The 106,426-nt window shown below is 49.5% G+C and overlaps 6 protein-coding genes and 1 long non-coding RNA gene across 35 annotated transcripts; 4 read left to right on the top strand and 3 right to left on the bottom strand.

Moving 5' to 3' along the window:
- Positions 1-2,122: 2,122 nt before the first annotated feature.
- LOC110132355 (orphan sodium- and chloride-dependent neurotransmitter transporter NTT5-like) lies at positions 2,123-17,353 on the top strand. Of its 18 annotated transcripts, none has more exons than XM_020885685.2 (13): positions 2,123-2,560; positions 7,331-7,591; positions 7,747-7,904; positions 7,991-8,138; positions 8,287-8,465; positions 9,898-10,008; positions 10,208-10,316; positions 10,401-10,446; positions 14,364-14,550; positions 14,958-15,159; positions 15,303-15,462; positions 15,949-16,114; positions 16,331-17,353. In XM_020885685.2, exons 2-13 carry the CDS (start codon positions 7,369-7,371, stop codon positions 16,826-16,828), a joined length of 2,187 nt encoding a protein of 728 aa, XP_020741344.1. In that variant the 5' UTR covers positions 2,123-2,560; positions 7,331-7,368; the 3' UTR covers positions 16,829-17,353. The 18 variants fall into 18 exon arrangements, with proteins under 18 accessions (XP_020741344.1, XP_020741350.1, XP_020741338.1 ...); XM_020885691.2 differs by having other exon boundaries at positions 8,304-8,465; positions 15,067-15,159; XM_020885679.2 differs by having other exon boundaries at positions 2,123-2,458; positions 2,519-2,560; positions 7,296-7,591; positions 10,208-10,446.
- A 16,475-nt stretch (positions 17,354-33,828) lies between these two features.
- Positions 33,829-74,388, bottom strand: TRPM4 (transient receptor potential cation channel subfamily M member 4). Of its 5 annotated transcripts, XM_020885673.2 has the most exons (25): positions 74,285-74,388; positions 73,909-73,976; positions 68,609-68,783; positions 67,959-68,139; positions 67,615-67,778; positions 67,268-67,451; positions 61,544-61,605; positions 61,218-61,409; positions 60,783-60,882; positions 57,558-57,670; positions 56,931-57,263; positions 56,622-56,753; positions 51,177-51,306; positions 50,817-50,962; positions 49,169-49,281; positions 48,750-48,827; positions 44,128-44,559; positions 39,374-39,506; positions 39,019-39,193; positions 38,619-38,796; positions 35,317-35,510; positions 34,903-35,035; positions 34,621-34,693; positions 34,423-34,528; positions 33,829-34,185 (listed from the first exon to the last, which is right to left on the bottom strand). In XM_020885673.2, exons 1-25 carry the CDS (start codon positions 74,306-74,308, stop codon positions 34,181-34,183), a joined length of 3,624 nt encoding a protein of 1,207 aa, XP_020741332.2. In that variant the 5' UTR covers positions 74,309-74,388; the 3' UTR covers positions 33,829-34,180. The 5 variants fall into 5 exon arrangements, 4 of the variants coding, with proteins under 4 accessions (XP_020741332.2, XP_070306640.1, XP_070306641.1 ...); XM_070450539.1 differs by lacking the exon at positions 48,750-48,827; XM_070450540.1 differs by lacking the exons at positions 33,829-34,185; positions 34,423-34,528 and having other exon boundaries at positions 35,250-35,510.
- Positions 57,255-73,914, top strand: LOC110132357 (uncharacterized). Its single transcript, XR_002312442.2, has 4 exons — positions 57,255-57,641; positions 67,109-67,295; positions 69,511-69,564; positions 71,297-73,914. It is a non-coding gene; the product is annotated as an uncharacterized lncRNA (long non-coding RNA).
- Positions 74,389-75,652: 1,264 nt separating the features above from the next.
- On the top strand, positions 75,653-79,753 carry HRC (histidine rich calcium binding protein). The gene is made up of 6 exons (XM_070450544.1): positions 75,653-77,787; positions 77,863-77,933; positions 78,485-78,553; positions 78,782-78,836; positions 79,297-79,333; positions 79,516-79,753. Exons 1-6 carry the CDS (start codon positions 75,873-75,875, stop codon positions 79,550-79,552), a joined length of 2,184 nt encoding a protein of 727 aa, XP_070306645.1. The 5' UTR covers positions 75,653-75,872; the 3' UTR covers positions 79,553-79,753.
- A 2-nt stretch (positions 79,754-79,755) lies between these two features.
- PPFIA3 (PTPRF interacting protein alpha 3) lies at positions 79,756-101,493 on the bottom strand. 6 transcript variants are annotated; one of them, XM_020885560.2, is made up of 30 exons: positions 101,266-101,493; positions 96,244-96,498; positions 95,886-95,987; positions 95,345-95,509; positions 94,918-94,992; positions 94,373-94,447; positions 93,838-94,059; positions 92,674-92,820; positions 92,451-92,585; positions 91,803-91,886; positions 91,547-91,678; positions 91,046-91,108; positions 90,832-90,911; positions 90,408-90,552; positions 89,668-89,861; positions 88,307-88,529; positions 87,082-87,245; positions 86,845-86,972; positions 86,099-86,192; positions 85,670-85,751; positions 84,830-85,030; positions 84,116-84,178; positions 83,922-83,948; positions 82,662-82,837; positions 82,156-82,253; positions 81,785-81,960; positions 81,629-81,697; positions 81,225-81,396; positions 80,618-80,689; positions 79,756-80,485 (listed from the first exon to the last, which is right to left on the bottom strand). In XM_020885560.2, exons 2-29 carry the CDS (start codon positions 96,481-96,483, stop codon positions 80,631-80,633), a joined length of 3,591 nt encoding a protein of 1,196 aa, XP_020741219.2. In that variant the 5' UTR covers positions 96,484-96,498; positions 101,266-101,493; the 3' UTR covers positions 79,756-80,485; positions 80,618-80,630. The 6 variants fall into 6 exon arrangements, with proteins under 6 accessions (XP_020741219.2, XP_020741218.2, XP_020741216.2 ...); XM_020885559.2 differs by having other exon boundaries at positions 79,756-80,546; XM_020885557.2 differs by having other exon boundaries at positions 79,756-80,689.
- Positions 101,494-101,790: 297 nt separating this feature from the next.
- C20H19orf73 (chromosome 20 C19orf73 homolog) lies at positions 101,791-102,419 on the top strand. The gene is given in 4 exon segments (XM_070451577.1): positions 101,791-101,900; positions 102,000-102,060; positions 102,062-102,277; positions 102,279-102,419. Coding segments are annotated over 4 exon segments (528 nt in total).
- Positions 102,420-102,510: 91 nt separating this feature from the next.
- On the bottom strand, positions 102,511-106,146 carry LIN7B (lin-7 homolog B, crumbs cell polarity complex component). Of its 3 annotated transcripts, none has more exons than XR_002312434.2 (6): positions 106,063-106,146; positions 105,520-105,638; positions 105,165-105,236; positions 104,217-104,426; positions 102,893-103,122; positions 102,511-102,614 (listed from the first exon to the last, which is right to left on the bottom strand). XR_002312434.2 is itself a non-coding variant. In XM_020885569.2 (6 exons), the coding sequence occupies exons 1-6, from the start codon at positions 106,097-106,099 to the stop codon at positions 102,593-102,595; spliced, it is 624 nt and encodes a 207-aa protein (XP_020741228.1). In that variant the 5' UTR covers positions 106,100-106,146; the 3' UTR covers positions 102,511-102,592. The 3 variants fall into 3 exon arrangements, 1 of the variants encoding a protein (XP_020741228.1); XR_002312433.2 differs by having other exon boundaries at positions 102,889-103,122; XM_020885569.2 differs by having other exon boundaries at positions 102,959-103,122.
- Between the last annotated feature and the right edge of the window lie 280 nt (positions 106,147-106,426).

A 106,426-nucleotide genomic window follows, 5' to 3' on the forward strand; every position in this document is an offset into this window, starting at 1 on the left:
ACTGAAGTGGTTTGCCATTCCCTTCTCCAGTGGGCCAAGTTTTGTCAGAACTCTCCATTATGACCCATCCACCATGGGTGGCCCTACACAGCGTAGCTCATAGTTTCATTGAGTTAGACAAGGCTGTGGTCCATGTGATCAGTTTGATTAGTTTTCTGTGACTGTGGTTTTCATTCTGTCTGCCCTCTGATAAGGATAAGAAGCTTATGGAAGCTTCCTGATAGGAGAGACTGACTGATGGGGAAACTGGGTCTTGTTCTGATGAGTGGGGCCATGCTCAGTAAATCTTTAATCCAATTTTCTATTGATGGGTAGGGCTGTGTTCCCTCCTTGTTGTTTGACCTGAGACCAAACTATGGTGGAGGTAATGAAGATAATGTCGACTCCGAGGTAATACACAAATGCTTGCACCTTGATAATTGCACCTTGTGATTTCATGGCGGCAGTCACTGTCCACAGTAATTTTGAAACCCAAGAAAATAAAATCTGTCACTGCCTCCACTTTTTCCTCTTCTATTTGCCAGAAAGTGATGTGACCAGATGCCATAATCTTAGTTTTTTGAATGTTGAATTTTAAGCCAGCTTTTTTGCTCTCCTCTTTCACCTTCATCAAGAGGCTCTTTAGTTCCTCTTCACATTCTGCCATTAGAATGGTATCATCTGCATATCTAAGGTTGTTGATATTTCTCCCAGCAATCTTGATTCCAGGTTGTGGTTCATCCAACCCAGCATTTCTCATGATGTACTCTGCATATAAATTAAATAAACAGGATGACAATATACAGCCTTGACGTACTCCTTTCCCAATTTTTAACCAGTTTGTTTTTCTGTGTAAGGTTTTAACTGTTGCTTCTTGATCGGCATACAGGTTTCTCAGGAGACAGGTAAAATGGTCAGGTATTCCCATCTTTTTAAGAATTTTTCCAGTTTGTTGTGATTCTCATAAGTCAAAGGCTTTTGTGTAGTCAATGAAGCAGAAGTCGATATTTTTCTGGAATTCCCTTGCTTTCTCTATGATCCAGCGAATGTTGGCAATTTGATCTCTGGTTCCTCTGCCTTTTTCTTCGTGGATCATACTTTGAGTTATATGGTTTAATTGACATTAGAACCATCTGTTTTTTCAAAGGTTAAACAAAACTCAGCACTGAACCCATCTGGTCCCAGTGCCTGTATCAATGGTAGATCTTTACTCATCTTCTAAATCATTGCTATTGATTCCTCCCACCCCCAAATTCTTGGATCACTTTAACAATTTAAACTTGCTAAGTAATGTCAGTGTCCTCTAGGGTTTTAGATTTGTTGACCTAAAATTTCATATAGGATTCCTTTAAAGTTCTAATTTTGGTGAAATGTTGCTTTTCTCATTCTTAATGTTGTATACTTTTATTTTTACTTTTTTTAAAGTCAGGCTCACAAGCAGCATTTGGATTATTTTGATTTTTTTTTTTTTTACTTTTTTCACTTTCTGTTGTATTAATTTCACCTTTTATTTTATTATACTGTTTCTAGCTTGTTTGGGTGTTATTCTGATTTCTTAGGGGGGAATATTAAGTTCCTTTATGCTTCATCTTTGGTAATGAATTCACCTATTAAAACCCAGAGACGCAATACCACCAAACTACTATCTGCCTAGCAACAGGTGATCTCACTCCAGCCACAGCAAGGGATCCTCCTCGAAGAATAAACTTGGAGAGAAGATGCTCAAAGAAGGCAGGGATGATGGGGTGAAGGGAGTGGGAAGAACTGAACTAGGCGTCACACCTAAACGCGCAGATCCTCAGCTTTCAAAGCTCTGGGAATCATGGGGAATGCGGCTCCCTTCAGAGAGAGAAATTCAAGACGCCCGCAGCGGTCTACGGACTGTGGGTCCGAAGCCTAGAAGAGTGAGTCCACAGCGGCTGGGCTGGGGGTCTGAAGAGGGCAGGCACGGCAGATGCGAGCGCATCTTCAAGGTAAATTGCCTACCTCACCTTTCGGCTACAGAGAGATACTAAAATCTCCTCTGACCCCAGTGGCAGTGGTTTGCACCGACCTTCATACCCTCGTCGCGTGCCCAGGCCGCCCCACCCCCAAGCGCCCGCAGAAGCGACCGGTCTTGTCCAGATGCGCGTGTCAGTGGCGGGTAAAGGTGGGGGGTGGTCCCAGTTCCTGACCTCTCTGGGAGCTAGGCGTCTGTTCCCCCTTCCTGCACCGCTCCGCCTCTGGACGCAGGCCTCGGAACTTCCCCTCCCATCTCCCTTTCTTCCCAGGAATTTAGGGGTCCAGGATGCCCTGAACCTGGGCGGGGAGCGTCGGCCCCCAAGCCGGGTAGCAAAACGCCAGCGGTTAGATCAGAAGTCTGGTGGCCCATCCGGCCCCCTCTCTGCTCCCCAGCTCGCCTCCCATCTCCTCCCCCTTTCTCTCTCCTCAACCAGGCCTCGGATGGGCCCGCCCTGGAGACAACGACTCTCTCCAGCAGGTGATGGGGCTGAGGCCGGTAGGGTTGGGATGTGATAGACACGGCCTTCACTGATTCTAGACTCCTGGTACTCTCCCATCTGAATCAAAGAGCAAACTGCAGGTGAGAAGCCTTGAAAGGGTGACAAGGGGTTGGCTGCTGTTGGAGGTAGGGTGGGGGCTGGGAGTCGGAGCGGGAAGCAGTGGGCTGTTCAGGAAGGGCCCTGGGTGCTAAACTAAACCGGCTGTGAAGCATACGATTTAAGCAGACCATAGATTTGGTCAGGTTTATATAATGACTCCAGAATATTACGTAGCCATTAAAAATCATATTTTAAAAGAAGGCCTTATTACCTAGGAGAATACTCATTATATACTCATGATATAATGGAAATGTATATTGTATATATCCAATAAATCTCCAATCTGTAAGAAATAACTTATATGTTCATAGAGTATATATTAATGTATATTTATATACTCTGTGTTACGTCTGGGGCTTCCCAGGTGGCTCAGTGTTAATCTGCCTGCAATGCAGGATACCCTTGGGGTGGGTTTGATCCTTGGGTGGGGAACATCCCCTGGAGAAGGGAATGGCAACCCACTCCAGTATTCTTGCTTGGAGAATTCCATAAACAGGGGAACCTGGTGGTCTACAGTCCATGGGGTCCCGAAGAGTCGAACACAGACTGATTGACCAACACTTTCACTTTCATGTTACTTTTAACAGTATTATCCAATATATATGTTCTATAATCGTATCTCATTTGTAAGAAATAGACATATATGTATTAATAATTGTAGTTTTAAATTTTAATAATTTTAGTTTTAAAAATATTTATTTATTTATTTGGCTGCATTGGGTCTTATTTAAGGCACACGGGATCTCAAGTCTTCATTTTAACCATGTCTGTTTATGAACAGATATACTAAATTCTAATAAACTCACCTTTACCTATTGTTTTCCTTATGGCTAGCCCTTTCTAAGTTCTGTTTAAGGAATCTTTCCTAACCTCCAAATCATGAAGATATTCTCCCATATTAATTTCTTTAGAAGCTTCCTGGATTAATTTTTGTATGTTGTGAGCTAATAGTCAAATTTTGTTTTTTCAATATGAGTATACATTTTCCCCATCATAATTACTTAATTCTGTCATTTCCATGATCTTCTGAGTTGACATGGAATACCTCTCCAGTTATTCAAAACTTTTACTTCTCTCAGTAATCATTTGTAGGTTTTAGTATAAAGGTCTTTTCTTTCATTAGATTAGTTCTTAAACACTTGAAATATCTTCATGTTATTATAAACATTACCTTTAATTTTTTCATTACCTGTCTATTTCTTGTTGGTATTAGAAATGCCATTAATAGTATTCCATTAACTCTGTATTCAGCAACCTTGTTATTACTCACTTATTAATCCAGTTATGTACTTATGGATTCCTTTTTATTTTTCACATAAATAATGACACTTTTCCTTCTCTTTCCAAACTTTATACTCTAAAAAATCTTATTCTACTTTCTAGGACCTCATGTCAATTATCTATTGCCGTCAAAATGCTGTTTAATACATCACTTCAGAATTCAGTGACTTAAAACAACCGGAATTTGTTACTGTATCTCATGAGTCATTAGGCTGGGGTCAGCAAATATGTGTGGGGCTACTGACTGTTCTAAGCTAGCTTGAGCTGGGACCTCTGGAGTGATTTGGCTCCGGTTTATATGTCTCTATTTCAGCAGATTAGTCTAGATGCGTCCTTATGGTGATAGCAAAAGTGTAAGAGAGCAAGCAGTAACAACGATAGTTTTTGCAGCCTAGTCTCTGAGTTGGCACACCAGCCTAGATTCAAGCGATAGGAAAGTAGATTACAGCCTCTCTTAGTGAGAAGAGCTCCAGAACATTGTGAAGGGAGTAGATAAAGGAAAAACTGAAGATGTGGGGCCATGGATGCTATTAACCTATCCAAATTTTAAATTCGGTTTGACTAGAAGGGATGGTAGTGGGCACCTTGTCTTATTACTGATCTCCAAGGGAAGGCTTTCAAAATTTTATCACTAAGTTTGATGTTTGCTGTAAGCTTTTCTGTAAGTAATCTCTATGAAATTAAGAATGTTCAATTTTAGTTGTGGTGCATGGGTTTAGTTGCTCCGAGACATATGGGATCTTAGTTCCCTGACCAAGGATAAAATCCACGTCCCCTGTGTTGGAAGGAGGATTCAAGGATCTTCATTTTTAGTCCTACTTCCCCAAGAGTTCTTTTTTAATGAATAGTTTTTGCATTTTATCAAAAATTTACACAAATATTTAGATGATCTTATGACTTGTATCCTTTATTGTGTTATCTTGATTGATATTTTTTAAACTTTTAAACTTCCCTGCATTACTGGAATAAACTCAACTCAGTTGTGATGTAATGTTGTTTTTATGTGTTGATGCATTTGATTTGCTAGTGTTTTGTTTGGGATGTTTGCATTAATGTTCATGAAAGATATTGGGAATGTGATTTTCTTTTTTTTCCATAATTCCCTGCCAGGTTTTGGTATTAAGGTTAGGCTGGTCTCGCTACTTTTTCTATTCTGGAAGATTTTAATTCAAGATTAGTAGTATTTATTTCTTTAATGTTCAGTACAATTCATCAGTAAAATCACAAGGTCAGAAGTTTGCTATGGAGGAATATTGCTAATTAAGAAGCAATTTATTTAAAAGTATAGGACATGTATCTTCTCAAGTTATGATTTTCTCAGGATATATGCCCAGGAATGGGATTGCTGGATTATATGGTTGTTCTCTTTTTAGTTTTCTAAGGAACCGTTGTACTGTTCTCCGTAGTAGCTGTACCAATTTACATTCCCACCAACAGTGTAGGAGGGTTCCCTTTTCTCTATGCCCTCTCCAGCATTTAGCAATTTATTGTTTGTAGAATTTTTTGATGATGGCTATTCTGACCAGTTTGAGGTGATACCTCATTGTAGTTTTGATTTACATTTCTCTGAGTGCTTAGTCACTTAGTCCAACTCATTGCGACCCCATGAGCTGTAGCTTGCCAAGCTCTTCTGTTTGTGGGGATTCTCTAGGCAAGAATACTGGAGTGGGTTGCCATACCCTCCTTCAGCAGATCTTCCCAACCCAGGGATTGAACCCAGGTTTCCTGCATTGCAGGCAGATTCTTTACTGTCTGAGCCACCGGGGAAGCCCAGTATTTAGTGATGTTGAGCACCTTTTCATGTGCTTTTTGGCCATCTGTATGTCTTTGGAGAAATGTCTGTTTAGATCATCCACCCCCCTTTTTTGGCCGTGCCATGACCAGTTCCCCAACCAGGGATAGAACCTCCACCCTCTGCAGTGGAAGTGCAGTCTTAAGCACTGAACCACCAAGGAAATCCCTTTCCTCATTTTTGATTGGGCTGTTTGTGAAGTATTTTTTTGTTTGTTTTTAATTAAGCTGCATGAGCTGTTTGTATATCTTGGAGATTAATTCCTTGTGGTTCACTTCACTTCAAATATTTTCTCCCATGTTGTGCTTGTCTTTTCATCTTGCTTGTGGTTTCTTTTTAAGTTTCTTTTATTTTTGTTTTCAGTACTCTAGGAGGTGGATCAAGAAAGATCTTGCTGCGAATTATGTCAGAGAGTGTCCTGCTGATGTTTTCCTCTGGGAGTTTTATAGTACCTGGTCTTCTTTAATTCATTTTGAGTTTATCTTTGTGTTTGGTGTTAGAGACAGATTTAGGTTTAAATCTTCCATCTGATTAGGTGTTTTGTACTTGTCTTATCTATTCTATATTTCTTTTTCTCTTCTTTCTTGCATTCTTTGTACATTGATTGTTTTCATTAGTCCATTTTTTTCCTTTGATAGCTTAGGAATGATATTATTTTAATGATTACCCCACATATTAAAGATACATATATTTTATCAAATTATATTTATTTGTACTTTTATCCTCTTCCTAGACAATGAAAAGTACTTCCAGTAATTAAATTCCCATTTACCACCCTCCTAATCTGTGTTGTTATATATTTAGTTCTTTACTTAATTAAAACTAAACAAGGTGTTCCTGTTGTTTTTTTTCAGTCTCAATTTTACCCACATATTTTCATTTTAATTACTCTCAATTCTTTTCTGCATGTCTGACCTTTCTTCTGAGGTAAATTTTCTTCTTCCAGAAGAAACGTCTGTATTATTTTTAGTAGTGCCAGGCTTCTGGCAACAAAACTCCATGGTTTTGTTAGTCCAAAAATGTATTCACTTCATCTTCATTCTTGAAGAATATGTTTTCTAGAAATGGAATTCCAAATTCAAAGTTATTGTCTTTCAGCACTTTAAAGATTTAATTCCACTTCCCACTTGCTATAACAGTTATTAAATATTTTAAAATTGATCTATTGCTTATAAGATGAGAAAAAAACTGAGTGTCAGAGAAATGAAATTATTTTCTCAAAGTCAGTAACTCATGACAACTCTGGCCTTCACTGGTCTAAAACCTTTCTTAAAACATTAGTTTATTTATATCTGGCTGCGCTGGGTCTTCCTGGCTGCTAGGGCTTTTCGCGCGCTTCAGAGAGCAGGGGCTACTCCTCATTGCAGTGCTTGAGCTTCTCACTACGGTGGTTTCTCTTGTTGTGGAGCCAGGGCTCTCGGGCACACGGGCTTCAGTAGTTGTGGCTCCCGGGCTTTAGAGCACAGGCTCAATAATTGTGGCGCACGGGCTTAGTTGCTCAGAGGCATGTGGGATCTTCCCTGACCAGGGATCGAACCTGTGTCTCCTGCATTGGCAGGCAGATTCTTTACCACTGAGCCACCAGGAAAGCCCTCTAAAACCTTTTCTGTCATGGGGTTTTACAGTCTGGTATCTTGAGACAGGTTCCTTAAAGTCTGCTCTGCTTGGTGACCCCAAGATTCCCTCAGGAGTTAGTGGGCCTGTAAGAAGAAAGTCATGGAGTCCCTTGAAGAAATATCAGAGGAAGAGTCCCCCAAAGAACGCCACACTTCCTCAACACCATCCTGGAAGCTCACAGCCAAGGAGATTCTGGCCACCAAGACCCAAAACTACTTTGCTCAGACTAAAAGAGCTGAGAACATCTTGATCCAGGTTGCCTTCTCCATTGGTCTAAGCAGCATATGGCGGTTCCCTTACCTGTGTCATCTGAATGGAGGAGGTAAGGTCAGGGACCTGGATCCTGAGTTTAAAGAAGGAGTTTTAAGACTGGGCACCTAGGCGCCGAGGATTTGGGGGAGGAGATAACTGGAGATTAAGAGGAGGGGGGCCAGGACTCCTGGCTTTCTGAGCACAGCTCCTGGCTCTCTTCTTCAGGCAACTTTATCCTGATGTACTTCTTCATGCTCCTCTTTTTCGGGGTTCCCCTCATGTACATGGAGATGATCATGGGGAAATGTCTGCGCATGGACAGCATCCAGGTTTGGAAGCAGCTTGTCCCCTGGCTGGGTGGCATTGGCTACGCCAGCGTACTGGTGAGTGAGGGCCCAGCCAGGGGCATCCCAGCACCCCCCTTACGGTCTCCAGGTTCCCTATGTCCACCCAGCCCGCCCCCCTTCAGGCCCACTGTGTCCACCCCCAGGTGTGTGTCTTGGTGAGCTTGTACAACAGCATTATCATCACCTGGAGCCTCTCCTATCTCAGCAACTCCTTCAGTTATCCCCTGCCATGGGACGAGCGCCCGCTGGTGAGGAACATCAACGTCACCGGTGAGGAGGGGGAGAGAGGGGGCCCGCAGAGCCCAGGGAGGCAGGGGCGCTGGGGAGCAGGAGACTGGGAGTGAGAGGCAGAGGGAGGCAGTGACAAGCAGGGGCAGCCACCAGGTGAGGTGGTACCTAAGTGACTGGCTTCCCCCAGACCTTTCTTGCCTTCAGACTGTAGCCCACCAATACTTCTGGTACCACACCACTCTGAATGCCTCAAACTACATGGGAGAAGAGGTCGAGACCCTCGTCCTGAACCTCACTCTGGGCATCTTCACAGTCTGGTTCCTCCTCTTCTTAATCATGATGGTGGGGCTAAAGATTTCAATGCAGGTAAGCCACTCTGATCACCGATCTCACTACCCCTTCACTTTTGCCAGGTCCAAAGATCCTCAGGCTCCCTGCCCCCACACCATCCAACTCCTTCCTGCTGACTTCTCTTTTCCAATCCTCATGACCCACCCCACCCCCCACCCGCCCAGAGGGTAAGCTCAGAGGTGACCACGCAGCCACTCTATCAGGGGTCCTAAGGAAGACGCTAGACTTGCCCTCAGCAGTTGTCGCTGCTCCTCTCAAAGAGAACCTCTCATCTCCCATCCATGGCACAGAAGAGCACCTCAGAGTGACCCAGCTCCCTCTTCATCTCTCATCTGCATGTCACTGCATGTGGGGACCTGCAGACAGCCTTGTAGATCAGACCACAGCCTTGAGACCATGCCCTGAGCCTGGCAGCCCCTGAGCCTGGCAGCCCCTGAGCCCACCTTCCTGAGTCTTGACAGTGCCCGTTAACCCTTAGGCTCCTTTAGAGGAGCCGATCGGCACTGACTTCAAAGTTTCTCATTTAGATTACTTTATTGCAATCCTTATTTTCAACCCACCCCCTTGGCACCTGGATATTCTCCTTCTGTGGAAAAGTAATGGCAGATTATCTTGGTTAACATTACCTGTACCTTCTAACCGCTGTATCTATGCAAGCAATCAACTTTCATGCCAGGCATCCCTGGAAGCCCAGCTCACCATGTCTTTACAGCCTTCAAAATAAGCCAGTCACACAAAAGTGGGTTTTACTAAAGGCTTAGTAGAGCACATGGTGGCAGGGAGGTGAGTTTCCCTCATCAATCTCTGAGCAAAAAAAAAAAAAATTATTAAGCATATCATTTTCTCACAAAGTCTCTTCTCCATTTCTTCTTTTCCCCTTCAGCTGTGAAGGTGTTACATCCAGTCTTCAGCCTCATTGGCTCCTCTCTCCTTTGCAGTTCTTGTCCCTAAACTCAAAAATAGGCCAGAAAAACCAAAGCCCATGAATTGATAGTATCCAACTGCACCACAGGGCTTCCCCAGTGTGGTAAAGAATCTACTTGCAGTGCATCCCTGGATCAGGAAGATCCCCTGGAGGATGAAATGGCAGTCCACTCCAGTATTCTTGCCTGGGAAATCCCATGGACAGAGGAGCCTGGAGGATTACAGTCCATGGGGTCACAAAAGAGTTGGACAAGACGTTGCAACTAAACAACAACTGCACTACCATTTAAAAGCCGTCTTTACCTGGGGCCTCCACCTGATTGGTGGATTTTTCTTCCCCCAGACAACATTGTTGTCTCCTTAGAATAATCCTCCTGTAGCTCCCTCTTGTCACATCCCGGCCACATTAACGCTGCTCACCTCACTCTCTGCTCCTGCTGGCTAATGCTTGCCTCTCTGTCCTATGCTCCCCTCCTGCCCACATCTCCTGACTTCAGCTGTGTGTCCTCACCTCTCTGACCAGATGCTGATTTTCTCAGTATTTCTTCCCTACGTCATCCTCCTCTGCTTCCTCATCCGAGGTCTCTTCTTGGAAGGTGCAACCACCAGCCTCAGACATATGGTGACCACAGAGGTGAGACTGGGCACTCCAAACCTTCACCCTCCCTCTCCTTCTCTGAGTTTTCTTCCCCTGCATCTTCTCTCCTTCTGTCTCCTGCATACCTCTTGTCCCTCCTGTTTCCACCCCAGCCTGCCCCCTCCGCCAGCCCACTGGTGGTTCTGCATTCTGAACCCATTCCCAAACTCCTCTCGCCCACCACCCCGATCGACAGTTCTCTGCCTGGGCCTCGCTGGACCTGTGGCGTCAAGCAGGAGGCCACGTGCTCTATTCCCTGGGCCTGGGCATGGGCACCATCATCTTATTCTCCTACAAGGCTGGAGGTGACAACTATGCCCAGGTGGCCTCTTTGGTGACCCTGATCAACCTGGGGACTTCATTGCTGACTACGTCCATCATCTTTATAGTGCTGGGTTTCTGGACCACCACCAGTGGACACGCCTGTGTCAAGCAGTGAGTAGTCGCAGCCTTGCAGGTTCAAAAAGAGGTCCCCCTTCCTCTACTTCAGTAGTCCCCCAGCCTCAGGGACCTTCAAACTCAAACCTCTCCAATAACAACAACAACAAAAATAATATCACATTACTCTCACAGAAAAACAGCTAGAAGGAAATAGTAAAATAGTCTAATATCCATCACTTTATAGGTAAGAAAAGAGTCTCAGATACATGACTGTCCAAAGATTGGGCTTCCCTGGTGGCTTGGACGGTAAAGAATCCGCCTACCATGCAGGAGACCCAGGTTCAACCCCTGGGTCAGGTAGATTCCATGACTGTCCAAAGGTTTCTATAACCGGCAAATGGTGTAAAGAAGTTTTCAGAATCAATTGTTTAACTCACAGAGAGGACCGGTAGAGCATTCTGAGCCACAGTCAGTGGTTGTGGCCCAGGCTGTACATTGGAATCATTTGGGAAGCCTTAGGAAATACTTGTGTCTGTGTGCCCCCACCCCCCTGGAGAAATTCTCATTTACTTGGTCTGGAGTGCATTCAGGCACTGGGATTTTTTAAAGCCTCAAAGTGGAATTTTTCTTCCAGTTAAGATTGAAGGATGCAAAAGTCCATATTTGTACAGTAGCAGCATTTTTTAGTGGGTAAAATAAAAATTATACTTTGCTATACAGTTATTGAAGTGCAGTGGACCCAGGAAGGTTTAAAGAACTAAATCTATACCAAGAGAATACTAAAGGAAATTCTTGAGGCTGAAGGGAAATACCCGGTTTGTATTTAGATTTCATAAAAGTACACAGATGAAAAAGTAATTTCACCTATCTAAGCTGTTCCGAACATACTTGCTAGTTTTCCAATAACTGAATAACCTAGTTTCTTTAAATTAATTAAAATTAAACAAAATTTAAAATTCAGTTTCTCAGTTGTATTAGCCATATTTCAGGTACTCAAGCCACATCTCGTTAGTGGCCACTGTAGACAGCACAGCGCTAGCATAATCATCAAAAACAAAATAATAAGAGATATACGTCAAACCCACTAGATTCCAAATATCAGTGCCCTCCCCTGCTTCAGTTGTGGCAACCAAAACTGTCTCTCTCCAGACGTTGTTAAATGTCCCTGGGGAAAAAGATGGGGTTATCACCCTCCACTGAAAACCATTGTGTTAAGGATATCAACAACAGAACAACAGTTACCATCATCCTTTCTTTAAAAAATTTGTTTGATTTCATTTATGACTGCACTGGGTCTTTGCTGCACACTTCTTTGGTCGTAGTGAGCAGGAGCTACTCCAGCTGCGGCGGGCTTCTCACGGCAGCGGCTTCTCCTGCTGCAGAGCGCGGGCTGTAGGGCGCCTGGGCTCAGTGGTGGAGGTTCGCGGACTCTCGAGCACAGGCTCAGTAGACGTGGCGCACGGGCTCCGCTGTCCTGCGGCATGTAGATTCCTCCGGGGCCAGGGATCCAACCCACGCCCCCTGCATTGACAGGCGGAAACTCAACCACTGCCAGGGAAGTCCAACGTCATTCTTAATGGTTAATTAATGAACATTTTCCTCTAATATTAAAAACAAGACAAGAGTATCTCTTTTCATCACATCTCTTCAATATTATAGTGAAGTTCCTAGCAGTGAAAGAAGGCAAAAAAGGAATATAAAAAGAATAGAGCATACGTTATGGAAACTAAGAGCATCAAGAGGGGGGAATGAAGAAGGAATTCATAGGGCCTGGGCTCCATCTCAGGCCTGTCCGTGCTGATTTTGCTAGGCCGCCTCCCCAATGGACTCTGAACTCTGTGCTTAGCGCCTGTGGGAATGACAATGGAAGGATAAGACCACATCTGGGCAGAGGAATCTTGAAGATCACATCCAGGTCACTCATTGCCTAAGAGAAAACAGACAATGTTTTCTGCCCTGCCTCCGGACAGTATCTATAGGAATGTAACCACAGGCTTATTGATGATTAACTGTTTGAACACATAACACGTGAATGATGGGGTTATTGTGATTGTATTTACCCTTCCTTTGTAAGCCTCAAGGGATTGGGGTGGTGGGTTTGGACACGTACACATGGGGTATAAAAGATTTTCACAAATGCTGGTCGGGGTCCTTGGCTAAGAGGAGACTCTGCCTTGGGCCCTCCGGTGTAATAAACTGCACTCCACTAAAAAATAAAAATAAAAAAGAATAGAGCATAGAAAGAACTAAAACTGTCTTTATTCACAAGTGGCATAAGTGTGTATTTAGAAAACCTAAAAGAATCTCCAAAAAAAAAAAAAAACTAAAATGAATAAGTGCATTTAGGAAAGTCACAAAGATAAAAGTCACCATACAAAAACAAACAAAATTTTCTATTCGCTAACGGCAAACAGCAGTTAAATTAGAATTTAAAAAAGCGAACCATTTACATTAGCATCGAAACCCATCAAATACTAAGGCTAAACTTAACAGAAGATGTGCAAGATCTCCATACTGAAAATTACAAGGCATTGCTGAGAAAAAGACCTAAATAAGTGAAGAGCTGTGTTATGTTCATGGATTTGAAGAATCATTGATGTTAGGATATAAGTTCTTCCCAAACTGCCAAGTGAAATGGCAGTTCACATCCCAGCAAACTTCACCATAGAACTGACAAGATCACTTTAAAATGTATATAGAAATGCAAAGGATGTATATTAGTCAAAACAATCTTAAAAAAAAAACAAGTTGGAGACATACTGCTTGGAATGTAAATAAGTGTTATGCAATACAATTCAGCAGTCAGGAGCAATAAACTTGATGTACATTCAGCAACGTATAGCTATCAGCAAAAAAAAAAAAGAAAAAGTAAGGAACAGAATGCTGTTTATAGCACAACAACACTTCAGTGATGACACACAAAACAACATATTTTTTCCACAAAGTAAAATCCATATTTGAAACACATGAACGTGAGCCACTATAGAAACAGAGAAAAGAGTGAAGTTCAAAAATGAAGGAGATCCAGTGGTGGTCCACTCTGATGGTCCAGTGGTTGAGAATTTGCCTTCCAGTGCAGGGGACTCAGGTTTGATCCCAGGCTTCGGGGCAGCTAAGCCTGTGGGCCCCAATGGAAGGGTCCAGGTACTGCAACTAAGACTTGACACAGCCAATAAAATAAATAGTTTTTTTAAAAAAAATGAAGGAGAAAAAAGATCAAACACACTCTGCTCTGCTGGTTGAGGAAAATGTATTATGAACAGGCCTGATGAACCCAGCACTCCAAACTAAGATCCAAAGAGAGAAAATCCTGAGTGTATTCATTTTCTGGGGCTGCCATAACTAAGTTCCACAAACTGGGTGGCTAAAACAACAGAAATGTCTCACAGCTTTGGAGGCCAGAAGTCTGAGCTCCATGCGTTGGCAGGGCTGTGTCCTCGGGCTGTAAGGAAGAATTTGTCCCATGCCTCTTCTGGGGATTTGCCGGCAATCTCTGGTGTTCTTGTCTTGTAGATCTCACTGGCATTCTTACATGGTGTTATTCTCCATGTTATGTGTGTGTGTCTGTGCAAATTACCTCTTCTTATAGAAAGATACCAGTTACAATGGATTAGAGCCCCCCGCCACTACAATACAACCTCATCTTTAATTATCTCCACGACAGATTTATTTCTAAATAAGGTCCCTTTCTGAGGTAGTGGGGGGTTAGGACTTCCATCGGATGAATCTGGGAGGCGGGGACACACAATTCATAACACTGAGGAATTAGCTACTGCAAATACAACATCTCCTGCCACTTAGGTGGGATCCCCAGGCCAACTGGCCCCAAGTCCATGTGGTTAGCTTCTGGTCCCTGCCCTTGTTAGTCAGCTGCACTCATCTTGGGCTGCTTACTTTCCTCTTCAGTCTTTGACATCCCTGGTCTGCAGTCAGCTCTCCACCACCTTTCCTTTCCTCTCTCCCCACTTCAGGAGCGTCTCAAAGCTGATGCAGCTGATAGACGAGGGGGTGCTGCCTCAGAATGCCAAGCCCCCAAAAGACATCCTGCTGCTGCCCACCCTGGACTACATAAAATGGATCAACAGTCTCCCGGGCCGTCTCCGGCAACAGGTCGTCCACTTATCCCCATCCTGCAGCATCAAGGTGCAGAAGGAAATGGTGCGTGTTTGGGAACAGGAGGGGAGTTAGAGTCCTTAACGGCCCCAGAGGACCTAGAGAGCTGCATTTCCTAGGGTCCTTGGCCGGGGTGGGAGGCCACTCAATCATCTTCTAGGTAACCATTATAATCACTTTTCCACCACCATTTCATATGTGCCCAGGCCTCTGGGGAAACTGTCCCTCTAACTCTCACATTGACCTCAGGATCCCCATGTATTAGAGATGGAAACCGAGGCCTCAAGAGGTTAAGCTCAAATGGCTCCTGAAACCAAGAAGGGCACTCGAACCATTCATCACCACTCTGGCCTCTTTCTTCCACCCAAGGCAGACACTGCTAATCGATCACTGCACCATTTCCGTCCCTGCATCCAGACCCACCACTGCCTCAGAGCCCTTCTCCCCCACAGTTCATGCAGGGCCCCGGCCTGGCACTTGCAGCCTTCTCCCAAGTCGTCTCGTTGTTCCCTGGCTCCTCTTTCTGGGCCATCCTCTTCTTCATGGCCCTGCTCATCATAGGCTTGAGCAACTTGATGAGGCTCTTGGAAGGCATTGTCTTTCCCCTCCAGAACTCCATCTCCGTCTTCAGGAATTATCCCAGGATACTCACAGGTACTGTGGATTCTCACCCCAGTGACAGCCTTGCCTTTGGCCCCTCCTCATCCAGCCACCCCCAGTCTCCAGGGCTCACTTTGACCCCTGAGCCCAGCCCTACACATAGACCTCAAGTGTGGCCAAACCTGCCCCTGCCTTAGCGGTCATCTGCTTGGGAGGTTTTCTGGGCAGCCTCATCTTCACCAGTCGTGCTGGCAGCTACATAATGTACTTGTTTGATGACCTCGTGGTCCCACTCTCCCTCGTCATCACCGTGGTCTTCCAGAATGTGGCCCTGGCCTGGATCTACGGAGCTGGGAGGTGAACACCCAAGCCCCCGGGGTCTGCCCAGCCAGGGAACCCTCCCCCAACCCTGGGTCTCTGAGGAGAGTTGGGGGCCTGGTCTGGCCCCTCAGTCCTTCCCACAGCAGGGAGGTCCGGCTGAGGGTGCAGGGGTACAGGAGGGAGTGATCTGAGGGAATCTGGGGCTGGGGGGCCCTAATGGGACAAGCAGTCAGGATCCAGGGGACTCAGGGACCCTGCCATTGGCCACATGGGCTACGCTGAAGACAAAAGGCTGGGAGCGATGCATTCCCCCAGGATTGGGGGTGCGGGGTGTTTCCCATGGGGAGACTAGATGGAAGAGCCAACCCCAAGGAGGGCCTGGCAGGACTTGGAAGCTCTTAAATGTTGAGAACTTGTGCGAGAACCAGATGCCTGGAAAACCCACCCTCCTAAGGACCCCAGGCCCCTTCGGCCAGAGGAGGGCTCCCTTCCAGACGTCCCTGACCGTTGCCCCCACCCCAGGTTCAGGGAAGAAATGTTCAGTGAGATGGGCCGCCCTCTGTGGCCCTTCTCCTCCTTCCTGTGGTGCTACGTGACCTTGCCAGGGCTGCTGGCCCTCCTCACCATCTGCTTCACGCAGCTCTTCCAGGGGACACACCTCTACTACACTGCCTGGAATGCCAGTGGGGTAAGACTGCCCCGCCCTGGCCGCCCACTCCCACCTTGGGTACTCCTTGTCAGAGGACACCCCGCAGGACCCCATGTCTGGGCTTGTATGGTCCCCAGGGACCCTTTGACCAGCTTGCCAGCCCCTGGGAAATCTGATCCCCAGCATCATGTGGACTGAGACCCCACCACCGCTGCCTCTTCCTCCCACCCTGGTCTCCTCTCTCTCTGCCCCCAGAGCAAGGAAGTAAAACATCTCTACCCACGGAACAGCCTGGGCTGGGTCATCTTCCTCAGCGTCCTCACCTTCCTGCCGATTCCAGTCCACCCACTCCACCAGTGGTGGTCCCTCCAGGAGTACATTGCCCCGGATCCCTTTGAAAAACTAATGTCTAAAAAGACACCCATGGTGTCCTCCATGTCCTCACAGAGGCCGCAGCATCACTCAATGAAGTCCCAGGAGAGAACCAGCAACGCCTCAACCAGAGGGTTAAGTATGTTCTTACTCAGGTCCCCGAAACCTGAGCCAGAGTGCCTCAGCCAGGACCCAGTCAAGTATGAGAGCTCTTCCTGGTTCAGCCTGCCAATACTGACCTCCCTGTCGTCTTCCTTGACCATAAGAAGTGCCAGCCTCCATGTCTCAAGGCAGGTGAGCCCAACCTCGGTAACCACAGACAACAGCAACAAGGGCAGTGAGACCCAGGAAGAAAGCCCAAAAAAGAAATCTGTTCAGTAACTTGCGACACCACCCACCTTTTCCAAGGCAGCAAATCTGTCCAATGACTGGTGGCATTTGTGAACATTGTGCTACAGAAATAGTTGGTTCTGCCAAAAAGGAGGGGAAGGGGCACATGGAAAACTTGCCTAGCAATCGGTGACATCACTCATTTGACCTTGGAAGGAAACGGACAACCCAGAAGCTCTTTCCTCCCCTCCCCCACTTCTGCTAAGTGGAACACTCTGCTTTGGGCTTGGGGAACTCAGAAGAAGTCATCTCCATTGCTACCAGGACTGGACCTGGTGCCCCTTTCCCCCTGTGAAGTGGGGGCACCATGATGGCATAGGCATCACAGCACTTCCCAGGACCCAACTTCCATTTACCATGGAGACAGACAACATTCTCTCCAACGCCCCCACCTCTGCCACCAGACTGGACTGATGGGGTGGCTGACCTCTCGGGGGCTGCTCTCTCAGAATGAGGCTGAGACAACAGTGCTGTGAGTTAATAAATGGGTCCACTGGGACCCCACCCCCCCACGCACAGGCCTCGGGCATAGTGTTCTTTGGGTGAATAGCCCAGATGTCAGCCTCCGCCTGCAAACACACCCTCCAAACTGCCAACCTTTGGCAAACTGAGCATCCAGTCTGGTGACCCCAGCTCCCCCCTGCCTTTGAGACCCTTCTGTGTCCTGTTTGAGCCGAACTGTGTGGGGAACTTTTCAGCGATCAGTGTCACTCGACCCAGAACGTGTGCTAATCCCTAAAGCTAACTTGGTAATTGGCGGCCGTATTGAATCTATCCCATAACTCTCCTCTCACTACTCCTACCAAGAGGGAAGTACGCCTAGAACATTCTGATCCTCGCGCGCTGGCTGTTATGCTTCATTCTTACTTGGGATAGAGGCCCTCACCCGTAGGAGGTGGGTCCCTCTGGTTTCCGTGAGATCAGGAACAGGGAATCATAGAGAACTTGGACCTTATTAGGGTTTTCTGTGGGCGCTAGATAACACCACCCTGCCTCCTGAATGGGCTTCTCTGGTGGCTCAGACGGTAAAGAATCCACCTGCAATGCGGGAGACCTGGGTTCGATCCCTGGGTTGGGAAATCCCCTGGAAAAGGGCACAGCAACCCACTCCAGTATTCTTGCCTGGAGAATCCACATGGACATTGGAGCATGGCGGGCTACAGTCCATGGGGTCGCAAAGAGTGGGACATTACTGAGCGTCTAAGCACAGCGAGCCTGTCTGATGTCATGCAGAGCTACAGCAGCTGGGGGCAGGGGAGGACCTAGGCCCTTTCCGGAAGCCACGCCGGGCAAAAACCCTTCTTTCCCACTGCCTACCCCCAAAGGTCATGACCTTGAGAATCAATGCCAGCTTCCATCATCCCCAACTCTGGTTCCCAATCACTTCTCAAATCTTCATGTGCGCCTTTTATTTATCTGAAACAGGTCTAAACATCTCTTATGGCACTTCTTTATCAGCGCCCACTTTCTGAAAAAACATCCCCAACCTAGGTAGAAAATTTACCTGTGAACTCCCATTATTCTATATACCTGATGTCAGTCCAGTTTCATTTGTTTTGCTCACTGGTTAAAAAAAAGTAAATGTAAGTAGAAATTCTAAATTTTTCTTCCTGCATTCCCAATGTAATGGCTTCTCCAACCCCGTTTAGAGAGCCCTGAAAGAGGCAGAGGCCCCCAGGCCCTACCTGCCCCGAGACTCCCCTCGTGGTCTCCTGCCTCCTCCCTTACTCTCCGTGGACCCCGGGTCTAGGATGACCCAGCTCCGGGAGCTGGAGGTGAGTGGAGTGGGTCTGGTCCCCCTTCCACCCTCACCTTCCCCTCTGTGTCTCTCTTCCCCTCTCAGAGTCAGGAAGGGCCACCATGAATCAGTATTGCCAAGCATCTGGTAGGGTAAGAGAAAGGCCAGTGTAGACAATGAGTCCTACATGCAGAGAAGGTGGGTTTATGTGAGGCTGAGGGTGAGTGAGAAGTCCCGGCGTGGAGGACACCTTCCCAGATGCTACGAGAAGCCCCCTGCCCCTGTTAATACTTGAGCAAGACATTAACAGACAGGCCTGTGGCCAGTCTCCCTCTCCTCTCCTTTCAGGAAGTGGATATTGCAGGAGGCTCAGAGAAAAGAAAGGACAGCACTGTGGTCAAATCAACCAGTCAGCGACCCAGGTGGAGAGAGAAGCGAGGTGGTCTGGCTCCCAGTCTGGGATCCTTTCATTTTTCATTTCCCCACCAGGGGGTGAAGTGCTTCTTGACCCTTGTGTCTAGGATACGGGCATGCAACTTACATTCCCTGGTCTGAGGGGCTCCCACAAGCTTGGGAGGGAATTGAGGACATGCGAGGTGGCCTCTGTGTTGGGGGAGATTGGTGATCTTGCGGAATGTGGGGTGGAGGCCTCAGGCCTCTCTGCAGTGGGCTGTGGAGGAAGACGTGTCTTGGCTAGGACAGTCCTGCAGTGTGTATGTGGAGGGATGAGTTTTGTTAACTGTGATCTGAATGACCATGACATTGGCTTGGGGAAGCCATGTGAGGAACTTCAGCAAGTAGTTTCTGCTAAGACAGTTCTGCAAGCTTTTCCTATAAAGTGCCAGATGATAGTTTTGGTGTTTCAGGACACGGTCTCTGTGGCATACAATCCTGTCCCTCAGGATTGCTTGCAGGACCCCCCTCCCCCACTCCCCAGATACCAACATTTTCAGATGCTCAAGCCCCTTATATAAAATGATGTAGTATTTGCATATAACCTACACACATCCTCCCGTATGTTTTAAATCATCTCTAGATTACTTAATACCTAATATAACATAAATGCTATGTAAATAATACCCAGTGTGGGAAGTTTTGCATTCTAAAAATTTTTTCACATGTTTTCGATCACATGTGGTTGAACCCGTGGATGCAAAGGGGGCCAACTGTATTCTCTTTATTTGATTTTTACAACTCTTAAAAAATGTAAAAACCACTCTTAGCTCACAGGCCAGATTTATCCCACACACTATGCGTGTAGTGTGCCAACCCCTGATCTAGGGCCACATGATGCTGACAAAAGAATGCTGGTGACTAAACCAGGAAACACTTTGAACGCTCTAGTTGGTTCACTTTGTGTCAGGCAGCCACCTGGAGGGTATGACCACCAGGCCGTCCAGCAGAAAGAAAGGTGACCCAAGAATGGTCAGGGGGCAGAATCCTAAATTCTCAAAACGGTCTATATAACTCCCCCACCCCTTAGATCTCAGGAGATTAATTATCAGGAGGCAGCCAAGAAGAGGGGCAACCTCACTGGGAGGACCACATTCAGTGCCCAACCTGCCTGACTACGCCGTGTGGACCAGGAGAGGAAGAAGGTAAAGTCAGAAATCTTTCTGAGTTGATTATTTAGGAGATGGGTCCAACAACCATTAATACCAGATGCATGTGGGCAGGAGGGAGAATAGAAAGTCCCACCTTATCCTTGACTGCAGTGTCTTCCAAATTTGGCTCTGGGGTTGGATGACTTCTGTGAATCCTCCTCCACTTCTTGTAAATTTAAAAAATTCTTGGCTGCCTCGGGTGTTCGCTGCTGCAGGCGGGCTTGCTCTAGTTGTGGCGAGCAGGGGCTCCGCTTCCCCGAGGTGCGCAGGCTCCTCATCGTGATGGCTTCTCTGGTTGTGGAGCACAGGCTCTAGGGTATGGGCTCAGCACTTGTGGTGCACGGGCTTCGTTGCCCATGGCATGTAGGAGCTTTCCAGACCCAAGATGAAACCCATGTTCCCTGCATTGGCAGGCAGATTCTTAACCACCGGACCACCAACCACTGGCTTTTAACTCAGCCCAACAAGCAGTGACCCAGGCCTAGTCACTTTTGAGAACTCACAAAACCAGCAGCTTTGCTTCAGGCAGTGTGTGTGTGTTTGGGCGGGGTGGGGGGTGGGGGTTAAGTTTTCTCCAAAGAGGAAGCCCCTACTTTTCAATTGCAAAACTGAGATGACCTGAGGATCAAGCTAGCTGTGACCTTGAACATGCCATTTACATTTAACCATTTAATACCTTAATAGTTGACCTACCCCAAAATGGAGGAATGAAGTCAGACAGTCATAACGTCTCCACGGGTCAGGCAGTCCCTTTCAACGGAGCTTCAGTTCAGTTCAGTCGCTCAGTCGTGTCCGACGCTTTGCAACCCCATGGGCTGCAGCACGCCAGGCTTCTCTGTCCATCATCACCTCCTGCAGCTTGCTCAAACTCATGTCCATCAAGGTGGTGATGCTATCCAACCATCTCATCCTCTGTCATTCCTTTCTTCCACCTTCAATCTTTCCCAGCATCAGGCTCTTTTCCAATGAGTCGGTTCTTCACATTAGGTGGCCAAAGTATTGGAGTTTCAACTTCAGCATCAGTCCTTCCAATGAATATTCAGGACTGATTTCCTTTAGGATTGACTGGTTGGATCTCCTTGCAGTCCAAGGGACTCTCAAGAGTCTTCTCCAACACCACAGTTCAAAACCATCAATTCTTTGGTGCTCACCTTTCTTTATAGTCCACTTCTCACATCCATACATGACTACTGGAAAAACCACAGCTTTGACTATACAGACCTTTGTCGGCAGAGTAATGTCTCTGCTTTATAATATGCTGCCTAGGTTGGTTATGGCTTTTCTTCCAAGGAGCAAGCGTCTTTTAATTTCAAGGCTGTAGTCACCATTGCAGTGATTTCGGAGCCCCCAAAAATAAAGCCTCTCACTGTTTCCATTGTTTCCCCATCTATTTGCCATGAAGTGATGTGATCAGATGCCATGATCTTGGTTTTCTGAATGTTGAGGTTTAAGCCAACTTTTTCACTCTCCTCTTTCACTTTCATCAAGAGGCTCTTTAGTTCTTCACATTCTGCCATAAGAGTGGTGTCATCTGCATATCTGAGGTTATTGATATTTCTCCTGGCAATCTTGATTCCAGCTTGTGCTTCATCCAGCCCAGAATTTCTTATGATGTACTCTGCATATAAGTTAAATAAGCAGAGTGACAATATACAGCCTTGACGTACTCCTTTCCCAATTTGGAAACAGTCTGTTGTTCCATGTCCAGTTCTAACTGTTGCTTCTTGACCTGCATACAGGTTTCTCAGGAGGCAGGTCAGGTAGTCTGGTATTCCCACCTCTTGAAGAATTTTCCACAGTTTGTTGTGATCCACACAATCAAAGGCTTTGGCTTAGTCAATAAAGCAAAAGTAGATGTTTTTCAGGAACTCTCTTGCTTTTTTGATGATCCAGCAGATGTTGGCAATTTGATTTCTGGTTCGTCTGCCTTTTCTAAATCCAGCTTGAACATCCGGAAGTTCACGGTTCAAGTACTGTTGAAGCCTGGCTTGGAGAATTTTAAGCATCACTTTGCTAGCGTGTGAGATGAATGCACTTGTGCGGTAGTTTGAACATTCTTTGGCAAAACAGCAATTAATAGTGGTGGTTCAGACGGTAAAGCGTCTGTCTGCGATGTGGGAGCCCCGGGTTCCATCCCTGGGTCAGGAAGATCCCCTGGAGGAGATGGCAACCCATTCCAGTCCTCTTGCCTGGAAAATTCCATGGATGGAGGAGCCTGGTGGGCTAGTCCGTGGGGTCGCAAAGAGTAGGACACGACTGAGCGACTTCACTTGCACTTTTCTTGAAAGGGGTGTATGCAGCAGGTGCGTCCGGCAGGTGGCGCCCTGGTATTGGGAAATGGCTTCTTAGTGCCTCCACAGCCATTAAGCAGTTAAAACTGGGATTTCCCTTTCTTCTTCTGGGCTTCCACGTGGTTTCTGTATCCTGCCATAAAGAGGACGACACATGGTGCAGTCCCGGGATGAGACAATACCCTGACACTTATGGGGCGATCACAGGATGAACACGTAAAACATCAGTCGCTCACTCGCCCAGTCGTGTCGGACTTTTCGAGACCCCATGGACTGAAGCCCGCCAGGCTCCTCTGTCCATGGAATTTTCCAGGCAAGAATATTGGAGTGGGTTGCCGTTTCCTACTCCAGGGGATCTTCTCGACCCAGGGATCCAACCTGCATCTCTTGTGTCTCCTGCATTGGCAGGCGGGTTCTTTACCGCTGAGCCACCTGGGACGCCAATCAGTACCAATTATATATTCAATAAAGGAAGACACAGCAGCGCACTGAACTGGCCCAAATGCCCCTACTCTGCAAGGTCACTTCAGCTTCCCTTCCCTCACGGTGACCCTTATCAGTCGAATTCAAGTGCTCTTTCCTCCTTGAGGAACATGCATTAGTCAGGGACTACAGCATCAACTTTAGTGAAATTTCCAGCTGGAGGATGTACTGTCTGCAAATTCCACAAAGACTGATCCTTGTTGAACATCCTTTGAAGTCAGGGAGTGCAGGTCCAACAGTTTGTCTTTTCTAAGCTATGACATGTCTAAGCCTAGATAGTCCTTAAGATGATGACTTGGACAGTAGGGTCTGTTTTTGTCATCCTTCAAGACCCATCCATCCTTAGTTAACTGTGATTGAGTGGTAGGGAGTGCTATAGAAGCAGTGGAGGTCATTACTAAAAAGCCATTTCTTCCAAAGATATACAAATGGCTAAAAAGCACATAAAAAGTTCAGTGTCATTAGCCATTATGGAAATACAAATCAAACTCACCGTGAAATGTCACACAGGGTATATGAATTTGCTTTGGTCGTATCAGAGTCCGTGCAACCACACGGTCTGTAGCCTGATCACCTCCTATGTGTCAGGGGATTCTCCTATCCAGGGACTTTAGCATGTCCTCTTCATGGCAGGCTACAGAAACCATGTAGAAGCCGTGAATAGGAAAGAGAAATCACAGTTTTAATGGGCTGGCTTAATGGCTATGGAGGTACTTCTATGAGATTCTCCAGGCAAGAATACTTGAGTGGGTTGCCATGCCCTCCTCCAGGGGATCTTCCCAATCCAGGGATCAAACCAGTGTCTCTTATGTCTAACGTACATTTGCAGGGGGGGTTCTTTATCACTAGCACCACCTGGGAAGCCCACCCACCAGAAGACCAAAACCGGGAAAAAAAAGAAAATAACAAGTATTGGTGTGGATTTGAAGAATTTGGAACCTCATACACTGCTGGTGGGAACGTGAAATGGAGCAGCCACTGTGAAAATCAATTTGGCAGGTCTTCAAAAACTTTAATGTAGAATTGCCAGCAGTTCTACTCCTAGTTATATGCCCCCCCAAAACACTGAAAACAACTGCTCAAACAAAAAGTTGTACCTGAACATTCATAGCAGCATTAGTCACAATATCTAAAAAATACAAACAACCCAAATGTTCATCAGTGGGTTGACGGATTTTTTTGAAGTTATATATCCATACTATGGATATTATTCAGCTATGGAGAGGATGAAGGTATACTGCAGCATCGATGAACCAGTGTGGTTAGTGAAAGTCAGGCACAGAAGACCACATATTCCGTTTATATGAAATATACAGAATAGGCAAATCCATAGAGATAAGAGCAGGTTGCTGGTTGCTAAGGGACTGGAGACAGAGGAGAATAAGTGAGCTCCTACTGGATACAAGGTTACTGCGTAGGGTGATGAAAACACGGAACTCAACAGCGGTAACGACTGTACAATGTCGTGAATGGTCTAAGTGCTGCTGACTTATACATTTCAAAAGGTTAAAATGGTAACTCTTACATTATATGTATTTTAGCACACACACAAAACCTGCAAATTGGAAAGAATAAAATAAAACTGCCTCTACTTACAGGCAACATGACATAGAAAATCCTAAACAATCTGAAAAAATAATACTAGAACTAGTAAAGTGAGTTCAGCAAGGTCATAGAATACAAGGTCAATATACAAAAAAAAAAAAAAAAAAAGCAGTATTTCTGTATACTAGCAATAAGCAATTAGAAATTCTAAAAAAAATATCATATACACATCATTTTGTCTAGGAATACATGTAACAAAATACGTGCAAGATTTGTGTGCTAAAAACCACAGACATTCATGAAAGAATCAAAGACCTAACTAAGTTAAGATATATGCAATATTCATTGACTAGACGATACAATACAATTAAGATGTCAATCACTTTGAATTGACCTGTTGATTCAACACAAATCCAAGCAAAATCTCAACAGGTTGTTTAGAGAAATTGACAACCAGATTCCAAAGTTTATATTTTTTTAAAAATCAAAGGAATTAGGATAACTAAAACAATTTTGAAAAGGCAGAGCAAAGCTGGAGGACTCATTACCTGATTTCAAGACTTGTTGTAGTATAAAGCTACAGTAATCGAAACAGTATGGTATTGGTGAAAAGACTGACATAGATGTACTGAACAGAATAGAGAGCTCAGAAATAGACCCACACAGGGACTTCTGTGGTGGTCCAGGGGTTAAGACTCGATACTTCTACTGCAGGGGGGCATGGGTTAAAAGATTGGTGGGTGGACTAGGATCCCGCATGCCTTGTGGTGTGGCCAAAAAAAGAAAAAAGAAATAGGCCTATATACATCATCTACTGCCAACTGATCTTCAACAAATGTGCCAGGATAATAGTGAAAAGAAGAGTCTTTTTAACCAATGATGCTAAACAATTAAGTTACCCATGTGCAAAAATACACAACCTTGAGTATATGTATGTATAAAACCTACGTATTTAACCTATGTATAGAAATGAACTCAAAAGACATTGCAGGGAATTCCCTGGTGGTCAAATGGTTAGTACTCTGCACTTTCACTGCCAAGGGCACAGGTCCAGGAACTAAGATCCCACAAGCTTCACTGCACGGCCACAAAACCAAACCAAAATAGATTGCAGACCTAAATGTAAAGCCTAAAACTATAAAATTCAAAGAGAAAATCTTTGTGACTTGGGTTTGTCAAAGATCTCTCAGGACAGAAAGGCATCAACTGTAAAAGAAAATGCTGATAAAATTTCATTGTTAATTTAACAACTCCACTCTCCAAAAGGCACTATTAAGAAAATGAAAAAGTAAGCTCCCTACTGAGGGAAAACATTTGTAAAGTACATATCTGATATAGATGTATCCATAATACATTAAATCTTAAAATTTATTGATAAGAAAACAACCTATTTTTTAAATGGGTAAAAGATTTCAACTGGCACTTCACCAAAAAAGCTATATGGATGGCAATAAGCACATGTGAAGATGCTCAAGATCATTAATCATTTGGGAAAGGCAAAGTAAAACCACAATGAGACTCCATTACAAACCTATTAATGGCTCATTAAAAAATACTGATGACAGCAAGTACTAGTGAGAATGCAGAGAAACTGAAATTCTCTCATACATTGTTGGTGGAAATGCAAAAGGTACAACCACTTAGGAAAAGAGTTGAGCCACTTCAGATAAAGTTATACAGAGGGAATTTCCTGGCAGCCCAGTGGTTAGGACTTGGAGCTTTCACTGCTGGGGCCCGGGTTCAATCCCTGGTCAGGAAACTAAGATTCCACTTATTATACGATCCAGACCCCCCTATCTTAGGTATTCACCCAAAAGAGACAAAAACATCTCTGATACCGTTTTTCTCTAGTTCAGTCTAGGTTTGCGGATCAGCCCCGTGGTTTGTCTTAAGTCTTTGATCCACAGCAGCTACCAAACCATTCCAGTGTTTGGCTGCAGCTCTGCACAGCCTTCACAGCTGTCCTCTCTAGCCCAACTTGTCCCTTTAACATAGCAGGTCCTCAGCCTTCAGAACCAAGCACATGCATTCATGAGTCCTCACTGCACCCTGCCCCCTCCTTTTCTCTGATGACCTGCAGTCTCTTACCTGGAGTTTTCTCTTCTGTACAAAATAAACCTCTTGTTCAAATGGCCTGCTTGTTTAGGATTTTAGTGGCTTGCATATTCTACGGATGGCCACTCTCCCTCCTCCCATATCTGAGACTGGAGCAGATATAATTTTTTTGTTGGTTTTTATTATTTATTTATTTGGGTTTCCCAGGTGGTGCTAGTGGTAAAGAATCCACCTGCCAATTCAGGAGACATGAGAACTCGAACCCAGGGTTCGATCCCTGGGTCAGGAAGGTCCCCTAGAATAGGAAATTCCAGTTTTCTTCCCTGGAAAATCCCACGGACAGAGAAGCCTGGTGGGTCCTTGGGCAGATCATCTGCAGTCCACGGTGTTGCAAAGAGTCAGACACCACCGAGCACATATTTATTTATTTAGGCCAAGCCTGGTCTCAGTTGCGGCAGGAGGAATCTTCAGTCTTTGTTGTGACGTGCGGGATCTTTAGTTGAGGCACGTGGAACCTAGTTCTCCAACCAGGGGTTGAACCCAAGCCCCCCTGCACTGGGAGCTTGGAGTCTTAACCACTGGACCACCAGGGAAGTCCCCAGAGCAGATATCTCAGGGATATGGTTCTCTTGCATCACAGGCTAGTGAATGCCGCAGCTGTTCCATGTACTCAGCAGCCCCTCCAGAGGACCCTAGACTAGAAGATCATGGCTATGCTGCTCAGTCTTGGTTGATGGACACCCAGCCACTTACCGGCCTTGCTAGTGACCTACCATCACTCCTAAGAGGGGATATCTTCCACCTTCATAATGGTCCAGGCAAACTCTTTGTGGCTTTCAAAAGCAGCACCAAGATAAGTGCTTTGTGGTCACCAGTGGTCATGCAAAGGGTCAGGATACCCACCACACTAAGGCTGTGCAATGGAGAAGTAACATGGGTGCTTTGTGGGAAAATATACAAGTAGGAAAGATTCAAATATAAATGTATAGTATTTTATAATTCCTCAAGAACACCTAGCCTCCTCTTCATCCAGGACGTTTGGTTTCCAAAATTGGTTTACGTGTGGAAATGACGTAGAGATTATATCTCTCCACCTGATGACTCACGTTCAGATTTCTACCTGCAAGACCTGGAGCCTTCCTGTCATACGGATATTTCACCATAAATAAATACGGGTCTTCCAGTATATGCAAAAGTAGGAAGCTAAGAACTACCAGGAGTAACAGGCAAATTCGGCCTTGGAGTACAAAAAGCAGGTCAAAGGCTAACAGTTTTGCCAAGAGAATGCACTGGTCATAACAAACACCCTCTTCCAACAACACAAGAGAAGACTCTACACATGGACATCACCAGAGGGTCCATAACGAAATCAGATTGATTATATTCTTTGCAGCCAAAGATAGAGAAGTTCTATACAGTCAGCAAAAACAAGACTGGGAGCTGACTGGCTCAGATCACAAACCCCTTATTGCCAAATTCAGACTTAAACTGAAGAAAGTAGGGAAAACCACTAGACCATTCAGTTATGACCTAAATCAAATCCCTTATGATTATATGGTGGAAATGACAAATAGATTCAAGGGATTAGATCTGATAGAGTGCCTGAAGAACTATGGATGAAGGTTCATGACACTGTACAGGAGACAAGGATCAAGACCATCCCCGAGAAAAAGAAATGCAAAAAGGCAAAATGGTTGTCTGAGGAGGCCTTACAAATAGCTGAGAAAAGAAGCAAAAGGCAAAGGAGAAAAGGAAAGATATACCCATTTGAATGCAGAGTTCCAAAGAATAGCAAGGAGAGATAAGAAAGCCTTCCTAAGTGAACAATGCAAAGAAATAGAGGAAAACAATAGAATGGGAAAGACTAGAGATCTCTTCCAGAAAATTAGAGATACCAAGGGAACATTTCATGCAAACATGTGCACAATAAAGGACAGAAACGGTATGGACCCAACAGAAGCAGAAGAGATTAAGAGGTGGCAAGAATACATAGAACTGTACAAAAAAGATCTTAATGACCCAGTTAACCACGAAGGTGTGATCACTGGACTAGAGCCAGACATCCTGGAATGCAAAGTCTAGTAGGCCTTAGGAAGCATCACTAGGAACAAAGCTAGTGGAGGTGATGGAATTCCAGTTGAGCTACTTCAAATCTTAAAAGATGGTGCTGTGAAAGTGTTGCACTCAATATGCCAACAAATCTGGAAAACTCAGCAGTGTCCACAAGACTGGAAAGCTCAGTTTTCATTCCAATACCAAAGAAGGCAACGCCAAAAGAATGTTCAAAGTGAAAGTGAAAGTGAAGTCGCTCAGTCGTGTCCGACTCTTTGGGACCCCATGGACTACAGTCCATCAGGCTCCTCCATCCATGGGATTTTCCAGGCAAGAGGACTGGAATGGGTTGCCATTTCCTCCTCCAAAGAATGTTCAAACTACCGCACAATTGCACTCACCTCACATGCTAGCAAAGTAATGTTCAAAATTCTCCAAGCCAGGCTTCAACAGTATGTGAACTGTGAACTTCCAGATGTCCAAGCTGGATTTAGAAAAGGCAGATGAACCAGAAATCAAATTGCCAACATCTGCTGGATCATCAAAAAAGCAAGAGAGTTCCAGAAAAACACCTGTTTCTGCCTTATTGACTATGCCAAAGCCTTTGATTGTGTGGATCACAACAAACTGTGGAAAATTCTTGAAGAGATGGGAATACCAGACCACCTGGTCTGCCTCCTGAGAAACCTGTATGCAGGTCAAGAAGCAACAGTTAGAACTGGACATGGAACAACAGACTGGTTCCAAATCGGGAAAGGAGTATGTCAAGGCTGTATATTGTCACTCTGTTTATTTAACTTATATGCAGAGTACATCATGAGAAATGCTGGGCTGGATGAAGCACAAGCTGGAATCAAGATTGCCAGGAGAAATATCAATAACCTCAGATACGCAGATGACACCACCCTTATGGCAGAAAGCGAAGAAGAACTAAAAAGCCTCTTGATGAAACTGAAAGAGGAGAGTGAAAAATTTGGCTTAAAACTCAACATTCAGAAAACTAAGATCATGGCATCCAGTCCCACTTCACAGCAAATAGATGGGGAAACAATGGAAACAGTGAGACTTTATTTTGGGGGGCTCCGAAATCACTGCAGATGGTGCCTGCAGCCATGAAATTAAAAGACGCTTGCTCCTTGGAAGAAAAGCCATGACCAACCTAGACAGCATATTAAAAAGCAGAGACATCACTTTGCCAACAAAGGTCTGTATAGTCAAAGCTATGCAAGAAGATCCAACCAGTCAATCCTAAAGGAAATCAGTCCTGAATATTCATTGGAAGGACTGATGCTGAAGCTGAAACTCCAATACTTTGGCCACCTGATGTGAAGAACCAACTCATTGGAAAAGATCCTGATGCTGGGAAAGATTGAAGGTGGGAGGAGAAGGAGATGAAAGAGGATGAGATGGTTGGATGGCATCATCACCTTGATGGACATGAGTTTGAGTGAGCTCAGGGAGTTGATGGTGGACACCGAAGCCTGGTGTGCTGCAGTCCATGGGGTGGCAGGGAGTCGGACACAACTGAGTGACTAAACTGAACTGGGTATATTAAACGTGTCTCAGAAAGCTGGGAAAGAAATAGAAGCACAGAGTTAGTACAGAAATAGTAAACTGCAGGAAGTAGGTATCACCCCCAGGACTGGAGAGTCAAAGGGAAGAGAATAGAGTTATCAGAACCTAAACTTTTGGAGAAGTGCTTCTGGGAGCTGAAATCCACTCTAGAAAAGGGGGCTGCCTGGGTGGAGTGGGTGTGACTGAGGGCATACATGGAACGTGTCGTGGGAGTGCTGGAGGGGAGATGGAAACTGTAATCAGAGAAAGCAGTGCTATGAGGCTGTGCTCAGGAACCAGAAGCAAATAGGAAGCAGCCCATCCCTTCTTCCTCCTCCCTCTGCTGTTGTTCACTCAGTCATGTTCGACCCTTTGTGACCCCATGGACTGCAGCATGCCAGGCTTCCCTGTCCTTCACCATCTCCCGGAGCTTGCTCAAACTCATGTCCTTTGGGTCAGTGATGCCATCCAACTATCTGGTTCCCTGTCATCCCCTTCTCCTCCTGCCTTCATTCTTTCCCAGCATCAGGATCTAAAGAGTCAGCTCTTCGCATCAGGTGGCCAAAGTGTTGGAGTTTCAGCTTCAGCATCAGTCCTTTCAATGAATATTCAGGACTGATTTCCTTTAGGATTGACTGGTTGGATCTTCTTGCAGTCTAAGGGACTCTCAAGAGTCTTCTCCAGTTCAAAAGCATAAGTTCTTCGGTGTTCAGTCTTCCTTATGGTCCAGCTCTCACATCCATACATGACTACTGGAAAAACCACAGCTTTGACTATACAGACCTTTGTCGGAAGAGTAATTAATGTCTCTGCTTTATAATATGCTGTCTAGGTTGGTTATGGCTTTTCTTCCAAGGAGCAAGCGTCTTTTAATTTCAAGGCTGTAGTCACCATCTGCAGTGATTTCGGAGCCCCCAAAATAAAGTCTCACTGTTTCCATTGTTTCCCCATCTACTTGCTGTGAAGTGATGCTTTATAATATGCTGTCTAGGTTGGTTATGGCTTTTCTTCCAAGGAGCAAGCGTCTTTTAATTTCAAGGCTGTAGTCACCATCTGCAGTGATTTCGGAGCCCCCAAAATAAAGTCTCACTGTTTCCATTGTTTCCCCATCTACTTGCTGTGAAGTGATGGGACTGGATGCCATGATCTTAGTTTTCTGAATGTTGAGTTTTAAACCAGCCTTGTCACTCTCCTTTTTCACCTTCATCAAGAGGCACTTTAGTTCCTCTTCACATTCTGCCATTAAGGGTGGTGTCATCTGCATATCTGAGGTTATTGATCTTTCTCCCAGCAATCTTGATTCCAACTTGTGCTTCTTCCAGCCCAGCATTTCTCATGATGTACTCTGCATATAAGTTAAATAAGCAGAGTGATAATATACAGCCTTGACGTACTCCTTTCCCAATTTGGAAACAGTCTGTTGTTCCATGTCCAGTTCTAACTGTTGCTTCTTGACTTGCATATAGGTTTCTCAGGAGGCAGGTCAGGTGGTCTCGTATTCCTATCTCTTCAAGAATTGTCCACAATTTGTTGTGATCCACACAATCAAAGGCTTTGGCTTAATCAATATAGCAAAAGTAGATGTTTTTCTGGAACTCTCTTGCTTTTTCGATGATCCAGTGGATGTTGGCAATTTGATCTCTGCTTCCTCTGCCTTTTCTAAATCCAGCTTGAACATCTGGAAATTCACAGTTCATATGTTGCTGAAGCCTGGCTTGGAGAATTTTGAGCGTTACTTTGCTAGCGTGTGAGATGAGTGCAATTGTGTGTTTGAATATTCTTTGGCATTGCCTTTCCTTGATCTTTCCAGTCCTGTGGCCACTGCTGAGTTTTTAAAATTTGCTGGCATAACTTTCACAGCATCATCTTTTAGGATTTGAAAAAGCTCAGCTGAAATTCCATCACCTCCACTAGCTTTGTTCGCAGTGAAGCTTCCTAACGCCCATTTGACTTTGCACTCCAAGATGTCACTAGCTTTGCAATGATGCTTCCTAAGGCCCACTTGACTTTGCACTCTAAGATGTCTGGCTGTAGGTGTGTGATCACACCTTCGTGGTTATCTGGGTCACTAAGATCTTTTTTGCACAGTTCGGTGTATTCTTGCCACCTCTTAATCTCTTCTGCTTCTGTTAGGTCCATACCGTTTCTGTCCTTTATTGTGCACATCTTTGCATGAAATGTTCCCTTAGTATCTCTAATTTTCTTGAAGAGATCCCTAGCCTTTCCCACTCTATTATTTTCCTCTATTTCTTTGCATTGTTCACTTAGGAAGGCTTTCTCTCCTTGCTATTCCTTGGAACTCTGCATTCAGATGGGTGTTATCTTTCCTTTTCTCCTTTGCCTTTCACGTCTCCCTCTAACGTCCCCTTTGTGCTGTGTGCTAAGTTGCTTCAAATCGGCCTTTCTAGATACTCAGTTCTGTGATCCTGGGGCCCTGCAAAGAGCTTCCCAGGTAGCTCAGCTGGTAAAGAATTGGCCTGCAATGCAAGAGACCCTGGTACTATTCCTGGACAAGGGACAGGCTACCCATTTCAGTATTCTTCAGTATTCCTGGGCTTCCCTGGTGGCTCAGATGGTAAAGAATTCTCCAGCAATGCAGGAGACCCGGGTCGCAAAGAGTCCGACACGACTAAGCGCGTAAGTGCTCTTCACAGCCCTATGGACTGTAACCCACCTTCTCCAGGCAATAATACTAGAGTGGGTTGCCATTCCCTTCTCTAGGGGACCAGTTTCTAGCTCTGTGGCTTTGTGTGAGTCACTTAATTTTTATTGTGCCTTAGTTTTCTAATCTGCAAAATGGAGACATCAGCACTTACCTTATATGGTTTTCATGAGAATTCCTTGACTTAGCACCTGTGAAGCACTTAAACACAATGCCAGGCACATAGCACTCTTGTTAGCTGCTGCTGTTGCCACCATCGTCATTACTGATGATATTACTACTTGGGTTACTGCAAATTGATTCGGTTATCTTCCAGAGATAGCTGGTTGCCACAAAACACTTGGCAATATTTCAAAGCTACTCTGCACCCAAAGTGGCAGACAGTTGGAACTCCTCCAATTTGGAAAAAGGATGTTTTGGTTTTCATTTTTGGATGTGCGTTGTTGGTGGCTTTCTTGCTATTTTACTAATAATTGCTGTCAGTTCAGCCTTGTCATTACCAGTTTAGTTTGTTATGGGTTGTTTAGTTAAATGGCATGTATAATGATGCATATTTGCCTCAATTCCGTGCGTGCATGGCCTGCAATTTTCCACTAATTAGACTTTTTAAAGACACATATGCAGTTATCTACTCAAATTTGCATCATCTGTTCCCCTATTGCCAAAGCAGATGTACACAGTGCCCACCCACCCCTCCTCCAGGAAATAATTTGCTTTTTATCTCCAAGTTCTTTTTGCACTGGTAGGCAGGAACGGGTGTCGGGGGGTATAGACGGATGGGGTTCTTGTCCCACTGAAGTGGGAGTCATCAAGCAGTGCAGACAAGAGGTGCTGGGCCTGAGTCAGACAGGAACAGTGGGGCTGAGAGGAAGAAACAGCCCCGGTGAGACCTGAAATGTAGTAGCAAATGGACCAAGGACCCCAAACACACCCCCAGCTTCAGCTGCCATCCCAAAAGGATCTAGCCACCCACCAATTCCCCAAAGAATCCAGCATTCAGACCCTACTCGTCTCAAACGGCTTTATTTCCCCAGTGTGGGGAGCTGTGAGTGGACTCTGGTCCCTGTGCCGCAAGGACCTGGGAGCCCTCTCCAGTCCAGCGGGCTCAGAGAGGGAACGCCTGGGCTCCAGAGGCTCATCCTCCCAGAGCAGGGCTGGTTCTGGGAGGAGCCAGGCCTGTGTGGTTTGCATGGATGACACTCCCTGAGTGGCCCTGGCAGCATCCAAGGTGGTAGTCCATGGGTATCCGGTTCACCTCAAAGACAAGGTCGCCAGGTGCAGGAGTCAAGGACCTGCTAGGCTTTACTCTGGGAGCAAAACTCCCCCTGGCAGCTACTCCTTGACGTCCACCAGCAGGGCTCAGTCTGGGAGAAGAGAGAAAAGAAGCTATGGGCATAGACAGAAGGGCAGAAAAAATAAGAGACTGGCAAAAAGAAAGATGCACAAAATGCAAAGGAGACCAAGAATGAAGCAGGGACAAAGGAAGGCCAGTGAACGAGAGAAACACTGAGATAAGGGCAGAGACCCAGATATGGGCAAGGACATAGACGTGGGTGGTGACAGACGCCAGACATACACACAAGTAGACGGTAAACACTGACCTTTGGGCCCAGGTGGGATTGGGGGAGGCGGTCCCCCTGGGGGAAGCAATGCAGAACGGCTCAGGGCCTCAGCTACCCAGCCCAGGACACGGGTACAGTGCTGGACCTGGGGAGCAGCGGAAGACATCAGGGGACCTGACCGGAATCTGCTGCCCCTCACCCTAGCCATCCTCCTCCAGCCTGGCCCGCGGTCCTCACCTCCTGTTCCAGCCCTTTCAGACGCTGCTCGTATTCGCGGATCTGTCTCAGCTGTTTCAATGCTGTGTCCACCCTGGGGATCCAGGGTTTTAGGTGGGTGCCAGCAGCCTACCAGGCCCGCCCACCTTGAAAGACCCACCCCCCGGAGCTCAGCTTTCCTCCCTAGCATTCTAAGACCCTGCCCCCGTAGGCTCCGCCTCTAGCCTGGGCCTTTGCAGGAAGTAAGTCACGAGATCGATCCGGAGGCCAGAAGCCCCGCCCAGGGCCAGGCCCCGCCCTCACTTCTGCGACGTGCGCTTCAGACGTTCAGAGTCGCTCTCCCGTTTGTCCCGAGCACGCGCCAGCAAGAAATTCTCCTTCTGCACTGACTCCCATGTCAACAGCCTCCGCTCCGCTTCCTTCGAGAGGTGGACCCCTGGACAGTGGGGCCAGAATAGAGTCAAAGGGACTGCCCATCTTCGGGCCACGCCCGCTCCTAGACCCAGCTTCCCCACCCAGAACCTCGAGCTTCCGTGATCTCCCAGACCGCACCTCCTCACCGTTCTTGGCCTTCCACTAATACCCCGCGCCCGGCCCCCTGACAAAGCCCTGCCCACTAGTGCTCCTAAGCGTCCTCCTCCTGCATATACATGCTCTTCTTTCTCTCCAGGTTCCGCCCCCTGAGTTTCTCTCTTTTGGGCCAAGCCGGGCTCTCACGAAAATGCTCGATGACTGGGGATGGTGGCAAGCGCGCCCGGCGCCTGCGAAATCGATGGATGAGGGAGCGCACGTGTGAGATGAAGATGAGAGGCGGGGCCAGTGCGGGCCGAGAGTGAAATTCCCGGATGAGGCTGTAGCGCTGCGCCTTCCAGTAAAGGTCGCTGTTGCCCTGCACTTTGCCGAAGGTATGGCTGTAGGGACCAGAGATCAAGAGTCACTAGAGGTAGAGGCGCCCCTTGGAAAAGTGGACCAAGATTACCTGTCAGGCAATATCTGTTTGAAACCCAAGGCAGAAGTTAAATGTCAGGATCAATAGTCAGAGGTATTTGGTAGCTGGGTTAGGAGGCTCCAGAGTCGGATGTCAAGAGATCAAGTTGGGAAAGCTATCACAAGTTAGGTAGAGATTGGAGTCAGGTTCACAAGTCAGCCTGGACACAAGTAACTAAAATCAAAAATGAAAATGGGGACATTACTATCAACCTTATAGAATCCTACTAAAAACCATATGTATGTGCTAAGTCGCTTCGGTCGTGTCCAACTCTTTTCAGCCCTAATGTGTAGCCTACCAGGCGTCTCTGTCCATGGGATTCTCCAGGCAAGGATACTGGAGTGGGTTGCCATTTCCTTCTCCAAGGGATCTTCCCCAACTAGGGATGGGACCAGTGTCTCTTAGGTCTCCTGCATTGGCAGGCGGATTCTTTACCACTAGCACCACCTGGGAAGTCAAAAACAATTATAAGAGAATGCTGTTAATAATTGTATGCCAACAAATTAAACAACCTAGATGAAATGGAAGAATTACTAGAAACACACAAATTACCTAAACTGACTCAAGAAGAAATAGACAATCTCAAAAGACCTATAACAAGTAAAGAGATTGAATCACTAATCAGAAATGTCCCAACAAAATAAGCCCAGGACCAGATGGCTTGACTGGTAAATTTTGCCAAACATTTAAAAGAGAATTAACACCGATCTTTCTCAGACTCTTCCAAAACATTGAAGAGAACACTTCCCAACTCATTCTATGAGGGCAGCATCACCATGATGATATCAAGGTGAAAGTGAAAGCAAAGTTGCTCAGTCGTGTCCGACTCTTTGTGACCCCGTGGACTATAGCCCACCAGGCCCTGCCCATGGGATTTTCCAGGCAAGAATACTGGAGTGGGTTGCCATTTCCTTCTCCAGGGGATCTTCCCGACCCAGGAATCGAACCTGGGTCTCCCACATTGTAGGCAGATGCTTTACCATCTGAGCCACCAGGGAAATCAAAGTCAGATAAAAATATCACAACTACAGACCAATATCCTTTATGAATATACATAAAAAAATCCTCAACAAAATACTAGAAACCTAATTCAACCACATATTAAAAGGATTATAGTAGGGATGTGTGCATGTTAAGTTGCTTCAGTCGTGTCCGACTCTTTGCAACGCTATGGACTGTCGCCTGCCAGGCTCCTCTGTCCATGGGATTCTCCAGTCAAGAATACTAGTCATTAGGAAAATGCAAATCAAAACCACAATGAAATAACTAGTTCATGCCCACTAGGATGGCTATAACCTCTCAATAAGGAAAGCACCTATTAGTAAGTATCTGGAAAAGCTAAATACAGAATTAACACATGACCCAGCATTCTATTGTAGAAATATAACCAAAAGAAATAAAAACAGAGATTCAAACAGATATGTTTGAATCAAACATCAAACACCAATGTTCATTGCAGCATTATCCCCAACAGCCAAAAGATGGGACAACCCAAGTCTCATTAGATGAATGGATCAACTAATGGATGCCTTTTATCAGTATATCAGTATTGTTCAGCCATAAAAAAGAATGGAGTAGTGGTACATGAAAACATTATGCCAGACACAAAAGAACAAATACTGTATGACTCTACTTACCTCCAAGAAGCAGAGTCATAGAGACAGAAAGTAAAGTAGCGGTGACAGGGACTGGCGGGGAGGGGAAAACGAGAAGTTATCCCTTGCTGAATGGTTACACACTCTGGAGTGATGAAAATGTTTAGGAAATAGACAGTGGTGGTGGCTGTATAACGTTATAAACGTAATTAATGTCACTGCATTATACACTTTAAAATGCAGAAGGTGGCAGTTTTTATGTTATATATATAGCCACAATTTAAAAAATTTTAATCTTCAGCCTGGACTCAGAGAGTGGATCAGATTCCAAAGTCCAGGTCAAGAGCACACTCTGGCTGGATTTGGGAACAAGCCAGCATTAGATTTTTTTTTTTTTTTTTTAGTTCTAGTTTATTGCTACCAACCCATCTCCCTCCACCCTTGTGCACACATGCTCAGTCATGTAATCCCATGGACTTCAGCCCGCCAGACTCCTCTGTCCATGGAGTTTTCCAGGCAAGAATACTGGAGTGGGTTGCCATTTCTTTCTCCTCCAGCATTAGATTTTTTTTTTTTTAGTTTTTTTTTCCATTTATTTTTATTAGTTGGAGGCTAATTACTTTACAACATTGCAGTGGTTTTTGTCATACAGTGAAATGAATTAGCCATGGATTTACATGTATTCCCCATCCCGGTCCCCACTCCCACCTCCCTCTCCACCCGATCCCTCTGGGTCTTCCCAGTGCACCAGGCCTGGGCACTTGTCTCATGCATCCAACCTGGGCTGGTGATCTGTTTCACCCTAGATAATATACATGTTTTGATACTGTTCTCTTGAAACATCCCACCCTCGCCTTCTCCCACAGAGTCCACAAGTCTGTTCTATACATCTGAGTCTCTTTTTCTGTTTTGCATATAGGGTTATCGTTACCATCTTTCTAAATTCCATATATATGTGTTAGTATACTGTAATGGTCTTTATCCTTCTGGCTTACTTCACTCTGTATAATGGGCTCCAGTTTCATCCATCTCTGATTCAAATGAATTCTTTTTAATGGCTGAGTAATATTCAGCATTAGATTTTAATCAGAGTTCAGAAACTAAAACTAGCATTACTTAGGCTGGGATCAAAAATGATGCTGGGGTCAAGGGTTAAGCTGGGATCAAGAGTCACTCTGGGGTCAACGGTCATGCTGGGTGAGGCCAGATCATCAGAGAGCAGTAGTGAAGTCTCTCAGTTGTATCCAACTGTTTGGGACCCCATGGACTGTAGCCTGCCAGGTTCCTCCGTCCACGGGACTTTCCAGGCAAGAATACTGAGGTGGATTGCCATTTTCTTCTCCTGGGGATATTCCCAACCCAGGGATCAAACACAGGTCTCCCGCATTGCAGGCAGACTCTTCACCATCTGAACTACCAGGGCGGTAGGGACTCACCTGAACATCGCGATGAGCAGATTGAGAAGCAGGATGTTGGCCACCAGCAGGAAGACAACAAGGAGGAGCACCACCAGCCAGTTGGCATACAGCGAGACGCATCCGCCCGAGAGGTTCCCTTCGGGGTGCCCCCATGAGCCCTGCTCCAGTGAACAGTTGCCGTGCTCCATGAGGGCCACTGTGAAGGGAGACAGTCAGAGATGGAGCCAGAGGGACAGGGACCTAAGGAAGACAGAAATCCAGAGGGCGGAGGAGAGCAAAGACCCGGAGAGAGGGCGACAGAATCCCAGAAAGAGAGGGGGACAGACACGCAAAGAAAAAGAGGGAAGGGTCAGAGACCCAGAGATAAGGCAGGAGGAGGGGGGCTCACTTGGAGGTCAGGTCCTCTCATCCTCCTTACCGTCCATCTCCCCCTGAGGGATCTGCCCAAAGATCTGCAGGTAAGGCCGGTAGAAGACGCGGCGCAGGATATTCGGGAGACTACGGTCCTGGGGCCTAAGGAGCCCCTCAGTGGCCACCCCGTAGGCAACCAGCCACACGCCGAGGAAGAAGAGGAAGAAGAACACATCCTTCACCTGCAGAAGAGGAAGATGAGACCAAGCCTGGCCCCGCCCTTCCCTACTCTGGCCCCGCCCCAGTGCCCGAAGCCCCTCCTCCTCACCAGACGCTCCGTTACCGCGAATCCACGGCAGCTTCTTGGCTCTGCCCCTTTCATCCTCAGGCCCCGCCCACACCAGCGCGACCCCACCCCTCACCATCTTGCTCACGATGACGATCTTGGGCCCCAGCTGTTTGTTGACTGTGAAGATGTGCAGCAGCCTCAGCGTGAAGATCATGAAGTCAAGGCAGAGGACAGTGCGGCCCAGGTCATACAGGCCCGGGGTCAGCCTGGGGTGTGGGGAGACGCGGCAGACGTCACTCAAGGGTTACAGGCTGCAAAGAAAGCCCCGAGTCTTCCCAACACCAGACTGAAGGCGAGGGTGTGGCCTCTCCAGGGCCAGAACTGGGACACTCCCCACTCCAGTTCACCTGGGGTTTACTCAAAATTTGGCACCGTGACATTGCCAAGCTGGGCCTCGAAGGGCACTGGTACCCATTAAATAATGGCTGTATGAAAAACGGCCTTAGCAAAAAGCTGGGAGGGAGGTCCCTATAACATCAAGTTGGGAAAACGGCAGCTATATTTGCCCAACCTATAAATGGCAAGATAGGGAGCGTTCCAGCAAACCAATAAGCAGAGGACAATGGACCTAACAGGAAAATGGATAAAGGCTAAGGACACACAATTCACAGAAGAAGGTCAAACAGTGAATAATGTCAGCAATCTCTAAGGGGAAAATGAAAATTATATCCCTATTTTGCATCATCCTGTACTTAAACTTTGAAGGGATTAAAAACCTAAAGTTAAAGGTAAGACATCAAATCTTAATAAGAAAATATAGAAGAATTTCTTCATGAACTTGAAATAAGATAACTGTCATATAAGAAAAAGAGTCCTATATACAAAACACAAAATCATGACAAAAGAAAATACTGAAAAATCAACTACTTTGAAATATAAAACATATGCATATTAAGAGATAACATAAATATGATGGACAGAGAAAGGCAGAATTTTCTGCCAAAAAATGTATAGCCTAAATTTGATCCTGAGAGAGTACTAGACAAACTCCAATGGAGGCAAATTCTACAAAATAACTAGTCTGAACTTATCGTAAAAGTTGAAGATGGACTGAAAACCTGTCCCAGATTAGAGACAATTAAGGAGATGTGACAACTAAAGGCAACATGGAATCCTGGATTGGCTCCTGATCCAGAAAAAGGACATCAGTGGACAATTGATGAAATTTAAATAAAATCTCCCAGTTTTGATAATGTAAGATGTTAACATTTGGGGGATCTGGATGAATGGTGTATGAGACTTCTTTGTGCTGTTTCTGCAACATTTTTTATAAGTCTAAGGGTTTTTCAAAATGAAAAGTTAAAGAATAAAAAGTGTTTAAAGAACATATGAAAGTGAAAAGACAAGTTGCAGACTGTGAGATGATATTTAGAACAAAACCACAAGGATTGGGATGTAGAATATAAAAAGAGCACTACCAAAAAATATATACATGCACGAGATCAGTGAACACAATAAATTAAAAACTGGGACAGAGAATATGAAAAGACAGGCGATAAAGTACACGTGCCATTAGACATGAAAGGTGCCAAACTTACCCAACTAGGAGTCTTGGATGCATAAATTAGAACAAGGAGAGGTCATTTTTACCCATCAGATTGGCAAAACATGTAAAGGTTAATAATTGGAGAGCTACAGTCTTAGATTGAAAATACTAGTATCATCAAGCATGTCCTCAAGGGGGCAGTGTCTTACCCAGATGGTGGGTGTGTAGCTGGAAGAAGCTATTTTTACAAAGAAAAGCAATGAACCTCAAAAATAACCTATACTCTTTGACTCACAAAGTGTACGTCCGGGATGTAAACTTTTACAACTTTGAAATAACAAAAAATTAGAAACAACTGAAATGTCCATCCAGAAGGGACTGGCAAAATAAAACAGTTCATCCATTCAATTCTGGAGAACGCTGGAAATTTGTCCTGTGTAAACTGAGATTTTTGGACTTTTTTTTCCCCATGCAATTCTTCCCCCATCTAGAAAATGATGAGCTTGACAAAAATATCTAAAATATCAGTGGTATTGCTAAAGAATGTTAGCACATGGCCTTAGTCCTTTCCTCTCAGAAGATACTTGATACAAAATACAAGGAATAAACAGAAGCACAATGTTCTACAAAACTTTCTTATCTTGCTGTTTAAAAAAATTATTCATGTCAAGTTACTTTGTACCATTTTTAACACAGCACAGAAGAACCATGCCTCTCAGAGTGTCAAATAGAATATTGAAAAGAGTAAAGGGTCATTGCTGTCAACTGTCCAGATTATCAAAGGGGGTGTCGGGATCCTTCATCCCCTATAAATAGTCACCAGGTTGTGACCAAAAAGTTCTTTGCTCTCTTCAAAAGCAGCAGTGTTCTAACAGCTGATACTTTATTTTTTTAAAAAACCATCAGAGTACTGGACTCAGAGCAGCTAATATCTGATTAAAACTTCATGTTATCTCAAGTAGAAAATGAAAGACACTTTAGAGAGAAGTATTTGGTCTGATTCTCTCTCTTGAAGTTCAGAATTTTTGTCCCACTGCCTCATGAAAAGAATTCATTCATTCATTAAATCTGGCAAGGAGAAGTCTTTCCTGGCTGCTTTAGTCAGCAATGACTGGCTAAAACCTCTTCTTCAGGAATCGGATGCAGCATTTGTAAAGAATAAGGAATATCTGCAAATACTAACATGGAAAGAATGTCAGGGACATATTATGGAGAAAAAGAACAGGTTGCAAAAGAATACATAACATAAAAAAAACATACAGTATCTTTGACAGAAAACAACAAAATTCTGTAAAGCAATTATCCTTCAATAAAGGAACAAATTTTAAAAAACATATAGATGTAAAGTAATTAGCCTCCAACTAATAAAAATTAAAAAAAAAAAAAAAACATATAGCATCTTCTGTGTATAATATCTGTGTATAGAAGAAGTATGTAAATGCATAGCAAAAGAACAGGCAGGATGTTCACGAAACTGTTGATGGAGGCAATTACAGAGAAAAGGAGGAAGCTTGGAAAAAAAGAAAAAAGGAGGAATCTTGCAATGGCTGAGGAAGATGATTGGTTTCTGTTTTATTCTCTTCTACACTGGGACATAATCTTGTTCAATAAGGATGTACTTCTGCATTTCTTTGGGTATAGACTATACTCAGAGATGTTTTAAGTTGCTGGGAGATAAGACAGACATGGCTTGAAGAGTTTATAATCTTGCGTTGAGAAGCGAGACACAAAAGCCATGATCTAAGCACTATGGCGGGGAGCTCTCAGGATGTTAGGGGAACACAGAGGAGAGAGCCAGAGTCCAGGAAGGAAAAAGGAAGACTTTCAGAGACACGACAGTAAAGCTGAGGCAGAAAGGAAGTACAGAAGGCTGGCCTGGCCAAGGAGAGGAGGGAAAAGCGTTTCAGGGTGGGGGAACAGCATGTGCCAAGACCCAAAGACAACATAATGTATTCCCAAGAATATTTTGATTTTCCCTTTGCCCTCTCTCTGGGCACCACACAACATGATCTAGAAACTATAGAAGAAATGAACTAACATTATATATACACATATCCCGACCTGGGCAACAGAAAATACTTCAGGGTAATTCCCCACAATTTGTTTTATTAATTAGCTAAGAAATAAGCAGAAAGTCAAGATTTTTATGGAGTAAGTGAAAGTCGCTCAGTGTGTCTGACTCTTTGCGACTCCACGGACTGTATAGTCCATGGAATTCTCCAGGCCAGAATACTGGAGTGGGTAGCCTTTCCCTTCTCCAGGGGATCTTCCCAACCCAGGAATCAAACTGGGGTCTCCTGCATTGCAGGCGGATTCTTTACCAACTGAGCTATCAGGGAAACCCTGATTGATCAGAGAGTAAAAAGTTGATAAAACATTCGGGCTTCCCTGATGAAATTTAACCCAGGAAAATCAGACATGACAGAATTAAAGTCACAAAGTAAAATTTACAAACATAGTTTGAGCAGATTTTAGCAAAATCTGAGATGGATTAAAAACACGAACACTGAACCAAATACTTGTAAAACTTAACTCAAATAGTAATCAAGCTGAAATAATTTCAGAAACTGAAAAAGAAAATAATTGAAGCTACTTTCACTGCCCTGCAATATAAACTTGATCAAGTCAGTTTAAAGTAACTAGAAAATACTTCCTTGGTAAGAATCTCTCAGTAGAATTCTGATTACCATTTTATAATCACGCAGATTCAAAATACCGAGGATCAAGGTCAAAGCCTCTGGCCTTGTGAAGAAGGAATTGTAAGTAGTTCTGAAAGAGGCTGGAGTGGAGATGAAGAACAGAGAAAAGAACCAGAGAGGCAGCCCTGCAGAGAAAGGCAGACCCAGACCAGGTCCAGGGACTATGACATGGTGCTGGGGAGCCCCGAGAAGCTAGGGAGGACAGGCCAGCCCTGGGCACAGAAGGCCCCTTGCAGACCCTGTAGAGGATGGACTAGGGAGGGAAGAGAGCGGGGTCCAGGAAGCTGGGCAAGGGTCAGCTTCCTTCTCTAGGGAGAGAAGGAAATGGCAATTCATTCCAGTGTTCTTGCCTGGGAAATCCCATAGACAGAGGTGCCTGGGGGGCTACAATCCATGAGTCGAAAGAGTCAGACACGAGTCAGCAACTAAACAACAACAATATTGTATGCCTACAACTGATATAATATTGTACCTCAATTATACGTCAATGGGAAAAAAAGAGAAGCAGCAGCAGAACTGGATTTAGCTGCTGCCTGCTGCAGAGAAGCCAAGAGTCGAGGCCCCTAACCCCACCCCTCACCTCCCACCCCCACCCGCCCACCCCCAGGAAGGAGGGTCAGAGGTCGTGGGCAGGGCACTCACCTGCAGCCCACGCCCAGGAGAAAGCAGGTGAGGGCCACCAGGTCGCACTGGTTCCAGGCGTCGGAGAGGTAGAGATGCAGGCGGCGGCGCAGTGGGGCCTGGTGGGAGTCTGTCCCGGGTCCCCCCATGGCCAGGCTGCCCAGGCCGCTGCCCAGGCCCTGGCGGAACTCCTCACAGAGCAGGGTGAAGGCCCAGAAGTAGAGCAGCAGCTCCAGGACGCCGGGCCCCTCGGGCGCAAAGTCGATGAGCAGCACGCGTGCGAAGAGCAGCAGGAAGAGGAGGTAGCTGATCACGTTGCCCATGAAGGCCGTCACCGGCGCCCCCCAGAACTGCGGCCAGCGGCGCAGGCGCGGTGGGCACCCCCCGCAGCAGTCCCTGCGTCTGGGCGGCCTCAATACCCCCAAGGGCATCTTCTCAGGGGGGTCGGTGGGCCTGTGCGGGAGAGAGGGGGGGAAGGGAGGAGGGCTCAACCTGATCTCTGCACCTGACCTTCACCATCATCAGGACTCTGAGCTGTCCTACCCTCCTCACCCTGCTTTCCAGTCTGTCCCCACCTTCCTGCCCGACCTGAAACGAAGTCTGACGCCCTCCATCTCCTTGAGCTTTGACCCCTGATCCAACCTCTGACCTCTGAAATCTACCTTCAACACTGCTGAGCTTCCACCCCTGACTTTCCCCACCGTTCTGATCTCTGGCCTCTAGACTGACCTCTGACTCTTGTCTGGCTTTGGCTCCAAGTCCCTCTTCTTTCACCCTCACAACCTCTGACTCTCTGTGTGACCTTGGACCATTTCCCTGACCTCTGGCCCTCAAATATAACCTCTGACCTCCTCATTTCATGACCTCGGTTCCCCAGGTTTGACAACTCTGTTAACTACAGTTGGCACTTGCCATCTACCTCTACAGGGCTTCCCAGGTGGCACTAGTGGTAAGAGATGCGGGTTGGATCCCTGGGTCAGGAAGATCCCCTGGAGAAGGAAATGGCAACCCACCCCAGTATTCTTGCCTGGAAAATTCCACGGACAGAGTAGCCTGGTGGCCTACAGTCCATAGGGTCGCAAAGAGTCGGACACTGAAGTGACTTAGCACGCATCTGCCTCTACAAGGATTAAATTAGGTGCTGCGGCAGCTGCTGACCTTTAATACCCCTTGAAGGGAATTCAGGGTGGAGAGCAGGAGTGAGGCACTCTGTGCTCTGGGGAAAACTGGCAGAACAGGTTTTCAGATAGATATTTTCAGGTGCTGATCTTATGAACCCAATTCTTACATTTCCTCATATCTAGAAAAGCACCAAATTCCTTCATGGAACTCCATATCTGAATGTTAACTTCTGACCCACACCCAATAGTAGATTATCCAGCTGAGTTTTCTCAGTTAATTCTTCCTTCCCGATATCTGATCTCTCACTGTATAGCCTTACCTGAATTCTAACCTTCTTGGTCCACTCATATCTCTGACACTTTTCACCTGAGTTCTGATACTCTTCCCAGTTACATCCTAATTCTTAATTCTGATCTCAAATCAGAAACAGCAAAATGAATACTATTACTAATAATAAGTTCAGAAAGCTAACAGGAAAAATAAACTGGCTCGGAAAGGCATCCTGTCTTAAAAAAAAAAAAAGCAGAAAGGAAACCCCAAAGTGGAAAGAACCCAAATGTCAAAGTGGAAAGAACCCAAGTGTCAAAGTGGAGAGAACCCAAATGAACTGATGAACAGATAGATAAAAGGTAGTAGATTCACACAATGGAATATTATTCAGCAATGAAAAAGGAATGAAGCGCTGATACATGTTACACAGTGGATAAATCTTGAAAACATGATGCTAAGTTAATGAAGCCAGTCATAAAATACCACATAGTATATGCCTCCATTTACATGAAATATCCAGAACAGGCAAATCCATAGAGACAGAAAGTAAATTAGTGGTTGCCTGAGACTGGAGAAGGGAGGAGTGGAGAGTGAGACTGTTAATAGATACAAGATTTCTTGCTGCAGTGATGAAAATATTTTAAAATTAATTTTGTGATGATTTCACAACTCTGTGAGTATATTGAAAACGACTGAGAATTGTACACCGTAAATGGGTGAACTGAATATATGGGAACTATATCTCAATAAAGCTGTTCCAAAACAAATGAGCAGAGAGAATAGTAAAAGTTAAAGAAAGTGAGATGCAGAAAGAACTAGTGACTTCCCTGGTGGTCCAGTGGTTAAGAATCTGTCTGCCAATGCAGGGAATACAGGCTTCTAGAGCCTTTGCCCCACAACAAGAGAAGCCACTGGAATGAGAAGCCTGCAACTAGAGAGTAGCTCCCACTCATGGCAAATAAAGAAAGCCCTCGCGCAGCAAAGAAGACCCAGTGCAGCCAAAAATAAATAGTTTTTCAAAATAAAGATAAAAAAAGAAAGGAGAATTAGCTCCCCGATAACAGGAAAAAATAGACCTGGTAACAAAAGTAGGTGGTGGGTAAGAATGCTCCCCAAAGTCTGCCATCTGAAATCCAAACAAGACACACACGGATTCCTGGGAATGCCAGGAATCTGTCCTTTAAGAAAGTTCTCCAGGAAGGTGGCTCTCCACAGTGGCTAAGAGCACAGATTCAGGAACAAGAAGATCTGGGTTCAAATCCCACCTCCCACCACTGACCAGTCAATCACATGATCTGAGGTGGGTGACTTAATGCCTCAGTTATTTCATCTGTAAAATGAGGATAACAATAGACACAATAGCATATGGTTGTTGAGAGAATTAAATGAACTGATTTCAAAATGATTTAGTACACTGGCTGCCCACTGTAAGTGTGCTATGACATCATCTATTTTTTATATTTATTTTTATTTATTTATTTGGCTGGGCCTGGTCTTAGTTGCAGGATGCGGGATCTTCGATTTTCACTGTGATCTTTAGTTGTGGCATGCAAAGTCCTACTTGTGGCTTGGGATCCAGTTCCCTGACCAGGGATGGAACCCAGGCCTCCTGCATTGGAAGCACAGAGTCCCAGCCACTGGACCACCCAGGAAGTCCCCATCATCTCTTGTTAATATCATTATCATATGGTACAAATGTTGGGAACTCACCGGGCAAGGACACCTTCTATCTAATTTATTTCAGAGGTCTGATTGTTTTTTTTTTTTAGTTTCCTCTTCTACCTTGACAAATATTTTATATTCTTTGTGCATTATCTCAGAAAAAAAAGTATACATAATATATTTAAATTTGACTTGTTTCTCGGTTGGTGGTGTGTTTCACAGATTTTTGGCAGTCTGACTATGTTTCTAACAGTTACCAGGAACATTTTCTTCTTCTAGAATATTGGGGCTGAGGTTCCTCCCTTTTCCCATTCAAGTGGTTAAAGTAGAGATGTGTGTGTGTGTGCGCGTGTTAGTCGCTTAGTCGTGTCTGACTCTTTGTGACCCCATGGACTGTAGTCCGCCAAGCTCCTCTCTCCATGGGGTTTCCTAGGCAAGAATACTGGAGTCGGTTGCCATTTCCTCCTCCAGGGGATCTTCTCAACTGCGAATGAATACACTGTATTACTGTGGACCAAATATTTTGGTTCCCTCCCAGTGGGAGAATTAGGAGCTAAGGAATTACTATATGACTAACTTTTGCCCATGAAATGTGGGCAAAAGTGACATGTGTCACTTCCAAGTGGAGGCTTTAAGGTCAACACCTCCCTGGTTGCCACTGGGGCTTCCCCGGCGGCTTAGACAGTAAAGAATCTGCCTGCCATGCTGGAGACCCAGGTTTGATCTCTGGGTCAGGAAGATCCCCTGGAGAAGGGAATGGCTACCCACTTCAGTATTCTTGCCTGGAGAGTTCCATGGACAGAGGAGCCTGGAGGGAGTCAGTCATGACTGAGAGACTGACACATTTGGTTCTGGTCTCTTTCCCAGCTACCATGAGACCAGCAACATCTCAGCTAGAAGGTGCTTGCTTATCCCAAAGTGGAGACCACGTAGAGCAGAGCCACAAACAAACCCAAAACGGAGCATGAATGACAACGAAATCCTCACTGTGCCAGCCACTGAGAGTTTGGGATGCTTTGTTAATGCAGCATTACCCAATCTAAGCTGACGAATACCATACAATCTTCTTTTTATAGGAAAGGAAGTGGAGGCTCATGGGTGGAGCCACTTACAAAGTCAAAGTCAGGATTTAAACCCAGGTCTGCTCGACTCAGAACCAAGTTCTTCACAGAGTCTGTTCTGCAGAATTACCAGAAGATTGGTAAATATTCTATTCCATTTGCTTAGGGCTCTGATTTTGAAAACACCTTCATGGGTACCGCAGCACAGAGATTAAGAGCAAAGTTCTTGGAGACAGAAAAATTAAAGAGGCAAAAGATCCCTAAATGAACCAAATCCACCCAATTCTACTTGCTCTGTTGAGACAGAAATACATGTAGCTTGAAGCAAACTGACGGCCAGTGAGGAATTCCTTGGCAGCAGAACCAAACCTAGAACCGAGCCTTGAGCCTGGCATCTGGGAAACCCCCTCAAGTGTTTTCAGCGGCTTCAAGAAACGCCCATCTCCTGAAGCCCCACTTCTCCCCTCTGGCCGTGTTCCCAGCGCCTGGCGCTCCTGGGGCTGCCCGGGGTGCCCCCGCCTCACTCACTCGGCAGGCCCTTCCCCACTGACGTTGCCATCCTCGTCAAGCATCAGGTCCTTCTGCGTGGTCTCCTCATCTGACTTCCTGGCATGGAGGGACGCCCACAGTGAGGAACAGGGGGTAGGAGGGGAGTTCTCCAGAGAGACCCAAACCCACTCACCCAGAGACATGCAGGAAGGAGAGGAATTACCCCAGAGGGACCTGCCCCCAGAGCCCTGGCCAGAGAGCAGAGGCATTGTAGAGAGTCCCCCGAAAGCTCCCCCCCCACGACGTGCCCCCTGGCTGGGGGAGGGAAGGAATGAACATGGTTAGAGGAAGCACTGGACAGACCACGTAGAAAGCGGCCAGAATTGAGCAGGAAGGAGAAGCTGATCACCCGCCCCAACCCAATCCTGCCACCTGCCAGTCTAGCCCCAGGGACTGACCTGAAGGTGATGAGGTTCGTGTAGATGAGCGGGGGGCAAAAGAAGGCAAGAACCAGGGCCCAGATGGGCGTGGCACCGTCCATCTCCCCCCACCACTTCTGTGTCAGCAGAGCCTGCGGGGGCGGGGAGGATTAGGAGCCTGAATCTCCCCCGCACCCCCTCCCAAAGACCCCAGGCAAGGATGCACCCTGCTCCCTGGCCCAGGGCAAATGCTCACTGCGGGGGTGGGGCTGGGGTGGGGCTGGGGGGAAAGGGGTCAAAGACAAGGACCACCTTCCCCAGATTTTAGTGGAGTTAAACAGCCAACATTTGTTAACACAATACACCACATAAGCACTGTGCACAGATCAGCTCACTTAACCTTCACCTCTCCCCCAGGAGGACAGGCACTATTATTTTCTCCTTTTCCACAGATGGGCACAGGGACGTTACGGAAGGGGTGAACACTGGAATCCCTGAGTTTAACCATCGTTCAGAGTAAAGGACTCTGGGAAAGTTCTTGAAGTGCCAACAAGTCATTCCGACAATGAAGGTGGGACTCCCTGCTGGGTAGGCGAACCTCATACTTGGCGTGGGACTCACTGAACCCCTGTCAGATTTAGACTAAGGAAACCGAGAGAAGTTTCAAAATGTCAGGATTAAGGACTTCCCTGGTGGGTAGTCCAGTGGTTAAGATTCCACGTTTCCACTTCAGGGGGCGTGGGTTCGATCCCTGGTCAGGGAAGTTCCACATGCCACTGTGTGCCCCCGCAAAAAAGAAAGAAAATAGAAACTGACAACCAGAATGCAAAAATGCAGGGCCGACTACAAATAATGAGGTACGAAATTTACTCCCAATTATCAGAAATAAGTATTATTTTTTTAATGTCAGGATTAGCAGAATGGGAGAGACAGAGGGGGCACACTGGGCTTGCCAAAGGAAGGGTAGGATTTCCTAAGCCAGAGTTTGTCTACACCTAGAACACGAGGTAATTGTCCAGTGACGCCGTTCTAATTGTTGAAACCTGGAAACGGGGACCTCTCAGGGAAGTGGGAAGGACTTCTTGTGTGAGAGGCGGGACTTCCTACTAAAGTCACCAGTACTCCTGTCTCTGGAATAGAATTTTTTTTTTTTTTTTTGCCACATTGCTCAGGCATGCAGGATCTTAGTTCCCTGATCAGCCCTCAAACTTGTACCCCGTGCAGTGAGAGCACAGAATCCTAGTCACTGAGCTGCCAGTTCTATTCCCTGGAATAGAACTTTTTAAAAAATATTTGTTTATTTTATTTATTTGGCTGTGTCGAGTCTTAGCTGTGGCACGTTGGGATGTTTTAGTTGTGGCATGTAGGATCTGACTCCCTGACCAGGGATCAAAGCCAGGCCCCCTGAATTAGGAACGCCGAGTCCTAGGCATTGAAGCACCAGGAAGTCCTGGAATAGAACTTTCTAGGAGGGTGTGCTTTGCTGTGGGAAGGTTGGCTTTCCTGTGGCAGGGGGTGGGGCTTCTTTGGGGAAGAGCAAACTTTCCGGGAGAGGACTGAGACTTTCTGGAGGAGGGGTGGTCTCCAGGAAGGGGGTCAAGACCACAGACTGCCACCATGGCAGAGGCTCGTCCTCCAGACTCCCCAGAGTCCAGCTGAGGACTGTGTGGGTGTCTCAGATGCTCACCTGCACCCCATCCTGGGCAAAGAAGGCACGGGCATCCGCCTGTGTGGCGAGCTGCAGGCAAGTGGCATCACCCCAGAGTGGGCAGCGCCGAAGGAGCAGGCGGGCAGACCGTTCCTCACTGCTGCGGTAGCATTCTCCAAAGAGGTCTGGGTGTGGGACATTCATGTGAGAGGGAGGAAGAGTCGTGGGAAGACAGTGGGAGGGAAGAGATGAGGGGATTGCAGGGGAAGGGGCAGGGTTACTAGAGAAGGAAAGGGGAGACTTACAGCCCCCTTCCCGGCTGCTCCCTGCAGTGCCCCCAGGCACCCGGGCCCCACGCACCAACACCCAGCCCCTTGAACTTGGCCGGGCCCCACGCACCAACACCCAGCCCCTCGAACTTGGCCGCCAGATCCTTCCTCCGTGCTGCCTCCTCGGCCTCAGTCTCCAGGCGCCCCAGCACTCGCAGCAACAAAGAGGCCCCAAGAGCTGAGGCCACGGAATTGGAACCCTGGAGAGACAGAGACAGGGGGTCATGGATAGGGACAGAGTTTGAAGTGAGATGCACGGAGGCGGTGAAGAAGATGGGAGGAACGCTTGTGATCAAGGGAAGGGACAGAGGCCAGAGGTCATCAGAAATTAACCAAGGGAATCAGAAGCCAAGGATGTTTGCAGATGAATCTGGAAGAAACTGAACATCAAGGGAACATGTCAGAAGTCAGATGGTTCAGAGACTGCCCGGGCTGGGCCGGAATTAAAATGACATCAGAGGTTATGGACAGACTGGGAAGCGGTCAGAGGTGTCACCTAAAATGGCAGAGGAAGGAAAGAAGGAAGACAGCATCTCACATCTTGGCCAGACCTGCTGAAACACAGCTACATGCTCGGTCGTGTCCAACTCTTTGCGACCACGTGAACTGTGGCCCACCAGGCTCCTCTGTCCAGGAGATTCTCCAGGCAAGAATACTGGAGTAGGTTGCTATTCCCTTCTCCAGGGGATCTTTCTGACCCAGGGATCGAATCAGAGTCTCCTGCGTTGCAGGCAGATTCTTTACCACTGAGCCACCTAGTAAGTTGAGAGAGATGGCAGAGGCTGCTGCTGCTGCTAAGTCGCTTCAGTTGTGTCCAACCCCATGCAACCCCAATAACGGCAGCCCACCAGGCTCCTCCATCCCTGGGATTCTCCAGGCAAGAATACTGGAGTGGGTTGCCATTTCCTTTTCCTATGCATGCATGCATGCTAAGTCACCTCAGTCAGAGAGAACCTCAAAACTTGGTCCCTCCACAACGGCAACAAATGAGCTGGCTAAAAAGGAAAAAACTGTCAGGATCAACTTTTTCAGAATTCTGGAATCTAACATAAAATTTACAACAAACAGGAGAATGCTTAATGAAGAAAGATTTCAGTAAAAGAGCACAGTGACCTTTAAACTAATCCACTTATCATTGCCAATTCCCCAGCACAGTGGTTGCCTTGAAAAAAACAGCCATATTCTTGCTGTAGGTTGTTGTTATCGGAGGGAACGACTCAGATCTTAACTCTTTTTTTTATGTCTATGGGATCTTCTCGGGTCAGGGATGGAACCCATGAGTCTTGCACTGGCAGGCAGATTCCTGACCACTGAGCCACCAGAGAAGCCCCGGATCTTACTCTTAAATAACTGTGGTTGTGTGTATCAACCTAGCTGGTGGCTCTCTGAAGGGACGGCTCAAGGGCTGGCTGTTGTTTCACTGTTCTTGCAGCTTCCCCCAGAGCAGAAGTGGCTTCCCAGATGGTGTTTGAAAATATTAAAGACAAACGTATTAGCCTTGGCTCCTTGATGCAAATAATAACAGTCAAGGCAAGTGAGAGATACTCTGAACAACCTGGGAGGGCAAAGGGAAACAGCTGGGAAAGGGGATGCTTGGGGGAGTGAGGGGTTTAAAAAGCTCCTACATGGGGCTTGTGGTAAAGAATCCACCTGCCAATGCAGGAGAAACAGGTTCAATCCCTGGTCCGGGAAGATCCCACATGCTGCAGAGCGACTAAGCCCATGTGTCACAACTACTGAGCATCTGCTCTAGAGCCAGGGAACCACAGCTACTGAAGCCTGCACACCCAGAGCCGGTGTTCCACGAGAGAAGCCATGGCAATGAGAAGCCCATGCACCACAGCTAGAATGCGGCCCCCTCCCACCGCAGCTGGAGAAGAGGCCGTGCAGCTGAGCTGGGACGTGTGTGCGTGCTCACTCGTGTCTCTTTGCAACCCTATTGACTGCATCCCGCCAAGCTCCTCTGTCCACGGAATTTTCCAGGCAAGAATACTGGAGTGGGTTGCCATTTCCTACTCCAGGGGATCTTCCCAAACCAGGGATCGAACCCACATCTCCCAGGTCTCCCGCGTCTCCCAAGTCTCCTGCGTCTCCTGCATTGACAGGCAGATTCTTTATCACTGAGCCACCAGGAATACAGTTATAAAGACTCAGTGCAGCCAAATAAAAATAAATTTTTTAAAAAGCTGCTATATATACCAGGAAATCTAGAAAATTGCAAACATGACTGAGACTGGATGCGTGCTCAGAAAAGACTAAGGAAACCCCTAAGCTTTCACCTCTGGCTGACCTTTAGGCTCAGCCAAAGTAGGAAGCTGAAGCTAAAGCAGAATTGTAAACAGCTTACCCAAGTTTTGAAAGACAGCTCCACAAACAGCCAGTTTGCACAGTGGGAGAGTTTTATTCCCCCACCTGCATGCATCTAAGGAAATCTCTGTCAAGTCACTATCTGACCACTAAGCTAACAGAACCGGATTTCAGTGGTCATACGTATCAAGAATATGGACTTTTCAAAAATAGAAAAGTCACCAGACAACAACAACAACAACCCACAAGCAGCAGCAACACGCCCTGCAGGGAGGAGCTAAGCTGATTTCCAGAGTTGCCATATTATAATGGTCAAAATGTCCTGTTTTCAACAACGAAAAATTATGAGGGTTGCAAAGAACCAAGAAAGTATGACCCATTCACAGGACAAAAGAAATTAGGAAGCTGAGTCACTGGAATTACTAGAAAAAGACTTTAAATCAACTGTCTTAAATATGTTCAAAAAGCTAAAGGAAATTATGAACAAAGAGCTAAAGGAACCCAGGAGAATGATGTCTCAGCAAATAAGAATAGAAATAAAGATATAGGGACTTCCCTGGTGGTCCAGTGGCTAAGACTCCAAACTCCCAATGCAGGGGGTCCAAGTTCAATCCCTTTAGGGAACTAGATCCCATAGGCCACAGCTGAAAATCGTGCCTGCTGCAACTAAGACCTCTCACAGCCAAATAAATAGATTTTTTTAAAAAGAAATAAAGATATAGAGATAACAAAAAGGAACCAAGTAGAAATTCTGGAGCTGAAAAGTGCAGTAACTGAAATGAAAAACTTTTAAAGGGCTTAAGAGCAGCATTGAGGAAGCAGAAGAAAGAGTTTGTAAACTTGAAGATAGGTCCACTGTGATTATCCGGTTTGAGGTGCAGAAAGAAAAAAGAATGAAGAAAAATAAACAGACCCTAAAAGATGTGGGACACCATTAATCAGACTAACATAGCCACAATGGGAACCCCAAAAGGAGAGGACAAAGAGAAAGAGACAGAAAGGATAGCTGAAGATATAACAGACTGAAACTTCCCACATCTGATGAAATACATGAATCCATACATCCAAGATGAAGAAATCCAAGTAGGATACGTTCAAAGAGATTCACACTAAGAAACATTATAACTAAATTGCTGAAAGCCAAACACAAAGAGAGAATTTTAAAATCAGCAAGACAATGTAAATCCATGGCTAATTCATTTCAATGTATGACAAAAACCACTGCAATGATGTAAAGTAATTAGCCTCCAACTAATAAAAATAAACGGAAAAAAAAAATAAAATAAAATCAGCAAGACAGAAGTGACTCATGTAAGATCAAATAATTATATATGATAGTTACAAAACCATAAAACTCTTAGAAACATAGGGATAAAACTTTATGACCTTGTATTTGGCAATGGTTACTTAGATATGCCACCTAAAGCACAAGAAATAAAGAAATAAAAAAGACAAATAGGACTTCATAAAAATGTAAAACTTTTGTGCATCAAAGGACACTATCAATAGAAGAAAAAGACTGCCCACAGAAAGGGAGAATGTATTTACAAATCATGTATCTAATAAGGGATTAATACCCAGAACATATAAAGAATTCTTTAAACTCATCAACAAAAAAGACTGACAATCCAATTTAAAAATGGGCAAAGACTTGAATAGACATTTCTCCAAAAATATATAGATCACCAAGAATCACATGAAAAGATGCTCAACATCATCAGTTGTTAAGAAAATGCAAATCAAAACCACAGTGAGGTACCATTTCACACCCATTAGAATGACAATTATAAAAAAGAAAGAGACAGAAGAAGGAAGGAAGGAAAAAAGGGGAAGAGAAAAGAAAGTAACAGGTGATGGTGAAGATGTGGAGAAATTAGAACAACTGTTCATTGCTGGTAGAAATTTAAATGGTAACACCACTGTGGAAAACAGTATGGCAGTTTCTCAAAAAATGAAACCTAGATGGTCCAGCAATTCCACTCTTAGATATGTACTCAAAATAATTGAAAGCAAAGACGCAAATAGATGTTCATACACTAATCATAGCAGTATTTTCCACGATAGTCACAAGGTCAAAACAATCCACATGTCCAGCAACAGATAAACAGATAAAGAAAATATAGTATATCCATATAATGGAATAGTATTCAACCTTTAAAAGGAAGGATATGCTAATACATGCTATAACACTGATGAACCTTTATCTCAATTTTTAAAAAAATCTATATTTGGCTGATGACCATATAATAATCCAAAGCTGAAGAACTCCTGGCAAGGTTCTTCTTTGACACAAAAATAAGGTCTTTATCTGATCCTACTTGAATACCATGACTTTCTTTTTAAACTTCTCAAATGTGTCCCAACACTTCAGCTTCAGTCCAGGCCCCCATCTTGGCTGCCTGAAGGATCCCAGCTTTACTTTCCCACAAAACTTGCCTCTAGTTTTGTCTCCTCCTGCATTGCAGCTACAGCAATGCACAACAATGCACAATTAAGATGAAATGACATCCCATCATCTTCAGATAACACCTAACTTCCTCGAAGAGGCAACTATTTGAAAGGATGAGATTGAGGCATGTGTACTGTTGTTGCTGTTGTTGTTTAGTCGCTAAGACGTGTCCAATTTTTTGCAAACCTGTGGGCTGTAGCCCGCCAGGCTCCTCCGTCCTTGTATTCACAGGCAAGAATACTGGAGTGGGTTGCCATTTTCTTCTCCTGGGGATCTTCCCTACCCAGGTATCCAACCTGCAGTCTCCTGCATTTCAGGCAGATTCTTTACTGCTAAGCCACCTGGGAGAAGCCCCGATGTATATGCATGAACGGGGTAAATGCCCAGCATATATGGTGAATGAAAAAATCGAGTTACAAGAAATGCATGATGGGAGAGGCAGGAGAAAGAAGCAGCACTCAGAGTCATATATCAAGAACGGAGGGGGACCTCCCCAGCAGTCCAGTGGTTAAGATTCCTTCTTCCAAGGCGGGGGTGGGCGGGGATAAGGTTCGATTCCTGGTCTGGGAACTAGGATCTCACGTGCTGCAGAGTATGGGCAAAATTAGAAATAAATCAGTAAAACTTGTTTAAAAAAGAAAAAGAATGGAGAGGGGAGTGGGGGGTCCCAGAACCTTCCTGCTCAGGCACTGGAGTCTGGTAGAATTAAAGGCCAGGAATGTAGGAAAGGGTAGAATCATAGGTCAAGCCAGCACTCACCATCTCCCAGAAGTACAAGGCCATCTGAGCCCTGTTGAGTAGCAGTGCCCAGAGCAGCAGGTCGCTCCAGGGGGCCTGCCCGGGGACAGCTTCCATCAGTTCCGAGGCAGCCTTGTCTGACAGCACAAACGACTGCGGACGGGAAAGGCGCGATGAGGTTGGCTCCGCCCCAGCCCCTCCCTGACTCCGCCCCAACCATCAACCCCGCACTCGGTTCAGCGGCACATCCCGCTCTCGGATCACACCTCCCGGCAGAGCCCCGCCCCCAGGCCCTTTTGGGGCTACCCTACTCCCACCCTCCTTTCTTACATTCTCTCTGCTGCCGTCGCTGCGGTGGGTGCCCCCGGCGGGGAACGTCGGCGCGCAAGTCTTCCCCAGAAGCATCCGCAGCACCTGTCCCACCTTAGGCAGTTGTGGCTCCGCAGAGGGTTTAAGGGCTGGGGCTTTGGCGCTTGCGCCGTGTGACACTTGGTCCAGAAGGTTGCGGATAAGTGAGTTGGGGGGCGCTGCGTTGTAGAGCTGGGCCAGGCGCACCGGGGTCAGGAAGTGGCCCAAGCTGAGGCCATGCGAGATGAGCAAGCGCACGAACTCCGGTCGGTCGTTCAGGAGGGCGTCCATGAGGGAGGCCTCCAGGTGGAAGGACTGGTGGGGGCGGAATGAATGGGGCAGGAGTTGAGCACAGAGGCGGGCAGAAGGCCAGGCGAGGTCAGAGGTGAAGGACAGGAGACGGGAGTCCAGAACCATGAATGAGGGACAGATGGATGGATGGGGAGAGAGGAAACAAGATGGGGACAGACGGACAACCAGAGACGGATGGACAATTAAGAGAAGGCTGGACAGGCCATAATGGAAGACAGAGCCAGATGTCAAAGGAGTTCGAGCGGGGAGAATGCATCCCTTTTGTCAGGATCCCCACCTCCCGGCCCCAACCCTCACCCGCCATTGGATGTCCCCCCGGAAGAGTTCACTCTGGGCAATGTCCACACGGTTCCAAGCCACAGCCAAACGCAACTCGTCCAGGTAAGCTGAGGCTTCAGAGCTCCCACAGGCTGAAAGGGTGACAGGGAGAGGGGGCATGAAGTCGGGGTCGGGGGGCGGGGGGACTGGGAACAAGATGAGCATCTGTGTTGCTTCTTCTTGAGATGCCTGACATTTAACCTCCATATAAAGTGGGTGTTGTTGGGCAGAGTCTGGAGCCTTTAAGAAGCCAGGCTATTAAAAGCATAAAGTCACTCAGTTCAGGGACAGAACACAGACCAGTGGTTTAGAGGCCCCAAGAAGAGGAAAAGGAATCATTTATATTCACTTTACATTTATTGGGGCTTCCCTGGTGGCTCAGAGGGTAAAGCATCTGCCTGCAACTCAGGATACCTAGGTTTGATCCCTGAGTTGGAAAGATCCCCTGGAGAAGGAAATGGCAATCCACTCTGGTACTCTTGCCTGGAAAACCTCATGGATGGAGCAGCCTGGTAGCCACGGTCCATGGGGTCACAAAGTCAGACACGACTGACTTCACTTTTTTTTTTTTTCACTCACATTTATTGAGGTATGCTATGGGCCAGGTGGGCTTCCCTGGTAGCTCAGACTGTAAAGAATCCTCCTGTGATGTAGGAGACCCGGGTTCAATCCCAGGGCCGGGAAGATCCCTTGGAGAAGGGAATGGCTACCCACTCCAGTATATGGGGAATTCCATGGATGGAGAAGCCTGGTGGGCTATAGCCCATGGGGTCGCAAAGAGTCGGACACGACTTAGCGACTCAACAGCAACAACAACAATGGGCCAGGCAGTGAGAGAGATGGAGAGAGAAACTGGATACAGCCTCTGCCCTGAAGGAACCTCATTCCAGGGAAATCCCAGAATGTGTCCCAGAATCACATAAACACCCTCAATGTTCAGTCCCCTTGGAGGTGGGTGTAGAATGTGATCAAGGCCAGAGGAGGCTACAGTCACAGAGGTATGGAGAGATCCAAGGGAGCCTCCTAGAGGGTGGACAATGAGGAAGGGCTTTTGAAAGGCTAGTAGGATTTGTAAGTATGCGTCTAAAATGAGAAAAGAATCTCTGAGGCAGCAGGGGCAGCCCAAGCAAAAGCCTGGGTGCAGGAAAGCACAGGATATGACAGCAAACGTGAGTCACTCTGGCTTCCTGCAACTTGGGAGTATTTGTGAGAAGGAGGAGACCGTAGCAGGAAAAAAATCCAAACATTAGCAGGGCTCCAGGAGACCCTGAGGCCATTCAAAAGAACAAGGAAGAACAAGTGGTCTTTAAAACTTTGATCCAAAAGTGTGCAGTCAACCTCGTGTGACCTTGGGCAAGTCACTATCCCCCTCTCTGAGCATCAGTTTCTTCGTCTGCAAACTGGGGAGACGATCCTTCTAGGCAGGGGTGGAGGATTGGGGCAATGACATGTGCTACCTGCTCAACACAGGGCCTGGGTGTTCCTAGACTCTAAGAAGCATTCGTCCCCTTCCCCCATTCCTTCCTCACCTGCTGAAACCCCATCCCTTCAACTCTGCCAATGCTGAGCCTGTCCAGCCATCTCCAGTTTCCCCAGCAGAGTGTGATCACTTGCCCTGCTGCAAGCCACGGACTTACACCACCAACCCCGCAAACCACATCTTAGAGAGCGGCTATGTTTTCTCCCAGGAGGCTGGTGAGTTAACTTCTGTGAAATGAATCACATTTGCTCACTGATTGCCATCCTTTATTAAAGGATGTGTCCCCACAAGAAATGGAATCATATTAAGGAGAGCTCCCATTTATCAGACTTCCCCTGGGGCAGGCACTGCTGAGGCTCAAAACACTCCTGCCAGGTATTATCTCAATTTTCTCAAAGACAGAAACTAAAGCTCAGAGAGGGAAGGTCTCTTTCTCAAAGTCACACAGCAGAGAGGGGGGGCCATGCTGGTATTCAAATTTTAGTTTTATCTGACTCCAAAGTCAAAAATAACTACCTCATCGCAGAATATGGTAGATGCAATTGGGTGGGAACCTGGGGCTCAGAGCACATTAAAAATTGACACTATGCCTCGTGGGAGTTCTTTTTATCTAGGTGAGTGCTTCCCATGTAAAACTCTTCTGACACCAAAAATGACCCTCCTCACCCACATCCCCACAGAGCCCTGGGGATCCACCTTAGCATTTATTTATCCCACCACCCCATCTTACTAACTCCAGGTTCTACTGGCTCTTCAAAGCCCAACTCAAATACCACCTCCTAAATGAATTTTTCTCGCCTTTCTGACAGCAGTTCCTCACCCATGTTTTTGTCTTGAGTTTTACTTAAGATGTGTCCCAATAGCCCAGGTAGGAACTGCTTTGATCTCTGAAGCCTAAGATAGTCTTGGCTGAATGAATAATGAGCTCCAACATCAGCCTCTACCATGTGGCCATTGCACTCCCTATCTTGGTTTTCATCATTCATTCCCCTAGTGAAATATCAGAAGTCCCTCACAGGGAGATGGCACTCTGGTTCCTCTCTGATGCCACCATGCCTCAGGGCTAAAAACATATTGGAGGCATGTAGGAAAGGTAGAAAGGGTGAGCTTGGGTGGATAGATGGAAGAATGGATGGATAAGATGGATGGATGAAAAGATGGATGGATGGATGGATGGATGAAAAGATGGATAGATGAAAGGATGAATGGATAGATGGATGAAAGGATGGATGGATAGATGGATGAAAGGATGGATGGATGAAAGGACGGATAGATGAAAGATGGATGGATGGATGAAAAGATGGATGGGTAAATGAAAGCTGAATGGATGGAAGAATGATGAGTGGATGGAATTGTTAACAGATGAGTGAACAGATTGGTAGAAGGATGGGTGAATGGCAAGATGGATGAATGGTTGAATAGATGGTGGAATGGAAGGATGAAGGGAATAATAGGTAGATAGATCAGTGTATATATGACTGGCTAGATGGAGGAAAGGATGGGTGGATGGATGCAACAGAAAGAAAGCAATGTTGGAACATAATGAAAGTATCTTGGGAAAACTGTCCAATAGCACAATGAAAAGCCCCAAAAGGTACTGACAAAAGGAAAGAGATAAAAGGAGGCACAACGTAGATTAGAGAGGATAGGTAAAGTGCCAAAGACAGGAGAGGTGTCCGAAGTTGAGCTGACAGAAGCAGAGGTTGGGGGATTCCAAGTCTTACCCTTGACAAGGGCCCTTAAAACGATGGTCTCAAATTCCTCAGGGCCATCATCAGTTGAATAGACTGTCAGCAGCTCCTTCCGAGTCATGATCCTCTCCACCTGCAGAATGCCAAATTCTGCCACCCCCACCCGATTCCCTGGTCCTGTCCACAGAGATAAAAGAGAACATTCCCCTGCAGGACCCCATAGTCTAGGTACCCAGGACCCTTTACTCCCAGAACCTAGGGGTGTCCAGGCCCCCGGGTTTCTTCTCCCTCAGACCCAAGAGTCCAGGTTCCCAGGCTTTCCTCATCTCCAGGAGACTGGGCCCCCATTCCCCTTCCCTTGGATCCAGGACTCCAAATCATCAGCATCCTCACATCTCAAGACCCAGGAATCCAGGTCCCCAGCTCTCGCCCATGTCAGGTTCCAGAGTTGGTCCCTCAGTGTCCTACCTGGGCCTGCAGGACCTCAGGGTCCCCTTTGGGGAAGAAACGCTTAATCAGATCTAGGGGTTCACGTCGCCTGCCCCCTCCACTCCCTGGAGCCAGAGTGTCTTCCAGGATCTCTGCCAGGCAGTCTGCAGCTCCCCCAGATCCAGCCACCAAGAGGCAGGGGAGCTGAGCCTGGGTGGCGTTCTCTATCCGCTATAGAATAAAAGGGGGAGGCAGGTTAGGGAAGGAAAGCATCCACCCTTCCTGGAGCCTAGGTTCCCAGCCCTCTTCTCCTCCAGGACTTGGGACCCAGGAGTAGAGCCCCCAGGCCTCCCGGGGTCCTATACCTTCAACATCTTCTCATCCCCGTCAATCAGGAGAAGGAGGACAGGGATGTCAATGCCAGTCCCTGCAGGGAGAACAGAGCAGAAGACTTGGTCAGCTCCCATCAGCCTCTCCTGGGAATGGCAGAGAATCACATTTCCCAGGAGTCCCTGGGGCAAACACTGGCTTCTGCTTAATCCTCAGTTCTGAGGCTCATGGAAAGTGTCATGCCTTTGATGATGTTGGGAGGGGCCGGAACTCGAAGACAGTAGTGTTCAACTTCTCAAGGGAGGACAGGGCTGGGAACCTGGACTCCTGGGTTCCCGAATGAGGCATGAGTCAATCCTGTGACTGATTAACTGAACTGGAGCCAGGAGAGGATGAAAGTTCAAACAGAAAATGAAGGAAATAAAGAATAGAAAGGACTGTCCAAATACAATAAAGATATTTATCAAAGCCCAATAGCAAGCTCATAAAAGTTTTCTATTAACTCTAGTCCCATTAAAATAAGGAATGAGACAACATTACTACTAGTCACACTTATCTGGGTGTCTTGAACTAATGCAATAATGCAAGAAAATGAAATAACTGGAGTGAAAACTTGTATTTTTTTTAAGCTGGAAGAGACAAAGATTTATTTGAAGAAAAGATGATTTACATTCCCAGAAAACTGGAGAGACTCCACTCAAAATAACTAAATACTAATAAGATAATTTGGTTGAGTGGATTAATACAAGAAAAATACACAAGAATCAAAAACTTTTTTTCCAGCTAGTAAGAATATGTATCTTATCCACATTTCCACAAAAATGATAAAATACCTAGAGATTAATTTGTATAGAAAGTTATAATGTTTTTATAAGATTGATAAAACCTTATTTAAGGACAAGGTATGAATAAATGGAAAAGTAAATACCATGTTAACCTGTCACAATGTAACATAAATTCAATGCAGTTTGGGGAAAGAGGGAAGTCGAAGGAGGTTGGCAATGTTTTCCCTTTTTTCTTTTTTAATGGAACAAAATAATTTTAAAATTCATATGAAAGAATAAATATTGAAGAGTTAAAAAATTGTTGAAAGAGGACAGTGAGGAGGAACTTTCTCTGATATATATATTTAAACATCTTTAAACTGCTGTAAACAAAATATATTTTTGGTACAGGAATAAATACATAGAGAAGTAGAAGAGGAAAAGGTTCAGAAATAGTTTGGTGTATAAGGGAACTGGATATATAACTGAAGTGGCACTTCAATTTAGCTAGGAAAAGATAGTTTATTTATTAAATGGTCGTGAAGAAAATACAGCTTCCCATTTGGAAGAAAGAAATGTAGACTTTACCTCAAAATATGTAAAAATCATTTCCAGATGGATTAAGGTTTAAATATAGAAGTATAAGATATTAAAAAAGAAAACTTAGAATATTTGTGTAGCATTGGAGTGGAATGGACTTTTCTAAAAAACCAAGGGAAACTAAGGGGCTGTGAAAGGAACAACAAATATACCTAACCACATTAAAATGATCAAATTTTTATGAAAGTAGACATCAGAATTAAAGTATCTTTTAAAAATTTTACAATACATCTAACAATTGAAGCTTTCCTATCAACAGGATACAAAGAATTCTTATAAAAAGATTAAAAAAAGAATCTAATTCAAAAAGGGCAAAGAATATGAATAGACTTTTCATATTCAATTCATATTGAATAGAAATCTGATCAGCCAACAAAATATGTTTATATCTTTTAACAATGGTTAGATAGATTAAAAGTGCGAAATCAGGACTTCCCTGGTGGTCCAGTGGTTAAGAATCTGCTTGCCAATGCAGGGGACACGGGTTCAATCCCTGGTCTAGGAAGATTCCACATGCTGCAGGCAACTAAGTCCATGTGCCATAGCTACTGAGCCTGAGTTCTAGAGCCCAAGCTTTGCAACGAGAGAAGCCACTGCAATGAGAAGCCTACGCATTGCAACTGGAGCATAGACCCCACTCGCAGCAACCAGAGAAAGCTCAAGTGCAGCAATGAAGACCCAGCAACAGCCAAAAATAAAATAAATTTAAAAAATTTTTAAAGTGATACATCACTTTCTGCCCATCAAGTTGGCAAAAAAAGAGAAAAATTAAAGCAAGAATATCCAGAGTTGGTTAAGACTGAATGGAAAAGGAAACTCACATATTCTTGATGAGAGAGTGAATGAAAACTGCTACACATTTTGAGAAAGTGACCTAGTACTATTAGTACACACACAGCAATCTCACTTTCAAGATCTACTATATAGAATTTTAAACACCTGGATGTTGGGAGTTCCCTGGAGGTCCAGCGATTAGCCCTGCATTGCCTCCCTGGTCGGGGAACTAAGATCCCACAAGTGGTGGTGCACAGCCAGGAAAAATAAATTTTTAATTAAAAAAATTAAAATAAAACACTGGGATGTAATTATGGACATTTATACAAAGATATTTTTTCAGCATTGTTTGTAGTGCCAAACACTGATAGCAGTTTAAGTATCCACCAACTGAGAAAAACTTAAATAACAGATGAAACAAACATTATAAAGGAATGTCATGCAACCATTAAAAGGAGATGCAAGATAGTGAAGTTTAGACCTAAAAGGATGGTTATAAGAAAGTGATATGTATATGTATAATAAAAAAGAAAGAAAGACCATAGAGGTGGAAATATAACTGCATAGGATTTTATAAACATAGAGAAAGGTATAAAAGGATAAACCCCAAACCATATAACACTGATTACCCCAATAGAGGGGGCTGGAGCTGGGAAGGGAATTTTCTAACTTTGTTTTTTTTCTTCTTCATCTTTGACCTGTGGGTTATTTACAAACTACAACTCACTCAATGATATGAATTTCCTTACATACCTTCGCATGGTTTGATTAGCTCCAATAAACACATATTAAAGTTGCCACATATTAAACACATATTGATTTTTTAATTAATTAAAATATTAAATTAATATTAAAATATTATGTTGAGTGAAAGGAGGCAATTTCAAAAGGTCATATATTATATTCCATTTTTTTATCTTCTGGAAGAGAGAGGCCCAGCGTGATAGTGAACAGATCAGTGACTGCCAAGGGCTGGGTACCAAAGAAATGCCTTCATGGAAACAGAACTGGTGTGTCCTGATTGTGGGAATGGCCACCTGAATCTCTGTACATATGCCTAAACTCATGGAATTATACACCCCAAAAAGTCAGTTTACACCCCAAAAAGATAATTTTAAAAATAAGATTAAGGGAAACTTCCTACACTGTTGGTGTAGCCACTATGGAGAACAGTAAGGAGGTCGCTTAAAAAACTAAAAATAGAGCTACCATATGATCCAACAATCCCACTCCTGGGCATATATTTGGAGAAAACCCTGATGCGAAAAGATAGATGTTCCCCAATGTCCATTGAGCACTATTTACAATAGCCAAGACATGGAAACATCCTCAGTGTTTATCGATGGAGAACTGATAAAGAAGATGTGATGTGTATATGTTTATATATGTGTATATGAATAAATGGGCTTCGCTGGTGGCTCAGTGGCAGACTCCACTTGCAATGCCAGAGACCAGGGTTCGATCCCTGGGTTGGGACAATCCCCTGGAGGAGGGCATGGCAACCCACTCCAGTGTTCTTGCCTGGAGAATCCCCATGGACAGAGGAGCCTGGCGGGCTGCAGTCAATGGGGCTGCAAAGAGTCGGACACGACTGAGCGACTAAGCACAGCACACGTGTACAAATATATGTGTATATGCATATAAGATGTGACGCATGTGTATATATAATTATATTATAATATATTATATATAATGGAACATTACTCAGCCATAAAAAAGGATGAAATAATGTCATTTGCAGCAACATGGATGGACCTTGAGATTGTCATCCTGAGTGACGTCAGACAGAAAAAGACGAATACCATATGATAATTGCTTGTATGTGGAATTTTAAAAAACGGTACAAATGAAACTGTTTATAAAACAGAGTCACAGATGTGGAAAACACACTTATGGTTACCAAGGGGGAAAGCAGGGCAGGAGGAATAAGCTGGGAGACTGGGATTGACATGTCACACTAGGTATAAAAAGTGAAAGTGTCAGTCGCTCAGCACGGCTGACTCTTTGAGACCCCAGAGACTGTAGCTCGTCAGGCTTCTCTGTCCATGGAATTCTCCAGGCAAGAATACTGGAATAGGGAGCTATTCCCTCTCCAGGGGGCTCTTCCCAATCCAGGGGTTGAACCAGGTCTCCTGCGTTGCAGGCAGATTCTTTGCCATCTGAGGCACCAGCAAAGCCCATTATGCATCAAGCCCACTATGTATAAAGTAGATAACTAATGAGAACTCTACTCAACACTCTGTGGTGACCTATATGGGAACAGAATATAAAAAATCATGGATATCTGAGTCACCTTGGTGTGCAGCAGGAAGTAACACAACATCGTAAATCAACTATATTCCAGTAAAAATTAATTATATATATAAAAAAATCTCTGCATGTGTGAGTCAGACTCTGGAACCACTGGGCCCGATAGACTAGTGTCTATGCCCTGGATACTTTGACTTTGATCAAGGAGTAGTGGCTGGAAGGAACTTTGAGTTGTCTCTTCTGGGAGGGTGTGTTCTATGAGTGGGAAGAAAAATAAAATGGCTTATTAACCAAAAATAAAATGATAGAAATAAGATTAAAATTGCCCCCAAACTAATTAAATTTCAAGAATTAGGTGGACACCTTTTAAAATATAAGGAACGTTTATAAAGAAGCAGCTTTCTGTTCAGTTGATTTTCTACATTGGATATTTATTCCTGTTTTAGTGATTACACTCTTGTCTGTATGATTTCATTGCTTCTACTTCCTCTAGATTTGTCTTGCTCTTCTGTTTAGGATTTTTTTTTAACTGGAGACAAATCATTGATTTTCGATCTTCCTTTCCTTTTCTTTATTATATACGCATTTAAGTCTACAGATTTCCCCCTAGTTACTGCATTGTGCTGTGCTGTGCTAGGTCTCTCAGTCGTGTCCGACTCTCTGTGACCCCGTGGACTGTTAGCCTGCCAGGCTCCTCTGTCCATGGGGATTCTCCAGGTAAGAATATTGGAGTGGATTTCCATGCCCTCATCCAGGGGATCTTCCCAACCCAGGAATCGAATCTGGGTCTCCTGCATTGCAGGCAGATTCTTTACCAGCTGAGCTACCAGGGAAGCCCAAGCATTAGCCGCACCCCCAAACATGTTGGTATGTCATGACATAACCATCACTCAGTTCAAAATATTACCTAGCTTCTTTGATCCATGGGTTAATCACAAACTACAATTCATGCAATGATATGGATGAATCTCACAGAAGTAACATTGACTATGAGAAGCCAGAATTTAAGACATGAGGATGCTGTGATTCTAGTCATAAGAAACAGGTTCAGAACTACTTGACACTGCGACAGACACGATGAGGTGGCCTTTGGGTGTGGTTAGGAGAAGGCTTCTGAGGGCTGGTATTCTGTTTCTTGATCTGGGTCCTAGTTGCCTAAGTGGGTTCAGTTTGTTAAAAACTTATCAAGCTGTCCACCTTTGTGTATTGTAGATTTCAAGATAAAGGACTTTTTTAAACACGGCAAGTGATGGGGGAAGGCCCTTGACCATAAGAAACTCCCCCTGGCTGCAGTCCCCAAATTCCAACCAGAGGGGACCGCTGTGATCCTGAACCCCGGGAAGTGAATCCTCAGTGGAGGAAGGCACTCACCTCCCACGCCTGTCTTCTGTTGGGCCAGGTAGGACTCGAAGCCCAGGCGGAAGCGGTTCTCGCCGCCCAGGCGGCCGTGTGTGCCGTCGTCCACCAGGAAGAAGGCTGAGTAGTTGTAGTCGAGAGGGAACTGGACCCCATCCTCCGGGTCTCCGCGCCACCGGTACCTTGCGGGGAACGAGCCCTGGGGGAACAAGTGGCCAGACCAGGGGGTCTTTCCATCAGGGCCAAGGGGACAGACACTAGGCGCTCACCCCTCCCCTAGCCCTAAGCCCCAGCCCCCTCCCCACTCAGACCCGGGACTCCAGGCCCCCAGCGCCCCCCTCTTCCAAGACCCCAGATCCCACCTTGGGGTTGGTGAGAGTGCATCTGTTCCGCACCACGCCCCAGGGGGCCACGCCCATGGCCACCACCTTGCTGCCCCCAGTGCTGGCCGTCTGGTGGTCCCGCACGGCCGCGCCGACGTGCCGCCCGATGCCTTTGTGCAACCCCCCAGTGACAATCCAGGCCCCTACACAGGGACACAGAGTAGTGGTGAGGTCCAGAGACAACGCAGGCTGCTGCAGAGACACAGAGAGAGACCGGAGAGCGAGACAAAAGCCACACAGAGACGGCAGGGGAGAAGACAGGGATTCCAGGGAAGTGGGGGGAGATGGGGGGCCAGGAGGCACAGCCCCCCCACCTCAGTCACCTGTGCTCTGGGCAGCCCGCACCAGCCCGCGTCGCAGCAGGTCCTGCAGCCAGGTCTGGAGGGTGGGGCCCCCCGACCCCCCCAGAACTGACACCACCAGGTTCGGGGCCCGGAAGCCCCACACTTTAGTGACCAGGGTGTAAACTGTAGCTGGGTCCGTGCGGTCCGAGAGCCGGAGGAACTGTAGACACACGAGAGGAAGGGACACGGGGAGAGGGGACAGAGATGCAGAGAGAGGACACAGAGATGGGGGGACAGAGACCCAGAGAGAGGAGGACAGAGACCCTGAGAGGGGGACAGAGACCCTGAAAGGGGGACAGAGACCCAGAGAGGGGGGACAGAGACCCCAAGAGGGGGGACAGAGACCCAGAGAGGGGGGACAGAGACCCCATGAGGGGGGACAGAGACCCAGAGATTGGGACAGAGACCCAGAGAGGGGGGACAGAGACCCCACGAGGTGGGGCAGAGACCCAGAGATTGGGACAGAGACCCAGAGAGAGGAGGACAGACTTACAAAAGACAGAGGGGGTGGAGGGGACAGAGACCCGGAAGAGGTGAAGACAAGGATAGGCAAGTGGGGAGACGCAGTGTTCAGCTGGGACGCTGAGGCATGCAGTCCCACCAGCTTTGCCCAGACATGCTGGCCTCACATTGCTGATCTTGCGGCCGGCGCCCAGGAAGTCCAGGTCCCCGAAGGCATCTGTGGGCTTCTCCGTGGTGTGCAAGTCACTGTCCCATACGGTCACCACGGCTGCCCCGAATGCATCCTCCACAGCCACGGAGGGGTGGGCGCCCCGGGGATGCCCACACTGGCACAAAGTCCCCCTGGGTGGGGGGAGGAGGAAGGAAGAGGATGAACCCCAGGAGTGTCCGACCAACCCCAAGCATCCTGCAGAAATGTCCCTACTTTTGTGTGTCCCCCCCAGAGGTGCTCACAGTCCATGCTGACCCTGGCACTGCCCCTCCTTGATTCTGACCAGTCTGAGGGAGAGATTGGGGCAGAACAGCCACAGTCACCTCGCCCATCAGCAGGAAGCCACAGTGGCTAAGCAAGCCTGGACAGGGAGGTCTGTGTACAGGGCCCCATCCTCACTGTTGCCTTCAGGGCCTGAAGTGAGAAAGTGCAGGGGGACCGGTCATCGGGGTGGCCTTGCTGCTCCCAGTCCAGATAGATGATATTCACATGAAAAGGGAAATCAAGAGAGTGATTCAGAGAGCATGCGCGTTCTAGAGGCCAAGGCAGCTGTGTGACTTTGAGCAAGTAGCTTCACCTCTCTGAGCCTCAATTTCCCCCTCAAATGAAAAGACAATAATAGCACAGCCTACTTCAGAGAGCTGTGAGGAGCCAGTGGAATAACAACATTTCCTCCATTGGGGGCTGCATACCAGATCCAGTCTCCGTGAACTCCACACAGAGCTTTAAATAACCTTGAATAGCACAGTGAGAAAGTCATTTCTTTTTGAGCTCTCCTGATTACTGTCAAGAAGAGAGGCTCAGCTGAGTGCTAGAATACTTGTCATGCCTAACTCTGTATTACTTTTTTTATAACAGAGAAAAGTTGGCCTCGGGCTTAGGAAAAGGCTGGCAACAGCATCCATTTAGAAGGTAAATACTTCAGCTTAGTTTTTATTGTAATTGTCTTTTATGGCTTGTTTCTTTCTCTTTGTGGCAAATGGAATGGATTTTTCCATTTATGGTGATCATATATGAGTCATTTTCCCCCTAAATAAATATACAATTATCCATAGTGACTTAATGGGATTGGCACCCGAGTTTTAAAAGAGCAAACACCGAGGGTTGAGAGATGAGGGATTTGTTTTGGACCAAAACTCCTTTGGTCCTTGATGCCAGAAGGGATTCAGATATCAGGGGAGACTGGCATTTATGTAAACAGTGAGTGAGTGATTGTCGCTCAGTCGTGTCCGGCCCTTTGCTACCCCAGGGACTGTAGCCAGGCTTCTCTGTCTACGGAATTCTCCAGGCAGGAATACTGGAGTATAAACAGAGTAAGCTACAACTTAGACTAATTTTCTAAAAGGAATAGCACAAGTGGTCCATGGATTTAGCAAAAGTTGTAAAGACAATAGGGGCTTCCCAGGTGGCGCTAGTGGTAAAGAACTTGCTAGCCAAGGCAGGAGACAAAAGTTGAGACTAGGGTTCAATCTCTGGGTCGGGAAGATCCCCTGAAGGAGAGAGCATGGCAACCTGCTCTAGTATACTTGCCTGGAGAATCCCATGGACAGAGGAACCTAGCGGGCTACAGTTCACAGGGCTGCAAAGAGTCAGACACGATTGAAGCAACTTAGCACACGCGCACACACGCAAAGACAATAAAAAGAATCAAGCAACCACACTGAATATACCAGCTCCTGGCAGAGTGAGAACTACAGGACATATCCCTCCTCCTTTCTGAGTCAACGTTCAAGGTCCTGGCATGCCTCAGTTTACCCACCTGATCCTTTCACCCATCTCAACCCCGTCCCTGGGCCCCCCATCACTCGTTCCTGTCCATCTACTTCCCTTGAGCCCTTCCTGGCAAAATTGCTTCAAGGAATGTTCCAGAACCTGAACTATCCAGTACAATAGCCTCTAATCAGTGCTCCTTGTAGTCAAATAAAATTAAATACAATTAAAAATTCAGTTCCACAGTTGCTCTGGTCACATTTCAGGTAATCAGGAGCCACACATGTATGGCCAGTGGGTGCCATATTGGATGTGACTATAGAACATTTTCATCATTGCAGAAAACTCTGGTGGACCAGGACACCCCGTATGCCTGTCTCATCTCCTACCCACCCCTTTCTCTGCGTGGTCACTGAAACCGAAATTGTCCGCGATAAAATCAGCAGTTACCTGCACGTCCCCAAATACAATGGTTACTATTCAGGTCTCATCTGACTGATGAAACAGCACCAGTCATGGCTAAAAGGCTCTGATTCTAGAAAACCTTTTCCTTGGCAGAGCACACCCATTCCCCTGACTGCCCTGTCCAGCCTCATCTGCAGCTTTCCCTTCCTCTGTGCCTCCCCTGAGTCCAGGTGTTTCCCAGAGCCAGGGCCACGTGCCTTCCCAACATGGGCCTCAAGCTCAGCGTCCCCAAGGGCCAGGCAGAGAAGAGAAAGAAGCATCAGGTGGAAGATTATAAGTGGGTGTGCTGAATACTGTCCTGACTTGAGGTAGCATGTCTGTCTTGAAGCTTTCAGAGACAAGTTTTTAAGAAACTCTCTTCCATGGCAGTGGGTGGGAGGTGGAGGGGTGGAGAGATGGGCCGCAGATTAACCATTTGCAACATCCTCCAATTTTACGCTTTCTTCCCACCCCCATCCTACTTCCACAGTGTCCATTACCATCTACAGCTGCTGCTGCTAAGTCGCTTCAGTTGTGTCCGACTCTGTGAGACCCCATAGACGGAAGCCCACCAGACTCCCCCGTCCCTGGGATCCTCCAGGCAAGAACACTGGAGTGGGTCGCCATTTCCTTCTCCAAAGCATGAAAGTGAAAAGTGAAAGGGAAGTCGCTCAGTCGTGTCCGACTCTTAGAGACCCCATGGACTGCAGCCTACCAGGCTCCTCCGTCCATGGGATTTTCCAGGCAAGAGTACTGGAGTGGGGTGCCATTGCCTTCCCCGACCATCTACATCTAGGACTTCTCAGATCTAGGATGGGAGTCACAGACCTGTCCTGAGTCCCTGACCCAGGTCTGCCATGCCTTTGGTTCCCCCAGGTCCCTTCCACTCGTGAAGCCCCACTCTGAGCTTGATGCCTTTTCCCAAACCTACTCTTGCTCCTGGGTTCCCATCTCCGGGGCTCCCAAGCCCCAGACCAGACATCTGGGCCCATCCTCCCCTTGCCCCTCACTCCACAAATCCATCAGCCCCCAAGCTCCTGCCCCGTGAATCTTTGCCCTGACCCCTCCTCTCTGCGTCCCACAGCCCCGGCCCGCCTCAGGCCTCTTCTCCTCCCACTTAACCCTTGCCCGACATGGGCCTCAAGCTCAGTGTTCCCGAGGGCCAGGCAGGGAAGAGAAAGAAGCATCAGGTGGAAGATTATAAGTGGGTGTGCTGGACACTGTCCTGACTTGAGGGAGCATGTCTGTCTTGAAGCTTTCAGAGACAAGTTTTTAAGGAGCCCTCTTCCATGGCAGTGGGTGGGAGGTGGAGGGGTGGGCCACAGAATTACCCATTTGCAACAGCCTCTGATTTTACGCTTTCTTCCCACCCCCACCCTACTCCCACAGCGCCCTTAGCATCTACAGCTGGGACTTCTCAAATCTAAGATGGAAGTCGCAGAGCTGTCCTGAGTCCCTGACCCAGGTCTGCCATGCCTTTGGTTCCCCCAGGTCCCTTCCACTCATGAAGCCCCACTCTGAGCTTGGTATCTTTTCCCAGACCTACTCCTGCTCCTGGGTTCCCATCTCTGGGGCTCCCAAGCCCCAGACCAGATGTCTGGGCCCATCCTCTGCTTGCCCCTCATTCCACAAATCCATCGGCCCCCAAGCTCCTGCCCCGTGAATCTTTGCCCTGACCCCTCCTCTCTGCGTCCCACAGCCCCGGCCCGCCTCAGGCCTCTTCTCCTCCTACTTGACCCTTGCCCAGCCTTTTCGCCAGCTTCCCAAACTCCCAGTCATCCTCACGTGGCCCCCAGGGAGTTCCACACCCAGAGCTGACCCTGCCCCTCCCAGGGCTCCCTGGGACACCCAGACCCAGTCCCCAACCCCTCAGGGTGGCATTTGAGGCCCTGTGACTTCTGGTCCCACCCTCTTCCTTGGTCTCCTCTCTCCGATGGCCCTGGCATCCTGAACTCTGCCCTCTCTTCGACGCACAATGTCAACACGGGGAGATTTATACTTGCTGCTCCCACTCCTGGAATCCAGCCCACCTTCAGCTGTCAAACTCCAACTCTGTCACCTTCAAATGTCCCCTCACTGGGCCGTCTTCCTGTGTCCCCTCCCAGCCTTAACCAGATGCTCCCCCAGGGACCAGCGGTGTGTCCCGTGCAGCTCTCGCTTCCTTGCCTTAGAATCATCTTCCTCCCACCAGACCAGAGGTTTCTAAACTTCCTTGACCACCCTTCCCGTCAGTAAAAGTTTCTGAGCACTCACCCCCAAATAGTATTTATATTTACACATCATTCAAGCCATCCTGCACTGATATAGTCATAACAGAACACACACTAAATTAGGAACACTGACATTTCCCATACCCCAAGGGTGGTCTTAAGGACACCAGAAAGCCAGAGCCCCCTTGAGAGACCATCACTGAAGACCGGGAGCTCCTAAGAGCGGCCACTCTGCACCCTCGGTCACCCCGCCCAAGCACAGGGTCTACGCACGCTAGTTAGAAACTACGACCTTCCGGTGGGAGTCAGACATATTTGCCAGGGCTTATTAAGCACTGGGTGCTGTTTCAGAAATACTGCAAGCATTAACTTGTTTAACTCTCACAATAGCTTCAGGAAATAGAGCCTGCTTTTATGCCCAGAGGATAGATGAGTACAATGCCCAGAAAAGTAAAATGATTTGCCGGAAGCCACCTAGCGCCTCAGTTGAAATTTGTGTCTCAGTTGGAATGTGAACCCTGGCCAGGGCCTGTACTCTTGAACACAGTGCTCCCCCTTGGAAGTGCTGAGTGAGAGTTTCTTGGAGGAATGAAGGAAGGGATGAATGAATGAGACAGGGACAGCCAAGGAAGAAAGACGAGAGAAACTGACACCAGGAGGCAGACACCCAGAAGGGATACCGGGAAGGAAAGAAACAGAAGCCTGCCCTGGGGCTTTAACACTGCAAGTGTTTGCAGACTGACCCAAGGCCTCCCCAAGATACAGAGCCACCGGGGCACGCCCTTGGGAGTGTCCGCGGTGACAGGACCCGGGACTGAAAGGACTGAAGGGCGGGGTCTGCAGTGTGCGGGCCGGGGCGCTCCAGGGTCTGTCCCCTGGGCGAGCTCCTCACCCCGAATCTGTGGGGTCAGCGACGAAAGTCGTGCACGTCTTCTTCTTGAAGATCTTGGGAATCCAGCTCTGGGGGTCAGGAACAAGGGGTGAGGGGATCCAGCTCAGTCCCGCGGACACGGAGTGACCCGCCCGCGCCCTAGCGGGAGATCCGGGAGTCCAGGACCCCAGCGTCATCGTCTCCCGGACTCCGGAGACTCGACCCCACCCCCGGCCTCCCCCCTTCTATCCGTCCCCAGGGACCCAGGGGTCCCGGCCTCCAGCAACCCCCCTCCTTTGTCTGGCCCGAGAATCTAGGTCTCAAGCGCCCTCCTCCCTGCGAGCCAGGAGGCCTGGCCCAGGCTCCCAGTTCCTCAGACCCGGGTCCGGCGCTGTACCTGCTCCTTCTCCGCACCCACCATGCTGCTGCGGCCACAGCGACCTGACAGCAAGCAACCCCTCCACCAACCCGGAGCTCCAGAAGTGCCCGGGACCGACCGGATCCGCCGCCTCCCCGCCCAGCCCGGGGCGGGACCAGGTCTGTGGGGCGGGGAGCAAAGGAGATGCGTAGAGCGGGAGGCGGGGCCGAGGATGGAACAGAACTCGGGAAAAGGGGTCAGGGACCAGAGAGAGGGGGACGGGGACCCAGAGGAGGGGACGGGGACCAGAGAGAGGGGGACGGGGACCCAGAGAGAGGGGGACGGGGACCCAGAGAGAGGGGGACGGGGACCCAAAGGAGGGGGCGGGGACCCGAGAGAGGGGGACGGGGACCCAGGGAGAGGGGGACGGGGCCCAGAGAGAGGGAGGATGGAGACCCAGAGAGGAAATGGCAGCGACGAGGCAGAGGGTCCACTGACAACACTGACAAAGTGTTGGGGGGACACAAAGACTTAGGTGGGGGCAGAGAATTGGATGGGTGGCGGGCTACATGACCCACAGAGACAGTGAGAAAGGCTTGGATAGGGTGGGGGCATGCAGACACACTCAAGAGTGAGCAGAAGGGGACAGAACCCTCAGGATGGGGGACAGGGATCCTGAGAGAGCAGGTGAAGAAACAACGGTGGAGAGAGGAAGACCCGTGAAGAAGGATGGGACCCCAAAGAGCTGGAGCAGCAGTGCTGGGATGAGCAGTGGGAGGTGTGGGTAGGCGGACGGGCAGGGCCACGTGTCCCCTGCCAGCTCTCTGACAGGGACAGCTGTGGCCGCCTGGGTAACCTGAGCCCCCCGCCCCCCTCCCCGTACCACATTTATAGCCCTGGCCTGGCCCCATCCCCTGCCCCCGGATCTGAGTCCCAGGGACGGGAGGTCACGGGTATGTGTGCTGCAGCAGGATTCCTCTCACCCCTCACCAGGGCCTCCATGCTGGCATCCACCATCTCAGCAGAGTAGCCCATTCTGGCAAGAAACTCCTGGGAATCTAACCCCCCAGTCCTTCCTTGGCAGGGGTCTCTCCCTTCACATACATCCCTCCTGCTCCCCTCCCCCGGGGTCCAGGCTCCCCCACACTGGCCGACTAAAAATCTAGCCATTGTCTTGGCAGCTACCAAACATGAACGCTTTGGCAGCGCAAAGTCAGAGACCCTTGACTCCTCTCTCCTGGCCAAAGAGAGACCCCTTCATCCCACCCCCTTCCCAGCTGAGAGGAGGAGGCGCAGGAGGGGAGGGGCAGGAGGGGACTGACCCAGAATAACTCAGGGCCCAGAGTAAATTTAGCCACAGAGAGGGGAGGGGAGAGACCCTATTGGCTGGGAAGTGGGAGGGAGGACCAGCGAGGGGGGTCAGAGGACTCTGAAGACAGCCTCAGAGGGGTGTCCAGAGGCTGACTGTGAGGACCAGAGGGCAGAGACGGGGAGGGACACAGCAAAGGAACGACACAGGGAGTCAGAAAGGGAAGGAGCCCCAAAGGGACAAGGAGCCCAACATCCATCCTCGCAGCCACAGCCGCAGTGGGAGCCAGCCCTGGGAGCAGCTCTGCGGCCCGTCCCCATGGGCCCCTGCGGGCCATGGCTGCACACTTCTGTCCTCTGGGCCGCAGTGGCCAGCCTGCTCCTCCCCCCCGCCGTGACCCAGCAGCTGAGAGGGGCTGGGCCCGGCCCCAGCAACTGGGACGACCATGCAGGAGTTCCCGGGCCCTCAGAGGACGTGTCGGGCAAGCCTGACCACCCGACGCACAGCCACGGAGGCCATGGAGATGAGAACAGGGATGTTTCCGCAGAGAGCGGGCATCATCTCTGGGGCCACGGAGACCACGGAGAAGAGGACGAAGATGTCTTCAGAGAGTCCCAAGGCCATAGGTACCAAGGCCACGAGGTGGGAGACGAGAACGTCTCTGACGAGGAGGAATACCCCGAGCATGCTCAGCAGGCCCGCGGACACAGACACCACGGAAATGAAGACGCGGATGATTCAGCTGAGCGCGGGGACCACTTTCCCAGCCACGGGAGCCAGAGCCATCAAGACGACGAGGAGGAGGAAGTTGTGTCCAGTGAGCATCACCATCATCACATCGTCAGGCATGTCCACCGAGGCCACAGAGAAGAGGAAGATGAAGACGAGGAAGAGGAGAATGTCCCCACTGAGTATGGACACCAGGTCCACAGACACCAGGACCATGGGAAGGAGGAGGATGAAGACGACTCAGAGGAACATGACCACGACCATGGCCCCAGCCACAGACACGGGGGCCACGAAGAAGATGATGATGACGGCGGCGATGTTGTCTCCGCCGAGCGCAGACATCAAGTCCACAGGCACCGAGATCATGGGGAGGAGCAGGAGGAGGCTCTCTCAGAGGAACATCCCCACCATCACAGCCCCAGCCACAGACACCAGGGCCACAAAGAAGAAGATGATGATGATGAAGACGACGATGATATTGTCTCCACTGAGCACAGACATCAAGTCCACAGGCACCGAGATCACGGGGAGGAGGAGGATGAAGATGACTCAGAGGAACATCACCACCATGGCCCCAGCCACAGATATGGGGGCTACGAAGAAGAAGAAGATGATGATGAAGAAGATGACAATGATATTGTCTCCACTGAGCACAGACATCAAGTTCACAGGCACCGAGATCATGGGAAGGAGGAGGATGAAGCTGTCTCAGAGGAACATCATCACCATCACGGTGGTGACAAGGAAGACGAGGATGAGGATGTGTCCACTGAACACTGGCACCAGGCTCCCAGACATACCCACCATGGCCTTGGAGATGAGGAGGAGGAGGAGGAGGAGATCACAGTCAAGTTCAGCCACCCTGTTGCAAGCCACCAACCCCAAGGCCACAAGAGTGCTAAGGGGGAGGACTTCCCAGAAGATTATAAAAAAGCAGTCCCTGGCCGTGACCACCATGGAGTCCCCAAGGAGGAAGATGAGGACATCTCTGCCAGGCTTGGCCACCAGGCTCCCAGCCATAGGCAGCAAGACCACAGAGATGAGGGGACCGGCCACAGAGGGTCCATTAACGAAGAGATTAGCCACCGGTCCCCAGAACACATGGGGGTGAAGGATAGAAGCCACTTAAGGGAGAGCGAGTCTGAGGAGGATGAGGAAGAGAAGGAAGAGGATCACAGCTCCCATGAAGAAGCTGACGAAGGTTCAGAGGAGGGAGGAGAAGGCACCCCGCATGGCAGCCTGGATGACCAGGAGGATGAGGAAGACGAGGAGGAAGGGCATGGCCTCAGCCTGAGCCAGGAGGAGGAGGAAGAGGAGGAGGAGGAAGAGAGAGAAGAGAGAGCTGAGGTTTGGGTCCCGCTGAACCAAGACCGCCAGGAGGAAGATGAGGAGGAGGCGGGGCTAGGAGAAGATGAACTCCCCTTCACCATCATCCCCAACCCGCTGACCAGGAAGGAGGCGTCTGGAGGGGCCTCCAGTGAGGAGGAGAGTGGCGAGGACACGGGTAAGTGATCTGACTGGCTGGGGGTGGGGAGGGGCGGAGTCAGCCTGCGTCATTGCTGCCGTCTTGTCCCCACAGGCCAGCAGGATGCCCAGGAGTATGGGAACTACCAGCCAGGGTCCCTGTGTGCCTACTGCTCCTTCTGCAATGTATGTCCGCAAGCCAGATGCACCCACCAAGCTGTTCCTAGACTTTGTCCAGGGCTCTGGTGTGCCTTGGGAGGGTCGTGACAAAGGAGAATCAGGGACAGTTCTGAGTGAACAAAGACACTTCTGGGGCCACCGGGGTGGGGGGGCAGACTGGAGGCCAGGAGGCTGGGGAGGAGGCTGGGACAGTGGTCCAAGAGTGGGAGGGTGAGGCCTGAGCTGCACTTGCAGACCCGGGGACAGGGAGGAGGGTGCAAGGCAGAGCCTGGGGTGGGGGGGGTGGGGACAGGACTGGAGACTGACCGCCTGTGGGGGGAGCAAGGAGGAAGCAGGTGAAGAGACCACCCGAACGTCCAGCCCACGGTAACGAGGTGATGTTGCAGCACCTTGCAATAGGGCAACCAGAGGGTGGCAAGCCGGTTGGGGGAAGATGACTGAGCTCAGTGTTGGAGGTGAGGAGGCCGAGACGTTGGGGAAACGTCCGGCGGGCTGGGTGGAGCACTGGTGGACGGCTCCCAAACATTTCCGTCTCACCTGGCTCCTCTGGCCCCCAGCGATGCACTGAATGTGAAAACTGCCACTGTGACGAGGAGAACATGGGAGAGCATTGCGACCAGTGCCAGGTGAGCGTTCTCCCAGACTCAAGGATGCCCCAGGTTCAGGATGGCCCGGGACCAGCTGAGCACCCCCGGCCCCGAATCCTGGCCTCTGCCCTCAACCTGACCTAACCCCTTACTCTTGATGTAGCCTTGACTCCAAACCCGAACCCACCTCTGACCTTAACCTCCACCTAGCTAGTCTCCTCCGCCCCTGACCATCTCCTACCTCTCTCTCCCTATCCTCGCCCCCAGCACTGTCAGTTCTGCTACCTCTGCCCGCTGGTCTGCGAAACTCTCTGCTCTCCCGGTGAGCATGGGCCGGGCCCAGGAGGAAACCGGGTGAAGGGGCGGGGCCTGTGGGGGCGGAGCCAACCCGAGGAGGGGACCGGAAGGCTGTGGGCGTGGCTATGTGGGGAGGCGTGGCCGAGGCGGGGCATCTTTGATAGGAATGGGAGGGGCACCGAGGGGTGGGGCCCGCACAGAAGGAAGGTTGGGGAAAGAAGCCAAAGCTAGAGGGGTTAGGATTGCCTAGAGGATTGAGGGGCGAGCCTAGAGCCGAGAGGGTGCGGCCAAAGCAAGAACGGGGCTCCTGAAACACCCAGAGCCGAGGGAAGGAGTGGGCCCTTCAGAGGTGTCCCAGAAGAAGGAATTCATTTGGGAGAAGGAACCCAGAAAGGCGGGCGGAGCTAGTCCTGATCCTGGACTGAGGGGAAAGTGACCCCCAAATTCACCCGTGGTGTACCCCTCAAGCCTCTTCTCTCCCACAGGAAGCTACGTCGACTATTTCTCCTCGTCCCTGTACCAGTAAGTATATGGAAGGGAAAGTTTGAGGGCTCCTTTAGAAAGGTGCTGTCCCGCTATGAATTACTGGACAACCCTGGGATTCTGTTTCCCCCTTGGTGAAACGGGCAGGTTAAGGACCTCTAAGCGCCATGGGGTGAGCTAGGGACACTTCGACTGTCCAATCTCTGCGTCCTTCTCTCCAGAGCCCTGGCCGACATGCTGGAAACTCCGGAACCCTGACCCAGCCTCGCGGCTGCGGCGCAGACATACCTCCCTGGCCCTCCGACCCCTTTCCACGAGCCATATTTATTTCTCTGAATAAACGTGCTCCCGGAGACCTCACTGTCAGGCGTGGGGTCGTGGGTTTGAGGGAGAAGGGGCCTGAACTCCTCGAGGTGTTTGGTTTGCTAGGTCCTGATAAATAAATCAGTCAACACGGGAGCTTTTTGAAACAGTTCTCTTTACCCGTGATCACTGAGTGACGCCTGGGGCAGGGAGGCCGACCAAGAGTCGGGGGCGAGGGCTCCCCCACCGTCCTTCCTCCCCCCACGCCACGTCGCCCAGTGGCATCGTGGAAAGAGGATTCTCCCATGCAAACCCCGGAGCCGGAGCGGAACGGGGAGCGCAGTTCTGCACCCCGTACCACCGGGGCACGGACACGGCCACAGCACGGGGGGCGGAGGGGCCTCGGGGACACGAGACACTGGGGGGAGAGAGGGAACCCCGCCCGCAGCTGACCCCAGGCACCGGCGACGGGAGGCGGCGGGGCGGGGCTGAGTGGCACAAGGGGCGAGGCTTTTAGCAGCGAGTCCTCCCTCCCCTCCTTCCGGACGAAGAAGGAGGACTTGGGCCCCGCAACTGAGAAGAAAGAGGAGGGGTCAGCCTCTCCCCGCATGCGGCCCGGGAGGGAAGCCCCGCCCCCTTCCCGCGGGGGAAGGGCACCCATCTCCCATCGGAAACAGATCAATAAATTACAAAGTAGAGGAAAGGGAGGCGGAAGTTTGGGGCGGGATTTCTTCCTGCCCTCTTCTTCCCCCCTCTCAGTCCAGTGCATGTGGTTTGGTCCAGGCCCAGTCCATTTGTGAGGCGGGGACCAGCATCCCCCGTTCGTCTGTACAGATGGTCCAGTCCGCGGCGCGAGCTCCCCAGTAAACTCTCCCCGGCGAGACCATACTGTGGGCAGGAGGGGAAACAGCCCAGCCTCTGAAGGGTTCTTCCGTCCGAGTGAGGTCACCTGCATTGACGCCAGGCGTGAAGATCCACTGTGCCGCCCCGATCCCAAAGATCGCCCAGTACGATCCTCACCTGGAAGCCTACACTAGCAGGAATAGGTCCGGACAGAAACGCCATCTGCCCGGGAACTCCCAGAAGTCTGGCCTGGAGGGAGAATGAGCATTGGTTCAGCAAAGCGCAAAAGCCCCCCCGCGCGCGCGCGCGCACACACACACACACACATCGGCCCAGTGACAATTGGTTCAGTAAAGCGCACACACACCCGCCCAGTGAGCATTGGTTCAGTAAAGCGGGCGCGCACACACACACACCCGCCCAGTTCCTCCTCCACCCAAGCGTCCTCCCTTGGATTCCCCCTCCGGAGAAGCCAACAACCGCCTGACTCCCTCCAGGCCAGTTTCCATTCCTTTCTCAAAGCCTCAGATTCCTTCAAAATGCCCCCAGGTGACACTGGACGAGTTCATTTCCCACCCAGAAAAACGGGGTATGATGGGATTAATCCATTCCACACCCTGAGGAGGGAGTTGGCTTGTTGGAGCGGTCCATTTGTCGTGGGTGGGGAAAAATGGACTAGACCATCTCAGAACCCAGGGAGGATGCTGGAATGTGGAGATGGTCCCTCCCCCGACATCTATGAAGGGGAGGGGAGCAGAGGCTGTCCCATTTGGGATCCGCCCACCTTCCGGCTGCAGCTTGCGGAGAGGGAGCCCCGGCGAGCCTAGAGCCCCTGCTGCGGCCGAACGAAAGTTGGGGGGCAACATCTCAGCTGAGTCGGGGGTTACGCCTCGGAGGTCCTTCTCTCGGAACATCTTCCGCCAAGATGGGGAGCGGCTGAAGGACTTGGCACTGTCCTAGGTATAGGGGTGCAGCCAGCTAGTGAGGGACTAGGGCCGCGTTCCGACTTCGCACCTCCTTTTGACCCCACCCCTCTCCCGCTCCCTACGTTCCTTTAGCCCCGCCCCTTCCCTGGCACCGCCTCCAATCGCGACTCCTTGGCCAAGTCAAGCCCCACCCCTTCAGCTGCGAGCCTAGAGGGGCCGCTGGGAGTGTGGAGTACCCTATGCTTGCTGCTGCTGTGCCCACCTCATCCAGCCGCCTGTCTGTGCCCAAGGAAATGAGGTTGCTGAATTCCTTCTCCAAGAGCTGCCGGGCCTGCAGGGGAGAGGTGGGAGAGAGGCTGCAGCGTGCAGTCTGCAAAATGGGGATGCCCAGTGTGCCCCGGGCCCGGCGGCAGCTCACCTGCGCATTCTGCGTGGGGATCTGCAGAAGCAAGGCCAGGTCGGAGTAGTCGAAGGTCTCGTCCAGGGCGAGCAGTGCCCCGTGCACCCCGCTCTCCGTGAGGTTCGTGGCGAATTCCTTCAGGCCCAGCCCGGACACCCAACCCATGACCCGCTCATTGGACCACACCATCACGTCTGGGGATGGAAGGGACCCTCAGTTGCACCCTTCCTGGGGCCTGGCCCTTCTCATTTATCCCATATCTCCAACCCCATTTCCTCTTCCTATCTCCACCCCGTCTCTCCTGGCCTCCCTCCCCTTCCCTGTTTATGCCTCCTCCAACCCTGTCCCAACCCCCCCCACATGGCTCCCAGGTCTACTTTTCTACTCACCTCGGATCTGGGTCTGACTCTCTTCCCGCCTCCGCTCCAAGTCCTTCCGGTCATAGTTGAGCCGTTTCAGGCACATGATCCCATAATGCAGACTCACCCTGAGTAGCAGAGAGCGGAGTCACAGAAGAGCCCCCACAACCCCAGTGACTGTTTTCCCTGTTGCTTGTGGTTTTCTGGGAGAGGCTGGGGAATTGCTCCACTGGATCTGTTCTATTGATTGCTGACCTTCCCAGGAGCCGGGATATTTTTTAAAAAGCAGTTCCTGTTAGCCAACCTGTAAGGGGTATGGGGTCAACTAGCCAAGCTGTCTCAGGACTTGGACAGTTCCTAGTGGGTCATCTTAATGAGTGGAAGGGGCACAGGAGTCTGGATTTCCTAACAATCCAGGCTAAAGAACCAAAGATAGTCCAAGATGAATTCCACATCACTGGTCCTATTTGCCACAGACTCTCTAGAAGTGGGGGCCTCCCCCACTTGGACTATTGCCACTAGCCAGGCAACCTCACCTGTGAAAGCTGTCCACCATCTTGAGCTGGCCCCGGAGCTCCTTCTTGTTAAGATGATCTAACATTCGGGCATCCACCAGCGACTCCATGAAGTAGCTGCGGTACTGGGGCAGCCCCAGGCTGGGCAGCCAGTCGTTCCCCACCCATTCGTGGTTCATGTCGCCATATGCCAGGATCTGGGGCCGTGGGCAGGTGGGGGAGCAGTCAGGCCTTCTGACCCCTTCCCATGTGTGTATGAAAGGGTACAGTCCAACCCCCTCTCTCCCAAATCCAAGGCTGTTCTTTCTCCATCCCATAGCGGGACAATGGCCAGTCTCTGCTCAGGACAACGGGCAATCCAAAACTGTTTCCCTCTCCTTCATAATGACCTCACAGACCCTTGTCTACTCGAAGCATCATTATCACTTGAGAACTTGCTGAAATGCGGAATCTCAGACCCTAGGCTACTGAATGGAAATCCTCATTCTCACAAGAGCCTCAGGTGATGTGAACAGTACATTTAAGAAGTACTAGTCCAAAAAAAAAAGGAAGTACTAGTCTAGCATCGTCCCAACTCAGAACAATGGATCAGTCCAATATCACTGCTCCTCCAATTCCGCACAACAGATTCTTCCAGCATAGCTACCTCCCCAACAAAGGACAACGGATTCATCTACCACTCTTGCGCTGTCCCAAAACTACTAGCCCGATGCTACATCTGGCCCAGGACAATATTCTGGATCCACCCCAAGTCCTTCACTCCTTCCAGCATGAGGAAACAATCCATACCTTGGGCTCTTGGAAACAAAGACCCAACATAGCTCCTCTACCTCAGGTGAGTTCATACCTCTTGCTCTCTTGAGAATAAAATGTACCTCCTTCTACCCAACTTCTCAGCCTGATGTACCCCTGCCCAGCACACCACCCCGCCCCAAATGCTCTCCCTTTTGCCCCAGTACAGTGGAACAGCCCCACTTCCCTCTGCCGTAGGGCAAAGAGCCGCTCAGTGTTTCCCTCTAGTTACAGCAATAAAACAGCCCCTGAACCCGCGCAACCAACCATAATGGGATGACCCGTGCACCACTGACAATGGAACAGTCGGGCTTCTACACCGACCCCACCAAGCCACAGTGACAGCCCAGAGCAGAGCTCCGCGCAGCGCCCCCCGCGGTGAGGATGGAATGCTCCGGCGAGGGGCGGGGCGGGGCTCGGAGAAGGAGGGGCGTCCATGCAGCGTGCATAGCCTGTTCATGCGCCCACGACCCGCCCCGCGCCCCCTACCTGCTCCCAGCTGATCTCCTTGGTCTCCTGACCAGTTAGTGGGAAGAGGGGAGAGAAGGGGTGGGTTAAGGGGCAGGCGGAGGAGGGCGGGAGGGACGAACGGACGGACAGACAGCCACAGACTCACCCGCCACCCTGCCCCTGCCCAGGGAAAGTTAGTGCCACCCCCAAGGCCACCGGCAGGGGGCACTCACAGGCTTGGTCGTCGCGGTCAGGGACTCCATCTCCTCGTGTGTCATCCACACGTTTCCTGTGGACTGAGGGGCGAGAGGTGTTAAGGAGGTTGGGAGAAAGCTTCTGGACAGGGGAGGGGGAAGACAGTCGTGCTCCTGGAGGAGCCGAATTAGCCATGGGAACACATAATTTCCTGTATGGAACAAAATGATAAAATATTAGAAGGCAGTAAATGCCAAGGGGTGAAAAAAAATATAGGTGTTGGTGTATGATGGAGCTGGTGACTGGTTTAGCTGTTGAGTTAGGGAGGCCTCTTGGAGGTGGTGACATTTGAGCTGAGACCTCAGGGATGAGTAGGAGCCAGCCTTGGAGGTAAAAAAGAAGGACGGATGCTCCAAGAAAAGGGAGCAGCAAGTGTCAAGGAGCAGAGTAGAAAAGGAGCTGGGGAAGGGGCCCCTCATCATGGAACTTGTAGAGAACCATATGAATTTGGGTTTTTCTCCGGGATAGGATCCTTCTGCTGCGGTGTGTAAGACAGACTGAGGGTTGGAAGTAGAGGGGAGGCAGGGAGACCTGAAGGGTGTCCCACCCTCAGAGATAATGCAGGTGAGAGACTGTGCAGAGCAGGGTGTATCTGACAAGACAGAGCTAGAATGAGCGGACTCAGGATTGTCTACTCTGAGGACGGTAGATGGGGCCTACAGCAGGGGCTGGCATTGGCCCTGGACACTCACGGTGCGAGAGGAGGCAGGAGCAGAGGGTGAGGTGAGTGAGACCATCTCCTGGATGGCAAGGCGCAGCTTGAGCCGGTGCAGTGGGTTGCTGATGCCGATCTCACGCTGGATCTCCGTGTCTGACAAGTTGGCCATGATGGCACCACTCTTGACATTGGCCCGGCAGGCGGCCACGTACCATGCAGGCATGCCTACCCATAGCTGGACCAGAGGGAGAAAGTGGGGGGGGGGGGGGGAGGTATGAGACAGAGAGACAGAGATATATCACAGGAGAAATGGGAGAAGGCCAGAAGGAAAGGGGGAGAGGGAGACAGAGAGGTGGGGAAAGGCAAGTGGGGAGAAACAGAAAGACAGGAGTGAGGCAAAGAGATGAAGAGGCAGAGAGAGACACAAAGAGATGAAGGAGGACAGTCAGACGGGTGAGCCCAGAGTCAGAGGGGAAAGAGAGAGATGGGGAGAGACAGAGATGAGAGGCAGAGAGGCGGAGAGAAAGAAGCAAAATACATTGGGAGAGAGACATGGGAAGAAATATGGGGAATGACAAAAACACAGAGATGAGGAGAGAGGCAGAAAAATAGAGAAAGAGAATCCCAGAGACAGAGGCATGGGAAGACACAAAGAAAGAGACAACAGGACCAAGATGGGCGTGGTGAGGGGTGAGGGGAGAAGGGGGAAAAAAAACAACAGGAAGGTCCACAAGAAACCTGACCCCTCCCAGGGCCTCACCCCCCAACTCCCTTCCCCTGACACCTCTGGGCGAGGAGGATGGCACAGGGTCAGCCATCCCCCCAGTCAGAGGGATTGGGGATGAAGAGTCAGGACATTTCTGGACCCCAGTACCTCTAGCCAGGAGACCACAGTGGGCCCATCCCAAGCAGCAAAAGGCAGGCCCTGACGGCAGGCCTCTTCCAGAAGTTCATGCCTGAAGAGAGAGGGCCATGGCAGGAGGTCTCAAGGGTAGAGACACCTAGCCCTCTCGGATGGCTCCCTTCACCAACTGCTCCCCCCACCTCCACAAAAACAACTTTTATGAATGTAGAATACATGGCAGAAGGTTAAAAACAGAAACACGTGACTCTTTGTAATCCCCCTCCCTCAACACACATGTACACACACACCAAACAAATGAAAAGAGAAGGAAAAAGAAAAAGCAACCCTCTAGGAGTTCCCAAATTTCCAAACAAGTTCAGGATCTTGAACACCCCTTCCCAGAATTTTCTTACTTATGACCAACCCTCCCCTGCACACACATCACACACCCACACTCACTTCCTCTTGTTCCTTCGGTCCTTATCTCCTGGGCCCGTCAGCTTGGCTAGCCCCAGAGGGTCAGTGGCCAGTGTCTCGTCTGAGGGTGTTCCAGCTGGAGGCAGGGAGGGGCCAAAATTTGGAGAGCCTCAGAGGGGAGGCAGAATCTTTGATGCTGGGGGGTTGAAAAGGATGCCAGGAAAGCAGAGGCCCAGAGGGATTAGTAAATGAGGCCACACAGAGGGAGCGATAAAACCACACAGGAACCAATGTCACCTCCTAGGCAAAGAATTGGAGAAATCCCCCAAATAGAGCTGATTCACTGGACTGGCCTTGGTAAGGTGGCAGGGGTATGCTGCTAAATACTTAACAACTGGCTTCCTGGGGAAGAAGAGGTATTTCCTGATTGGTAGCATTTGCCAATTTCCATGGTGTAAATAATCCCACCAATTTCAGGCCACAAAATGTGATGTCAAAGCAGCTCATAAAATTTCTGAAAATTTGACTAACTTGGATTTCACAAGTCAGACAAGCAATTTCCACTCTATTTAAAAAAACAAGTAAATGAAATAAAAAATTCATTTGTCCAACAGTCACTCAGGCAGGCCTCAGAGTGCCCTTCTTGCCCCTTCTCCTCCCAACTTCTGCCAAGGTTCCAGTGCTCAAAATGCATTACCAAATGATTGTGGACAGGGTTGTATGTCAAGTGAATATGTAAAGAAGGAGGAAGGAAGGAATAAAAAAAGGGGGAGGAAATCGGGACTCACCCAGAGAAGAGCTGTCCCGACCTGGTGGTCCCATTCTCCCCTTCTCCTTCTTGCCAAAGAGACGGCCTATGGATGACTTGATGCTCTTCTTCTTGGGAGCTTTGTGCAGGGAATCTGGGGTGCCCTCACTGGGTGAGCAGGACAGAGTGAAGGTAGATCCCATCTCTAGTCTTTGTTCACTCCCATCTCCTCCTCCCAAACAAGTCCCTCCCTGTCTCGTCCCTTATTCTTACTGACCTTCCCCGTGATGGCCCTCCGTCCTCCAGGGATCCCGCCTGCAGTGCCAAGGCTTGCGTCATTCTCTCAAGGCGGGCAGAGCGAGGAGTGGGAGGTGGGGTGTCTCCTGGGATTGCCGGCCCCTCCCCTCGGGGAGCCACAACTTCCTCCTTAGGGACATGGTTCTGTAGAGAGGCAGAGTTGCTACACTGAGTCGGAGGGATCATGTTGGGGGCTCCTCATTAATTGGGAGGTATACCAGGTGTCTAGGATACCCCTGATTTGGACTATCACTTCTAGAGATAGGATAGATTAAGTGGGAGTGAATTGCAGAAATATAAAGGCAATAACTGCAGTCCCTCTGGAGCTTGATGAGCCCATATTTCTACTATCTTAGCTTCTGGTGTCAGGAGTGGGATCTGCTCAGTCTCAAGGAAATCTAATGAGTTACAAGTTCTGAAAATAGGAAAGCTGAGTTTAAGGCAATAAAACAGGGTTATAGCTCTTGTGCCTGCCTCTAAGGTCAATTCTAGGCTATCATGATATTTCTCAAATGTATATTTAGTCACAGAATATATATATATTCTGTGGTCAGTGGTTAAGTGGTTAAGACTTGGTGCTCTCATTGCTGGAGCCCAAGGTCTGGTTGGAGAACTAAAATCCAGCAAGCTGCATGACATGGCCAAAAAATAAATAAAAATCCTATGCAGAAATATAATGCCTAAAGTAAGTAAAAGTAGAACAGATCTGGCTAAAGTACAAGTTAGGGTTCAGGAATCCGGTGACTCAGCCTCCCCTTTGCCCCCTTTTTTAAATTTTAAAAATTATTTAGTTTTAGCTGCACTGGGTCTCCATTGCTGTGCATATGCTTTCTCTAGTTGCAGTGAGCACGGGCTACTCTTTAGTTGCAGTGCATGAGCTCCTCATTGCAGTGGTTTCTCTTGTTGTGGTGCATGGGCTCTAGAGCACAGGCTCAATAGTTGTGGTGCACAGGCTTAGCCTCCCCCCAGCATGTGAAATCTTCCTGGAGAAGGGATCGAATCCATGTCCCCTGCACTGGCAGGTGAATTCCCAACCACTGGACCACCAGGGAAGTCCTCCTTTGCCCTTTGAGTTGAGCTTTTAGCAGAAGCTAAGGTTGCTATCATTGGTGTGATGATTATTGTTGCTGTTTGTTAGGGAGCCCTGTTTATGACCTCCCACCACCACCACCACCACCAAGCTGAGGAGACTTAAGAATACTCACAGCTTTGTCGGTGCCCTCACGGGCAGGGCTAGGGGGTGCCAGACGGGGTGTTGAGTGGCCAGAGCTGGGAGGGGAGGGGCTGGCAAGGGTAGAGGTGGTGAGGGAGGGGGGCAGTGAGCAGCTACTGCGGTAGCGGCCCAATGAGTCCAGGCCAGAGCCTGACACCCGGCTCTCCAGCTCTTCTGCCCTTTGTTCTGTTGTCTCCTTCTCCTCTTGGATTAACCTGAGGAGGCAAATGGGGAGATGGGATGAGAGGACGGAGGCAGGCAATAGGAGAGGGAGCCTGGGGGGACTTCCCTGGTGGTCCAGAAGTTAAGACTCCATGCTTCCAATGCAGAGGATGCAGGTTCAATCCCTGGTTGGGGAACTAAAATCCCACACGCTGCATTGCACATCCTAAAGGGGGAGTCTGGGGATCCCAATGGACCAGGAAGGCTTGATGGAGCAAAAGTAATTCTGGGGAAGACACAATGAGATCTTGGTGGATCCCTGATGGCTTCACAGGGTCCAAGGGAGTCAAGGGATCATGCTACACTCGGCAGGTCGTGGAAAGATTAGGGATGACAGGATGACCAGAGTGTGCCTCAAGATGACCCTGATGATGACCAGGTAGCTCTGGAAAATCATAAATGGATGACCCTGGGCAAGAGGTCAAGTTCTAAGGAGGACAGAAAGAGCAAGCTCACAATAAGAGAAAGGTGAGATCAGGGACTCTGAAGTCAATCTGGGATCTGGGAAGGTCATAGAGACATTTGGTGAGAGTCAATATCTCCAGTCAGAACGAGTTGGAATGGAAGATGGTGGTCAGGTTGATGTGTTTGCTGGGGCCCATGCAAAGTGTGTTATCAGAGAATTGCTAAGAATTGCTGGGGAATCCAAGTAGACTTTATGTGAGGGGGGAGTCTTAATAAACTGAGGATTTTTGTTTTATCAGGTAGAAATTCTTGCTATCTAGAGTCGAGGTTCTTAAGGTGTTTAGGACTGGGGACCTCGTGTTGAGATGCTTAGGGTACCAGGAGTCTCTGGGTAATGGTTGCTTGAAGTCATGAAAGCTGTGATATAATGGAGGACTCTTGATGGATTGGATTGGATTTTGATTTTTGGTATCTGAGGATGCAGTCTTGGGTATTTGAGGAAATTGTGAGTACTGTTTGGGGGGGTGGGTGGTGTATAATGCATAAATAGCACATAGGAGACTTCCGGGTATTTCCTCAGGGATTCCCGAATAGTGTTGGGCTGGGAGAATTCCTTGAGGATGGTTAGGAAAGGAGTTGGGCTTAGGTATTCAGATCAATCTCCAGAGCTAGAGGGGCTGTGGACTTAGTTCAGGTAGGACGAGAGACAACTGGGCCAGTGCTCACTTGATCTCTTTGTTGATGGCCTCCAGCTGCTCCTGAAGCATGATGGCCAGTGTCTGAACATCAGCCTGCCCGCTGGGGGACAGCAACTCAGCTCCAAACATCCCCTCGGCCTCCTCTTCATCTGAGCCATCCAGCTCGCCAGGGAATGGAGGTGGCATCGACCCCGCAGGGGCAGACCTCTCCCACTCCTGTCTCTGTGTGAAGACAGAAGGATGACAGGTGGACAGGGGCCAAAGGTAGATGCTGGGTCTTCCCTCACTGCTTCTGACCTTTCCCACCCTCTATGACCCTGCCCATGTCCGCTGACACTAACTGCCCTCACCCTGTGATCCAGTCCCCACAGTTTCCCAAGCCCACCTTTCTTTCTTGGTGGGTCCCGTTTTTTGATCACCCCTGACACCCCCCCACAACCTCCCCTGAGTCCACTGTTTCCTTTGACCCAGCCCACTTCTCTTCTTCACTTAGCCCCATCCATGCTAGGATTCTACACCTTGCATATCATCTCCCCAAAAACCCTCTTCCCAGCCCATCATTCCTCTAAAGTTCTCACCAGGCAGCAGGACATCCACATGAGGAGACATCAAGGCAAGTGGGGATGATGGAAGAAGAGAAGACAGTGTGGGTCCAGGAAACCTTACTTCTCAACTAGTCCCCGCCCAGAGCCCTGCATACTGGGCACCACCTCCTACTACTGCCCTCCCAGGCCCTGCTCAGCCCAGGCCCCAGAAGTGGCTGCTGACCTTAGAGGGCTCATCCTTGACCCCTGACCAGCGGCCCCTCTTGCTTGCTCGGCCACTGCCAGCCCCATAGGGGTCCAGGTGGGCGCCAGAAGGTAAGGTGGGTGCCTGAGAGTAACGGAGCTCCAGGGCACTGCCAGGGAGGGATCTGTGGGCACAGAGAGGGTGGAGATCAAGGGGTCAGGAAAAGGAAATAGAGGTCAGTGGTCATGTGGAAGGGCTTGGGGTCGGAGGACTGGAAAAAGGATCTTGTGTTAAAAAGTCAGGAAAAAAGGGTCTGGGGCCAGAGATCATGAAGTCAGGGGTCAAAAATAAGAGGGGCCGGTGGAAGTCTCAGGCAGAAAGGGAGGGGGATGGGGAGACCTGGGAAGCAGAAGGGATGTGCTTGGCCAAGGGGGCCCCGTGGACACGGTAAAGTTACTGTCACCTGGAGTAGGACGATGGTGGCCTCCCCCGAAGCTGGTCAATCTCCATCTGCATCCGCTCCATCTCAGCCAGGAGCTGCTCCTGGGGGAGGAGGTTGGAGAGGCCAGGTCAGAATCTGCCCCCTTCTGAGATCGGCCCCCTCCCAGCCAGGCTGATTCCAACCCCAGCAACGCCTGCTCTGTTTCTCTAGCCCTCACCCCCAGGCTCCTCCCTACCTTGTTGAGCAGCAGCTCATCCTGAAGCTTCTTCATGTTGGCAATCTCCTCACTTAGTGAGTTCTGTAGGGGAACAGGGGTGCAGTGAGGGACCTGACCCTGGAAGCAGTTTCCAGTGCATAGAGGCAGGCCTGAGGGGACCCCCAAGGGTAATGGGTAAGCTGGAATGGTGAGCTGGAGGGGAAGAGGGTTGTGAAGATGCTGCTGAGGAGGCGGGAGTCTCTGGGACCCCAGAATTCAGCATCCTGTGTAATTTCAGTGGATTCAGAGTCTGAGGGTCCATAGGGTTATAGGCTTGGGGAAACACCAAGAATTCAGGGTATAGGTGCCCCAGAATTCAGCCCTAGGGTGCTCGGGTGAAACAGTGCTGGTCCCAGCAATACACAGTCTGTCAAATTCGAATTCGGGATGCCTAGATTTGGGAAGATCTCATATAATGGTTTGGGGAAAGACCTGGGGCCCCACGATTCCAGGTTATGGGAGTCCTAGATTGGGGCACACCTTCTCCTCCAGTGCCCCCATGCGCTCCTTGAGGTGAAGCTGCAGTCGTTCGTTGGACTCGCTCAGCAACTTGTCCACTGTCTCAGACAGCCGCTTATTGTGGTCATCATTCATCTTCTCCCGCTGCCGGGCCTGCCCAGAGGAGAGCAGGGCACAGGTACTGGAGCCCTGAGCACTGCCCCTGCTCCCAGCTCCCACCCCCTTCAGCCCACCCCCTCATCTAAGGCTCATCCCTCAAGCCTCAAAGCCCCCTCACCCGCTGCAGCTCCTGGTTCTTCTCCTCCAACTGGGCCTCCAGCTGCCGAAGCCGCTCCTCAAAATTCCCATGACGTTCCTCAGCCTAGAAGTTGGAACCCATGGCATCTGACTGTCCCACTAGGACCCGGTCAGGCCCCAGGCCCCACCTCCTCCATGGCTGGCTTCCAGGCCCCGCCCCTGGAGCTCCAGGCTCCTCCCCCACAAAACTCCAAACCTTGCACTTGAATCTCAAGCCCTGCCCTCTTCTATAAGCTCTGTCCCCTTCTCATTTCAGGTCCCACCCATCCTTTTAGTCCAAACTAGAAAACACCCCTGAGTCAGTTAGATCCTCCGGAGGAGGAAATGGCAATCCACTCCAGTATTCTTGCCTGGAGAATCCCATGGACAGAGGAACCTGGCAGGCGCTACAGTCCATAGTGTTGCTGAGTCGGACACGACTGAAGCGACTTAGCAGAGACCACCTCCCACCAAACCTCTAGGCCCTTCCCCCATTCTAAGTCACATCCCTTTCTAGATCCCAGGCCCTGCCCTTTCCATCTGAATTCAGGCTGTTGGTCTTCAACCCCTCCAGACTCCAGGCCCCGCCTTTTCTAAGCCCCTCCCCTTCGCCCCAGGGACTCAAGGCCCCTCCCCAGGCCGCCCTCACTTTATTGAGAGCCGCCACGCGCTGGGCCAGCTGGGCCTCAATTTCTGGCAAGGTCTCTGCCTTCTGCAGCGTCTGCTGCAGCTTCTGCTTGGCATCGTCCAGCCACTCGGCCAGCTGACGGCTCTTCTCTTCACTCTGGGGGACACAGACAAGGGGAAAGGAGGAGCTTGGTCATATGGGCCACAGCTTCGCCCCTACCGCCCCTCCCCGGCTGGGCCCCCACCTGTCGGTACAATGACTCTTTGCTGGCCAACTCGTTTTCCAACTTGTCGTTGGCGTCGTGCAGAGAGGTGGCCTCACGCTGGGCACTCAAATAGCGCTTCTCTAGCGTTGTGATCCGTTCCTCCATATCCTCCCGCTGTGCCAGCGCCTGCAGAGGTGACAAAGGACGGCGTGGACTACAGCTCTCAGAAGGTCCTGTGGGTTGCCTAGGCTTAGAACCTCAATTCAGGCACCCCAGGGTACACTGGGAAATGAAGTCCCTTGCCATCAGGGCGTCAGAAAGATGGAACCACACCTGCCAAGAGCTCCTGAGAATAGCCAACGTTACATTGCCTGCCCTCTGCCACCTGACAGATAAAATGGTGGTACAGCGCCTCCCATAAACTTTTGGGACAGTATTGGCTTATCATATGGATGACCTAAGGCCCAGGGGATGGAAAGTCTCCACTCTTCTTGGCCCACTCAAAAACCCAAGTCTTACATTTTTCGGCAACTTCTGGCACAACTTGGATTTAGAATCACAGAGCAAATGCCCTAGGGTCTCACAGAGAACAAAAGTCCCTTCCATCTGGGAGGCAACATCTGCCAAGACCTCCCAAGGTAGCACAGGTTTATAAAACCAGAGAAGGTGTTCCAGGGTCTCATGGGGAATGGACTCCTGCCTAGAAGTTGGTGTGGTGGGACCACACTTACTAATAAGCCCTTGGGCCATCCACACTTCAAATCCGAGGTAAAAGCCCCAGTGGATGATGAAAACAAAAGTGCTCTCTCCTCTTTCTCATTCGGGGCTTTAAAGAATCCATGCCCTACATTTCTCAGCAGTCCCTGGAGCGTGGGAGTTAAGATCAAGGATCCTCAGCCAGGATGGGGTGAAATACAGCCAATGGAGTTCAACTAAGAGGTGGGAGAGAATTTCCCAATGGTAACATAAAAACTACAACCAGATACTGGATGACTACCATTTATGTGCCATGTACCAACTCTCTGACAAGGGCCATAAATCCATTTAACAGGTGAGGAAACAGGCTCAGAGAGGAGAAGAATCCGCACTCATTGTGGACTGAATCCAGGTTCATGAGTTCTGTGACTATGGGCAGAGGGGAGCAGGGAGGGTTGGGGGGGGGGGCAGGGACAGAGGGCAGCCCAGCAGGGGCTCCGGCCTCACCTCCTTGAGGTCGCGCTGGAGCTTGGCGTTAGCTTCCTCGGCCTTACCCAGCTCGCGGTGGGCGGTGCCCAGCTCCTCCTCCAGCTGACTCATCTGGCGGCACAACACCGCCAAGCGCTCCCGCAGCTGGCACACCTCTGCCCGCTGCCGCTCCAGGGCCTCCTCCAGCTCCGCCGTGCGCCGGTTCGAGTCCCCACCAGGACCCAGGCCATTGGCAAGAGTCTGGAATGGGGACAGTGAGGGAGGAAGGCACAGAACTCAGATTGGGTAACACAGAGATAGAATTCAAAGAGAAAGCTGTCGGGGGTGAGAGGGAATCAAAGATCAGTTAAGGGCCATGGGAATCACAAATTTAGCTAGATGACCTGAATCAGAGGTCAAAGGTCAGCTAGAGTCTGAGGGATTCAGATGGCCTAGTGTCTGTGAGAATCATACCAAACATTAAAGGGACCACCACAAAGTCACGGGGCTGAGTAGGACCACAGGGATGGGGGCCAGTGAGGAGCAAGGAGACAGAAAAACGCCCACCTCTTACCTGCCCATCCCCATCCTTGCCGGGCTCCTCTAGCCCTGACCGGCGCCTAGACAGCTGCTCTCGAAGGTTCAGAGTCTGGCAACAGGAAAGGGAGATCAGGGTGAAGGGGGTTCTACAACCCCCGTTTTACTTCCCACTGGCTCTGGTCCTGCTGGGGCCACACTTATACCATAGTCTACCCTTAAGCCCCGTGTCCTCATATCTCTCCTTAGCCACCCACCAGAGAGGAAGCCACCCTTAATCTTAACCCTAAGGTTAAGTCCTTGTGCCCAGACTTACCCCACCCAAACATTTCCTACGAAGTCGGTTCTTTCCCTTAGCCGCCCCCAGCCCTGCTTTTCTCCCTAGTCTCACTGTCACAGAGCGGTCCTCCACTCCCCTTAGTCCTGCCCACTGAATTTCATCTTAGAAACCCGGTTCTCCACAGCCCAATCCTACTGGTCCTGTGCCCTAGTCCTGTCCCCAGCAGATTCCAGGACCCACCCAATCGGCTCCACCCCATTGGTAGTTCACTAGTCCCGCCTCCTTCTTGGCCACACCCCCACCTCCTGATTGCTCAGCTCCAGCTCTTCCTCTAGGACTGCCACCCGCTCCAGTGCCATTCGCAGCCGCTCTCGGACCTGAGGATGGGGGCAAGACCGAGTGAGATGGAGATCAGACCCGATCGAGGACAGCTGATGCAGAACACCTTGGGATGGATCTGACAGGACGACATTATCATTCCTCTATTTATAATAGGTGTGCAGCCCCAACCAGCTAGTAAGGCAGCTTCACACTGGTATACCCTATCCCATTGCTTTTTTTCTATTATCAGGTCTCTGTCTGCAGTAGTCTGTTTCAATTTCAAGACAGTCAACATTCTTCCCACTTGGGCTATCTCCAACCAATCACAGCCAGAATTTCTGCCATTCAAGACAGCCCCAGCCGACCACAGGTTTCTGTTCTACATGCAGTCTCTTCTGATTCTCATACCTTCTCATCCAGCGCCTTGTGGTGCTCGAAGAGGGATTTTAGAGCCTTGAGTACCTCCACCTCGGAAGAGACCCCGCCCGGAGACTGGGCCTGGCGTTTTACCACGGTCATGCGCAGTGACCTCTCGTGCCTGGACACCAGGCATTCCAGGTGTTCTAGGAGAAGCTACAAGGATAGAGCACCGGGCCAAGGAAAAGTGTCAAGGGAAGAGAGGCAGAGTGCAGGAAGAGGATTCAGACAGGTGGGGCAGACACAGGGAAGAAGTGGAGCCAAGTAAAGAGGTGTGAAGAGAGACAGGTCCGGAGAAGAGAGGGATAACGGGTCGGGGGTGGGGCGGTCAGGAAGAAGTGGTACAGAAAATGAGAACAGTTTTGGAGATAAGGGAGGGGACATGAAGAAGGAGGGGACCAGAGGAGACCCGCCCAAGTTGTGGAAGCAGGAAGAAGAAAGGAAGGCAAGACTGGGTATAAAAAGATGGGTCAGGCTTTAACACCCAAGGCTCCGCCCACCCCGCTTAAGTCCCGCCTCCAAGACGCCTCACCCGAGTATTGTTCCGCTCCGCCTTCAGCTCCGCAATTTCTTCCTCCCGTTCCAGTAGCTGTTCCCGACACAAGTTCAGCTCCTTCGTCAGAGCCGCAAACTCCTGTCCAGTGATGAGCAGAATTGTACAATCAAATCAATCCTTTCCCCATCTCCCTCATCCCAAAGGACTGGGAGGTTAGTAAGTCCCTCCCCTCTCGGCCAAGTCCCGCCCCTTCAAGCGACCTAGGCCCCGCCCATCACAGGCAAGCCCCTCCTCCTCTAAAGGGTCAGGTCCCGCCCCTTCCTACCGCCCTCCCCCTTGCCCTCGCGAGCCGAGGCCCCGCCTCCCTCAGGCCCCGCCCTGGCCCCGCCCAGACCTGGGGCAGCGCGATGCTGAGCTGGCGCTGCAAAGAGTCCTTCTCGTGGCCCAGCTCGCGCAGCCGCAACTGCGCCGTAGCAAGCCCGTCCTGCGCTTCGCGCAGCGTCTCCAGCAGGCGCTCGCGCTCTGTGAGCATCGTGACCATGAGGCGCTCCAGCTCGCCGCCAGCCTCGTCCGGGCCCAGCGCCGAGCCCCGCCGGCCATCCTCGCTGATGGTGGGCATCACCTCGCACATCATGGCGGCGGTGCTGGCCTGCGTGTACCGAGAGGGGGCAGGGAACCGAGAGCGGCTTCGTCAAAGCGCAGGCAACGAAACTGAGGCACGGTCACTGGGATACTACATAGTGAGAACTGAGGCTAGACAACCCAAGCAACTGCACAGCAGAAACGGAGGCCCATCCATTCCGATCATGGTGCAAGATAAATGGAAACCCAATGCTCTCAGGAAACCAGACCTAGGTGAGAGCACTTGGAGAAACTGAGGTCAGACTTCATCTGACAACGGGCAGCAAATCTAGACTCAGCCTATTAAGAGAAACAAAGGCCGAGTGACCCACTCCCTGAGAGAAAGTGGAAAGCTTGGAAGCCCCTCCCCTCCCACCCAAGGGCTTCCCAGGTGGCTCAGTGGTAAAGAATCCACCTGTCAATGCAGGAGACACAGGTTCGATCCCTGGGTGGAGAAGATCCCCTGAAGAAGGGAATGGCAACCCACTCTAGTATTCTTGCCTGGGAAATCCATTGGGTCCCACAAAGTCGGACATGACTGAGTGCACAGGCACTCCCTTCCAGTCCATATCCCACCCTTGCAAGGGGCTCCAGCCCCGCCCATCACTGGCACTGTGGGAAAATCAGTCTACCTATTCTGGCCCTGCTGAGAATTCCCTTCAACCTCACTGTATGAATGAGAAAACTCAGGCCCAGGAGAGGGAGACTATGTTTTCAGGAGGTCACAAAATCAGGGGTCACAGGATGAGGTCACTGGTCATATACAGGGGTCATATACAGGGGTCACCTGTATAATGTCACAGGAATGGTCCTCAACTGCTCTTCAGCCCAATTCCTGCCTCCTTCAACTGCCCAGATATCTAGATATCTAGTTACAGGAGAATCTAAAGACTCACTCCAGGCAGAAGGAAAAAAAGATGGCATGGACCATGCTAGCCATTTCACACTACACAGGAATCCTCGATCCAGCTACTTCTTCCCTCAGGTCACAGGAATCTAGGTTCCCCTGTCCCTTCTGTCCCCAGAGAGAGGAGTCTGAGCCTCCATCCTTCTCCTCCCCAGACCCAGAAGTCAGAGACCAGATCCCTCTCCTTCCAGGGCACAAGAGTCTGGGCTTTCAATCTCCAACTGTATACCCAGAATCTCAGCCTTCAGATTTCTCTTCCCTCGGAATCCAGGCCCCCAGGACCCAGGAGTCTGGGTGCATGAGCCGTGGGTGGGGATGAAGGGAGCTCTCCTGAGACACTCCTCCTGCTCACATCAGGTCAGACGGGTCTGGCTGGCCCAGCCGAAAGCAGGAGGGACTTTCACTCTGTTTTCTCCTTTCTTTCTCTCCCTTCAGACAGAGGAATAACCGGTTCTGAGTGGATAATTCCCAGCCCCACCCAATATTTGGACTATATCTACAGCCTGGGACTGGAACCTTGGACTCCAGGGAGGAGAGGTAGGGACTGAGAGCCTCAGGACCTGGGAGAGGAGGCAACTAGGTGCCTGTACCCTTGGGTCTTTGAAGAGGTATATCTAGGAATCTAGACATCTGAGTCCCAACAGAGAGGTCAGATTCAAGAAAATGTTTGTAAGAGAGCAAGCCAGCCTTATGTAAAAAATCAGCATGGTATCTAAAACTCAGAACCTACTAATGAGATGCAGCTAGGGATGTTTTCAGGAGGCTGCTCTAGAACTTCAGATTCCCTGAGAAGGAAACAAAACTCAGCAAGGTTAACTGTAGAATCTAGAAAGACACAGTACAGCATGCAGAAAGGATATATGCTTCCACATTTACAATGTGCTTGGGGTAAGAGCCTCACATGGGACCAAATAGAGGGGCATATTCTGGAACCCAGGTCTAGAACCTTGAACTAGAGAAGAGCAATCCAATAACTTAAAAGAGTGTCTGGTTCACCCTAGAACCCCAAACATAGAGGGGAGGGTGATGATATCTAAGGACAGACCTAATGCAGTGCTTAACAAACCTAAGTTAGAAGACATAAACAAGAACTCAGTACCTACCAGGTACGAAAGTATAACACAGAATATAGCAGAGGTCACATTCTTGGTTTCTTCATGTGTCTAGATAATGTTAGAACTCAAAGGGCAGAATATTTGCTCTAGAATTCAGAACATGCCCTGGAGCAAAGAAAAAAACCTAGAAAATAGCAAGAAGTTTGCCTGGAATTGCCTGGGGGAGAATGCTGAAGGAGGCATTCTGGTAATTGAGAATTTACTGGCATAAGGAATGAGCTGGCAAAGGAGGTGGGGGTGGGGGTGGTGTGTTCTAGAAATGAGGACATTTCTAGGCTGAAGACTCCAGAACAAGAGAGAGACTAGAGCATGTTTAGAATGCTGAAGTGGCAGATGGAAGAAGCCCACAATCCACCAGGGGACAAGTTCTGAGCCAAGGTCACACTAGGGGAAAAGATAGAGAAGGTGGGGATGGATGGGCTTAGAATACAGAACCTGAAGAAGGAAGGTGCAGTATAATCCTGGGGACTTAAGACTGTAGAACTGGATGGTATTTGAAATAAGGAGGTACAGGGACTTCTCTGGTGGTCCAGTGGTCAAGACTCTGCCCTTTCACTGCAGGGGGTGTAGGTTCAATCTCTGGTTGGGGAACTAAGATCCTGCATACCTCACAGCACAGCCCAAAAATAAATAAAATGAAATACGGAAGCATATTCTAGAACTGATAGCACAGTTTGGAGAAAAGCTAGAGCCCATAAATGGAACACACACACACACATTCTAGCACTGAGAATGCCCCTGGGAAAAGAACAGAATCTAGAATAATGCCAAGGATGTGGCTAGAACCTAGAACACACCCAAAATGAAATTTTAAAAGAAAATAAGGAAAGACTGGCTTCTTAAAAATTGGAATATGTCAGGAATTACTTGGCGGTCCAGTGGTTAGGACTAGGCACTTTCACTGCTGGGGCCTGGGTTGGATCCCCGGTCAGGGAACTAAGATCTGTGGGGGAGGAAGTGAAGCGGGGAGGAAGGAACATGTCTAAGGGGAGGAAAGTGGGATCAGAATTTGGCTTGGGAGCACTGGCTAGAAATTTGAATTTACCTGGGGAACATCATGACTCGAATTTAGCATCTAACCTAGAATTTAGAACATACCTTGGGTGAAAAAGGAAGAGAGATGTTCACTGGGAGTATTCTAGGATTTAGAAAGAATTCCACGAAGCACTGCCAGGGTGCCTGTTTAGTTGGAAATATGGAAGACAATTCCAGATCACGAAATGAACCTAGGTCACAGAGCACATCTGGAGGAAGGGATATATGCTCGGCTTATCAGTCTGAGAATGTACTTGAAGGATGGGGCATCATGATATGAAAAAATCATGATGGGGTGCTGGAAGCGTCTCAAGAACCTGGGTCTCAGGGGAAATATTGGAAACCCCAGGAAGTCCAAAATCTGAGATGATATGGGGATGAGGCAGGGGTTTTTCAAGGCCACCAGAGTTGATGGGCAATAGTGAGGCTGTAGGGTCTTGGGTTCCTAAGAGTAACAGCTGAACAGCTAGATACTTCGGAGGTCACAGTTGGGGGACTGGACTCCTGAATCTTTGTGGAGGCAAAAGACAGGAGATGGAAGTTTGGAGCCTGAGTCCTTGTTGGAAGGAAGGGCAGGGGTAGATGACTTTGATGGGCAGTACAGAAGATGGGTTCTGAACTCCTGGGTCACTGAGGGGAGGCAGAATCAGGGACAAGGCATCTAGGTTTTCAAGGGGGAGGACAGGCAGAAGCCAGAGAATTGCATTAAGAATTGCATTCTGAGCCCCTGAAAGGGAGGAATCATGGCGCCTGAATCCCTAAGGAGGCAGATGCTGGGGTGCCAGGAGGCTGAGTATATTTATTGGAGGGGAACAGAGCTTTGAACTGGGTCTCTAAAGGGGGCAAAGGCTGGGAAACTGAATTCTTTCCTGGAGGGGTGAAGGCTACCAGCTGGGGCCTCTAACCAGAGGAAGTGAGGACTGACAAGGCACCCAGAGCCGGGTAGGATCTGGATCCCCGGCTGCCAAGATCCCTAAGGTGGACCAGGCAAGAACATTCAGAAGCTCCGACTCCTCAAGTAGCAGCTGGGGTCACTGCAACTGGGGTGCTAAGGATGGGGCCAAGAGCCTGGCCAGCGGAATCCTGAGGCCCAGGCGCCCAGGTCGGGGAGGGCCTGGGTATTCCCAGGTCAAAGGCGCAGCGAGGGGGATCCCCGCGCCGCCGGCGCCCCCTCCCCGGCGGCGGCAGCAGGAGATGGGGGAGGCAAGGCTGCCGAGAATGGTGACCATGGACAGCTCCAGAGCGGGCCTGTGTCCAGGGCGGCCGCTGAGCCGGCCTGGACTGAGGGACTCGGCCAGCTGTACAAGCCGAAGGACCGGAGATGGGCTGACTGGGTCCCCGAATGGGGGACTATGCGGACAAGACCGGGGGAGGGGGGGCCAGCGACTCTAGCTGGGGGAGTCTGACACAGCCTTGGTCGGTGTCGATCTCCCAGGACTGGGCCCAGGAGGAGGATCTTGGTCCAGAGGGGATTCCCGGGGCTGACCTGGGAAATTAAGGCTCCTGGGCCCTGGAGGAGGCGCAAGGCAGCAGTACGCCTGGGATCCCAGGGTTCGGTTGGGGACTCTGAGAGCCGGGAGGGACACGCCTGAGTCTCTGGGGTCGGGCTGTGAAATCTGGGCTGTAAGGTCCTCGGGGAAGGAGAAGAGAATCCAGGTTCTCGGGGAGGCGGGGGAAGCTCGGCGAGGGGTCCCCGGGGTGGGCGCTGCCAGGAGGGCCGGGCTGGGCTCTTACCTACCTGGTCCGCGGCGGCTGCGGGCGGAGCTGGGCTGCAGGAGGGACGTGGGGGGTGGGGTGGGGGGACCGGGCGGGGCCCCTGGCGGCCGCCGGGGCCCGGATCTGTAGCTCTGGAGCCCTGTCTCCGCGGCTCGCGCGGGCTCCGCGTCTCTTGCTCCGGCTTGGGCGCTGGGGACCCCCTCCCCTTCACCGTCTAACAGCCCTTTACCCCCTAAAATAGCCCCCTGCCCCTGTCACCGTTCAGCCTCCCCCCGCGAGGCCGCAGCCGCCAGATCTAGGGGTGCTCACCAGCGCCCCCCAAATCCCACCTTCCCCCGCCAAAAAAATTCCTCCTCCCTCCTCCCCCCAGCAACCAGCGCTGGGGCGGTTGTGGCTCCTTTAACAGGAGACTGACAGACGGCGCCGAGTGGCCAATGGGAGGTGGTGTCGGAGCCGGCCGGCGGTTAAGCCACGCCCCCGCGCTGCCTGGGAGGGGTCGCGCGGGCGGAGAGCGGGAGGCGGGGCTAAGGCGGGTCGGCCAATAGGCATGCGGGGTGAGGCGGCTGGGGCGGGAGGCGGAGCCCGGCATGGGGATGATGTCACCTGGAGCGAGTGGCGCCCGGCGTGGAACGCCAGTCGCGACCCCGGATTCCGGCGGTGGCGCGCGCCTGCCCTCGCGCCGCACGGGACAGGAGGGTTGGACGGGCGGCGAGGTGGGAGTAAAAGATAGCTTTTAAGATGGGGCGGCTCCCGGAGACACGCGCTCGGGTTATAAGGTGGGGTGAATGCCTGGTCGGCGAATGCACCTTAGTCTGCACCCCCTGAGCCCGCCTCGGGAACTGCACGTGGCACCCCCACCTCCCGCGCAGACTATTGCGCGGCCGGCACGGCTCCCCCGGCGGACTAAGCTAATGGTTCGCTCCGCCCCGCCCACACAGAGGCCGCCCACTGACTGGCGCGTTTCAGGACTCCTCTGTCAGACCAGCTACACAGAAAGGGGGCTTGGCTTCCGCCCTCAGAATCTCAGAAGGGTTGGGGGGAGTTGTCTTCAGCTCTGATCCCGCGCTCAGACCCAGACCGGGTCCCAGCCTCTATCCTGGACTTATCGCCAGGAAGCCGGCCAGCCTCTGTCTTCGGACCTGGCAAAAGCTCTCAAGTTCCGCTCTCAGACCCTGAAAAGTGTCTGGTCTCGACCTCAGCTTCTCTCCCTTCTCCCACATCTCCAGACACTCCGACCCCTGGATGCAGGACAGACACAGACACTCAATGAGGGTCAAAGATCTTTAAATAAGGAGTTGGTGACAATAAATACTGTACAGGGGAGGGGGTGAGGGTCCAGATCTGTGGTTTCAGCCTCGAGACTCCAAGGACCTAAAAGGAGGGTGAAGAGAGGGGAGCCAAGCTCAGCAGAGGGGACAGGGGTAGGCATGGGAGAGAGCCAGGATTGGGGTTCCAGAGCCAAGAGCCCAGGGAAGTGGGTTGAGGGATTCCGAAAAGAGCAGGTTCCCCATCTTGGGGTGGGAGTGAGCTAAGTAGGGGGCCCCAAGGTAGTCAGAATGGCTTGGGGTGAGAGTCGGGGTCAAGGGTCAGAATCCCAGGGAAAGGAGCCAGGGCTGGGGGTGGCAATCAGTGTCTCAGAAATTACCGGCCTGGTCTGGGAGTCTGGGGATGAGGGAGGCAGAGGAGCCCCAGGGGTGTGGTGGCAAAGGGCTCACGAGTAGCTCTGATGTTGCTGGCGCCGCCGGGCGGAGCGCATCTTCTCAAAGCGGGCTTCCATCTCCTCCAGCACCCGAGGTGTGTAGCGTACCACCAGCTTCACTGAGCCCTGGGCAGCCTTCAGAAGTTCCACTGCCTTCTCATGCTGCTCGCCCTCAACGCTCTGCAGGGGCCATTCAGACAGCTCATCTTTATCCCCTTCCTCCCTGGCGAAGCCTGATGACCCCCCCGTCCATCCCTCCTGCCCTGTTTTTTGTCCCCACCACCTGGCTCCAGCTCAAACCTCATCCTTGGTGTTCCAGCCTCCCATCTCTTATTCCCCAGAGCCCCAAGGGGGTCCTTCTACACCTCCAGGCTGAGCCTATCCTTCCACTGCTCACAGTGCTCCCAGGCTGGCCCCAACCACCTATCTAGCTCTGCCTCCTTCTCTAACCACAGTGGTTTTAATTATCTGCACGCCCTAGTCCATCAGAATCAAGCCCTTTCTCTTCAGCTCACAGGACTGCAGAGTCACAGTCCCTGCCTACAGTACCTTCAACCTAACACTCTTCTCCACCAACTCCTACTCATCCTTCAAAACCCAACTCGAGGGGACTTCCCTGGTGGTCCAGTGGCTAAGACTCTGTGCTCCCATTGGAGGGAGCCCAGGTTCACTCCCTGGTCAGAGAACTAGATCCCACGTGCTGCAACCAAGACCTGGAGCAGCCAAAACAAACAAACTCAAATGTTCCTTAATCTCCAAAAACATCCCTCATCTACAGTAGTCTGGTGCCACATCTGGCTCTCACAGTGCTCTGTGCTTCCTCATTATCTCCTTGGTTTAGGAGTATTTCAGCCAGAGTCTATCTCCCTCACCCGAGAGGGTGTCCTTGGAGGTAGCAGCAGAGGCCAGTTACTCTCAGCATGTGTGCATGCTAAACTGCCCTCCAACTCTTTGCAACCCTATGGACTGTAGCCTGCCAGGCTCCTCTGTCCATGGGATTCTTCAGGCAAGAATACTGGAGAACGTTTCCATTTCCTTCTCCAGGGGATCTTCCTGACCCAAGGATCAAACGAGGGTCTCCTGTATTGGCAGGGGGATTCTTTACCACTGAGCCACCTAGGAAGCCCCCCAGGAACTCTCAGGGTCTGCAGCAAAGCCCAGAACAGGGTGAGACACAGAGGCAGTGGTCAGTGTGTTCAGTGAATATGAAAAACAGGGACTCTTCTCCCTTGGGCAGATTATGACCCCCAGCCCTGCCTCAGCCCCCAACTCACCACACCATTCACTGACAGCAGCTGGTCCCCACGCTTCAGGCCTCCGTGGCGGTCAGCTACGCCCCCGGGGATGACACGGGAGATGTAGATAGGCGAATTCTGCTCCTTGCCCCCCATGATGTTGAAGCCCAGGCCCTCGTCTGTCTTCGGCAGTTCCACTACCCTGGGATGTGCGTGGCCCTCACTGGCTGTGAAGGCGGCCACCGTGGCCTGGGAATGAGAAAGCCTTGGGAGGTGAGGACCCCCCCACAACAGGCATGCGCATTCCGGTGGAGGCTAGGCCCCTGCCCTGGAGAGGGATTTTGACCAGGGAGCTTTCTTCAAGAATGGGCCGCCTGCCACACAAGTCAACCAAGATCACTCTGTAGTGACAAGATGTCCGTTTTAAGTCACTTTGGACACTTCAGACTGTCAAAAAGAAAGTCTCCGTTTGGTGTGTGTGTGTCTTGAATCTCACTGTTTGCCAATCTCACTTTTTTACAGAGAGAAACAAAGGCCTGGACAGAGTCTCAAGCCTCGACCAAGCAAACAGCATCCAACCGTGGTTTAGTGAGATTTCAGTGTTTAACCCAAACTGTTTTCATCGTGTAAAGGTTTAAAGTTATCTTCTAGTCAGGCATTTCATACTAGTTTCTAATTGTACTTGCTAATTGCCTGGAGAATTCCATGGACAGAGGAGCCCGGTGGGCTACAGTCCATGGGGTCACAAAGAGTGGAACAGGACTCAGTGACTAAAACTTTCACTTTTCACTTTCAAAGATACCTTTATATGACATTGAAGCTACAAATGTGAGATTAATCAGAATACATTATAAATACTAGTAAAGGCGGTAGATAGATATGGCAAAAATCATGAAGGAGGAAAGAGGAATGATTGGCTTTAGGAAGACGCTGAGCTGGACCATGCGATTCAGTGGATTCCATGAGCCATGGGGTGGGGGAGCCTACCTTGGCCGTGGCGTGGGCCCGGATCTCAGCACTGCCGGTGATGTCCAGCGTGTCGTAGAGCTGCTCATACACCTGGTGAGGACGCAGCCCCGCCTCAGGGAGCCGCCAGGCCAGCTCCTCAACACAGGCGTCCAGGCCCGCAGACCCTCCCACCCAAGGGTCCGCCCCGCCCCCGCAACCCCGAAGCGGCGGAAACTACAACTCCCGAAGAACCTATGAGCTGAAGCGCGGGCACCATCCCCGCCCCAGGAGGGCCGCCCCGGTAGCTGCTGGGAGGCGTAGTCCCTCGGCTTGGGGCGACCAGGAGGAGGACCACGGCCACCCGCCCCGTGCCCCGGGGCCGCGGTGCTCTCACCTCCCGGATGGCAGAGCAGAAGCGGCTCTGCAGGACTCGCTGGAGGGCTTGCAGCTTCTGCGGGGGCAGCTCCCCGCTGCGCTGGAGCCGCTCAAGGAGCTCCACCGCCCGGGACACTTCTGCGGGGCGGGGGCGGGGCGCACAGACACACAGAGTCAGAGACGCGAAGACGCAGAGAACACGGAGAAATTGCGGCCAGAGATCAAGTCAGGGCGAACGCAGACCCGGGGAAGAACAGCCGCGTCCTGGCCGGACACCCGCAGAGTCGCCGCGGGTGGCAGAGGAGAGACTGCGGACAGTCGGGCGTCCTGCGTCCCCGGAATCCCCACAGACACACACGCAGAGGTGTGCGTGCAGCGGGCGCCCCCTCCCCGGCCCGCTCGCCCACAGACCCTCCCACACCCTCCGACGGCCGGACTCTCGGCGCCCCGCCCCGCCCACCCCCGCCGGGCCCGCCCACCTGCCCGGGTCTTGCCCGGGGAGGGGCGGGAGATCGGGATGCAGACCCGGGGCCGGGTGGGCAGGGCCGCGGGGCGCGCTTACCCCGCTCCAGCCCCAGCGGCTCCACCAGCGCAGCCATGTCTGCGCCGCCGCTGCGAGGCACCCTCCTGCCGGTCGCCGGCGAGGAGGGCGGGGCTGCGCGAGGCCACGCCCCGGCGACGAGCGCCCCCTGCGGAGGCCGGGCCCGGCGTGCGCGCCTGCCCTCCCGCCTCGGGTCCTATGTCGCTGCCCTGCCCTCAGACCCCATCCGGCTGTTGGGTTAGTGACCCCTCCTATTGCAGCTTCTGTCTGTCTGCACCACCTTCCATCTCATCTGTCTGTTCTGCCCGCCTCACCTGTCTGTCTCCTTTCTATCCGTTTTTTCCACATTCATTGTGGAAAGATTGAAGGCGGGAGAAGAAGGGGA

Source organism: Odocoileus virginianus, chromosome 20, assembly GCF_023699985.2.
Source record: "Odocoileus virginianus isolate 20LAN1187 ecotype Illinois chromosome 20, Ovbor_1.2, whole genome shotgun sequence".
NCBI lineage: Eukaryota > Metazoa > Chordata > Mammalia > Artiodactyla > Cervidae > Odocoileus > Odocoileus virginianus.

Bases quoted from the DNA above. Each gene is read 5' to 3' on its own strand.
- LOC110132355 (XM_020885675.2), top strand. From the start codon at position 7,369: ATGGAGTCCCTTGAAGAAATATCAGAGGAAGAGTCCCCCAAAGAACGC. The intron at 15,160-15,302 runs GTACTGTGGATT...CCCCTGCCTTAG, and splicing joins TTATCCCAGGATACTCACAG to CGGTCATCTGCTTGGGAGGT. The intron at 15,463-15,948 runs GTGAACACCCAA...CCCCCACCCCAG, and splicing joins TGGATCTACGGAGCTGGGAG to GTTCAGGGAAGAAATGTTCA.
- TRPM4 (XM_020885673.2), bottom strand. From the start codon at position 74,308: ATGGTGGGTGCGGAGAAGGAGCAG. The intron at 61,606-67,267 runs GTGAGTGCCTTC...TTCTCCCTGCAG, and splicing joins ACAGAAGACAGGCGTGGGAG to GGACTGGCATTGACATCCCT. The intron at 57,264-57,557 runs GTGAGGGTTGGG...CGCCCCCACCAG, and splicing joins GGGGGGACATCCAATGGCGG to TCCTTCCACCTGGAGGCCTC.
- HRC (XM_070450544.1), top strand. From the start codon at position 75,873: ATGGGCCCCTGCGGGCCATGGCTGCACACTTCTGTCCTCTGGGCCGCA. The intron at 77,788-77,862 runs GTAAGTGATCTG...TTGTCCCCACAG, and splicing joins GGAGAGTGGCGAGGACACGG to GCCAGCAGGATGCCCAGGAG. The intron at 77,934-78,484 runs GTATGTCCGCAA...TCTGGCCCCCAG, and splicing joins CCTACTGCTCCTTCTGCAAT to CGATGCACTGAATGTGAAAA.
- PPFIA3 (XM_020885560.2), bottom strand. From the start codon at position 96,483: ATGATGTGCGAGGTGATGCCCACCATCAGCGAGGATGGCCGGCGGGGC. The intron at 88,530-89,667 runs GTGAGCACTGGC...TTGCCTCCTCAG, and splicing joins GCCATCAACAAAGAGATCAA to GTTAATCCAAGAGGAGAAGG. The intron at 81,698-81,784 runs GTGAGCTGCCGC...TCTCCCCTGCAG, and splicing joins TCCCCACGCAGAATGCGCAG to GCCCGGCAGCTCTTGGAGAA.
- LIN7B (XM_020885569.2), bottom strand. From the start codon at position 106,099: ATGGCTGCGCTGGTGGAGCCGCTGGGGCTGGAGCGGG. The intron at 105,639-106,062 runs GTAAGCGCGCCC...CCCGCCCCGCAG, and splicing joins GCCGCTGGGGCTGGAGCGGG to AAGTGTCCCGGGCGGTGGAG. The intron at 105,237-105,519 runs GTGAGAGCACCG...CGTCCTCACCAG, and splicing joins TCTGCTCTGCCATCCGGGAG to GTGTATGAGCAGCTCTACGA.